This window comes from Heloderma suspectum, chromosome 3, assembly GCF_057233095.1.
Source record: "Heloderma suspectum isolate Gila_16-S chromosome 3, 16-S_ref, whole genome shotgun sequence".
NCBI classification, from domain to species: Eukaryota; Metazoa; Chordata; class Lepidosauria; order Squamata; family Helodermatidae; genus Heloderma; species Heloderma suspectum.
The window spans coordinates 118,657,631-118,769,512 of record NC_139460.1 but is presented as its reverse complement, the minus strand read 5'-3'; the positions used below and the strand labels follow the sequence as shown (position 1 = coordinate 118,769,512).

The 111,882-nt window shown below is 43.9% G+C and overlaps 2 protein-coding genes across 2 annotated transcripts; both read left to right on the top strand.

Annotated features, from left to right (window-relative positions):
- The first annotated feature begins 34,456 nt into the window (after window positions 1-34,456).
- On the top strand, window positions 34,457-88,416 carry LOC146350115 (CD99 antigen-like). Its single transcript, XM_084844274.1, has 11 exons — window positions 34,457-34,679; window positions 55,759-55,800; window positions 57,835-57,879; window positions 58,721-58,750; window positions 60,829-60,900; window positions 62,810-62,866; window positions 67,268-67,291; window positions 71,097-71,132; window positions 73,745-73,855; window positions 74,136-74,189; window positions 76,113-88,416. The coding sequence occupies exons 1-11, from the start codon at window positions 34,619-34,621 to the stop codon at window positions 76,139-76,141; spliced, it is 561 nt and encodes a 186-aa protein (XP_084700400.1). The 5' UTR covers window positions 34,457-34,618; the 3' UTR covers window positions 76,142-88,416.
- An 18,260-nt stretch (window positions 88,417-106,676) lies between these two features.
- Window positions 106,677-111,058, top strand: LOC146350114 (uncharacterized). Its single transcript, XM_084844273.1, has one exon. The coding sequence runs from the start codon at window positions 106,840-106,842 to the stop codon at window positions 108,001-108,003; it is 1,164 nt and encodes a 387-aa protein (XP_084700399.1). The 5' UTR covers window positions 106,677-106,839; the 3' UTR covers window positions 108,004-111,058.
- Window positions 111,059-111,882: the final 824 nt, after the last annotated feature.

Here is a 111,882-nt window from a genome sequence, read left to right as displayed (position 1 = left end):
AAGGTGACAAATTCGGTATTTACTACAATGAACACAAGGTCAAGCGCACAACTAGAAATAACTAATTATTCCTGAAATGAGCTAGCTATGATGTACATATTCCATTATACTGTGTGTTAATTAAGTGAAATGTAGTCATTATTTTGATAAATTTTCTGAGGTCTGTTAGCAGACCAGAACCAAAATATTTCTAAGGATAGATTTCAGTATCAGAATCATTTAGTTTAACATCAGATTACACATTCCTACATCAAATCTAAATGTAGTGTGGTTTTAATTAGGCTGAAATACTGGAAAATACTAAGACTGAGATTTTAAAATCAGACGTAGCCTAAGGACTTAGCCATACATCTTTACAAAACATGAATACTGGGGGGGGGGGGAATCTTCACAACAATGGAATGAGAAGCGTGTTGGATTTTCATGGAATTGGCTTTTATCTGTCAGGGATACACGAAACAAGAAAAACCAAGTGTATCATACCTTAAAAATCTGCTTTTCGCTGGTCACACAGCATTTGAAAGCAACACACTTCTGGATTGGGTGGGGGAAGTAGAACTAAATGTCATCAACCTGGCAGGTGCTGCTCAACCAAGAAGAGAGGCTTGTTTTCCACCCCTGTCCAGGTTCTCCCCAGCTACCACATTATTATCCCTGACAGCATCTGAAGACTCCCCATGAGAACAGCCCATCAGTGCAATTTCGCCCCATTTCAACCAATGGTCAGGGAGTTAAGGAGCTCCTACCCCCTTTCTCCTTTTCTGGCCACTTCTTCCTGCTCACAATGACAGACTTCTCTGTTGACAATGACAGCCCCCCATGATCTTGATAAAGCAGTAGAAAGGCAGGCTAGTTACTCTAGTTACCTAGGTTACCGAGGTCACAGCCAGGTGACACACCCCTAGGAACACTTGAGCATATCAAATTTAAAGCGGAGGGATGGGCACACAGCAGCTGAACCGCAGGGGAGCCGAATTAAAGAAAAACAACAGAATAAAAGCACTCTGCAAAAATGTGGCTTCCACACAGGTAAACGCCAGGGTGGCTGTAGACTGGCCATAACGTCATGTGCCGCAAAGGACCTCGAAACTGTCCCAATCAGCAGCAAATCACCTGTGAAGACAGGCCCCTGGTTGTCAGGATGTGGCATCTGAGTCAGCTTGACTGGTTAAAAGGTCTTTTTACACGCACAAATTAAGATATTTTGATGATCATGTAAGACCCTTAAATGGAGTTAGAACTGCAAATACAATTTCAGCATGACAGCTAAAGGAAGGATGTGATGTTTGAATGAAGTTCATTAGCACAGACACAAAGATCTTGTAATGATTTCTTTTAAAAGTTGATTTTGATCTTTAGACACAGGTATCCCAGTCCAAACACCCAAATACAGCAACACTCAGAGAGCCAAGGCCTGCAGGAGAAGCTGCCACCACCACCACCACCACCGGGGAAGAAGTGGGCCTGCTGCAGCTGCTACCAGCACTATCACTACTCTGGACTCCTGCCTGACAGTATTTTTAAAGGGGATTCTTTATTTTATTTTATTTTTTAATTTCTGGGGGATTCTGTTGTGTTTGTAGGGGTGGGTAGCCTGCCAGATAGGTGGGAGCGAGGGGGCATGTCTCCACCTGATAGAGGCAGTGGGGAAAGTGTTGAGGGCCAGAACATACCGAGGCTGGGCAGCAGGCACTGGCAGAGCGCTAGGGGCAGGACATACCAGGTAAGGGGAACAAGGGGGAGATGTGTAATATATGTCCCCTGTTCTGGGCCTGTCCAGAGCCAAAGGATGGCTGTGGGAGGCGTGACTCTGTCTTCGGGCCTTCGTCTGCTGCTCTGCAATGCCAGGTCTGTTACCCAGAAAACATCCCTCATCCATGACATGATCTGGCGGCCGTGTGTCCAGCTGGATTTTCGTATGCACAGTAGCTGAGGACTGGGGATCGGGGAGGGGGAGTGGCTGCTATCTACCGAGAGTCCTTGGTCTTCACCGGACCCCCTCTCCGGGAGACCAAGGTTGCTGAGTGCATGTACTGGAGGTTGGGCACAAAGGGAAGTCTGGGGATTCTGCTCATGTACCGTCCACCTTGCTACACGACTGACTCCCTGGCCGAGGTGCTTGAGGTGGTCTCTGATGTGCGTGTACAGTCCCCTAACTTATTGGTGTTGGGGGACTTCAACGTACATTCAGAGGCCATCCTCACAGGAGCACCTCAGGACTTCATGGAGACCATGGCTTCCTGGGAGCTGCACCATATTCTAACTGGGCCCACCATGGTTCAATCCGCGGTTACGAGCTCTGAAACAGGAGGTGAGATGGCTAGAGCGCTGGTGGCACAAGTCTCACTCCATAAGACGATCAGACACGGGCTACAGCTGTATCTTCAGCCTATCACGTGGCGGTGAAGGCAGCAAAAAAGGAATATTATGTTGCCTCTATCACATCTGCAGAGTGCTATCCCAGGAGGCTGTTCCAAGTGGTCCGGAGCCTGGTCGGTCCAGTTGCTCCAGAACCACTGGAGCATTCTAAGGCTTCCTGTGAGGCCTTGGCAAGGCACTTTGCAGATAAAATTGATAGGAGTGTTCTTCCATGTGCTGTGGATACATTTAGTGAGCAAGAGGTGGCCTGTGGCAAACCAGTTTTGTGGGATCGGTTCCAGCTTCTTCCTTCTGATGAAGTGGACAAGGTGCTTTCATCTGTAAGGCTGACCACCTGCTTACTTGATCCTTGCCCATCTTGGCTCATTATGAGCTGCAGAGAGAGACTGGGTGAGGGGATCAGGGTGGTGGTGAATGCCTCCCTTGAGGAGGGAGCGATGCCATCAGCCCTCAAGGAGGCAGTGATAAGACCACTCTTAAAGAAGCCCTCCTTGGATCCCCAAGTCCTGAAAACTTTCACCCAGTTTCGAATCTGCCATTTTGGGACAAGGTGATTGAGCGGGTGGTGGCGATGCAATTGAGGGCACACTTGGAAGAAGCTGATTATCTAGACCCATTTCAGTCAGACTTCAGGCTTGGTCATGGGACAGAAACGGCCTTGGTCACCTTGGTAGATGATATGAGGAGGGCTCTGGATAGGGGTGAATGCTCCTTCCTTGTTCTCCTCGACCTCTCAGCGGCTTTTGATACCGTTGACCACAGTATCCTCCTGGACTGCCTGGAGGGGTTGGGCACTGGAGACACTGTATTGCGGTGGTTCTGCTCCTTCCTCTCTGGCAGGTACCAGAGGGTAGCACTGGGAGAGGAGGTTTCGGTACCATGGCCGCTCATTTGTGGGTTGCCACAGGGTTCCATCCTCTCCCCGATGCTATTTAACATCTATGTGAAGCCACTGGGGGCTATCATCAGGAAGTTTGGGGTGTGGTGTCATCAATATGCGGATGACACACAGCTCTACCTCTCATTCAAATCTTCACCAAGGTTGGCCGTAGAATCCCTGTCCAAATGTCTGGAGATGGTAAGTGGCTGGATGAGGAGGAATAAGCTGAAGCTGAACCCTGACAAGACCGAGGTACTTTTGGTGGGGGACAAGAGGTGGCTGGGGGATGTTGACCTGGTGTTGAATGCGGTACGGCTACCCTTGAAAGACCAGATCCGCAGCCTGGGGGTCATTTTGGACTCCCAGCTGTCCGTGGAGGCTCAGGTGTCAGCTGTGAGCCGGACAGCGCTGTATCAACTCCATCTGATACAGTGGCTGCATCCCTTCCTTCCTGACCATCTGCTCCCATCAGTAGTACATGCCCTGGTCTCCTCTCGTTTAGACTACTGTAATGTGCTCTACGTGGGGTTACCCTTGAAGACAGTTCAGAAGCTGCAGCTGGTACAGAACGCAGCGGCTCATCTGATTAAAGGCAGCCGCTGGTGAGATCATATCAGTCCAGTGCTGAAGGAGTTGCACCGGTTACCAGTTGTTTTCTGGGCCAAATTCAAGGTGTTGGTTTTGACCTTTAAAACCCTACATGGTTCTGGCCCAGCCTGTCTTAAGGAGCGCCTCCAGCAACACCAGACAGGCTGCTTAACAAGATCAGCCTCGGATGGCCTTCTCTCTGTCCCATCAGCCAGGACAGTTAGACTGGTGGGGATGAGGGAGAGGGCCTTTTCTGTGGTGGCCCCCACTCTGTGCAACTCCCTCCCTAGGGAACTCCGCCATGCCCCCTCTTTAATGAGCTTCCGCCATGCATTAAAAACGTGGTTGTTCAGGCAGGCATTTGGGGTGGGCTATGGTATTTTAAAAAATGTTTTTATTGTAGAATTTTATTGTTTTAAATATATACTTGTGCATCGCCCAGAGTGGCTGGGTGACCAGCCAGATGCGCGATTAATAAATGTAATTAATAATTAATAATTAATAAATAATAAAAAACACTTGCAGTTCCGTGGTTGTGGCTGGTGGGGTGGGTGATGATCGAGTATCTAGGAGAGCTGCATCCCATGGATAGGATGCTACAAAGGGCCAGAGGCTGTATCCTGCCCTGCCCACATAATACTTATTGATAGACTTCCTTTAGATGCAGTAAACTAGTTTCACGTCTTACATTATCATCCTTCTCCATAGTTAGTACGGCAAATGTGTCCTCCTGTCCCTCTTCCTAAGTCATTCCTTCCTGTTGATCTAAGTTTTGTTTCCTTTAGGTCAGCTTCCCTTTCCTTGCTAACAGAACAATTTTAAGTGGAGCTGGAGAGTGGTGGATCTACCACCTCATCCCCAGCCCTATCAGCTTTCGCTGGCCAGGACAGAAAGTGTGAGTAGGGATGTACAAAAGTCACTTACCTTTTCGACGTGGTGATTTGCGGTGGGGGGGAGGTGCTCCGCACCTCCCCCTGAAATCCTAATCCAGCCGGCTCCGCTCTGCAGAGATTCCGTGGAGCCGCTGGCCGGGGCCACCCGCAGCTGGACATCCGGCCGCTGGGCAGCCTTCTGGGAAAAAACAACAACCGCGTACACAAATGGCGGCTATGGCGGCCGCCATTTGAGTTCCCTTTTTTTTGCCTTTTTAGCCTACATAAATATTTACGTAAGCTATTACGGCGAAAAAAAAAGGAACGCAAATAGCGTAGTAGGCGCTATTTGCGTTCCCCTTTTTTTCGCCATAATAGCTTACATAAATATTTACGTAGGCTAAAACAGTGGAAAAAAGGGAATGCAAATGGCAGCTGCCATAGCCGCCGCCATTTGCGTATGCAGTTTTGTTTTGTTTTTTGCTTGCCGTGATAGGCTACATAAGTATTTACGTAGTCTATCACGGCAAAGGCAGCTACGCAAATGGCGTGGTGGCCACCATTTGAGTCCGCAGCAGCCGGCTGAGAGACCAGCTGCCGCTGCCGCAGCGGCTGGAACATCCACCCCAGGTAAGCTTCGTTCTGGGGGGTGGGAGGCCGTTCCGCCACGGGTTTCGGGGGGCTGAATGCCAGTGCATTCGGCCTCAATGAAATCCGTGGCGGAATTCTCCGCCATCCCTAAGTGTTAGTGTGTCTTGGGGTGGGGAGTTTTGCCAGGCTTTTCCATCTGTTAGATCTGTATATGCCCAATTTCCTTTCCATTAACAGCAAGCTGGTGGGGGGTTAGCTACCGCAGTTCCAAAGCTGTCACAGTTGGGAGGCTTAGACCCAGCCTGTCTGGGGGAATGGAGTGGTTTTGGACTCAGCAGATCTCTGTCCACGGAACACCCTGGGGCGTCTCCTGCACTAAATGCCCTTTGTTCCATTTTTAAATAGATCTCACCCCATTTGCAGCAGGGCCCCTTGTCACTGCAAACCCCCCCCCCCTTCTCTCTGCTATTGGAGGCCAGTGGAAGGGAACCAATGTGTAGGGGTGTCAGAGAAGTCCACAATAGAATGAAATTACTTATTTCTATGACTCCAACCCATGGATTCCATAGTGGACTGGCTTTTCCCTAGTCACACAGATTCCATGGACTTGCAGACCGATATTTTTTACTTTCTGGAATTTTACAGAAATTTAGTCATAGAAAAAAAATTAAAAAAACACTAGTTGAAAATGCCCATTTCCCCCATAGGTTAAAGCATGAAAACGTGCACTGGGGTGGGATTTATAAATGGGTGGGGAGTGGGGATTGTACATTTTTACAAGTGCAAATTTGCACAAATGCACATTTGCACAAATTTGGGAAATTGGGAAAAATCTGATTCTGTCAATGAGCAGATGATAGAACAAAAGGCACCTGACAATCTGTGAAATGCAGACGGAACAGATTATACAAAAGCTGTACATCCCTACCAATATGCTATCCTCCCCCACCGCCCTATCAACATTCATGGGTTAGGCTTGCACCATATAGCTCAAAATTGAAATAAAAATTCAGAAAATAGTTCACTCTTTCTGCTTCTAGTACACTTTTGCATGGTGACATTTTGATTTGGATTCTGTAACAGCCCATTCTCTAGTATGACTATAGGTAATGCAGTTTTTCTTCATGTTGGTGCAATTACTTAAGATGGTAGGAGGACAGAGCTAAAAAAAGCATTATCTTGTTAATACTAAGAGATGCCGTCTTCCTTTCCCTATGGTGGAAATATGACATGATGGCTGCCCTAATCACATCCAAGTGTGGTGTGTGTCCCGATTTTAAGAACAAAAGGGCTTGTGGGGTGCTTGTTAACCACCTCAACAAACAACCCTCACCGGGTTTGGATGACATGAGAAATTACAGCGAGGACTTGGATCGGCAACCTGGTGCCCATAGGCACGGCACCACAACCCACCATGGCTAATAAGCGATGGTGGGCTGCGGTGACCATGCAAACCAGGTCACCCAGGCAATTAACAAGCTACAGTGGCTGCTTAACTATGCTGTGTATACCAGTCATACCTTGGAAGGATGTACATAATTACAGTGCAGTTTGTTGTATTATGCGAACCTGGCCAGGGTGGCTTGTTGCTGTGGGTAACAAAGCCACCCAGAACCCATGGTCTGTTGTAGGGTTCTGGATGGCTTGTTACCCATGGCAACAAGCCACCGTGGCCCGGTTCGCATGACACAAGAAGTTGCACTGTTGAGGGTAATTATGCACATCCCCCCGCCAAGTGACTGGTACATGCAGCAGTTATTAAGCCACTGTGGCTTGTTCACTGCCTACCAATCATGCAAACTGGGCCACTGACTCAATAATTCATATGTAATGTTTATAGCTTTTCAGAATCAGCCTAAATAGCGCAAGTAAGACACAGCAGCAGCTACATACTGCATTGGCTATACTGACAATAGATATTCTCATAAGATGATGGGTGCATTCCAGAAAGAATTGTATTTTTGAGACCGAATCAACTACCACTGTCAAAACTTGCAGGAAGAAAAGCATGTGATATTAGGGCAATAGACTAATAAACACAGTGCAGATGACAGTCAGACACTACTAGTTTCCAGAAGGGGGAAGCAGAGAATAATAAACAAATAGTTTGCACTTCATTCAACTTGTGGCTTCTTTTACCTATTGGAGTGGCTACCATCTAGCCACATCACCTATCATTTTTGTTCAGGTCATGTGAACAAACAAATAAAATGAAAAGTTCCTTAAGATCAGAAACAATGAGACAAGAAGCTTGATTTGTCAGAATTTTTGCATTGTATATATACATATTATATATATATTTACAAACAGTATAAAATAATGAATGGAAGACTTCCAATTAAAACACAATCTATTCAGCTGCTGCTACTTTATTTATGGTAAATCCCTGCCATTCACTAGTCTCAATCCCTCCCACGCCCCATACACATACACTGGTGACTAAATATAGATTATATGAAGATAGAAACTGGAAAAAATAGATTAAAATTTACTATGAGAAAACCTGTAATAAATACTTGTCTTGAAAAAATAATTTGAGCCAATGTTTACGTGGCATTTAATCTGACAAATGTGTAAAAGAGTAAGGTTTCATTTTTAGACCTTCTTGAAGGTAACTGACATCTTCATAAAATGCCACTGATTTCTTAAATGCCAGTTGATAAAATACATGTACCAGGTGTGAAATCTGTGAACATATTTATGCAAGTTAGGCTTTCTTTCTTTGTATTTACTGATGAGAGTTAATGGAGTTTGAAAGGTTGATGGGTTAAAGATATACACCTGCAGGGGAGTTCAATAGCAAGAGAATGTGATGGCCGTGTTTTAAAGAACATTTTGTTTTTATTCAGTTTTGATTTTATTGGATTTATCTCAATTGCTCCCTCACAGAAGTTTGTGGGCTCTTTACATGATGCTGTGACCCTCTAGGGGGTCTCCTGCACTAAATGCTCTTTGTTCCATTTTTAAATAGATCTCAGATAATGAGCTATCAAATTACCCTGTTGTGTTCCACTTCAGTTCCCTCTGTCAAAAGTGGCAAGAAGAGGAGTGAGATCAATGAAAGGTAATGGCAGACTCAGATACGGGGAGAAGGAGGGGGAAGGGGGAAGGGAAGCGGGTGAAAAAGTGAGTCGTTGTGATCCTGCATTTAAAACGGAAGCAGGAAGCCCCGTTTAAAATGTAGTATTTTAGACTGGTGTAGAGGTACCTCAATTGGTGGATTACTTTGAGGGCCTTGGTGGGCAAGGAAGTGAATTATTATTATGAAGCTTCGAAGATGGCAAGAAGAGAGAGGGCCTTCTCAGTGGTGGCCCCCCATCTGGAGAACAAGCTCCCCGATGATGTCCGCCTGGCGCCAACATTGTTATCTCTTAGGGATGTCAGAGAATTCCGCCACGGATCTCAGTGAGGCCAAATGCCAGTGCATTAGGCCCCCCCAAATCCGTGGTGGAACGAAGCTCCCCGCCCCCCCCACTAAAGGCGCACGAAACGGAGCACTTACCTGCTGCCATCCACGCTGACTTGCAAATGGCGGCCGCGTCTGCAGCCGCCATTTGCTTCTTCATTATAGCCATGATAGGCTACGTAAATAATTACGTAGCCTATCACAGCTAATGCAGGGATGCCATTTGCATCCCTGCGGAGGCCGTGATAGGCTACATAAGTATTTACGTAGCCTATCACAACAAAAAAACAAAAACAAACAGCGGACGCAAATGGCGGCTACGGTGGCCACCATTTGCGTTTCCTTTTTTTTTTGCCATTTTAGCCTGCGTAAATATTTACGTAGGCTAAAACGGTGGGAAAAAAGGGAACGCAAATGGCAGCTGCGGTAGCCGCCATTTGCGTCTGCTGTTTTTTGTGGGTTTTTTGCCGTGATAGGCAACGTAAATATTTATGTAGCCTATCACGGCAAAATACAGGGACGCAAATGGCGGCGGCTACGGCAGCTGCCATGTGTGTCCCTGCAAGCTGCCCAGTGGCCGGATGTCCGGCTGTGGGCAGTCCTGGCCGGCGGCTCCGCTTTGCGGAGCCGGCCGGAATTTCGGGGGGAGGGACAGAGTGCCTCCCCCCCACCGCGAATGTCACCCTTCGAAAAGTTAAGTGACCTTCGTACATCCCTATTATCTTTCCAGCACCAGGTTATGACCTATCTCTCTTTCCTGGGCATTTGGTACCACATGATTAGTTTTAATTGGTCCTGGATGTGTCTTTAGTTATGGCTATTAAAAGTTGTTTTTAGTTATATGTTAGTTGTGTATATTGCCTGTGTGCTTTTACGTAAATGGCTTTGAAACTTTTTATATTGTATTTTGATATTTCAACTTCTGTAAACCACCCAGACAGCTTCAGCTTTGGGGCGGTATAGAAATGTAAAAAATATTATTAATATGTAACATTGCCATGCGTTCTGTGAAAATAACTAAAAATAACATTTGATGAGACACTAAGAACCCTATCCCATTATCTACTGTACAAGGCTTTATAAACGTAGAAAGACAGGTTCTAAACCTTCTCACTGCCAGGCTTCTTTTCCACATACGGTGATTTGATTTAAATAGGGGAGCATCAGCTATAAAATCCTCCTAGCTGTGGCCTGGAGTGGTACAGTCCTGGAAGGCTGCACTATGAGTCTGTATATCATAATTGGATCTAAATCTACATAATCCGCCAGCACAATGAGCTGCTTTTAAAACTTGGGGAATTTAGAAGCATTTTGTGATTCAACATACTGGTGGCTGCTGTTCCGTTGGGTTTTAAAAATTCAAATATTCCCCAGGGCATGGCTAATGGAGCACAATAGATTAGGCCCCATAACAAGATTCTTCAGGGACTTGCATTTTTCACATATTGTGGGTAGCCTTAAATAAGTTTAGAATAAGAATATCGTGCAATAAGTGCATCATGTCCGTTTTTTCACATTTGTGGATTTTATGCATTTTAATTGCCTGTGACTCTTGTAAGTTAGCTCTCGCCCTTTGGCTCACAGTATATTTCTGATGTGGACCCCAGAGCTGAACAAGCTGCGTGATATGTGTTTGTAATTCCATGTATGCTCATCAATGTTAGCGTAACTGAGGGCCAATTTTCCTGATCATTATTATGCCTTAATTTCCACCAGTGTCACCACTAGTTGTCACAACAGAGCAGTATCTGCCTCATTTAAGCCCCAGTTTCCAGTTTGTTTAGCTTCCCCTTGCTGCTTCTAGATGCTTCTCACTTCCAGGTATTTCCACCATCTTCACATTTTCCAGGCCTAGAGTTATGAAAGAAAGAAAGGGGTGGTCATGTGTCATCTTTTAAAAAGGGAAGTTCTCTATTTGAAAGGCTGCCAGACGATTGCTCTCTATTTGAAGATATCCTCTGTTTGAAGGGCTGTCTAGTCCAATTCCACTTCAAAGATAGAAAACCGTAAGAACTGTTGCCCATCAATATTAGCACCAGGACAGCAGACTGAACAGGCAGGCACACAGGACACCTGGTCACAGTGTTCTCACAGTCACTCTGGCAAGATTTACTGTATTTCTATTTAAATAATAATCCTTTCTAATGTTGCAGCTATATATATAAATTAGGATATGCAAATGTTCTCATCTTTTGTCATTGTTTTTGGTGATATTGGCCCAGTTCGCACATAAAGACAACCCATGGGTTGTTTAAACCATGGGATGTTGGGGCCAAGTACAAGCTAGTATGTTGCCTTCCGCACGCTCACTGCTTCTGATTTGCATCCACTTTCCGAAACAACCTAGGAATGCCCCATTTCTGGGTTATTAGTCATGATGGCCAAACCAGGTATGCTCAGTTGTTGAGGATTAAACAACCCAGAGTTTGAACCCATGGTTTGTTTTTGGATTAAAACTTTGGGTTGTTTAATTCTCAACAACCCAGAGTGCTGGGTTCAGACATCACAACTAACAACCCTGGGTTATTTTGGATAGCGGATGCAAAGCAGAAGTAACAAGCAGCTGGGAGGCAGCAAACTCACTCACTCTCATGCGTGAGAAAGGCATGGTTGTTTACCCCATGAATTAGCATTACATGTGAACCAAGTCACTGCTTGGCCCAAGTCCCACCATATTCCTGCTCTTGACAGAAATAGCTCATGTATATGGGTCACTAGATGACCTAAAGTGTCATCATATCATACATTGCTATGGGCCTTATGCATCAGGATCTTCCTCATCGTACCCTCTGCAAGGGAAGAACAGGATCATACTCCCTTAGCAGTGCATCCATGGTTATTTCAAATAAAATCATTTTCATTATTTCCATCACTATTAACCATTTTAAACAATAATGACATCTGCCTGCCTTCAGCACTTCTGCTTAGTGGCACAGATGCTTTAGCTGTCTATTTTAGCATTGATTCAACCACTTGTTTAATGAAAAGTATATAACGTATGAAAAATTCAGCTTCATTAGGCTTTTCTGATAATATTCACTCATGATTCCACCAGTATGAATGCAATGTTTTTTGAGAACTATGTACATCTGTCAAGAGAAATAACATGGTTAGTTGACAAGCCTGTTCTTGGTATGTAAACAGGTTTCAAGAATTTAACAGCTGTAAAATAATTATATCTTGTTTGTTCTGTGATCTAACATAGTTGGAGCTTTCACATATTATTAATATTTACAGAAAGTTAAAATTCAGCCACCAGCACCAAAAGCTCAGCAAAAGATTCCTGTATCAACACAATACAAAATGTATTCACTGCATCTTTCTTTCTCTTCTCACTCCACCCTGACAGAAGAGAGGAAGAGAGGGGGGAGGCGGGGAGAGATGTGCAGGACAAAAATAAAGGAAATGCAAACCCAGTGAGTCATAAATGTGCAGACAATGGACTGAATGACATGAAATTACAAGTCTCGTGGTTCACATATGCTTGAAACAAGGAGTCCACACCTCAATCTTAGCTGAATCATTAAAACATCAGCTCAGGGAGGTATTATTAGCTATTAAGTTATTTATTAATACATACACAAAATGTACAAAACTTACATCATATTGTGTATATATACATTTCTAAAAACTAGGCATTAAGAAAATACAAATGCTAATAACTGTACTAGGGTAACGTAACTTTGTTCCAAAATCCCATATGACATACTAATAATTACATCAACAGTGCAAAAGCTTTACAATTGTTTTATTTATAATACTTATACGCCACTTTATGTAACAAAATCTCCAAATGGTTTACATACAAAGTACTATAAAAGCCACAGTTAAAATACATATAGAATACAACATAACAAATAAACAGTTACAACTTAAAGCAACAGCAAGGGGTAAAATAAAAAGTAAAACAGAGCAATATCCTAATTAATTACCAGCCAGGGAAAGCTTGTGTAAATTGGTGTTTTCAGGAAGCATTTAAAACTCACCACATTTATACCATGTTATTTATATCAATCCCCTTCATGGATCACTGCCTTGTTGTGGCGAAGGGGCTTGCGTAACTCAGTGAAGCCATAAGTTATGCCGTGCAGGGCCACCCAAGATGGACAAGTCATGGCGGAGAGTTCTGACAAGATGTGGCCCACTGGAGAAAGAAATGGCAACCCACTCCAGTATTCTTGCCAAGAAAACCCCATGGAACGTATGACAAGGCTAAAAGAGATGACGCCGGAAGATGAGCCCCTCAGGTCGGAAGGTGTCCAATATACTATTGGGGAAGAGCAGAGGGAATTTCCAAGTAGCGCCAGAAAGAGTGAAGTGGCTGGGCCAAAGCCGAAAGGACACTCAGCTGTGGATGTGTCTGGTGGTGAAAAGAAAGTCTGATGCTGTAAAGAACAATATTGTTTAGGAACCTGGAATGTAAGATCAATGAATCAAGGTAAGCTGGAGGTTGTCAAACATGAGATGGCAAGATTGAACATTGACATCTTGGGAATCAGCGAACTAAAATGGACAAGCATGGGCGAATTTAATTCAGGTGACCATTATATCTACTACTGTGGGCAAGAATCCCTTAGAAGAAATGGAGTAGCACTCATAGTCAATAAAAGGGTGGGAAAAGCAGTACTGGGGTACAATCTCAAAAACGATAGAATGATCTCAGTACGAATCCAAGGCAAGCCATTCAACATCAGAGTAATTCAAGTCTATGCCCCAACCACTGAGGCCGTAGAAGCTGAGGATGATCGGTTCTATGAAGACCTACACCACCTTCTAGAACTAACACCAAAAAAAGATGTCCTCTTCATCATAGGGGATTGGAATGCTAAAGTAGGAAGTCAAGAAATCACCGGGATAACAGGCAAGCATGGCCTTGGTGTACAAAATGAAGCAGGACAAAGGCTAATAGAGTTTTGCGAAGAGAACACGCTGATCATAACAAATACTGTTTTCCAACAGCACAAGAGGCGACTCTACACATGGACATCACCAGATGGTCACTATCGAAATCAGATTGATTATGTCCTTTGCAGCCAAAGATGGAGAAGCTCTATACAGTCAGTAAAAACATGACCTGGAGCTGACTGTGGCTCAGATCATGAGCTTCTTATTGCAAAATTTCGGCTTAAATTGAACGTAGGGAAAATGACCTAAATCATATCCCTGATGAATATACAGTGGAGGTGATGAATAGATTGAAGGGATTAGACCTGATAGACAGAGTGCCTGAGGAACTACGGACAGAGGTCCGAAACACTGTTAAGGAGGCAGCAACTAAATCCATCCCAAAGAAAAAGAAATGCAAGAAAGCAAAGTGGCTGTCTAATGAGGCTTTACAAGTAGCTGAGGAAAGAAGGGAAGCAAAAAGCAAGGGAGAAAGGGGAAGATATATCCAACTGAATGCAGATTACCAGAGAATAGTAAGAAAAGACAAGAAGGCATTCTTAAATGAACAATGCAAAGAAATCGAAGAAAACAAGAGAATGGGAAAGACTAGAGATCTTTTCAAGAAAATCGGAGATCTCAAGGGAATGTTTTGTGCAAAGACGGGCATGATATAGAACAAAGAAGGCAGGAACCTAACAGAAGCAGATGAGATTAAGAAGAGGCAGAAAGACTACACAGAAGAACTATACAGGAAAGATCTTCATGTCCCTGATAGCCATGATAGTGCAGTCACTGAACTTGAGCCGGACATCCTAGAGAGTGAAGTCAAGTGGGTCTTAGGAAGCATTACTAACAACAAAGCTAGCGGAGATGACAGTAAGCCAGCTGAGCTATTTAAAATTCTAAAAGATGATGCTGTTAAAGTGCTGCACTCAATATGCCAACAAATTTGGAACACTCAGCAGTGGCCACAAGACTGGAAAAGGTCATTTTACATTCCAGTGCCAAAAAGTGTTCAAACTACCGTACAATTGTGCTCATTTCACATGCCAGCAAGGTTATGCTCAAAATCCTACAAGCTAGGCTTCAGCAGCATGTGAACCGAGAACTACCGGAAGTGCAACCTGGGTTTCAAAAGGCAGAGGAACTAGAGATCAAATCGCCAACATTCTCTGGATCATGGAGAAAGCAAGAGAATTCCAGAAAAATGTCTATTTCTGCTTCATTGACTATGCTAAAACCTTTGATTGTGTGGATCACAACAAACTGTGGCAAATTCTGAAAGAGATGGGAGTACCAGACCACCTTACCTGTCTCCTGAGAAACCTGTATGAGGGTCAAGAAGCAACAGTAAGAACCGGACATGGAACAACCGATTGGTTCAAAATTGGGAAAGGAGTACGTCAAGGTTGCATATTGTCACCCTGCTTATTTAACTTATATGCAGAGTACATCATGAGAAACACCGGGTTGGATGAATCACAGGTCGGAATTAAGATTGCCAGGAGAATTATCAACAACCTCAGATACGCAGACGATACCACCCTAATGGCAGAAAGCGAAGAGGATCTAAAGGGCCTCTTGCTGAGGGTGAAAGAGGAGAGTGCAAAAGCTGGTTTGAAACTCAACATTAAAAAAACTAAGATCATGGCATCTGGCCCCATCACTTCCTGGCATATAGAAGGGGAAGAAATGGAAGCAGTGACAGATTTTATTTTCTTGGGCTCCAAGATCACCGCAGACGGTGACTGTAGCCATGAAATTAAAAGACACTTGCTCCTTGGGAGGAAAGCTATGGCAAACCTAGACAGCATAGCAAGAAGCAGAGACCACCTTGCTGACAAAGCTATGGTTTTCCCAGTAGTAACGTATGGCTATGAGAGCTGGACTATAAGGAAGGCTGAGCACCGAAGAATAGATGCTTTTGAACTGTCGTGCTGGAGAAGACTCTTACGAGTCCCTTGGACTGTAAGGAGGTCAAATCAGTCAATCCTAAAGGAAATCAACCCTGACTGTTTATTGGAAGGACAGACACTGAAGCTGAAGCTCTAATATTTTGGCCACCTAACACGAAGTGAAAACTCATAGGAAAAGACCCTGATGCTAGGAAAGATTGAAGGCAAAAGGAGAAGGGGGCGGCAGAGATGAGATGGCTAGATAGCATCACCGATGCAATGAATATGAACTTGAGCACACTCCAGGAGAGAGCGGAGGACAGGAAGGCCTGGCGTGCTATGGTCCATGGGTCATGAAGAGTCGGACACGACTTACCGACTGAACAACAAGAACAACATTTATATAAATATTAAATGCTTTACTCTTATATTCAATAAATGGTGCCCAGGAACACTCAAAATGTTCTTTTTTTGTCTACCTTCTGTTATGCATACCAGTTTTGTAATCTTGGACATCGTGGCGATATGCCATGCCTAATTCAGCCATTTCTTTTCTGATGGCACAATGGCTACAACACCATTTTGTTCCTATGAGAACTTTTACAGCTTTTACTTTTACTTTTAAGTTTTCTGCTAAATTCATGTTCTAGCTGTACTTTTTTTGTTTGTTTTAAACCCAGTAATATACAAACTTTCTTAGAGGAAGGAAATGATATACACTTTCCATGATTTTTCATGGGTTTCCATTTGTCAGGGCTTCTTGGACAGCCATAGCATATAAACTCATTGAACGTTAGTATATGTAAAAAGCTTGTTTTGATTGTTGCTTTAAAATTGTTTTCCTACTTCATGTTGAAATGAACTCCAGATCCTGACAGCTGCATAGCAGCAGTCAAATTGCATTGCTAATGTCTTTTAGATGGAGGAAGGAAGCATGAATGTTTGCAGAGGACTGCCTGAGTCACTCAAACTAATTAAAGCCAAATGGGTGTATTTCTAACTCTTTTTTCCCTTTATGTAAGCACAACCCCTCTAATTCTATTAGAGAGATGCTCTCTCTCTCTCTCTCTGGCAATCATAAACAAAAAGACACATAAGGTGTTAGTCTTACGATCAGTACACTGTACGACATTCCCAAACACAAGCACAGTAATTTCCAAGTGATGTGTTTCGGATCAGAGGATATCACATCAACAAGATGGACCAGGCAGCTCCTAAATATCTGGTGTGTTACATTTTTTTCCGGCAATCACAACACAAATGCTCTCTGTGCCAGTCTTGCAAGATGTCCCAAAATGTGAGGCATCTGCCTGATATTATAAAACCCATGTACAACCCACCAAATAAGAAGCACCTCTCTCCTCCCATTCTATACCTTTGCAGTGGAAGTAGAGCAGCCTGATGGGACATCAGAAGTGCAACACATCACTACACCGTGTACTACTTCTGCCAGGAACACCTATTGTCTGACTAGCATTGATGTGTCATTTCCTTGCCACATCCTGATGGAGTCTCCTTCACACCCACTTGCTTACATACCTGCTGTATGTAGCTGTGCTCTCCTGTTCACTTCCCACACCATCATGAACTCTTTTTCCTGGGTTCTAATGGGGCTTTTGCTATTCTTCTCCAGTCCATGAAGCTTATACCGTAGTAAATTTGTTTATCATTGAGATACCACAAGATTCTTTTTTTGTTGTGGGGTGTTGTTGTTTTTGCTGCAACAGACTAACAGACTACCCTTCCAGAAATGGATTCCTCATGTGCCAGCCACTCCATACTGCCAACACCTAAGCTTTCCTTGCATCCAGCCCTCTTTCTTTCCTTAATAGAGCTTAGCAACAGAGGTGTGTGCACCAAAGCAGTGCTGGGAACAGAATGTTCAACAGAAGTATTGACCCCCTTGAAAGTATTCCCTTAGTCTAGCATAAGGGTAGAGACACCTACTGGTAGTTAGCTCTTGCGCACAGCACACCAGTGCAATACTAATAAGGCTGTAATCCCATACACACTTACCTGGGAGTAAGAGTGTTTTTACACTCTTTTATGGTGCACTCATGATTGCTCACTCATGGTAGTTTGCGAGTCCTTTACACGGTGTCGTAATCCTTCAGGGCCTCTCCTGTGCTTGCAACCACTATTGAGGGGTTTTTTTTTCCTAACGAAGAAAGTGTGACATTTTTTTTCTGAATGGTGTTACAAAGCCCTGTGTAATTGTGCACTTCCACTATACCACAGCACCACCTAGTGGTTGTGTAATGGAACATATAGAAAGGCAGAGAAAAAACTCCAGAAAAAAACACATGAAAAGGAGCCAGTCTTAATCCCGCAAAGAATTTGGAAGCAGAAGCCCCAGTAAATGTGTGGGTTAAAAGCCTCATGTAGAAATGCCCATAGTCCCACTGAAGTTAATGGGGCTTACTTCTAAATAGATAAGCATAGGATTGCACTGTGAATGTATATATTGTGGCTGCTGGCTGACTATGCCTTTGTTTGGCAGGTGGCTGGCTAATGATCCAGGATGATCAGTAGATGTTTCATTAGTGGGAGCTAATGATAGGAGATGGCCTTGTGATAGCTGTGAATCTCTCTTAAGTTTCTTGAATGAGATATCCAGCAGAGCTTGGAGGAGACGACACACCTCCAGCTAAGGGAATGGGTTTGAAAAACAGCAAAAGGAAATTAGCATGACAGAGGGGCAGAGGAGTGTGTGTGCACTGAGTGTTTCTAGGTGGACCTAGCTGAAACTAGGGGTGCAGCTTTCAGCTGGGAAGGGGCAATGCAAGTTGCTATCTGGGAATCTGCTGCCTACTGTAGGAATGTCTATTTGATTCCATTATGTTCTGCTTGTGTATTTGAAAGTAAAGTAAATATTACAAAGACCCTCATAAGTCTCCAGTATTCTCTTATCCAAAGGAACCTAAAGCCTTGCAGTGCTGACCCCAGATGTTCCCACTACTTGGAGAAGTGACAAGGTTGTATCAATATTCTAACATTGTATGATTCTCTTCTAACATTCAGCCACACTTCAGTGTGATGAAGAAAAAGTACCCAGGTTGGACTATGCAAATATGGGCTGGCTATAAGTGGGCTGTTATTTAGGACATAGTGTGAGTGGACAAAATTTGCCCCCTAAATGGGGCTCACCAGGAACAAGGGACAGTTTCTCTGGCTTCACCCTTTCTGTTTAGTTAGCTGCCATATACGCAAAATACTCCTATGGAAAATGTGCTACACTTGGGAACAACAGGTAGAATCCAACATAAGTCATACTGCGAGTAGACCCAGCATGACTAACTTAAGTCCCATTAATTTCAATGGGTCTACTCTAAGTTGAACTTATGTTGGATTCTACCCAATATGTAGTCTATCAAAATCTGCCTGCCATGCTTTACCTCAAGTGGCCTGGCCCCCACCAATAGGGTCTCCTTAAGGAATGTGCAATGCCTCTTTATACATAGAGTGTGCATTGCACTCCAGTGCATTCCTCCTTATAATATATGCCCCTTCCTTCTGCACATACCTTGCCCATCATAAAGACAGGCATTTCGCTAGTGACAATATAATAGCCACTTTAGGCATTTCAGCAGCAGAATGCCCATACGGTTATGATATCTGCAGTCCCTGGTGAATTAAACGAGGGATTAGTTTTGAAACCAGCCTCCATTCACTGAGTATGCCCTGCTAGATGCATCCTTTCAATAAGCTGAGCAGGGGTTGGAATAGGGCAAGGGACAGATGGTCAAAAGAACATCTTTGAATTCAGCTGTGGCATCTGCAGAAAGGCAAATTGGTCTGCTTTCAAAAGCAAAAGCAATTCTTTATAAAGAAGTATAGCTTTTTGTCACTGCATGCTGATGTTATCTCCCCCCTAAATGTAGTCATAGATAATATTGAAAAAAATAACAAAATATATGTTTGAATCATGAACTGATGGCCAGACTAATGCGACTCTGATTACCATGGATAGCTAGTTACTGCACTGAAGTCAGTGGATTAAAAAATATCACAGATCAGTCCTCTGGAGCATTTTGTACAATTGTGGTTATGCTTGCTATTCAAACCTGATAACAGCTTGATGTTCCAGGAATGTACACCATCTGTATTTTTCTTTCTAAACTTTTATCTGGCTTTAGGTAATAATTGTGTGCAAAAGAAAAGAAAGCTCCAGGGTTGTTTTAGTAATGATCTTTACTGCTTATCATTACTGCCTACTGTAATGTGTATGGAAAAGGTCACCAGGCATTGCACTGTATTTCTCCTTCAAGCCAAATAACTTGGCAATTTACATTCAGCAGGCCTTTCATGCTTTGCTACATCCATGGTTTTGAGAGGCGGGGGGGCTGGGGCGGGGGATCATAGCAACAAAAACGAAAAGGTTTTACAACCTTCAGAACATTCTGTATCATTGTTGTACTTTGTTTACTGAAAATCCATACATAAAATTGGTGGTGGCACCATTAGTGTGATATTACTAGAACTTCTGTCTGGGATATGAGAAAACAGTAATTTAGTCATATTATGGGTTTTTTTATTGCTTTACAAATACTACAGCTAGGATATCATCTCCAACTTTTTACCTGCAACCTTTAATACCATATTTCTGCCCATTTCAGCTTCTTTTATGATAGGGCCAGTACTGCCATCTTCATTGTACATTTATGCTGTAGTATTGCTTACACTTTTCTTAAATTCTATTTGGGAATATATGAGAGGAAATTACTTTATCTTGGTCACTGTTGCACCCAGAATATATCCAGAAACATTTGCACCAGATAATTAAGATGTGATCCGTGACCTTTCTACCAGGTAACTTCCAGTTTTGCACCAGGCATTATGGATAGGGAGCTTTTCTAGATTAGGCTGTTTAACCTGCTGTTTCTACTTCCAGTTTCATTACAGAATTAAGACTGGAGTGCTACATGGATTATTTTTCTTTCTTGCATTTTCATACTTTCTGCTATAACCTCTAAGTGGCGCTGTGGTACAGTGGATTAACACAACTATACTAGTGGGGACTAGCGCTTTGTTTCACTTTAACAAACCCAAATCTCTCCAAAGGTGGGAAAAAGATAACACTAAATAGCGCAAATCTCCCCAAGGGTAAAAAAAAAAGAAAAAAGTTACATATGCCTAAATCTCCCGGAAGGTTAAAAAAACCTACAAAAAACTGTCTACTCTGCTTATTATTAGTACTATTATTACTAGTATTATTAATTACATTTCGATACTACCCAATAGCCAAAGCTTTCTGGGTGGTTTACAAAGATTACAAATCTGGGCGGTTTACAAAGTTTACAAATGTGCTTATTAGCAGAGTAGGCTGCTGAGGTTAGGCCCCAAAGGCCCAATGGGATATATGCTGGGAGCAGGTGGGAGGACTGAGGGAGAAACAAGCCAAGGCAAGCCTCAAAGTGTCTGATCGGCTGTCGGGAGTAATGTGGGTTAGCAAGCAAACAACCAACCCATTGCAGCTTATTTTCAGGGTGGCTTATTGTGACATGCAAACTTGCCCACAGTGTAACAGAAACTCTAACTGTTGAAGTCAAAAAGCTTTCCCTTCCCTTTTTCAAGAACACACGAAATGAAAAACAAAAATATAAAAATGCAAAGAGTTACCAACAGTACAGTAGTTTTATGGGTTGTTTTCTTTCCTTCTCATGAAGAGAAATCATTTCCTGCTGATCTTGTATTCTCTTAGCTGAACAATATTTCGAGGCCTTGATTATGACCACACCACCCTAAAGAGTGGTTGCTAAGTGAAAAAACAACAATGCTGGCAACACTTTCAGAAGTCAGAGAGCTATAGCAAATAGGCAAATGGGCCTATTAACTTGGCAGAAAGTGTATAAAAACTAATGTATACCAGTGCTGGTTGCTTTTTTGACCACACAAGAGCGTACAAAGTTTGCCAATGAACCCACATCTATCCAATTAGCCTAAAGAACTCCAGAACCTGTTTTTGTTTTTACCAGCCAGCCATTGTGTGCTCTTGGAAGGATGGGATGGTGATGGGACCAGCGTCAGCGGTTGGCAAGGGCAGGCAGCTGCCACGCCCGTGCCTCCGCTACCCTCCTCCACCTCCTCCCGGCCACTTGGAAAGTGCCATGGCCAAGCCTGCAGATCCCGCAGCATCCCATTTTAAAAGACCTTTTTTTTAAAAAACTTACATTTCATGTAGCAGCAATCAGAATCGGACACTTCTTTTGGAAGGGACATGGCCAATGAGGGCACAAGGAGATCCTTATGTCACTCCTGTGCCCTCAGCGGTGGAGTCCCTTGAAGGCAGCATCTGATTGGCTCAGATCGCTGCTACTCAAAACCTAAGTTAAAAAAATCTTTTTAAATTGTGTGCGGGGCCCAGGTGCTGCGGTTCTTTGCCAGGGGCCAGCCAAGTGACCAGGGGCCACCACTGCTGCCACCACCCCAGGTTTAAAAAAAAATAGATGGGGGGTTGGCGGCTTTGCTGTCAGGTGGGCGGGCAGCATGGGCAAGGGGTGGGGGGAGACTTCAAGGGGAAGGGGCCTTCAGTGGTGGGGAAGGGGGCTTTAGCAGGACGTGAAGGCAGCTAGCTGCAACGGGGCTCTGGCAGTGGGTGGGGGGCTTCGGTGGCAGCCCATCAGCAGCACCATGTGAAGGGCACGCTGGAGACTGGCGCTGGCCTTGGAGAGTCAGCCCACACTTACCCCTGAAGCCACTTTTTCAGCCTGTTTCAGCCTGAAGTGGCTTTCAGCAGATCCCACTGGCCCATCCCTGGCCCACAAATCTTCCGTGTCACTGCTACTCTCACATCCAGAGTTTGTGTGTATCCCTAAACCAGAAAATACACTGGGAATAAGAACAGTATTTTTCTTTACAGCTGTTTTCTGATCTCATCTTCGGGTTTCAAAAATCCAGTTCTTCCCAGTTTAGAGGTAATCTCCCCTCACCTCATGTGGTAAAGGTTCTTAACTCTTCTTCTTGGGGTGACACCCCTTTTCCCATTCCTCCAGGATGTTTCTCAGCACTATCACCGTTACTGTTGCTATAGCAGCTGATATTGCTGCCATGATGCAACCATTGAGCAACATTACTTGACTCTTTCTTCCTAGATCTGTTTTTTCCTAGGGTAGGAAATAATTCCTTCCACTCAGTCTCAGTGGAGTAGGCCTTGTAGGAATGAGCCTGACAGCAGGTGCAGATGAGTTAATTTGAAGTCAGTCTTACTATGGCAGCAACATTTTCTCTGAAGGAGTGTGAAAGAGAAAGACGGAGTATATGTGTGATCAGAGAAACGGCATGCCAGGATATTCCAAGAGTTGTACGTTATGGCCTAGTTCACACATAATGCTAACCCATGGTTTATTTAAGCCATGGTTTCTTGCCCCACCCAGGGTTTGTCCAGCAAATGATCGAACAAACTGTGGTTTGTGACTGGGTTGCAGTTTTTTTTTACTGCCCTTGCCTGCCACCGCTGTAGACTTGTTACATAAAATCATATAATGCCCCCCTTTGGGGGTGAAAAGGTTCCTGACGTTTGGATGAAGGAAAGTTACCAGAAGAAACGTGCAGAGTTACAAAAAGGAACAGGCTGAAGAATTGGGAAAAACAGATGTGTATACATGCAAACCTGACCAGGGAACATGAACAAGATGGAGTTAATCAGTGGAGTTTGAAAGAGGAAAACAATGGACAAAGAAACTTCCAAGATAAGCCTGGAGCCTGAGGCAAAGGTTGTATGATTACCACTTTATCTGCTGACAGTCAAGACTTCTGAAGGAAATGTGATGTCCTGTAGCATGAAGAAGATGAATTTGAGTCCCAGCTATTCATAACAGCCTGGCAAAACACCCTGGGTTTACACATAACAACAGTCCATGGTTTAAACAACCCAAAGTTCACAATCCAATAACAAACCATGGGTTCTCCTTCTGGGTTGTTAGTGGTTAACAAGCTATGATTTGCTAATGTGGGTGCATTCACACATCACAACAACCTATTATTCAACAATACATAGGGGCTGTTCGCATGATACGACAGCCCACCATGGGTTATTTAACCCATGGTGAAGCTGTGGTGCATGTGGGGGGGGGCCACCATTTTGAATATGCAATCCCTGCTTGGGGGTTGAAGTGTCATGCGAACCCAGCAAGTGTGGGTTACGCAAGGGTTAAGCAACCCTCGCATAAGCCACGGTCTGTTTTAGGGTTATGCGAGGGTTTGTTTAACCCTCATATAACCCACATTTGCCAGGTTTGCAGAACACAACACCCCCTGAGTGGTGGTTGGAGATGCAACATGGCACCTGCGGGTACAACAGCTTGTCATGAGTTAAATAACCCATGACAAGCTGCAGCATGTCATCTGAACCTGGTCACACAATGGATTAGTGTTATGTGTAAACCAGGCCTGTGTATGTAAAGATCAGCTTACCCCAGATTTAGAAGATGAACTGTGGGCACAGAAAATCTGATATATCAAATAGTGGGCCCTTTTATTTATTTACTTGTTTATGCCATTTTTATGCCTCCCCATAAGTTCTCTTTGAGTAAACAATTATAAAAATAACTTAAATGCAAAACAGAACATACAACCACACAATCAAAAGCAACATAAAATATATAAACAAAAGACAGAGCATCTCAAAGTGAAATAGATTGTAAAACTGAGAGGCCCAGACTACATGCATTATTTAAAAGGCCTGGGTAAAGATGAAGGTCTTCACCTGGTGATGAAAAGATCACAGGGGCAGTGCCAGGCGAATCTCTTTGAGAAGGCTGTTCAACTGCGCTGCCATTACTGAAAAGATCCTCTCCCTGGTAGCTACCCACCTCACTTCATTTGGTGGGGCCACTCAGAGTTGCACCTCTGACGATTTTAAGGCTCAGATACACACAAATGAAAGACATTAGTCTTTCAGATAACCTGATCCCAAACCGTTTAGGGCATTAAAAGTTTAAAATTCTGCAGGTTAAGTTATATAACACTGACAGACAAAGATCCTTATTTGGTATCATATCGTATTTTAAATTGCAGACTCCATAAATTAGGTAAATGTATGAAATGCATAAAAACTACAAAGGGTACAAGACAGCCATAAGAGTTGAACCCTCTGTAAACGTTACCACTCCACAAACCTTTTCACTAGCCAGCCTGCCCATGCCTTGAATGATAAAAGATTCACCTCCCTTTGAGACTCCTTGGCCACAAGGGATTCAAGTTCACCAGAGGCAACAAAGTAATGTGACACGTTTGCGAGGGGTGATGAAGAATCTGTTAGCAGAGACTCTTTTGTACTAGGTTGCCAATGTATGTGGGAACAAGCATATCCTTGAACTATCCTTGAACTAACAGAAACAAAGGAGGAGGTGAGAAGAGAAGGGATGACTAGTATTAAAATGATTCCATAAAATCCTCCAGACTTCATGGGACAAAACACAAAATGGCTGAAGTAGCTACCAACAATGTGGTACATTTTTTCATGTAATATTGACCGTAAAAATGCTGAAGGTTGTGAACAACAATGTGCTATTTAGTCAGATGAAGTGATTTATTGTAGCTCAACAGTAATGCTGAGCTGGTACTTCTTGCTTTGAATCCCGTTGTGCTGAGCTTCTGAAATGCACTATTTAAATTTCCCATTCAATTCTCTTCCCCAGCGGAGCAATTCTAAACCCTTGGCTTGATCCCTGAGGGGGGAGTAGGATGCCCCTAGGCCAACAGAGACCCAGAGTTCCCCAGGATGCCTGCTGAAAGCTCAGTGGCACAGGAGTACTGCTGGCAGTGTTTCTGCTGGTGATAGGCCCCAAAATGGGGCATTCTGGGGTAGTCTCAGAGGGCAGCCTCGGATCTACTGGATCCAAAGGCTGCTTGCTCCCTCAATAGGCCCCTGGAATGGGGCCCCCATCTATGCAAGCTGTTGAGGTTGTGTAGATTTCCCTCTCATTAGATTCAAATGGGAGGGGAACACACACACCCCAACAATAACAGGAGAAAACGATAACCCCCCCCCCACCACCATCTTGGCCACTGAGAGTCAGTAAGGCTCTGAATGCAGCAGTGACTGATGCTGATCTCTCTCCCCCAAGTACACAGGATTTGTCCATAGGTCTCCCAAATAAGGGCACAATCCTATGCATGTTTAGACAGAAAAAAGTCCTACAACTCCCAGCTTGCCCCAGCCATGAAGGAAGTGGTAGGATTTTTTTCTGCCTAAACACGCATAGGATTGTACCCTTACGAGCCTATTTTCCTCTTCAGGAGGCATGCTTTAGCATAAATGGAAAACTGATGGGTAAGAGCACATGGGCCTGCCTTTTTGCCAAATGAAGCAATATTTTCAATCCACCGCAGTGCAAGGAAGAGCCTGGCTCACACAGTGCCGGCACATACTCTATAAAATGCTTTTTTGACAGCAGAGGAAAGCTTGGTAGGAGTGGTACATTCCAGTTAACTTAGCTGGCAACAAATAATCTCAGTAGATGCTCTCCTACTGGATTCATATGTGTGAAGCTCTAGAATCATGTTAACATTTGTTGTGAGCAAAAACAAACACCCAGTGTTTTCTGAGAGGTGAAGAACATCAGATCCAGAATGGCCATTAAGTAAAATAAATGCTTCTGAAATTCAAAATATGGTGGAGCTTAAGATTTTAACAAAATTTTTACAGTATAAAGTAGCCTTCCCCAACCTGGTGCCCTCCAGATGTGTTGGACTATAGCTCCTAGTATGCCCCAGCCTGCAGTGGATTGAGAGGCGTGGAGAATTGTGCCCCCTGTCCACCACCCAGAAGGCTGCCTTTGTGACTGGCTGTTTTCCCAGTATTTGCCATGGAAGGAAAGTGGCTGGCAAGACCCTCACAGCCTCGCTCTGAGGAAGGATCCCTTAGAGTGAAGCATTGGGTGCGGTCTCAAGTGCTGCACTGGCTGCTTTCTGTTACAGCAAAAACCACAGCAGGAAAACAATGCCTTGCTCTGAAGATTCTTCAGAGAGAGGTATGGGTGAGATCATCTATGGGGGGCTGGGTGATAAGGAGGAGGAGGCGGCGTGTCCTCTTGTCTCAGTGGTGTGACATTTTCTGCTGGCCTTGCTGCGGTCTCCAGGTAAAAGGATCAGGAAGCAAGCAGGTGATGTGAAAGACCTCTGTCTGAGTTCCTGGGGAGCTTTGCCCAATATTGTGCGAAATGGACAAATAGTCTCATCTCATATTAGGCAGCTCCCTGGGCCCATAGCCAAGGGGACCCCGGGGGGCCTAATCCTCAATGAATTTTCTCTCCCCTCCCTACATTTTTTTTACAAACAAATAATTAAGTTTATTACAAACATTTCAGAAAAACAACAGAAAAGCCTTTGCTTTCCTTCTTAAAGGTACCGATGCTATTATTTGGGGGCAGTGCCATGGTGGAATCTGCCCAGAGATTCTTAATAGTATATGCAATTGCATAAATGAAGGAATATTTTGACTTGTGCAAACAGTTGTATGTATTTTTTTAACAAGGGGCATGTTGCTCAGATTTATAAAGTCAGTTCTTTAAAACACCTGTTAGTTCATCAATAGACTGGACGCATGGATTCCATTACACTTATACATTCAGACCAAAAATGCACTCTTTCCACACTCAAATTAATCAGTGCATTTTCCCCTTGTGAAAAATGTTGTCATCTAAAAACTGAACCTCTTGGATCGCTCAATCAGATCAGCAGTCTTTCTTTTCCCTTTCTTACTGGAATTATGTTAAAAGTAATGGGATATCTTAAACCAAGAATCTGGATATTGAGGCAACATTTAAACTTGATTGTGTTGGGAGCCAGTTGCAAGAAAGGCAAAATGATACTGTTCTCAACAACACTTTTGAAGCAGCCAAGAAAGCATGTAAATCTGCCGACCATGAAGCACCATCAAAACATTGTTTGTAAACTCCCTTGGCCTTCAAGAAACAGCACTGAAAACTAAGATTCCATAGCAGGAAAACCCAACAGGAAGAACAGTTCAAGAGGTGGTAGGAATGCTTTTCAGATATGCAGATGACACAAAATTGGGTGAGATCGCTAATACCTTAGAGAACAGAAACACAATTCAAAATGATCTTGTTAGAAGACTGGGAAGAAAATAACAATGAAATTTGAGACAAGTGTAAAGTTCATCCTTTAGGAAAAAGAAATAAAATGCATACGTATAAGTGGGGGGATACATGGTCTGGCAATAGTACGTGTGAAGAGGATCGTGGAGTTGTAGTAAATCACAAGCTGAATATGAGTCAGCAGCGTGATGTGGATGCAGAAGAGGCAAATTCAATTTTAGGCAGCATTAATAGAAGTATAGTTTCAAAATCACGGGAAGTGATAGTTCCACTCTACTCTGCACTGGTCAGATCTCACCTCAAATACTACATCCACTTCTGGACACCACACTTCAGGAAGGGTTCAGATAATTTGGAACGAGTTCAGAGAAGGGCAACAAACATGATTGGGGACTAGAAACTAAGTCCTCGATGAAAGATTGAAGGAACTGGGTAAGTTTAGCCTTGAGAAGACTGAGAGGGTATATGGTAGCACTTTTCAAGTACCTAAAGGGTTGTCACACAGAAGAGGGCCACAACCTGTTCTCTGTCATTCAAGACTGTGGGGCATGAAATAATGGGCTTAAGTTACAGGAAAGCAGATTTCTGTGGAACATCAATAAAAACTTCCAAACAGTCAGAGCAGACAGACAACGGAACCAACTGGAGAGCCAGGATCTGCAGGAGAAGCCACCACCACCCGGGGAAGAGGGCGCGCCTGCTGCTGCTGTGTCTGCTGCCGCCACCAGCACCAGTGCTTCCCTGTGGACTTCTGCCTAGCAGACCACCAGTCCCTGCAGGACCAGGCTCCCAGGTACTGAGCCAGCTGTGCTGACTGCTTCCACCTGCCCCTTCCTGGAGGGGCAATATAAGCTGGCTGGCTGAGGTGAGCCAGGATCTGCAGGAGAAGCTACCACCATGCAGGGAAGAGGTGGCTTCCTGCCTGCCACTGCCGCCGCCGCCGCCACCACCGCCGCCGCCACCACCACCACCACCACGGACTCAGGCCTGGCAGTATTTTTTAAAGGGGATGTATTTTTTTTTAAAGTGTTTTTTTTTTTTAATTGTTGGTGGGGGGTGGGTTTTTGGGGGATTTTGTTGTGTTTTTAGGGGTGGGTAACCTGCCTATAGGTGGGAGCGAGGGGGCATGTGTCCACCTGACAGAGGCAGTGCGGGGAATGTTGGGGGCCAGAACATACCGAGGCTGGGCGGCAGGCGCTCGTGGAACACTAGGGGCAGGCCATGCCAGGTAAGGGGGACAAGGGAGAGATGTGTAATATCTGTCCCCTGCTCCGGGCTTGAGCAGAGCCAAAGGATGGCTGGGGGAGGTGTGATTCCATCTTCTGGCCTTTGTTTGCTACTCTGCAATGACAGGTCTGTTACGCAGAAAACATCGCTCATCCATGACATGATCCTGGATGAGGGTGCAGACCTGGCATGTATTATGGAGACCTGGCTGGCTGAGGCCACTGCTCCAACTCTGGTGGCCATGTGTCCAGCCAGATTTTCATATGTACAGCAGCCGAGGGCTGGGGATCAGGGAGGGGGAGTGGCTGTTATCTACCAGGAGTCCTTGGTCTTCACCAGACCCCCTCTCCAGGAGACCAAGGTTGCTGAGTGCATGTACTGGAGGTTGGGCCCAAAGGGCAGTCTGGGGATGCTGCTCATGTACCATCCACCCTGCTGCATGACTGACTCCCTGCCCAAGGTGCTGGAGGTGGTCTCTGATGTGCGTGTATAGTCCCCTAACTTATCAGTGTTGGGGCACTTCAATGTACATTCAGAGGCTGTCCTCATGGGGGCACCTTGGGACTTCATGGAGACCATAGCTTCCTGGGAGCTGCACCCTATTCCAACTGGGCCCACCCATGTAGCCGGTCATGTGCTAGACCTTGTGTTTGTTTCTGGAGAAGTGGGGAGTGATCTGGAAGTCGGGGGTATATCCACCACCCCTTGTCATGGTCAGATCACAATCTGGTGACGTTGGACTTCTCAGTTCCTCAACCCCTCTGCAGGGGTGGAGGACCCATTACAATGGTCCGCCCCAGGCGTCTTATGGATCCGAATGGATTCCTGAACGTGCTTGGGGATTCTCTGGAGCATGCCAACAGCCACTTGGTCGAGACCCTGGTGGGTGGCTGGAATGCCACGATCACTGGGGCATTAGATTGCGTGGCTCCGAAACGCTCTCTCCCCCTGAACAGGGCTCGGACTGCACCATGGTTCAATCCACAGTTACGAGCTCTGAAACAGGCGGTGAGACGGCTAGAGCGCCAGTGGCGGAAGTCTCGCTCCAAAGATGATCAGACACGGGCTAGAGCTGTATCTTCAGCCTATCACGTGGCGGTGAAGGCAGCAAAAAGGAATATTATGCTGCCTCTATCACGTCTGCAGAATGCTGTCCCAGGAGGCTGTTCCAAGTGGTCCTGGAGCCTGGTCGGTCCAGTTGCTCCGGAACCGCTGAAGCATTCTAAGGCTTCCTGTGAGGCCTTGGCAAGGTACTTTGTGGATAAAATTGATCCAATTAGGAGTGTTATTCCGTGCACTGAGGATACAGTTAGTGAGCAAGAGGCGGCCTGTGGCAAACTGGTTTTGTGGGATCGGTTCCAGCTTCTTCCTTCTGATGAAGTGGACAAGGTGCTTTCATCTGTAAGGAAGACCACCTGCTTACTTGATCCTTGCCCATCATGTCTCATTATGAGCTGCAGGGAGAGGCTGGGTGAGGGGATCAGGGTGGTGGTGAACGCCTCCCTTGAGGAGGGAGTGATGTCATCAGCTCTCAAGGAGGCAGTGATAAGACCGCTCTTTAAAAAGCCCTCCTTGGATACCCAAGTCCTGAAAACTTTCACCCAGTTTCGAATCTGCCATTTTGGGGCAAGGTGATTGAGCGGGCGGCGGCGGCGATGCAGTTGAAGCCACACTTTGAAGAAGATGATTATCTAGATCCATTTCAGTCGGGCTTCAGGCCTGGGCATGGGACAGAAATAGCCTTGGTGGATGGTATGCGAAGGGCTCTGGATAGGGGCGAATGCTCCTTCTTCTCCTTGACCTCTCAGCAGCTTTTGATACTGTTGACCATGGTATCCTCCTGGACCGCCTGGAGGGGTTGGGCACTGGAGACACCGTATTGCGGTGGTTCCGGTCCTTCCTCTCTGGCAGGTACCAGACGGTAGCACTGGGAGAGGAGGTTTCGGACCCGTGGCCACTTACTTGTGGGGTGCCACAGGGTTCCATCCTCTCCCTGATGCTATTTAACATCTATGTGAAGCCGCTGGGGGCTATCATCAGGAGGTTTGGGGGGCGGTGTCATCAATATGCGGATGACACACAGCTCTACCTCTCATTCAAATCTTCACCAAAGTTGGCCGTAGAATCCCTGTCCGAACGTCTGGAGACAGTGAGTGGCTGGATGGGGAGGAATAAGCTGAAGCTGAACCCTGACAAGACCGAGGTACTTTTGGTGGGAGACAAGAGGAGGCTGGGGGATGTTGACCTGGTGTTGAATGGGGTACGGCTACCCTTGAAAGACCAGGTCCGCAGCCTGGGGGTCATTTTAGACTCCCAGCTGTCCATGGAGGCTCAGGTGTCAGCTGTGAGCCAGACAGCGCTGTATCAACTCCATCTGATACAGCGGCTGTGCCCCTACCTTCCCAAACACCTCCTCCCATTGGTAGTACATGCCCTGGTCTCCTCTCGTTTAGACTACTGTAATGCATTCTACATGGGGTTACCCTTGAAGACTGTTCGGAAGCTGCAGCTGGTGCAGAATGCCGCAGCTCACCTGATTAAAGGCAGCTGCCGGTGAGATCATATCAGTCCAGTGCTGAAGGAGTTGCACTGGTTACCAGTTGTTTTCCGGGCCAAATTCAAGGTGTTGGTTTTGACCTTTAAAACCCTATATAGTTCTGGCCCAGCCTATCTTAAGGAGCACCTCCAGCAACACCAGACAGGCTGCTTAACAAGATCAGCCTCAGATGGCCTGAGGCTGATCTGAGGCTGTCCCATCAGCCAGGACAGCTAGACTGGTGAGGACGAGGATGAGGGAGAGGGCCTTCTCTGTGGTGGCCCCCACTCTGTAGAACTCCCTCCCTAGGAGTTTTGAATGTAGAATTTTGTTCTAAACTGTTTCTATTATTGTACATCGCCCAGAGTAGCTGGGTGAGCAGCCAGATTTTAATAAATTTAATAAATAAATAAATAAATAAATAAATCTGCTTAGGACAGGATTCCCAACCTTTTTGGACCTGTGGGCACATTTGGGAATTTGAGAAACTGGTGTGGACACCACCACTAAATGGCTCCCATGGAGGATGTGGCTAGTCATATAATGGCTGCTGCGAGGACCTGGCTAGTCAAAGGGCAACTAAGGGTGCAATCCTATGCATGTTTAGACAGAGAAAAGGCCTACAACTCCCAGCATGCCCTCTTGCTGGCTGGGGCATGCTGGGAGCTGTAGGCCTTTTCTCTGTCTAAACATGCATAGGATTGTGCCCTAATCCACCCAACAAACAGAATACAATCAGAGGAAGGTCTGAACTCCAAAGCCAATCCAGAAGCACACCAAAAATACCCATTTAAGGTTGCAATCCTATGCATGCTTACATGGAACTCAGTGGGAATGACTTCTGAGATTTACATAGGATTGCTGTGCTCATCCTATCCACACACAAACACCTTTCCCTAGCCCCAAAGAAAAGGAAAGTGCTCCTAGACCCCAGAGAAAAGAAAAGGTTTTCCCTACCTTGACCCAGGGTCAGCCATTCTGTTCCCCACCTAGTGCTCCTATCTCCTCCTCAGCCATCAGAGCCCTGATGCAGCAAGGTGCTGCGTGTGGGTGTAGAATGAGAGAAGCAGCTGGGAAGGGAGAGAAAAGGAGTAAGGCTAGGGGCTGGGAGGAGGAAGAAATAGTGAGGTAAATGGGTGAGAAGGAGAGAAAGGGCAAGGCTAGGGACTGGGAAGAGGAAATACAGAAAGAGCAAGGCTAGAGGCTAGGAGAGGGGAGAAACAGCAAAGAAAAGAGGTGGGGAGAGAAAAGAGCTATAGGCGGGGGCAGAGCGCACAAAGGAGAAAGCTCTGTGTAGGTGGAAGAAGATTGGGCAGATACAGGAAGTAACTTTTGTTCCCTTCCTGCCCGACGAGTACACTGATTGGCAGCAGGTTCAGGAACAGGAAGGAGAACCTGGTGCCCTAAAATTTTCAAGTTTTTTATTAACATTTTTTTTTGAAGGAGACAGGGAATGGAGAGTTTTGGGGTGCCATTGGAGGCCCACACCTAAGCCTAGGAAGGTGGTGGGCTCTCCATCACTGGAGGTATTCAAGCAAAGACCGGACAGCCATCTATCAGGAATGCTTTAAACTGGATTTCTGGACTGAGCAGGGGACTGGACTCGAGAGCCTAAATGGCCCCTTCCACTTTATGATAAGAACACTCCTGTGGAAGACTATTCTTAATTTGCTACTTGTGGGTTAGTCTTGATTTTTTACCTTTTTTTTTAATAGCTAGCAAGAACCGTAAGAACTGCTGAAACTACTTAGTGAAAATTTTTGAATGCGCATAAATTGCAGCATGGCTGCAAAAATTACGGTTAAAGAAAAAGTTTACAATTTTGTCTTTAAAACGTCTGCAAACCAGATGACCCCCACACATGTTTTTGGCAAACCACTCCCACAAACCTTTAGGCTGGCTACAGGCCTGCAGCTCCCTATGTTCCCAACAGATGACATAGCTTCCCCTTGTTTCCCACTGGATAGTTACTAGAAACCTCTCAAGTTTTGTAAAGGCACAATCTAGTAATATCTACTGGCATTGGGTTTCAGTTGAATAGATAGGTTATTTTGATGTTAAATGACATGATACCTAGTTTGTTGTACTCACCAGTAATCAGCATATACAATGCAAACTTCTCCCATTTCCCCCTGTTCAGTGCTACACAGCACAGTTGATCCAAGCATGTGCAGTCAGTGGTATTACATATTAACCAGAAGAAGCGTGCCACGTGTATGTTCCTCAGTTGATGACATACTTGTGCGGAGGATCCATCGCAGATCAAAAACCATGACAAAGCTGTCGCATCACCTCAAAATGCTTTCCTGCCCTTGAGCATTCAGAAAGCATGCAATACACATGTCCGGGTTATTTTATGTATGTGTTGCATTTATATCCTACCTATCCTCCAGGCAGCTCAAGGTGTCATACACGGCTTTTCCTCTCCAAGTTTCTTCTCACCACAACCCTGTGAGGTAGGTCAGGCAGGCTGAGCGAGACTGGCTTGCTCAGAGTGAGCTTAGGGAGGATAAAGGAAGATTTGAACCAGAGTCTCTCTAGTACTAACCACTAGACTACTCTGGCACTGAAAGCCAGCTAGTTCTCAAAGATAGTGAACTTCCACTAGCTCCCAAAGAGGCAGCCGGTAGTAAACAAGTTACTCCCACCCACAGACACCTTCTTTCCAAAGATATGCCAGTTGGCTTTCATACTCCTGACAGCTGAACTCTCAGTTGTCCCTGCTATAGCAATATGTATCTCAGCTCTGCAGCAAACTCCGGTAGGCTCCTCGACAGCCCTCTCAGCAAATTCCCTCCCTCGAGCGGAGAAAAGCCAAACTGCGCCGCACCCCAAGCGGGGCTTCCAATTACTTGGGGCATGACTCAACGCACGGGTCTTCTCCCCCGCGCCGTCAGGGCGTGCGCGCCGAGATCCCCGCGCTCTTCCTCATTGGCCGCTGGCGCCCAGCTCGCTCCCGAGATTGGCCGGCCGCCTCGGAGAGGCGGATTTCCAGGCTTGGAGGGAGTTCAGCTCGAAGCGTCTTCCTTTGGCTGCGGGGCTGCAACTTTGGAGCTGTTTGTCTGGACGGCGTCGCGTCAAAGCGCGAGCGAGGGCGGGGCTCGTTTGGTGCTTCCACCTCTGCGGGAAACAAAACAGAGAGAGAGAGAGAGAGAGAGAGAGAGGAGGGGAGCGCAGCGCAGCGCAGCGAGGGGCCCAGGCGCAGCTTACAGGCGCTTACGCGAGAAGGGCGTTTGGAGAGCCTGGCAAAGTTTGCCTCCAGACTCGGGCCGAAGCAGCTGTTAGCGGCGGCGGGACCATGCAGAGACTCGCCTTCTTTGTCTCTCTAGCACTGGCGCTGCTGGCGAGCCGGTGCAGAGGTAAGAGGGGGCGGCCTCCGGGGTCTACTTTCCTTCCTCGCCTTGTGCGAGTTCAGGCGTGGTCGATCAGAGAGCGCCCCTTTGGACACTGGCTGCTGCCTGCTTTCCCAGCCCCAGAAGGTTTCCTCCCTGCGCCTCTCTTTCTGGCCCTCCCTCTCTCCTGTCCCGAACAAAGGCGGGCGGGTGGAGGGAGAGATGTGGCAAACGTTAGCTGGCAGCCACCCAGGGCTGGGTTTCTGGACGATGAGGGATGCCCGGGCTTGACTCCTGCCTGCAAGTCCACGCCCTTGGAGCTGGCAGCCTGTGTGCCGCAGTGCTCAGTGGCCTGGGGAAAGGCAAGGCAATCTGTACATGCTCAAAGGCCTTCTTTTCCGAGGTTCCATGGCTCGGCCCCGGTGTTAAAAATAGGCGCCCACTTCGATTCTGGGAGAGGGGTTGTTTCGGGAACCTCGCCACGATTTTGAGGAGCCGTGGAAGATCAGCCCCCTTCATGGATCACTGCCTTGTTGTGGCGAAGGATTGCAATCCTATGCATTTTTACTTGGGCGCAGCCCTCGCTGAACTCAGTGGAATTTGCATAGCCTTTTAAGCAAGTTAAGACCAGGCAGTAAGTTAGGATCTGACAGCGCTTTCAAGAAAAATACGTAAGTGGCTTATCTTCAGGCCATACTGTACGGACCAGATTACACCCAGATACTGTATTAAGTAATCCAGAATGATTCTCTTGAACTCACAATCGCCAGTGCGGTGTAGAATCCTGCTGTACCCATTTAATCGGGGTGTGTGTGTGCGGGGGGGGTATCCTGTCCACCTACATGGGTTGGATCCAGATTTAGTCATGCTTAGACTAACTTATCCCATTAATTTCAGTGGGTGTTGTCTAAGTCTGACTAAATCTGGATCCAACCCTTTGTGTCTACAAAAGGGTGATTGACATTGAGAACGAGCTGGAGTTAAATGTTCATAGGGAAGCATCTATTTTCTAACTTGTCTTCCTAGGTTTCATACCCACAGGTCTTTGCATGGGACCACTTCCTCCCTATTGTTTAAGTAGCTGGCATTATAAGCATGACTCTCCATGATCTCATGCAGCGTAAACAGCACTGTTCAGGATGGCTTGGTGAGAGCTTAGGGAAAAGTGAGTAAGAGCGCAATCCTGTGTGTGTTTAGACAGGAAAAAGCCCTACAACTCCCAGCATTCTCCAGTCATCCATGCTGGCTGGGGAATACTGGGATTTGTAGGACATTTTTCTGTCTCAACTTGCATAGGATTGCACCCTAAGGAGAACTGGAAGTTGGTAGTCAGTGATCCGGTTAGCATGTAACAGAAATTCTTGCTTTCTGCTTCCACTTCGCATCCCCTTTGGTAAACAACGCAGGAAGTCCAAACCCAGCATTGGTTCATGAAGTCCAAACCCAGAGATTGAACCCATGGTTTGTTGTTTAGTTAAAACTTTGGGATGTTTGCCCCTCCACAACCCAGAGTTCCAGATCTGCATGTCGCATACAACAATGCAGGATTGGGGGCATGGCGTTCATGGGTTGTTTTCCAAAGCAGATGTGAAGTGGTGAACAGGCAGGAGCTAGTGGGTGTGCTTGCATGTGGTCCCAACAATTCATGGGTTAAACGAAACATAAACTGTTGTTACATGCAAACCAGGTCATTGTTTGATTGTCCAGCTCTGTGGCCTTGTGGAAGTATAACTGGAATGGGTGTGTCTTTTGCTAATTCACATAGCATCTCAGAACTTGCTACAATAGCTTAACTTGCTGATTCTGACTAGTGCTTTTTTTTTTTTTTAAGGTGAGTTATTATCCAAATAGTCCCCTATGTATTAAAGTATTTTAAAATCCAAATCAACTTAAAGGACGCAATCTAGAGAAAGAAGCATTCTTAGGGTGCAATCCTATGCATGTTTAGACAGAAAAGAGTCCTACAACTCCCAGCATTCCCCAACCAGCCGTGTTTTGGTCTTCTTGCATGAGGTTTAACTTGACAAGGCAAAACTTTCCTTGAATGCTATTTTGGAATTTGATAGAGTTAGAGTCCCATTTTAGGCAGTAGTAACTAGCTAGGCAGCTTTGAATTCAACACTGTCCTCTGTGACAAAAGCAAGTTTTAAAAATAATATGTATTTTTCGTTGGGAGAAGATTATCTGGGATTCTTATTACATCAGAGACCTAACTTTAAAAAAAAGGTTAAATACTATAGCTGTGGTTTGTTTGCCACCTAAATTTCTGTGGAATCCGTAACCAGATAATATGCCTTGAACTTGTCAAAATTGCCACAAAAACCACTCCTCTTCCCCTTTTTAAAACTAGCACACATTTTCCAGTATCATTTTAAACTGGCCTACATACACATAAGTTGTTTGGGCCAATTTCTATGGGACAGTAAGTCATGTCACACAGAAATTGTGTGACGTTTACTCAAATTATGTGTCTTAATCACTTTCTTTGCAAGGATTGAACACTAGAGTCCTACAGCGTATATGTTGAGGGAGAGGAGAAGTATAAAAATGAGTAGAACATTTCTATAGCATTTTGGGATTCATGTTTTTCTTTCATTTATCCTTGCAAGAGTGGGCAAATAGAAATTATATTTATGGAGTTGAAATTTGCCGTACATGCATGTAGCTACTTGGCACATGCAGATTTTGCATAAGCACAGGAAAGGGATACTATTTTTTCTAGACATTGAAGAAGACTCTTATGTTATCATGATGCTATAATAAGACAAGTTCAACATGGGGAATACTTAGCATCAGTTAAGTTGTCATACATCAGGGTGTGCAGACTTCATGCTTGCAGGATTTACTTTCTTTTTTCCTAGAACCCCAGTATCCACCAATGGGATCCTGGTGCAAAAGACAGATACTTAGAATTAAAGTGCTGACTTTTGTATACTGTTTTAAGCAGTGTTGTTTTAAGCTGTGTTTTATTATTGGATTCTTTAAAAACTGTTTTTAGTTCAAAGTTGTTTTTAGTCCTATATTTGTATATATTGTCCATATGTTTTTATGTAAATGGTTTTTAAACTATGTTTTAACTTTTGTAAACCGCCCAGAGAGCTTTGGCTATGGGGCAGTATAGAAATATAATAAATAATTAAAATTAAAATAAAGAATTCTGAGCCCAGGAATCCTTGCCGGTCACTCAGAGTTCTACCAGTAGATCCAGATCTGTCTTCTGCCCACCCCATCATAGATAGTTGCCTCTTGCTTCTGCAGGCAAAACCTTCAACTGGCCACGAGGCTACGAAATAAGATATAGTGATTAATGATAGCAGTTTGAACTTGTCTTCCCAGCAGAAGTTGTCTTACCACATTTTCAGTATGGTTATCAGGTGTTGCGTCTTCTCCTGATTCCGTTAGCTGGGTTTGTAGATAGATACAAGGGTGTTCTAAATTATTAACTGCAAGCAGGAATTTTTCTTTAAACATCCAAATACTACTTGCAAGTGCATGGGATCTTTGTATTTTGTACTTCCTAATTACATTACATTATGTTCTAGCTGTGAGCCATTCTCGGCATGATTGTTGAAGATCTGGGTATAAATATATTATAATGGAAATTGGGGGCCCAATTCAATATATACTGTAGGGGGGAAATCATCAAAATATAGTGACTAAATTAATCTAATTACCTCTCTGTAGTACAGGTGAACAGGAACATAAATATAACTTCAAACAGACTTTGCTTTAAGCACAGGGCTTAATGCCTACAAAACTGCTATCAAAATATCAATAGGGAAGAATAGCGTTCTTGTCGGAAGCTAAGCTGTTGGGCAATTCACTCCAGATGTTTTTTTGACCTTATTTGATAATCCTTGAACACTTCCTATCCGTTTTAAACATGTTTGGCCACAAATAACAAGCTTGTGTTTGCTTTGTATATTTATCCTGAGGGTTGCAGACAATCCACTTGCTTCAAAGAATGCCCCCATCTCCACCCCCACTTGTGCAAGGATTATAGTCCACTTTTAGGGGGGAAGGGGGTGGCTAGTGAGAACTGCAGTACAACGAAGATAACGAGCAGTGCAGTAACACTGTACCACTGCTCTGAGTTGTAGAGTCCAACAAACTTTCACCATAGCGCTGCTCACAATAGCGCATCAGATATGTACACTGGTTCTACACAGGGGCATAGCTCTTCCCACTTTCAGAATGAAACTGTCACACTCCAGTCTATGTAGGACTATGGCAAAGACTGCCATGTTAACATCCTTGGCAGTAGCTTATGCAGTATCTCTTTCCATGGCTCCCTACATCTGCCTCTCTTTGATTGTCTCTTGCTAATCATGCTGGACTACAGTTTTCCCACTCAGAAACAGGTAAAAACTATTCTGGTATTCATGAGTGAAAAAAATCACGCTCCCCATAGTTTTATTTGGAACATTTGCCGTGGGCAGATCTTTTAAACGTCATATTTACTTCAAGCTGAAAAATGGAACATGAGCTGCAGTGGGGAAAGGGGCCTTTGCTCTTCTTTACAAAAAATATTCCCCTGTGTACTTGTTAGCATAAGCCTACAAAAGCATCCCAATCTTGATGCTACATGCATTTGAATGAGACTGTTCATATCAATGCATGGTCTTGAAGGCACATAAGGCAGCTACCTTACGGAAGCTAAGAAAGTCTGAGTCTGGTCAGTGTTTTCATAGGAAACCAGTGAGAACCCCCTGTGGAGGAAAGGCAGGATATAAATGCGCACAAATAAACATGGTCAAGATAAAAACTAACAAGATAAGCAATCCTATGGTTCCTGGGAGAGCATCCCAGGGACCATAGGATAGGTCGCATTCCCCCTTCTGAGGCTATAGATACTGCTATGATTTCGGAAGGGGGAGTCAGACATCTGACCTTTGCCCTCTGTGTCTGTGTTTTCACGGAAAGGTCTGTGTTTTCTTTCAGAAGGTCTGTGTTTTCACTGAAAATTAATGACTGGGGGTGGGGGCAAGGATAGACAAGTTGCTGACTTGTAAGCTTATTGTAGTCAAGAAAGCAAGATGGGTAATATGTTGTTACATTTCTATGAATTATGGTGGCATGAGTTTCAGTAGTAGAACTTGGTTGTTTGTAATCCATCAGTTGCATCCGTCACTTCATTCTGTGAAGAGAAAGAGCTTCCATTCACAGAAGGAGAGTTGTACTCATGGAAGGGATCCTTCCATAAGCAGCTCCTTTTTAGACTGAAAATGTTGGATACTGTCCTTTTACCTATGATATTAGTTGGGTGAGTAGTGATGCTAGTATGAATATGTATTAAAATATGGAAATTTTGTGGAAGTGGGGAGGAAAATGTGAAGTTTTCAATGTTGTTGTTGTTGTTGTTGTTGTTCAGTCGTTAAGTCGTGTCCGACTCTTCGTGACCCCATGGACCATAGCACGCCAGGCCTTCCTGTCCTCCGCTCTCTCCCGGAGTGTGCTCAAGTTCATATTCATTGCATCGGTGATGCTATCTAGCCATCTCATCCTCTGCCGTCCCCTTCTCCTTTTGCCTTCCATCTTTCCCAGCATCAGGGTCTTTTCCAGAGAGTTTTCTCTTCGCATTAGGTAGCCAAAATATTTGCGCTTCAGCTTCAGTATCTGTCCTTCCAATGAGCAGTCAAGGTTGATTTCCTTTAGGATGGACTGATTTGACCTCCTTGCAGTCCAGGGGACTCGTAAGAGTCTTCTCCAGCACCACAGTTCGAAAGCATCAATTCTTCGGCGCTCAGCCTTCCTTATAGTCCAGCTCTCACAGCCATATATTACTACTGGGAAAGCCATAGCTTTGATTATACAGACCATTGTCGGCAAGGTACGAGGGTGTTAATTGGCTGTATCTGGTTTCACTTTTGTTGCAGGATCTGAGCACTACACGGAGAGCGTTTATTTATTTATTTATTTATTTATATCATTGCTATACTGCTCAATAGTCGAAGCTGTCTGGGCAGTTCACAGTTTTCCACTACATAACATCTAGGTGGCGCTATGCTGTAGCAGAATAGTGCAAACACACAAAAAGAAATGCATGCTTTCGCTTTCACAATTAAATGCCGCATTTTCCCTCCTCTAAATAAACCCCCTCACTGAAGGTACTGGTTAGATACAGAAACAAAACTGGAGGGTCACGTTGTCATCTAAAGAACCCGAAAACAACCGTGAGTAGGAAATGACAAGTGCACGATAAGTGCCTCATGTAGAAAAGCCCTGTATGTTTAGGGCAGTCATTTGAGACAGTATTATTCAAGGTTTTTCCTTCATCTCCCAAGTACTTATCATAGGTGCTTTTCTCTACACTACAAACACAGGTATTTCATCATAAGCTTTAGCCAGACAGGTTAAAGTCTGAGTCTACTTTTCAACAACAAGCATGAAACTCTTGCAATCCGTCTAAGGTGGTATTCTGAAGGCTGAATTAGCCAAATCTGCCTGCCATGCATCATACGTAGCCAACTGTATTACTTTCTGTGAGAGGTGCAAGTTTTAATAAGTTAATTAGAGATGTTGGTTGATTTAAAGCTTTATTGGCAGTACAGTATCAGGAAAGTTGTTAGATAAGTAACAGATTCTTGAATAGCTAAATTCCAAAAGGAATATGGGGCTGCTATCCCAGTCATATCAATGCATTTGGAAATTGTTCAGTGCTGATGGTGTTGTTTTGAACAAGCTATACACATCTGCTCATCCTAAAATTGTGTCTGAGTAACTGGCTGATCGGGAAAAATAGTATTGTAGCATTGACACCTCTGACATGATAAACTGCCACTTAAAACTTGCAAACCTAAGAGTCAGAGAACGCTGCCTGCTTCATGAAAGCAATAAATATTTTCCCCCAGATGGTACAAAGGACTACGTCATGCAGTCCATTTAGTTATCTTCTGGTAATACTACTTAAGCCCCTCTTGCAAATTGAAGCCTCTTTCATAAAACTGGCAACACTCAACAGTGAATTTTTTTTTCAAATTCCACGTGTAGGGTGGGGTATTTCCTGATCTACATTATGTGTTTCCCTCTATGCTCCCAACCTAATTGTTCATTTTACCTTATGGTAGAAATGCAGAACCTCCTGGGGTCCCAAGCCAGCTCTTTGAGGTTCCTCAGAGGGCCATGTCCCCTTTCCCCCAGCTGTGATTGTTTGGTAATTTCTGTGCTTTGGGGCAGTTTTTTCCCCAGTGTAAAAGGTTGGAATGCCTTTCCTGAGGCTTCATTGCTGGCACTAAGTGCTTAAAGCTAAAATATGCTGGACCTTTGCCTTTGGATCTGTCCCTTTTGCCTTAGGCCCCACCCACCACTTGAAGACTTCTCCAGAATGTAATTCATCCTGAGGACTGAAAGAGGTTCAGTGCCCCTGCTGTATGGCATTGCAAATGAATGTCTGCGCAGAGGCACCCTTATACACTGCCATCATTTTTGGGTAGTGGCTGTGTATGGACTTCTCAAGGAATAATCAGTGTTGGGCCGTGGGGGTGTTATTTGTTATGATGCTGTGAACACAAATTCTAGTAGAAAGGGAGAAGTGGCAAGTCACCAGTCTTGGCACTGTCTTCCTGTGTGTGGAATATATCTGACAAGATTAGATTTTGTGCCCATTTTGGTCAGGAATGATGAAGCTCTAAAATAAAACCACCTCCAAAATACTGCAGTAAAATCTTTTTCTTCTTCTCTGTCTTTTTACTGTAGATTTATTATTGCTCCTACAGAAACAAATTTGTCATCACTCTGAGTGTATATCTTGAAAATTGCAGTTAATGTGAAATCTGGTCATCTCATTTTCTTTTCCGTTAAAGCTTCAAAATAATCTCTCCTGAGGCGGAACTATGCGTTATCTCAACAGATGTGTGTTCTCAAACCTTTGCTTGCCTGGATTGTCCTTTCCCAACTTCTATATGTTTTGGACTTCAACTCCCGTCAGCGCCATCCAGGATGGCCAGTGGTCAGGAATGCTGGGACTAATAGTCCAAAACATCTGGAGGACACCAGGAAGGGGAAGGCTGGCCTAGATAACGCAATTGCAGGTATAACGGTCCCAGGGCCTGGTCTGAAGGCACATTGTGCAGCCACCTTCTGGAAGCTAAGCTGGTCTGAGTCTGGTCAGTGCCTCGATGGAAGACAACCTGGGACCCTATTGTGAAGGAGGGGGGCCGGACTGCCATCCGAGCACCAACCCTGTAAGGCAGACTGCTGGCAATATGCCGTCCACCTTCTTACTATTGCCACCACTCAATCTTGTCAGCCTTAGTCGACGTCAATGAGGCTGTCATGAGATATGGTTAAAACTTGCAAACCTAAACCTTTATTTACCTGGGAGTAGGGGGCTATCAACTAAGCTTTCAGTCTGCACTGGTCAAGCATCACCCCCAACTTCCTCTCTTATCTTCTAGTGGTCTGGGCAGCGTGAAAGGAACTCTATCCATTGATCCAGGTATCAAATTAATTACATTTTATCAAAGAAGAATATAAAGAGAAAACAGGAAAAAGGCAATGTTTATGCATGCTAAATTAAAATAAAGCCACTTACTGGTCTACTTAACCTTAGGGCCATATTAAATGTTCTCCTAATCATGCATGGTGGAGCTATGGGATTTTATGTACATGAACGTTTTATTTACCTTCATGTAAGCACACATGGGTTAAACATTCCCCCCATATTTGTTCTGGATTTCCATACACATACCCCACAGAAATTTTGGGACAATCCCCCCTTCTCAGATCGCTGTGGACCCAATCCAAAAGGGGGCCACATGTGCTTACATAAAGGTAAATAAAACTATCACTCATCGTTCCACTATGTGTGAGTAGGAGCATGTTTAATTTGGCTCATATACCGAGCAGTCTGATGCAGGAAGAACACTTATGCCGAGAGTCAGGGTCACTCCAGCATTATGTCACATGGAGCTTCTCAAGATGACCGAGAAGTGACAAAAAGTGGAATATTTTCTCCTATCTAAATGGGAGAATCATGAGTGATAACTGAGGAGCTATTCATCAGTGGGAAGAGCTGACAGGGTAATATGTGAGCCTCCCATAGACATATAATGTCTGAGGAAAGCGTTAATCAACACTGGGATTTACCTTGAAAAGGAAAAAAGTTGGACAGATGTGGTCAATCCTTGTCTGTGGAATTTGTGGATTCAGAAGAGGCTTGTTGGAGGGTTTCATGAAATGGTGTCCAGTTATTCCAGCCAAGCGCATGGGAGTCTTAAAAGTGACAGGCCTTCTGAGTTTAGGTCTTCGTCGCACCTATGCAGGGCCATTTTGTGAGGGCGGGGGAGGCGAACAGGGTGGCTGCTTTGGGCTCCAAATTCTGGGGATGCCAAAATGAACCTCCAAAAATGGTGGTGATGCTGCAGCTCCTTCCCCCATGCTAGCAACCCACCCATCCGTGCTGCCCAGACCACCCAATGTCTCGCTCTGAGGACTCCGAGAGTGAGAGAGTGATCAGGTAAGCAGACTCTCCAGAGAGTCTTATTCACTGATAATAAGTTTTTATAAACATGAATCATGGGTCGAAGTACCAGGTCAGCCTCAGTAAGTGTGTTCAATAGCACGGGGGACTCCGATGCACTGAAAGCAGCTGGACCAAATCTAGATTCTAACCAATGTTGCAGTTGCAAATACTGCCATTCAGCTGTAGCGGGCAAATCAAATTTATCTCATTCATCATCAACACCCACTAATTGATCCAAAGTAAAAATCACTGTCCATGTCCACCACAAAAACATTTTCATTCCAATTTTTAAATCTGGATTTTCCCATAAAATCAGTTTAGCATGGGGAAATGGGTCAAACTGTAATTGGCGTGACATTATATGCCACACTTCTCTGACTGCCATGATTGTAGGAAATCTTGTATCCACCTTAAGATGCTGAGAACCTAATACCATCACTTTGGAGAGACGCTCCAGACAGGAAGACTCCAAAACTGACCAAGGTGGAAAATCAAGTCTGAGTGGAAAAGACCAAAATTTAGTACAAGTCAGCAGATAAGCCTGATGCAGCAAGATCTGGAAAGCTAAACCCAGCTTCTTTAACTGGAAGTTGTATCCTTTTCAAAGATATTCTTGGTGAAAAGGAACCCCCCTCCCAAATCTCCGAAACAAAGCATTAAGCTTTTGGAAATACTTGCCAGATATAAGTAAGGGGATCCCACCTATAACATAAACAGTTCTAGATATAGTATTCAACTGAAGTGTATTAACCTTACTTCATAGACTCAGGTTTAAAGATGCCCATCTATCGATATCTCATGAAATATTAATCAACTTATTTATATTTAACTTTATCATTTGATATATCTAGGGATAATTATCCCCAAATTAAGTAATGAAATCTGGGCATCGTGGAAATTACCAGTTAGGATATACTCTAGTGTATTAACTATCTCCAATCAATATTTCTGATTTCGACCAAATGAAGAGCCTGACAATTCACCAAAAGTATTAATCAGTTTCATCAAAGCTGGAAGAAACGACTGAAGTTTCGAAATAAACAGCAAAAGATCGTCAACATAAAGAACAATTTTAAATTCTAAGCCAGCATGCACAAAAAAGTGAATGCGACTGCTTTGTCTAATAGCGCACGCCAGGGGTTCCAAACGTAAATCTAATATCAATGGAGAAAGTGGACGTCCTTGTCTAGTGCCCCACCCAAGTTGAAAAAAAGCTGAAAATAGATTGTTGATCTTTACTTTGGCTCTCGGGGCCGAGTATAATTTTTACCCATCTCAAAAATTCTTTGGGAAAACCAAAATGTATGTGGTAAAAATAAATATCCAGTGGATTTTGTCAAAGGCCTTTTCTGCATCCAAAGAAATGATGGCCATCTGATCAGTTCTTTCAGAATTTAAAGTGACCAGATTGACAACTAATCTGAGATTATCAACCCATTATTTTTTTAATAAATCCCACCTGGTCTGGTCGAATCAGTGTTGTGATAACTTTTTGCAATCTCTTGGCCAAAATTGCTGTTGATATTTTGATATCTACATTAATTAATGATATAGGTTGATAGCACATTAAGTATGATCCTTGCCAGGCTTACGAATCACAGTAATATAAGCATCATTTAACGATGAAGAAAGGGAGCCCTGATTCAACAATATGATTATAGAGACAATACAACTTCGGCGTGAATAGGCTAGAAAATGTTTTATACCATTCAGTTGGAAATCCATCTGGACTTGGTGATTTCCCAGTATTCCTATTCATAATTGCATTCATAATTTCCTCCAAACATTAAGCAGACTCTCCAGAGAGCTTGCCAGGCCCAAATGCTACGCTTTGAGGGGCCCTTCCTTAAAGGAAAGCATTCTGGGTGTGGTGACTATGAAGATCACCCATACTGCTGCAGTGCAGGCAATATCCAGGGCAACTTCACTTAGAATGCCTCACTTAAAGCAAGGACTCCTTGAAGTGCAGCATAGAGGGGGGTGCAGGTGGCGGGGAGAGGAGGAAGATGGTGGCGGCAGCGGCAGCTGCAGAAGAGGAAGCAGTTGGAGCAGGGGGGTGGTGGCGGCGGCTGGGAGGGGGAAGAAGAGAGGAGGATGGCTGAGGGATGGAGAGAGAGAAGAGTGGGGCTGCAAGGGCAGCATGACCTCTGGGTTGCCAGAATAGCACCTTGCCTAGGGCACCAAAATACTACAGACTAGCCTGCACCTATGTATGCCACTTGTACATACATTATAGACAAATGTACATAATAGACAAATGGAACTGTTTTTTAAAGTGTTGTTTAAAGTTATGCCTCCTTTCAAACAAATGTTAATCAGAAAGAGCAGTGAAAATTTGAATCCAAAGAAATTCATCACTGATCTGGTTTGGACAACAGGACAGCCCACCGTGGCTTCATTAACTCTCAAGGCGCTGCGGTGCATGCCGTCCACCATTATGAATATGCAAGCCCTGGCTGGAAGTTGCTGTGGCATGGCATGTCATCTGAACCTGGGTGGCAGGGGTTATATGAAGGTTAAACAACCCTTGCAGAACCCATGGTCTGTTCTAGGGTTATGCAACAGTTGCTTAACCCTCAGAGGACCCCCACCGCCTGGGCTTGGATGACATGACAAGCCATGGGAACCCGTGGCTGGGGGCTATATGTTCATAATGGCAGCTGGCATGTACCACAGCACCCCAAGGGTTAATTATCCCACAGTGGGTTGTCACGTTGTGCGAACTGGCCCACTGTGTTGCAGAAGAGGGACAGCACAATGCATGATGGAATTAGGTGCAATTGTTCACGGCATTGTCTCATGTCTTTTTTAACAAGCTGGTGTAAGCCAGCTCTCTTCCATTCCCTACCCCCAAAATCTGGATTTCAGGTTGGAGCCATGGATTAAAAAGCAGATTATCCCATGTCTGACATTTTCCTTTTGGGTCTTGCTTAAGCATACATTACAGTAATAAAATGCCCCTCTGGGTTAACGAAGCTTCAACCCAATCCAAATCATCCTTTCATGCAAGTTGCTTTCATGTAACACAACAGTAGACTGAAAAGTTTTGTTTTGAAACATTTTCTTGTGATGTGCAGTGTGGACTTTGGAATTGAAATTGTGTTGACAAAGATATAGCTGGCCTAAGGCTGCAATCTCATGCACACAACTTGAAAGTTAACTCTGATTGAATTCTGAATGCATTAGTTCTGAGTGAACCTGCATAGGATCATGCTGTAATGTCATCTTGATGCCTACTTCAGGGGGCTGGGGAGGGTCCTTTGTACATTCAGAGTGTATTAGAGAGTAGATGCAGCTTTCTGATCTGTTTGTTTTTTATGCCATGGCATTTGGAAGATTTTGCTTATGAATCAGAGTTCCAAGTCATATGATTTGGCTCCTGTGGTGAGAGGGTGGTGGTTTTTTTTATAGACTTAACTGCTGTTGCTCTAATCTATTTTCTTTAGAATATGAATAGAATGGCAGTGACCTAAGCTTTCCTAAAAAATCTTTACCAAAATTATGTTGAGGCTATTTAACATTTAGCTTTTTAAAAACTCACAACAACTACTACTATTACTACTATACAGTGAAGAACAAGAACTGGTTCACAAACTCAGAAAACAGCTGTTGAGCAAGTATTGTAAAAGAGAGAACAGTCATTGGTTGACTAAACCCCCACTACTATAACTTAACGTTATCGTCAGGAATGAATCTGAGTGTGTGGAGATACTTAGTAGCTCAGTCTCAGAACGGGAGCAGCCAGAACCAGGGGAGGCTTCCTCCCTAGCAAGCTCAGATATGGCGAGGTGTTCTTCTCAAGACTTTGGCACACAGATGGCTTGACCTGAAGGGCCCCCCCCTTTCCTCCTCCATGAGAACCCAGGTCTTGGGGGAGGATTGAGAGTAAGGGGCGTGACTTGAGGGATGCTAAGGTCTGTGGCAGAGTGAGGCGGGAAAAGCTAGAGGCGGAGCTCAGATGCACAATAGCCCATGTAGGAGGGAGCAATTGTAAGGGAGGCGCATCCCCCCTAAGCTAGTCTGGCTGAGAAGTTCTCATTCAAACTGCTGGCAACTTCTCTAACTTCCACTTCAGCTCCTCTGTTGGTATTTGTAATTGTGTGGAGTAGCTGTTTCCTTTGTAGCCTGAGAGTTTCCTAGAATTTGCATTTGTGAAGGACCTGGTCATTAACTAATAAAGTTAACTAATAAAGTAGTGCACCTGAAGGCTAGTATCTTAAAATGTGTTGATTGCGAAGGGGGAAGACGAAAGACGGTGACAATTATAGACTCTAGAACAGCTTTTCCCAAGCTGGTGGTCTTCAGAGGTGTTGGACTACAATTCCCATCATCCCCACCAGCATGGCTAATTCCTGTGCTGGTTGGGTTGGATCTTTTTTTAGTCCAACGCATCTGAAGGGCACCAGGTTTTGGAAAGCTACCATGGCCTTCCCTAATCTGGTGCCCTCCAGGTATTTTGAACTTTAAGTCCTGTCATCCAGGTCCAATGGTCAGGAATTCTGGGAGTTGTAGTTCAAAACATCTGGAGGACACCAGGTTGGGGAAAGCTGGTATATCATAATGAATTTTATCGGAGAGGATTGGGAGTGGCCCAGAGCTGTGATACTGGCTCACTCACAGATCCCTTATTCGAATGCAGGGGATTGAACTTGGTTAACTGACAAGCCCCTTCTTCTGTTTTCTGCCTTTCAAGGGACCCATTTTATTTATTATCCTAATATCCTGCCTTTCCTCCCCTATTTTATTCTTGCAACAATCCTAGGAGGCTGAGAGATAGTGACTAGCTCACGGTCACGCAGTGAGCTTCATGGCAGAGTGGGAATTTGAACCTGGTTCTCGCCAGTCGTACTCCAACAGTCTAGAGCAGTAATGGGAAAACTCTTGCCTGTGGGCCAGATATGGTCCTTAGTGGTTTTCTGTTTGGCCCGCAAGCTTCTTCTGCTATTATCTTTGATCAGTGAACAGAGATAAGAGAATATTTAAAGGAAATTAAACTTTAAATACCCTGCAGAGTATATAGCTGTTGCTTTTTCAGGCTTAAGATCTGTCATACAGGGGCTTACGCTTGAGTTGCTTAGAACTGGTTTGTATACTTGGTGAGAAAACATCAACATAGGTAAAAATTACATCTGTTCTTGGCTCCACCCCATGCCCTTAGTCCTGTCTACTGCTGCAATACAGCCCCTGAGACCCTTCTCAAATTGGAATTTGGCCCCATCCCAAAAAAGTTTCCCTCTCCCTGCTATAGTGCTAAAGACAGATCAAAATAGCTGTTGGCCTCTGTATTTTTAAAAAATAAGTGAGTGATCTCATAGAATCTCATAGAACCATAGGGTTGGAAGGGGCCTACAAGACCATCGAGTCCAACCCCTGCTCAGTGCAGGAAGCCTGATTCCCAGGCGGTCTCCCATCCAAGTACTAACCAGGGCTGACCCTGCTTAGCTTACAAGATCAAGCGCATCCAGCACCTAGCCACAACGATAAAGTTATCAGAATTACAAAATGCATCAATTACAAAAAAATTACATAGTACAAAAACCATTTTCTTTAAGTCACATACACACATATACATGTGTGTATGTGATACATGAAAAAGAACAGATCCTTCTACTGAAGTCAATGACCTATACATAACCCCGAGTATCAGGAGTTACATTTTCACTGTTGACTATTACTGCCTTGGCAGGAAGAACTGATTGGGGCCAAATTGTTGTTATTGGTAGCCATAGTAGCATTACTGGTAGTAGCAGGAGCAATTAAAAGTACTTATAAATCACTTTTTGACCCATCAGGGCCATCAAAGTGATGTACTATCTCAATAACACTGCAAAAACAAAATAAAAGCAGAAAAATGAACCTTGTTTAAAAATAAGCAGCATTAAAATCCATAAAAGATCCAGTGAAACAATGCATTTTTACTGCCTGTCTAAAATTCTGTAAGGATGGGGGCTATATGACCCATAGTCGGGGTGCTGCTACAGGAAAGGCCCTTCCTCATATATCCACCGGTCTAGCCTCTGTTGGTGCTGGAACATAACAGGGCCTCTCCTGAAAATCCCAGAGTACTGGCAGGCATGTATGGGAGGAGGTGGTCTTTCAGATATCCTAGCCCTAAGTAATTTAGGGATTTAAGGTCAAAACCGGCATTTGAATTGGGCTTGGAAAGCAATTTATTTGGTTCAAGAGCAGTAGTATACAGCCTCCAAAGCTCAAGTCAGACAATGGTCTGGCCACTGCATTTTGTACTTTTTAGTTTCTGAACACTTCAAGGACAGCCCCACGAAGACTGCATTATGTTAGCCTAAATGAGATATAATTAAGGCTTATAATTCTGGCCAAATTTGCCTTTCCTGTACTATGTATTATGTTTTCTTTCTCCCCCTGCTGCCCTCTATATATTAGTGCTGTACTGAAAATTTCGCTTCTTCCATTTTTGGCATTTCATTGGGAAAGAGGGACAAAAACTCCAGCAAAAGAGGTTGGGGAGGTGAGAATTTCAAGCAACTTTCTTCTTGGAGAAGAGGACAGGATTTCTGCCTAACTTTTTAAGTGTTGGTGGTGACTGAGGATCTTGTTTCTATTTTTTTTTTTACTTTAATAACCCCACACACACACACACACTTGTGGCTGCCCATGACTCTTTAGAGAGAAGCTTCTCCAACGTGGCAGCTATTTCTGAACTCCCAGGAGACCACACTACCTCTCCCACACCTACAGGCATTCAGGAAGGGCTGCAGGAGCTCTGCAAAGCAAGAACAAACGAAGCTTTTAGAGCTTTAGAAAAATTCTCTTCTTCCTTGCCGCAACACTGAGCAAGCAAGATAATAAGATTTTTTTTCTAAAGCTCCAAAAGTCCCATTTGTTCTTGTTTGCAACAGCCTGGGACCCTTTGCAAAACTTCTGCAACCTGGGAATTCTTCCTGAATGCCTATAGGAGAGGGTGAGGTCATGTGGTCTCATGGGAGTTCAAAAAGTGCTGCTGAGCTGGATAAGCCTCTCTGTAAAGTGTCTCGTGGTGGGGGCGTTTTTCAAGTAAAAAATAAAAAGATCCTTCAGCCACCTCCTAAACTTAAAAAGGTATGTGGAAACTCTTGTCTCCCTCCCCAAGGAGAAAATTCTCCGAAATTCTTCCCCTCTCTGCAATGCCTCTTTCTCAGGGAGAGAAAAAGCTCCCCCAAATAGGGGCAGGATTCGGAACAGCGTGTGTGTGTGTGTGTGTGTGTGTGTATAGTGCATGCTTTTAACAAAAAGCAATGGTTTGGTTGTTGAGTTTTGTAAGAAGACATGCTGATGTAAGGGAGCTGCAGTATTTGACTCTGTGAAAATGTTTCATCTCCTAAGTTTAGGAATCTTGGGCATCTTTGGTTTAAGACTCTTCATACTGAATGCATTTTTGTTTCCATACATTTCAGAAATTTTTAGCTTGAAAAAGCATGCTGATAGAGGCAATCTTTGTAGAAACTGCAGTGCAGTATTGAGTCTTCCTAACTTCATGGTATGTTGCTACAGAGCTAATTATAAAGCGTTGCTTGGCAGCGCATGTAAACATCCTGTCAGAGTTTTTGCCTCTTCTGGAAGAATGATGCCCACAAATTCCTGCATAGTATGAGATGACTGATGCTGTTGCAAGCTTTCTGTTCTTCTTATGAGTCATACTTGTATTTCAGTCCCTCCTCTATAAAAACTGTCAAATGTCCAAATCTCTATTGAGGTGTTTCTAGAGGTGATATGCCAAAGGCATTCCACATTGGTATGTGTTAGAGGAGAGAATGGCTACTACTGCATCTTTCTGACTTCTCATACCCAGTAGATTTGGTGTTCCTCTACAGCTGAATGGATTGCAGGTAATAAATGTTGGAGGAAGTTTGACCATTTAAACAAAAATGTTCAAATAAGGAAAAAATAAAAGTGAATCCTCAGCCTTTTGTCTCCATCATGCAGTGGTGAAAAATCACCCAAAGTTGTCATTAGTTTTAATGTTGCTGGCTTGGATCCTCACTTCTATTGTCCATAAGTTGGAAGAACCATATTGGAAGAACCCCTTCTGTGAGCACGACTCTCATTCTGTGACTGAAATTTCTTTCCATTTGTGGAGAAATCAGGATCAATGGTGGCATTATTTTTTTTAAAAAAACTTAGTTTAGGCACATTTCATAGTCATTTAGCAAGTTACAGCTGGCAGTATGTGAATAAGACACTGTTTTTCTCTAAATTACTGTGCTGATGACTGTTCTGGAAGTAGGTGGCTATGAGTTTAAAACATCAGTTTTGAACCTGCAAAAAACAAAAAGGTCTGCCTGCCTTCGCAACAGGTTAATTGTTTGTCATACATACCTGCACTCTAATTGAGTGTGTATGGCTTAAAAATAAAATAAATAAGATATTCAGCTGGTGTACCACTTGCTGTTGCTGCCACTATTTACAACACTTCCATCACAGCCTCCATTTTCCCTCTCTTTTTTTCCTTATCTCTGGGGAAACTGAAAAGTGGAAGTAGTGGTTATTGTGGGGTAGGCTGAATCCAGCTTGAATGTTCAACCTGGTAATGTGCTTACACCCATTCTTGCTGACACTCAAACAGGGGCAAGCTCTAGGGCAGGGGTAGGCAGAAGATAGATCTCAGATGTTTGGAACTTCAGGTTCTAGAAGCATTTGCCAGCATGGCCAATGGTCAGAAATGCTGGGAGTTGAAGTCCAAAACATACTTTCTGTCCACCCCTGCTCTAGGGTAGTCACAGACATCCGAGAAGTATGTAGTTCTAGGCTTCTGGGCAAATGCCAACCCCACACGTGCTATAAAGCTGTTAGTATTCTGGCTTGGACACAACTGATTAAACAGTGCCAGGAGACCAGGGAAGAACAACTGCTATTCCAGCTTGGGGGAAGTGGACTGCTCCTGAGAGTCTTCCCCTTCTGAAAACCTGCACTGCTATCCAAGGGAAATATCAAGCTTTTTTGTGTGGGGGGTAAGTGGGTATGCCAGCTGTCAAGAGAGGTTCAAAGAGACCAATCTGGTAAGCTTGCACTGCCTATGGCAGAGTTAAGAAACTGGAGAATGGAAACATTGATTGAAACAAGCTCTTGCATTATGACGTATCACCCTGTAGTGATCAATTTTTCCTTGGACAGTTCTTTTATTTGTGACATGGTCCTAATTTACACAACCAGATACGAACCCTCTTAAGGACTTTAGGGCCCTGCTCTTAAGGGTCGCTTAAGGAGCGATCTAGTCTAGTGTTCTGTTTCCAGCAGTAGGCAACAGGTGCTTCCAAGAAGCTTACAAACAAGACAGTGGCAACAGTGTCTGGCATTTAGAGATATACTTTGTCTGAATACAGAGGTTCCATTTAGCTTGTCTTGACTATTAGCCCTTGATAGGTCTATAAACAAATTTATGGAAGAATCTTGAGGGAATACTGGTGACCTACATATCTCATAAATCCTATTGGAAAGAAATACATGAATATGCACCTTTTGGCTAGATTTGGGGATTTACCATGTGGCTTCCTGGCTCTCCTGCTGCTCAATATATAGCAAGGTTAAACAGCCAAGTATATAGTTTCAGGTTGGTTTTGCATGTGGTAAACCTACTGACAGACCTACTGTAGTTTCTGCACAGATGTTTACTGTGAGGTAATAGATCAAAATTCAATTCACATTGAGAAAAGGTGTAAATTAGTTCCTGTTGCAAATGGCAAATATTACTCTTTATTCAGTCTGAAAGTTCGTTCTGTTTCCATGGATCACCCTTTCCCCTGTAGTCAAACTTCTCTAGAATCCAGGAGCACATACGAGTTTAGCTTTTCATTTAGTATATTACACTAAGGGCCAAACCACATATTAACATTAGAATTCCATAACTGGAACTATTTTTTTTTTAATTGGGATTGTTTGGATTGGTGCTACAGCTCAGGAGAAAGGTGATCTAATCCTCTGCAGTCCCCACCGCCCCATTCCTATTCCTTTCAGGGGACATTGTGACTGTATGTCTTTTTCCAATAGCAACATGGCTGGAGGGCAGCTTAAGTTGGGGAAGTGGTGTGACAGCAAAGGGTTAAACGGGCCCCATATAGTACTCTGCAAAATATTTTAATTTCTCTCTGTCCGTATTGAATTCATGGTCATCTAGGTGACCAGGTACATAGTATTTTTCTGCTCTGCTTGTGTAGGTTTAAAAAAAAAAATTATTGGGAATTTTGGGTTCCAAATTCAGGGGTGTGCAACGTTTTCTCTCTCTTCTCACCCTCACTTAACTCCATGTGGCAGTATGTGTGCTTCTTTTGAAGGAAGTACTTCAGGAACAAAGTAGCTAGTGCATAGCTGAGTGCTTCACCTGTTGAAAAGTGTACTGATTTGGTTCTGCCACTAATCCAGAGGTTAAAAGAGCCTGGTGAAGGCCCTTTAAGACCTAGGAGTTGAACATGCCTTTCCCCTTTCTCTGCCAGAACATACGCTGGTCTGTAAATATTTGTATATTAAGTTTGACTAGATCTTTAATAAATTCCTGAAAAGGGATGAAGCGGCAGGTGTTCTGTTGGCTAGTGGAATTACTACTTGTATCTACAGATCCAGATATAGGTTATTAGATCATCTTTGGATAAGTTCCTTTGGTGGTAGTGCATGTGTATGTACACGCGCATGCACACGCACACTCTAATTAATATATATGGGTGATCGTATGCATATATTCACATTTTTATTTATTTATTTTATTTATTTATTTCATTTCTATACCGCCCAATAGCCGAAGCTCTCTGGGCGGTTCACAAAAATTAAAACCAAACAACACACAATAAAACAATTTAAAATATATAGAACATTAAAACCACAATAAAACCTAGCAGCAGTGCAGGAGTTTAAAATACAGATTTAAAACAGCAAAGTTAAAAATTTAGAAAGCTAAAATGCTAAAATGCCTGGGAAAATAAAAGGGTCTTCACCTGACGCCGAAAGGAATACAATGTAGGCACCAGGCGAACCTCACTAGGAAGCTCATTCCAGAGCCGGGGTGCCACAGCAGAAAAAGCCCTCCTCCTAGTAGCCACCCACCTCACTTCCTTTGGCAGGGGCTCACGGAGAAGGGCCGCTGATGATGACCTTAAGGTCCGGGCAGGCACATATGGGAGGAGGCGATCCTTCAGGTAACCTGGCCCCAAGCCGTTAAGGGCTTTGAATGTTAACACCAGCACTTTGAATCAGGCCCGGAAATGGACTGGCAGCCAGTGCAGCTGGAAAAGTACTGGCGTAATATGAGCTCTCAGGCCAGTCCCTGTTAACAATCTTGCTGCCTTATTTTGGACCAGCTGAAGTTTCCGGACCGTTTTCAAAGGCAGCCCCACGTATAACGCATTGCAGTAATCCAGACGAGAAGTTATCAGAGCATGGATAACTGTAGCTAGGCTATCTCTGTCCAGATAAGGGCGTAGTTGGTATACCAGCCTAAGCTGATAAAAAGTGCTCCGTGCCACTGAGTTCACCTGTGCCTCAAGGTGCACATGAAAATGTTTGATTTCAAAAGCCATCCTGTAGGTGCAGGCTACTTCATTTGGAACTAGGTAACTAATTTCCCTGTTATTCTGGATAGAGCCATAATCATGTGTGTTAGAATGAAATGGTGATGCTGTGTTTTTTTTAATTGAACAGGACAAGATGATTTCGATTTGAGTTTGGCACTTCCAGATCCTGGTAAGTAAATAGTTTTATGAAATAAACCTAAGGACCTTTTTATGGCTCTTGTAGTAATGGTAATGTTACAGTATGATGAGGGTTTTAATTTAAATTAAATCTTAACTCTGCTTGCGTAGCATAATACTGCATTATTTCAGTGTGGTCAATCAAGATATTTTGCATCAGTCAAATCTGATTTTGGGATGATAAGAATTTAGAACAAAATGGGTAACACAGATAATTCATGAAGTATTGGGGGAGCAGGGAAGAGATGTTGAAATGCCTGAATATATAAATGTGTGTGTGTGTGTGTGTGTGTGTTTGCTATATCAGCAAATGAATGCAAGTATGAGGGTGGGCTATGATTGACATGCCCAGTCAGCATTACGTAACCCCTGGCCAGTATCCAGAGAACTCAAAACTAATTTTTTGAGCCCAAAGAGGCTTTAGACTCACTTGAGAAAACAGCAGCCCTCCATGCCTTCTGGAAAGAGTGATGAGAGATTCAAAAGCAGTTTGATATTCAAAGCAACAGCAACAAAAAGTCAATCCTGTTGGGCTACCACAAACCCATCATTCGTAGAACCTACTTGCCAACTTCAGAAAACTTCAAAGAGGGAGACTGTGGACCACATGATGATGGCAGTAATTTGCTGTTAAACCTAGGTCTGCTCCAATAACATATAAAATAGGAGTAGGGGTTCAGTTTTTATATCCCAAAAGAGGCATTGCTGGCAGGGGCCTGCAGAATGCTTTGCCCAAAGGCCCCCTGCCCCGCACAGCCCCTCCCCAGCCAGTTTTCTCCCATCTGGTCTCAAGTGTAGTAGTGACTCTTGACTGAGGGTGAATTTACCTTGATTTATAGGCTGTGGTAACGTGGGAACAGAAGGAGGAAATGGATCTCACATTCAAACACATAGGTCTGCTGCTGTCATCTATAGTTTGGTTCTTGGGTTCCTGTCCTGATTGTGTGATACCCTGACCTGTTGAAGATTGGAAAAGAAGAGTAGATACGCTTTTTTAAATACTTACATTCATTCGGATAATATTTTGTATTTGGTATTTCTGTATTATGCTCTTCCTGTAGAAAGCACTGAGCAGCTTATATGGTGATCTCCTGTCCATGTACTGATGAGGTCCACATTTCCTTAGATTAAGCAAATTAGTGCATCAGGTCCTCCGAGCCCATTCACAAATTCCATATTCCTAAAGGCTTGCCAGCAGCAAAAATGTCCAGATACTTGATATTGAACTGGTTTTAGGAATGAATGGTCAATCTTTTGTTTGTAAACAATCTTTTGTTTGTTTATTTTGTTTGTAAATTTTAAACTAAGCATCTTCTGCTTAGCCTGTTGGCAGGAAAGCAACTTATGAACAAAGAAGCTCTGCTGAACTAGATAGGCTGCAATCCTGTACTTGCTTACCTGAGAGTAATAACCACTTAACTTATGAGATTTGCTTCTGAGTAGACCTGTATACGACTGCACAGTAAGGGTGCAGTATGTATCTTTAGGCAGAAAACAGTCGTACAATTCTCACCATTCCATAGCCAACCAGTAGGCACCTGGGAAGGGAAGGGAAGGGAAGGGAAGGGAAGGGAAGGGAAGGGAAGGGAAGGGAAGGAGGACCCCAGCCACTGGGACCGGTCCCAACCTCCCTGCAAGGGAAGACCACTCAGGACCTGATCCCAGGACCACTTCCCCCAAACTTCTTGACAACACCCTTAGCCTATTTTGGCACAGCCTGGTTTCTTATGTTTAAGATAAACATGTAGCCTTTTAAGGTATTCATCAAATAGTGTCATTCACTGTTGGCTCAAATCTGAAGTCTTGCATCCGCTGCTTGCTATTACTTTATCATGCAAATGAACTGTAGGGCTCACACCTTGTATAAGAGCTGACTTTTATATTTTGGTTTAACTAGCAAGAATCAAAGCTCAGCTGTGCCCAATTGTTTGTTTAATTTTCCCCAAACCATCATTTGAGTAGATCCCCTGCTATGGTAACTAATTGTTCAAATGTTTATTAAGCAATGTGTGTTTTTATACTGTAGAAACAACAAAGACACCCGCTTCATCTCCTAAAAAGCCACCAAGTGGTGAGTATATGTGTACTCTTAGCAGTAATCAGAGCTGCTTTAATACTCCTGTACAGTTATTCTTCAGTGTATCTGCCTGGATTTGGGCAATACATTTTCCTTATGTGTAGTTTAAAAATCTATTCCTAATTTGGATACATTTTTAGATCTATTAGAATACTACTAGATGCCAAATTTGCCTTAATTCTATGCTTTTTGTTTTGTACGTTTCCTAGTGGATGTGTGAATACTCATATACTTTCTGTAATTGCTATAATTCATGCATGGAGAGTTTTTTTTTAAATATTACAACCCACTTAGACATGATATGGGACAAATCCCAATAGATATGGGGCAAATCCCAATAAAGATGTACATTTTTCTTGTGTACTTAAATTCTTCTGAAATCCATTGGCTGTAAGTATGTGCAACTGGCAACAACATTTAACAGTGTGGTGTCCCTGTTGTCACTAACAGTCTTGACTCTTACATCTAGTTGGGAAGTGGTAGTGTTTTTTTTAGTAGTTGAAAGAACATTCTTTAAAGTTTTTTTTTTTTTAATAGTATTAGCAGAGTAATTCTTCAAGGCTTTCTTCTAAGGCCACTTTGCAAACAACTGAGCATACTTCCCCGTTGCTTTCTCCCACATATGACTAGGTGTGAAGGTATTTTTGTTCCTGTCCCTCTGCCCCAATTTCCATGATGTGTGTGAACTTTTCTTTCCTGCATGAGGTACTAATTATTTTTCCTTTAAAAAAGTATCTAGTAATTCTACCTAAACCATTTTGTATATCTGGGGAGGGGGGATGGTAACTCTGTTGTTTATCCTGTTAGATGATGGCTTACTGTTTTTCCTGTCTAGATGGTGACTTGGATTTAGGAGATGCCCTTGGTAAGTATTAAAAGTCTCCAAAACCATTATAAACTGGGCTCTAGTCTTTATATTGATTTTAGATGTTGGCTTTGTACAGTAGAAATAAATATAACTGACAAGACAACATCTCAACCGCACAAATAGATCTACTTAAAAGCAGCCTGAGAATTTCTTTTTCCATCTTCCATCACTTTTAAGGAAGGGTATTCCAGGATAGGCAGCATATGTCTTGCATACTGGAACTACTGCTGCGGTTTGCCTTTCCCATGCTCATGGTATGCATGTATCAACCATTGCTGTTTATTGTATCCAGTGGGGGGAAGGTGTGGCTCTCCAGATGTGGTTGGACAACATCTCCCATCATCTCTGACCCTTGGCCATGTGGCTGGGGCCAATGGGAGTTGAAGGGGGCCCAGCTTCTCCACCCTTATATTAGAGGGACGTGGAAGGTGACCTTAGTACTGGCTATGGAAGTAATATGAATGTTGCAGAAGCTTATTGAACTGCCTCAATCACTGTAATACCTTTTTAAAAACCAAAATGGGGGTGGGGGGTAGATGGAAAGTGGTGGGAACCTGTTCATCATGCCATTTGTCTGGAACCACCCTCCTTGTTGAACTATTGTCCTGTGGATGCGTTATTCCCCTGACCCTTATTAAATTAGATCTTAATGGCAATTAAGATAAATCAGAAATAAGTAAACAGATATTCTAGAGTGCCACCATCCCCAGAGTGTAGGCCCTAAGTTGGAGTCTGAGCTCTGTTCAGTCATATTCACTCTTGGTTTTCCAATAATTGGCCTTGCTATTTCATAGTCCTCAGAATACTAAGGAGGTGAATTAACTTGGCCAAGGATGTTCAGGAGTAAGCATATTGATAGCCCCTGTTACCTCCCAATTCCAGGAGTCAACTTGGACCTTGGCAGAACTGCTGGCCAAATCTGTGGGAAAATCCCCCAGGACATCAGGAAACCCTCTGGATCCATCAGTCTTTGGGGCAGCCCATCATACTTGGTCCTCCACCCTTGCAGAGGTTAGAGGCAGCATCCAGTCCCAAACTGATTTGTCCCTGACAATGGAGCCATTTTTGGCTCTGCCACTCACAAATCTCCACTGCTTTCCCAGCACAGAAAACTAAGTCTAACTGTGTCCTGCCACATGTTGTGGGACAGATATAATTTGAGGCATGTCCATGGTTGATGGCAACGAAATCCTGAGTTGCACCAGACAAGATGGCATTGGTGTGAACGTTAAAGGCCCCAAAGACTAAACGCTACGGCGTCCTGCACCCTCTTTCTATCCCCCACCCCCACAACACCTAGAACTGTTCCTGTTAACTGAGAGTTCTGTGCCTTAGTGTCTGTGCAGCTGGACCCTTCTCATGAAGTTCATTCACCACATTTTTTGTGGAAGAGGGCAAAGTGTTACCTAATTTCATAGCAATTTATACATGGAGACTGTAGTTTCACATGAAAGGTTGTTTGCATGATGGAGAAAGTGTCCACATTTGTGGTTCATTCCCATCCCCTGCTGCATGTACGTTCTATACAATGAGGCTCTTTGGGAATCAGCCATACAGGGCTGGGATCTTTTTCTAGCACATGGGATATTGTCATTCTCTATTTTTGTGTGTCCCTCTTCCCACCCACTCCATTCCCCATCATCTTCCTCTGTGGGGATGTTAATCCAGCTCTGGGCACTTCTGTAGGGCAATCTATTTGAGTGCTGGGGCTAGTATTCCGAAACAGGTTTACTGGGCTATGGGTGTAGCAAAACATAGCTTTGAGGAATTTTAGAGAAATTAGTCACGTCTGAATATTGCAAGTTGCAGTTCGCACCTTTCCTGATAGTTATCTGCTCAGAAAAGCCCTGTGTCAAATATCTCAACTGTTTCTTACATTGGAATGTGTGGAAACTGCTGAACAGGAAACTGGCAGAGTAACATGGGAGAGTGCATGGATGTTTACACACAGGTCTGTATCCCAACTTTGATCTGGATTGTGGATAATATGATTGCGTTCCTATAACAGCAGAGCCCCTGGGTTATTTCTGCTTTTTCACATTTTGAAGCTTGTTCTTACCTCTCTTCATCACTAGGTGACAGCGATCCAGCAGCACGGCCACCACCGCCACCTCAGCCCAAACCTGGAATTCATGACAACACTGAGGGTAAGATTCGCTGGAAGCACTTCTTCAGGGCCTAGCCAAACAGTATCATGGTTTTCTCTCATCTGAATATGCTTTTGTGAAATTCTGCTCTGTATTGCTAGGGCAGACAGTGCCTAAAGCAGTGCGGTGTCTGTGGGAACCAGTGCACCCCAGGGCACCTTTCTTTGCATCTGTTGAGGTTCCTTACCCCTCACACTATGCCCTTTGTGTGTGAGGGTGGGGGTGCTTGAGAGTATGTGTCTGCATTCAGGGGAGTTGTTTACTGTGTTGGGGATCAGACCCATCTCGGTCTTGTCCTCAGTGTTTTGGGCAGGTTACTACACAGAGTCACTACTTTGTGACTAGCCACATCTTCTATGGCAGCCATTTTGTGGTAGCACCCATGACAGTTTCTCAAACTGTCACATGCCCACAGACTCAAAAAGGAATCTACCCCTGTATTATGTGAACTAGCAGTGGAATCCGTTGTGAAAAGCTTTTGTGTGAAAAAAGAAATGATACTACTACTTTGGATTAACGTTTTGAGCATGTTTCAGGAGCTTTTCATTTCAGTCAGATTGGGAAACCTGGGCAAGATGTAGAGAGGATTGGGATTCTAAAATTATTGCTATGTCTACAGTTTGTCTTAAAGTCTGTTTACAATTTGTATCCACTTAATGGGGAAGTTATAGGCAGTATTTTATATGAAAGGGGGTTCAAGTAAACTATTTAAAAAATTAAACCATGTAATTTCTTGTAGTAAACAGGACCTGTCCTAAACCAAAAGCAGTATTGTCTCTGGCTTTAGGGGTAGATAAAACTGTGGAGTTCCCTGCAAACACCTCTGAATATCCTAAGAGAGAGAGTAATGGGTGTTGCAGAAATTCCTTGGACTTCATTGTGGACAAAGACATCTGTTTTCAGGATCACAACCCTGAGTCTTCTGAAATATCTTTTCTTATGCAAACAAGCATTGTATGGGACCCAGAGCACATATTACCTTAAAGCAGGGGTGGACCATGTGTGGCCTACAATGCCCATCAGCCCTAGCCCACATAGCCTGTGATAATGTCCCCAGGTTGCCCAACCCTGTTTTAAAGACATAACCAGCAGCTATGTCTTTTTCTTCTTACTCTAGAGTAAACATGGGGACCCCAGTCCCTACAATTTATATGGCCAAATAGCGATATATTAAAGCAAATGGATCATCATTTGGCAGTATTGAAGGCACAGGGACCCTGATCTAGATTGGGGCCACAGAAGGAAGGGTTAAAGCCCCCACACACTGGGGTCTCAATCCAGATCAGGACTGCTGTGCTTACTCTACAGTAAAAAAAAGAAAATGATGTAGCTGCTAGCTTTGCTTTGAAAGTAATGTGTGCTTTGGCTCTCAGTAATCTAAACTCTTAATAGGAGAAATAATACTTACATCTGTGTTTCACTTCTTTAAATCTTTGCATACTTCACTGTCTCCTAGATTTATGGCCCAGTACAGATGTAATCCTGTTGATGTCTTAACCACAGTTAAGAGATTTGGAGTTGGGCCACATGGATGTGCTCTCCCGCCTCCTCTTTGTCCCACTTCCTTCCCCTCCTGATGTTAGAGATGGTGATGGAGGGTTACATAATGCATGATACCAACATGTGCTTTGTGAAATTGGATGGGCACAGCTGTCCACTTGTCCATTTTGAGCACTTTGAACATTATTGCAGCAAGCCTTGCTTCTATCCCAAACATTTACTTAGAAGCATGTCTTTATGAGCTCAGTGGGACTTACATTCAGGTAAATATGCTTAGGATTGAAGCCATAGCTACAGAAGCAGGAAAGTTGCCAAAAGCACCATAGGGCACAAGTTATCATAGAAAATAATATGTTTAAATTATAAGCTTTCTTTAAAGCTTGTTTTAATAAATATCTATTTTTTAAAGGAATTAGTGATTCGGATTTATTTGATGGTGATTTGCCTCCAGAAAAGCCACCAGCAGGTAAGTCTCTGACACACTGTATTTAAAAATATGTGTGGTGTGTGCGTTTGCTACGTTGTTGTTAGGATAACTAGTGAGGGGCCATGATGGGTGTTCTCAGAAAACACACCCACACACCCTGGTATAGCATGTTTGTTTGACTTGTATTTTGTAAACAAAGTTAAAAATAGTCCCATGTTAAATTTACCTACTGTATAAAAATCTTGGAAGTTTTTTCCAGTCGCAAGTCTGAAATATTTGATTAGGAAATAAAATAAAGTTCAGTAGCTTAAAAATGGTGTTCAAACAAATCAAAAACTTTACACAGAAATACACTTTTTTTATTTAAATACTCCAGAGGGTGCAATCCTATCGGGATAGGCAACCGCCTCCAAACTCAGAGGTGACCACCTATTCAGTGCAGGGCAGGAGCAGCGCAGAGGGGATCTTCCCCCTATTTCGGCTGTCTAGCCGCAGGAAGTCGTAGTGGGGGCGGGGGGAAGCCAAACGACACACTAATGCCTTCCCCGCCCACCCCCAGGAACACCACGTTTTCGTTGCACTGCGCTGTTCTTACAAACATGGAGTTTGAGGCCAATCCGCACTGCCTACAAGGCAGTGCAGGAGGGGGTGGAGGTCGGTTGTCAGGGAACCGACCTTGGAACACAGAACCGACCTACCCTATGGCCGTCTAGCCGTTGACTAGCGGCCATAGGATTGCGCCCCAAGTATATTAAGACAGGACAACTCAATAGCATACAATTCTCTTACACTGTTTAGATATTAAGGGATGGAGGTGGGTGCAGGAATGAAGGCACTGGAAATAGTGTGCATAAATATGTGCTTCTCAGAGATAGTCACCTGAAAGACTACAACTTTGATTTTAGGTTTGACTGGTATGTTTTCCATTCATTACGTTGAGAATTAATTTCATGAAACAACACATTTTCTAAAAATGGAGCCTTTCATGCTAGAAAATATAGCAAAATTTCCATCTAAAACCTTGGTGTGGGGTTTTTGATTTAAGATATGGCCTCAAAGAATGATATGCAGATCTTTCAGACTTTCTAGTTCTTTTTGCGTTTTGAATAAAGCTTGTTTTATCAGACTTCATAACAAGGGTCTCTACATTTGGCCAAGAATCCCCTTTTATCTCCAGTTTTTCGATAGACACAGATGCTCCCAGTTCTACATTCCCAGAATCCTCTCTGTTTTGTACACATTCATGTTTCCTCTGCCTTTCTTCAAGAATGTTCTGGCCTCACAACTGCATTAACATTTCATTCGCTGTCCACCCAGGATTTTTACAAGTTGGTTCTCCCCGCCTCCCCATCCATTCTAACAATTTGGTCTTGTAATGTGCATCTCTAACAATCTGTTCTCTGAAATGTCCAATAACAGCACTGTAATAAGTGAGTGTTGTCTAGCTTGCCAGTCATACCATCTGACCTATTTATCTCTGGCTTCCTGTACATTTTCTTTTTTAATAAGCTGAGACATTTGTTTCCCTTTTATTCATGCACTTCCACAATGCACGGTACAGTCTTCATGGGTCAATCTACAGACTTTCCCAGTTTTCCTGTATTATATACCTCTACACCAGCCTTCCCTTGCCAGGTGCCCTCTAGATATGTTGAAATGCAACTCCCATAATTCCCAGCTGGCCATGCTGTTTGGAAGTACAGATGATGCAGTCCAACACATCTGGAGGACACCAGCTTGGGGAAGGCTTGAGTTACTGTGTCTCCCACACAGTAAGTCAAACTGAGAAAAGCCTGTTGGAGACTGAAGACCAGACTAGATGTTCTTTAAATTTCACATGGCAGAGCTATGCGCGATTGACTTCCTTAACTCCGTGTCAATGTGCACAACCCTGATTCAGATCAGGACCATGGTGATTCAGGAGGGGGGATTTCAGTTCCCTCTGCCATTTTTGTGCCAAAATTCCACACACACCCTTGTAGGGGGTTAAAAAAAAAAAAAAGTCCCCATAGATTCCAATGGAGATGGCTTTCCCTTTTTTAACACGCCCCTTCCCCCGCAGGGCGGGTGGAATTTCAGCATGAAAACAAGAGGGAGGAAAGCTTAAATACTCTCCCTTCACCCATATTGCCATGGTCCTGATCCATACTGGGATTATGCACAATTACACAGAGGTAAGTAAGCTGATCAAGCATAGCTCTACAATGCGTGATTAGCAGAACATTTAAGTTGGTTCTTAGACACTTAGCTTTTTTCCCTGCTTGATGTTTCTATCTCGTTAACTAGGCACCAAGTGAACATATTTTAAAGTATCCTCTTAAAGGTTTGGCTCATTCTTACCACCAAGCCATCTGTCTGAGAATTGTTGTATAAGTGGCTTTTATCACCAACAAACAATACACTTTCAGTAATAACGCAGAAAGACCATTAGAATTCTGATCTGATAGAATGTCTTTGGCTACCAAATTGGCAAAGCAGCTTTACTCTGCTACACACTCAGCAATAGCTGTACATAACAGAAAGGTTTCTGGATAGTAAGTTGCATAATTGCAAGTAACTATTCCCTTTAAGAACTCATTTCCAAAGGTAAAGATAAGATCCTTTCCTATATCCTACCTAGTCCATTATAGTTCTTTCAAAAGTTGTATCAGTCATAGGGACAGGGATTAATGAATACTGATTGATCTGCTTCACTGGTGTTGCTCTAATTGATGATTAGAGCAACACCAACTTGCTACATCTGATTGACAGAACTGCCAATAGAATGCTTGTAAAATTTACACTAAGGTATTATTTACACCTGTATTACTGATACATGGCACTTAATGAGCCAAGGTCAAAATGGTTTCGTTGCTGATTCTTGGGCACCATTAATTGACTTCCTAGTTTTTGCTTGCTTATAAATTTGGAACAGTGACTCCTTTTGCACCCTGAAACATGGAAAGGCTTAGTTAATCTGTCACCCTCATTAGTTTTTTCAAAGAAAATGTAATTTATCCTTCTATAACAAAGTAACCTTTGACTTGACTCTTCAATCTGCTTTACTCAAACTGTGTATTTCTTTTGCCCTTTTAAAGGATGTGTCTCCTCTCCCTCAAATAAAACAGTCTGTCCTAGTTGGTTTCTAACAGTTTATCTTGCTTGTTTGCAGGTAGTGACAGTTGAGACATGTACAATTGATTGTAATTACTTCCAAAATTTGGAAAATCCCTACCTAGCCCCAAAGGACATGGGAATGTAGTAACCTTGCTTTCCATGAGGGAGTATCCCCGTCAGTATGCCTACCTGGACAGGTGGGCAAACCTTAGATTCTTCATGCGTGTCCACACACAATCATGGTTGAACTACAGTTTCCAGTCCTGAAACTGAACAGCTCCCCGAAACCACTTTTCCTTCTCTTTCCACCACTATGCATAACAGCAGTTTTAGCATTCCTGAACAGGCAGTTCCCTTCTTTCCCATTCTCTAAGGTGTTATTTGTAGGGCAAAAAATCTTCATGTACCACAACTGAATTTTAATTTACCTTTAGTAGCCATCTCTCTCTTTTTTGTCCTTAATGGTGTGCTTGAGCTATTTATAGCTCAAACTTGTACATGTCTCCTTTGAGATAAATGGGTATAGGGTTGCAGCTTGAAGGAACTGAGCCAGAGGTGGACAGCCTCAGGCCCAGGGACAAGATCTGGCCCTTCTGAGGTCCTAATCTGGCCCTCCAGTTTTCCCCAGATGGCCACGCCCCCTTCCTTGGACCCCAACACCTTCCCTCCAACTACCTATCTTTTCATTGCTTCTTGGGTTTTGTACATTTTTTCCCTATTCTAAAAGATAGAGATGCCTCTCCTAAGGTTCAGTTATTGGTAGGAAGAGCTTTAAGCTAAAATAAGCTGGTATTTTTTGTCTTTTTCGCCCCACTCCCCTTACCTTCAGCCCCACCTTGAGCACTAGAAGGATTGTCCAAAATTGAATTAGGTCCCCAGGCTACAAGAGATTCCCCGCCCCTGAACTAAGTGTACAAACTGGATTCTGTAGAGGTGCTCATATTGATATATGTAACCTTGTAATCTCTCTATACGCTGAATGAAACTCCTTGCGACATTCCTTCACAAATAAATCTTTAAATTATTGTGCATGATAAATGGCGTAATGATGCTTGCATTTTGATTTGGGGCTGGTTTTCAGGATATATACATCAGATTCTCTCTCTGACAGATTCTGTCTCAGATTCTATCTCTTTTTAATGCTCTTTTATATAAAACATCTTTTAATTAAAGAGTACCAAAATAGAGTCAGAACTGGTTCTCAGTGTGATTCATGTGCTTGCATGGACAACTAAGACAACTAACTGATGCTGATAATTTGTTTCTCAGTAATTTTTCTAAGTAACCATTTGAGTTGATTTTGCTTCTCATCCTGTTACGCACCATTTTTGTTTCTTAATGTAGGCCGTGGTTCTAACCCTTCTGCAGGTATGTGGCCTGGGTCGATGTTTAGTTTGATATTGCAAAACTTTCTTTTGGAACAGCTACAATTTTGCACAACTACCCCTTGATGCATGTCTTTGTTTGACTTCTGACTAGTAGTCCCGTGATATCTTGATATTAAGCTTCACTTGTTTCCCATACTATAAAAAATAAAATAAACATCCACCTCTTGGGATTGTGAGCTGCTTGAATGAGCAGAAGGTTCTTAAAAGAAAAGAGAAAATTAAAACCAGGCAACCAAGACAGTTTTGTTTAATTGTAAGTATAGTCCTTAATATCTAATGGCCAACATTAGGCACCTTTAACAGAACACATTTGATAGTCATAATGCAAAATCAAACGAGAGCAATTACTTGTAGGTCTGGGCTATGTTTTAATATGACCTCAGCTTGGTAAAGCAGGTACACTTCATAAGAGTTAAACTTCGATGAACCAATGTCCATAGACATGCCCTGTCGTAGACAGAAGAAGAAAAGGGGCGGGGGTCAGCAAGACTGTAGCTAGAGTGAGGGACAGTTCACAGTGCCTGGTCAGATATCAGGAGGAGCATAAGGTGAGCATCTCTTTAATGAGATAGTAATTTATAGATGCGGAGCAATAGTTGACAGGATAGAGATGAATTGCCAGCTAATCCATGGCCCTGTTTGGGCAATCAGATCCATAAACCAGGAAGTACACAAACTCCATTCGCAACATGGAACTCCCTTTGCTGATTCTTGAGTCTTCCCTTTATGCAAAGTGAGAAACCAGGAAAGAAAGAAACCAAGAAACACACTGTTAATCATAGTTTCCCATTACATCCAAACTGGGAATGTATGGTTGATGGCTTCCAAACAAGCCAGGAGTCAGAAGATTTAAACCACAGCTTGCTTGGAAGCCATTAACCATAATTCCTAGTTATAAATGGAAGCTATGGTTAACCACAATTTTCTGGTTTGTTTTATTGCTTATATGAAAGGAGGAACAAAGCAGCAGCAGAGTGCTCGGAGCTTGTACATCCGAACACCAGCAAAGGCTTGGTTTGCTCGTCATGGCTAACTATGGGTTAAACAACCCATAGTTAGCGCTGTGCCGGAGCAAGTGAACACACTGCCCCCCCCCCCCGCACTCACTGCTTCTACTTGCGTAAACAACCCAGGGTTGTTTGATATTACATCCGAACCTGGAACTCTGGGTTGTTGAGGAACAAACTACCTAGAGTTTGAACTTGTGTTTGATTGTTAGTTCCCAACTTTGGGTTGTTTGTCCCTCAGTAACGTAGAGTTCTTGGTTTGGATGTCACATCAAACATCCTAGGAACAGGGCATTCCTGGGTTGTTTGTGAACCCGGATGCAAAGTCAAGCATGTGGGAAGTAACTCACTCACTTGTTCTTGCACAACTCTTGAATTGCCATTACATGAGAAACAGGTGATTATCTTTGGCACATCATGAGTAAAAACATTTGGTGCAGAAATATCTGTGAAATAGTTCTGCATTTTAGTTGTAATACCTAACTACAATTAGAATGCTTCTTTGTCCTGCTGCAGTTGTTACATTTTCCCCTAAGAATGCTATAACTAGTACACCCCTCCCTAATAACACTTTTACAGTCTATTGGGCTCCCCACTCAGATATTGGAAAAACAGTTGATACACACATGGCAATTGTTATACTCAAAGATTGAGCATAAGAATTTCCAAAAAGATGCTAACAATACACTTGAAAAACATACTGCCTGGTAATGTTCTTCTCCCTAATTTAAATTGCAAAATATTTTCTTTATTGTTCCAACAAGGTTTATTAACCCAACTGCTTCTCAGTAACACTGATTTGATTTATAATACAGCAACTTCCTGATTTCTCTTAGGCAGAAAGGTGGTGTGTGTGTGTTTAAGAATTAATGTTGGTGATTTCTGAACAACATCAGTTTAGCATCCCATTTTGCCATAGTATGCTAGTATACAGTTGGCTACAGAATCGGACTCAAAAAGTGCTTATCAATGGGATCTTCTCAAACTGGGCAGAGGTAACGAGTGGGGTACCGCAGGGCTCAGTCCTGGGCCCAGTGCTCTAACATTTTTATTAATGACTTGGAGGAGGAGGTGCAGGGAATGCTGATCAGATTTGCAGATGACACAAAATTGGGCAGGATAGCTAATACTTTGGAAGACAGAAACAAAATTCAAAGTGATCTGGATAGACTGGAGCGCTGGGCAGAAAACAACAGAATGACATTTAATAGGGAGAAATGCCAAGTTCTGCACCTAGGAAAAAGAAACCAAATGCACAGTTACAAGATGGGGGATACGTGGCTCAACCACACTACAAGCGAGAAGGATCTTGGAATTGTTGTCGATCACAAGCTGAATATGAGCCAACAATGTGATGTGGCTGCAAAAAAGGCAAATGCTATTTTGGGCTGCATTCATAGAAGCATCGCTTCCAGATCCCGGGAAGTACTAGTTCCCCTCTACTCAGCACTGGTTAGGCCTCATCTGGAGTACTGTGTCCAGTTCTGGGCACCGCACTTTAAGAAGGATGCAGACAAGCTGGAGAGGGTTCAGAGGAGGGCAGCAAAGATGATCAGGGGACTGGAAACAAAGCCCTATGACGAGAAACTGAAAGAACTGGGCATGTTTAGCCTTGAGAAGAGAAGACTGAGGGGAGGTATGATAGTGCTCTTCAAGTTTTTGAAAGGTTGTCACAGAGAGGAAGGCCAGGATCTCTTCTCAATCATCCCAGAATGCAGGACACGGAATAATGGGCTCAAATTACAGGAAGCCAGATTCCGGCTGAACATCAGGAAAAACGTCCTGACTGTTAGAGCAATATGACAATGGAACCAATTACCTAGGGAGGTAGTGGGCTCTCCCACACTGGAGACATTCAAGATGAGGCTGGACAGCCACCTGTCAGGGATGCTCTGACTTGGATTCCTGCATTGAGCAGGGAGTTGGACTCCATGGTCTTGTAGGCCCCTTCCAACCTCACTATTCTATGATTCTATAGGTGTTGGTAAGCAGTTATGTACAGGTGTTTCAGTGTGGGATGAGGTATAAAATTATTAATTTGACTGCACTGCATTGAAAATATTTGTACCTTTTAATTGTTGGAGGAGAATATTCCAAAGATCTTATCCAAAGAATTATTTTCAAATAACCTACTAGACTTTGGGAAATGTGAAAATCTTATGAACACCAGGGCAGCTTTGGGGAAACACTTTTGACAAAGTGAGAGCCAGTGTGGTGTAGTGGCGAGAGTGTTGGACTGGGAGTTGGGAGATCTGGATTCTAGTCCCCTCTCGGCCATGGAACCTCACTAGGTGACTTTGGGCCAGTCACAGATGCGCAGCCCAACCCACCTCACAGGGTTGTTGTTGTGAGGATAAAATGGAAGAGGTGGAGGAGGAGGATTATGTACACTGCCTGGGGTTCCTTAAGGAGGAAAAAAGGCGGGATATAAATTAATTAATTAAATAATAATAAATAAAGTGCACCAGCTACCTTCCAAAAAGTATTACACCTTTATATCTTTCAGCAACAAATAATATGCATCTTGCCTTCAGTCACCATTCGGAAGTTAAGCAAAAAAAGGGGCAGTATACAAAGTGGTTTGGTTTTAAATGAGCATCTTGGTAAAAGCACTAGTTCTTTACCTGTTATTTATTTGTTAATGGCAGCACCTTGCTGCCCGTCCTTTACCATAACATTGCATCAGAAGGTAGCACTCTCTTTTCCCATAAGCCATCACAGTACAGAAAGGGATTTATACTGTGTAATAAGCATACTCTAATAGAACTGTTCCCATAGGTGGACAAGATGCAGGCTCCACTGAAAATACAGAAGGTAAGCTGATAAAATTGTTCTTGTTCTGCTCAATTCTAAAAGAGTCCCTAAGAGTTAACATTTGTAGTTACATAGTTTAACTCACTGTAGCACCTGTCTTAACAGTGGAGATTGTCATACTGCATGAGCGGCAGTCCATATGCCTCACCTTTGCCTTTTGTTTCCTTGTTCAGGAAGTCTGTTGTTGATAGAACTATTCGCTGTTGTTCTCCTCCACATTCAATTGATAGTCTAATTAAGGGATGTGAAGGCTTTTTAAACAAAAAAAACGCCACTTTTCCCCAGGGTCTTTTATTTGTTAGGAAAAATGGGGGTAGGGGATTTCTTTTCCTCGAGGCCTTCATATCTCTCACCGTAAGATTTAAAAAAGCGATATCCAAAATAGATTTTTAAGGCCAAAATACCTTCACCTCACCCTAGAGTGTTTCAGGACTTGGTGTCCTATAGGAAAGGCCATCCTATTGATCCTATAGTACTAGACTCTTAATGTCAGGTTAGGTAGCTCCTCCTCCTCTTTGATGGTTCTGTCACACCTCTGCTTCCAACCCATCCCTACCCATCCTGTACACTCCGCATCGAGATCAGCCCTGTAAGTCTTAATTTGTATTGCACCGGTAGAGATTCGAGGTCATCCTGTGACTCCCCACAGTTGTTAGGAACTTGTTTTCGCCACATGGTTCCACACATATCCCTCCTTTTGAGCAGTGTTCGTGAGCATTTTTAAGGGAAGAAAGAGAATTGATGAGCTTGCTTCTGAAGTCCTCACAGTTGTCATGGTTACTTCAAACACTGAGCCATCACTTCCTGTTGAGTGTGTTGAGAAGCTGGGCAGGCAGTGGTGAGTGTTGGACTGTGTAATCCCATGTCTGGCTTGAACTTTGGTGTTCCTGGGGTGGTCCACAGTGTGTCACAGCATTTTGTGCCACTCATCCTGCCAGTGCCTCAGCCTCAGTACCTGCCAGTGCCTCAACCTCAGTGCCTCAGTTTCAAGATCATGTTTAAAAGCATGAATTTTTGGACTAATAATATTGAAACTAGCACTTCACAATATTTAGTTTTTAGGCTGGTATACCAACTACGCCCTTATCTGGACAGAGATAGCCTAGCTACAGTTATCCATGCTCTGATAACTTCTCGTCTGGATTACTGCAATGCGTTATATGTGGGGCTGCCTTTGAAAACCATCTGGAAACTTCAGCTGGTCCAAAATAGGGCAGCAAGATTGTTAACAGGGACTGGCCAGCGAGCTCATATTACACCAGTCATTTTCAGCTGCACTGGCTGCCAGTCCATTTCCGGGCCCGATTCAAAGTGCTGGTATTAACATTCAAAGCCCTTAATGGTTTGGGGCTAGGTTATCTGAAGGATCGCCTCCTCCCATATGTGCCTGCCTGGACCTTAAGATCATCCCCAGAGGCCCTTCTCCATGAGCCCCTGCCAAAGGAAGTGAGGCAGTTGGCTACTAGGAGGAGGGCTTTTTCTGCTGTGGCACCCCGGCTCTGGAATGAGCTCCCTAATGAGGTTCGCCTGGCACCTACACTGTATTCCTTCTGGCGCCAGGTGAAGACCTTTTTATTCTCCCAGGCATTTTAGCATTTTAGCTTTCTAGACTTTTAGCTTTGCTGTTTTAATTCTGCATGTTAAATCCCTGCACTGCTGCTAGGTTTTATTCTGGTTGTATAGTTATACTGTGCTTTCAATGCTCTCTATATTTTATATTGTTTTATTGTGTGCTGTTTGGTTTTAATTTTTGTGAACCGCCCAGAGAGCTTCAGCTTTTGGGCGGTATAGAAATGAAATGAAATGAATAAATAGTTTTTACTTTTAATGGAAAGATTCATGTTGGTTCTAATATAGCCTTTGGGGTATAACTGAACAACAGGAACTGGGGATCTTTCTCATGTAGGAAGTCAAACAATTTGTGACTCCTAGGGTGTGTAACATTTATTTCAAGTTTTGTATTGCTTGGAAGCTGCCAGGAGCTGCCTTTTTTTTAAAGAACATAAAGTAACATGCAAAACCTCTGACACTGGCTTGGTCCTGGGCTGTTTCACCAAGCAAAAACAAAGCAGGAACAGTGAACGATCAGAAGGCAGCAGACTTGCTCGCTGCTGTGCAGTCATGAATAAAAACAGCCCACTATCATTGTGGCATGCAAACCAGGTCTTAAAGTTGAACCTATTTTCTAAGGGTAGTATCCAGCTGTGCCCCACTTCTAGTGCTAATGATGTTGCACTAGCCTAAATCGGCACTTGAGAACATCAGAAAAGCCCTGCTGGATCAGACCAAGAGTCCATCAAGTCCAGCATTCTGTTCACACAGTGGCCAGCCAGCTGCTGCGTGCAATGCTTGCGCAATGCAACTAACTCTTGCTAGGGCAACAGAGGAAAACGGCGATTTGTAGTGCTGTGTCATTACTGGTAGCACTGGGGCACGGTTGGATACTACCTTAAGGCTCAAGTCTCATTCTCTCGTATGAGAAAAAGCCCCATTGAAACTGCTTTGGATTTGCCTGTGCAATGAATTGCTAATAGCTCACCACTCACCCCAGTTTATATATTACTCTTCAGAGATTAAACCTGCTTTATAACTGGAGGAAAATGTTTTCACAGGTTCTCAAGGAATGCTAGCTGGCATTATTAGCTCAGTAGTTGTGGCAATAGTTGGGGCTGCATCGAGCTTTATAGCTTATCAGAAGAAAAAGCTCTGCTTCAAAGCTAGTGGTAAGATTTAATGTTGTGTCTCGTTTTTTGTTTTCAAATGTTGCCTATAACGTTTCCCTAAACTTAATCGTGACAGGAGATCATTCTTTGATGGGCGGGGTGGGGAGCATCTATAGAATAACTGCCTTATTGCCTCAGTACTACACTAGGATTCTGTTTTTCACTGTAATCAGAGGCCTACAGTATGAAATTGATCCTGCAGCATTAGGTAAAACGTGTGAGCTGAATACTCTTTATGACGCATAAATGTGAGGTCTCTTAACTATGTTCGTCTCTGCAGATCAAGAGAATGTTAATATGGAAAGCCAACAAGGAGCACACACAGAGCCACCTGGTAAGGAATCCTGTTAATAAAAACAGAACTTGTGTATTATTATTCTTATGCTTACAATTGCCATCCCTAAGAAACTCAGAGTGTCTTGCATATGAGATTCTGTGCAGTCTCCCATCTAGGCAGCTTACAGGGCCAGTCCTGCTTAGCTTTAGCAGTTTGCCTTCAGACAAATACCAAGTATCTTCTGTTTCCTCTGAAAAGAGTGGCTTAAAACATCTATAAAAACATTTTATAGATGTTTTACAGTTTTTATATCTTTTGTTATTATAATATTGTTACTTGCCTGTAAAGTGTGTGGTTCTTTCCTGATCTCTTATTTCTTTTTGGTTTCTATTGGTCAGGGAATTATCTCTCTGGTTAAACCTTAAGTCTGGATCCAACACAATATGTGTTATGGGTTGCATTCGTTGTTCTATCCTGTTGTATAATTTAGATAATTCAAAAAGTTTGCCGATTTAATTTTTTATTTACTTTTTGGTGCTTAATCAAAATTGTGAAGCTTACGTAATTTTCTAAAGTAAAAGTGTAAGGAACATTTGCTGCAGGAAAAAAAAATAGAATATGAATGGTTATGATGTTCAGTGGTGTGTATTTAAGCTAAAGATTACAAGGCTTAAGCAACAAATTGTGTGCAGCACAATCCCACGGAGGTCTACTCAGAAGTAAGTCCCAGTGTGTTCAGTGGAGCTTACTCTACAGTAAGTTTGTTTAGGATTTCACCTTTAATTGGGGGGAAATGATACTGACTGTAACGTTGGTCATTCTGGTGGAATGCGTTGGAAGTCTGACAGCAGCCCCCTTATTATTAGACCATGGATTAGGCCAAAAAAGCAAAGCTTAGTAGGAATTGGCATTAGGAAAATGTTAACAGAATTTGAACAGAGTTGAAGTTGTATGAAAGCAAAGTGGAACCAGGAAAGAGGAACTTTGCTGGTGAACTGTTGTGTGGAACAAAGAAGCTCGCTATAAAAGAGAGCACAAGACAGCAACTTTTTCTTTTGTTTGTGTTCATTACTATGATAGTGCAAATTCAGAACATTCTATCTCCATAGTGCAGGGCCGCTGCAACTACTGAGAGGCCTTGTGGGGCTTGGAATGACTGAGAACTGATGTATTCTCCATGTCCGTGACTACTGGGAACTTTTAACCTTAGGTTGGCGTGATGGCAGAATGCTTTAGCTAATGGTTTGAAAGCAACCCTTTTGTCCTCTGGTGATTTGGTCGATGAACCACTCTGCTTGAAAGCACAAAGTTTGGAGCAGCAGTGCGCTCCTAGAAGGAGCTGCAATGCACAGGACTTCTTTGTGAGATGGTCCATTCATTTCAATATGGGGAATGGGAGTGGGGCAGCCTTTTCGTTAGGCTCTCCATGTGTGGATTAGTGCTCATGGAAGAGGTGGTGATATAGTGACAAGACTGTTGGAGTTAAACCTAGGAGACATGGGTTCAAATCCTGGTTGAGAAACAAGCTGCTTATGAGAATGGGCCAGTCAACATTATCTTTCAGCTAGCCTACCACATAGGTTTCCTGTGAAAATAACAGGTTAGGAATGCCGTGTATGTCACCATGAGCTCTTCAGAGGAATGGTGGAATAAAAAGTCATAACTCAACAGATTGAGCTCTGAGTGCTGAAGCAAAGTTCTGCCTGTCAGCATTCTCAAAACATAGTTTTCTCCAAAGCCCTTCAACTTCAGACAGCCTGCACCTAACTAGCTGAAACTCTTTGGAAAGGAAAGGGGATCTGTACTTACTAGGGAGGAAGGGATTTCTGCCTACAAGGAAGTTAGTTCCATTGAACACATTGGGACTTATGAGACTGAACTATAAGCAGTTTGAGCAGCAGCCTGTATTTTTTACTCTCTTGAGGTATTTATAATAGGAGAGTATATAGCTATTAATCAGTTTCTTTTCCTCCCTTTTAGTTCAACGTACACTTCTGCAGAAACAGTAGTGAACATTAAGATGAAGAGAAGACCAGAAACTGGATAGAGAACCTGCATATTTCCCTGAATATACATTTCAAGAAGAAGAAATGAGTTGCAAAGTAGAGTTAAAACAGTCCTGTTGAAACATCTTTTGAAAGGAAGAAGGATGTTTTAATGAATCCCAGTAGTTGTACCTGTGGTTTGCCGTTGGAAACTCAAAAGTTGTGCTCTGGCAGATTATTCACTTTAAAGCATATTTTTGTTGAAAATGGTTGCCTTTCTCTGAAGTCTTGTTTTTTGCCTTGTGGCAAGAACCTTAAGGTTGGGGGAGATGTTAGTGTATATACTAGCAAAATGCCTTTTGGCAGGCTGGGTACTGGGGGAGTATGGACCACAGAGACGTGCAGTGCATCTTTGCATACGAGTTACACATCACACTCTTTTGCAGGGTCCTTATAGTAAGGGTCAGGCTACTCAGTTGTTGGGGATGGAGTGCATGTTTGCCCTCACATATCAGTGCCCTGAAGTGGAGCATTTTACTTTTTCCCCATAGGAGTATAGTGCAGCCATCCATATATATGGGAAAGAAGTCAGGTTTTGCATTCACTGGCATGGGAGCTTAACTTTGTCCTTGGTGAACCCAGCTACTAAGAATCAACTCTGTTTCCATCTGCATAGCTGTATCCTGGCTTCTGTTTTTTTGGTTACATTTAGAATATTGGGTATCGGCTCTTATATACACATGTTTGCCTTCCAGGAAATAATTCAAGTCTAATGGCCTTTTTGATTTTGAAGGAACATTGTACCTTTGCCTTTCTATACCATACTTTCGAAGTGAAGGTATAATACATGTTGCCTTAATAATTCTCACTTGAAACTGATTTTCTAAGAAAAATCCTTTCTAGTACATGTTGCACTTAGGGTCTGTTGAATGCAAAATATGTAATTACTCCATTGGATTAAAATCTAGATATGGCAATTGAAATACAGTCTGTCTTCGTCCTCCCCCCTCCCCCAGATTCCTTCTGGCAGTAAAGCCATGCCTATGCAATTGTATAAACTGGCTCACAGATACCCAACCACAATTTCTGAACCTGAATTGCGTTATACTAGAATACCAAAATTAATTTAGGGTTAAGGTTAATTATCAGTTAAAACTGCGTGATGGCATGTGCCTCTGACTATGGGATTGCCTCTTCATTATTCACAAGTGCCTTATCAGCTCTTTGTTTTGTTTTCCCAAAAAGTTAACATTCTTGTGACTACTTAGCTATATTTTTCAACAAATAGATGATACATTTCTGATAATAAGGCTTATTTGTCCAGCTGCAGATGCCTTAAGCATTACACCTTAAAGTGCCATTAAGAAAACCTGCAGCAAGCAAATAATTGATCCGAACAATGTGCACTTCATATTGATTCATATTTAATGGAGAGAAAGGCCTTGATAATGGCCATTGGGAGCATGTAAATGGACTATTTTCATTAGATGGAACAATGCTTAACAATTCTTTAGATAGAACAGTTTATTGGATGGAACAATCCCTGTTTCTATGCTTTCAGTTTTAAAATTGTGGCCTAAAATTTGTAGTAACTGACAACAAATAAGAAACTGCCTACATCATGAAATGTTAAATCCAAAGTGTTACTTTTTGGTAACTCATAGTTTTTAGCTAACCATTGTGCCAATTTAAATTTAACCAGTTATCACAAGAGGGATTTCCGTATGCTTGGCCTTCTAGAGCAAAACAATATTCAGTGGCAATTTCCTATTTAAACTTGATGAAAGCTAGCTACGTAGATCTTTAAATCACATTTAAAGATCTACTGATGCATAGATCTTTAAATGTGCCCCCCTCATAGTGCATACAGTAAACAAAAGGTCAGTTTTCCAACACATTATCAACTGAGATAGACGTATGTTCTGCACCAAATGCGTGTCTTAATAAATTTGGGTCCTAAGCATGTTTAGAGAGAAAAAAGTGCTACAGTTCTAGCATTTCTCACCCACGCTGGGAGTTGTAGGACTTTTTCCTGTCTGTAAACATGCATAGGACTGAGCCCTTAATAAGAATATTGCATTTTGAAGCAAGGTGTATGTGTGAGACAGATGATTGCAAATTGCTTTTACTGAGTGGTAATGCTTTTTATATGATACTCATTGTGTAAACTAGAAGCAATGCTAAACTTAAATATTTGACTGCTGCTGATTCCTGAAAACGTTTCCGTGTTATTCCTTAAAAATAGGGGCTTATCCCAAAACACACTCATTCATATTTTGTCACAAAGGTAATAAATCGTTCTGAATTTGGGCCCAATCGCTCAGTGTATGCATATTTTACTTGGAAGAAGGTTCCGAAATTTCAGTACAGCTTACTTCCAAGTAAGTGTGTAGGATTGGCTGAACTCTTTTATGTGTACTTGGAAGTAAACTCCATTAGACTCAGTGAGACATAGATCATAGAACCATAGGGTTGGAAGGGGCCTACAAGACCATCGAGTCCAACCCCCTGCTCAATGCAGGAACCGTGATTCCCAGGCTGTCTTCCATCCAAGTACTAACCAGGGCTGACCCTGCTTAGCTTCCAAGATCAGACGAGATCAGGCACATCCAGTCCTTTGCTTCTGAAGAAATGTGTGCGATCAGGCCATTCATCTCTATAATGTGAAACATTGTCATAGTTCATCCCAATAGTGCTTTGTGTACATTACATGGTAAATCAACATAAAATATATCAAAAGCTATTTGGGTGTGTTCAGTTTTCAGCTACAATTATGACTCCTTAGATTGCGAGAACCTCTAAGAATTTGGTAATTAAGACCTAATTGTGATTTTTTTTAATAAACAAAACTAAAATAATTTGTTGGTGTGTAAGTTTTTAAGGGAATAGTTCAACTCTAGCCAAAACAAAGAAGAGTGTTTTTTAGAAGTGAATTTTTAATTGATAATCCACAAGTATAATTGGAAGCTTGTGGACTATGACTATCCATTTGCTTTGTTCCTTAAATCAGATGGTGTTTCGACTTCTTTTGAAAGGATGTACCTAAGCTAGGGATGCTGGAGAAGTTTGAGACGGGCTAAAATAAGCTCAGATTTCTAAGAAACCGACCTGTGGAATCCGCTGCAGAGCAACCCCTTCAGGTCACGTGGAGTCCATGGACTTTCAGATGTTTTGTTACTTTCCTGAAATGTACACATTTATTCGTAGGAAAATACGCAGATTTCTGCTGAGGAAAAGTTGAACGGAATGAAGGACAATACCCTAAATGTTACATACTAAGATAAATTGTGTGAATGTTTACAAAACTTCTTACGTAATTATTTTTATATTTTTCCACATGACGAAAAAGAATCGCATCCATCTGTGAGTGGATGATGGAACCAAAGGCACCAGACAATCCGCGAAACACAGATGGGGCAGATTTTACATAGTCCGTACATCCCTAACCTAAGCTAGGAGTAGGCAATGGGGCTTGATATAGCCTCCAGCAAAGCCTTCAATTGCAAGGAATGCAAATACACACACTTCTACCTGCTTTTCTCCATTCAAGCCAAGGTGCATGAGCAGTACTTATAAGCAATAGAATTCTTGTTTTATGCACCTCAGTTGTTCACCTCAGTCAATTTTGTTTATATCCCACAACTCTTCTATGGGAGGTCAAGGTGGCGTATGTAGGGTTCCCAGATCATCATCATTCAGACAGACTTGCAAAACTTCAGCCAGTTTGCCGCATCATGTGCCTTCTGACCATGCTCTGGGACTTCTATTTGAGTCACAGATGGGATGAGCAGCTGAGGAAGTCGGTGCCATTTTGCTAATCTGTTAATGAGTACCTGAGAGATGGGCAGTGAAAGCCTTGGTTGTCACTCTCGTTGTGGTGACTGGAAGGGTTTAAAGAACCATGGCCTGTCCTTGGTCACTGAGCAGGACTGAGGTAGAGGGCAGAGCCAATGTTGCTGGCCCCCTTGGTCTTGGTTCAATTCAAAGCTTTGCCTCGATAGGGGAAAAAAATAGCTGCCAACCAAGGAAACACACTTTCACTACAACCTTAAGCAGGGCCTTGTGTACGCTATGATAAAAAGTAATGTGCTGACTTATACCAAATTCTGCAATCTCTCTTCAATCATGCAATGTAGGCACAGGTGCTATAAATATTTACAATGAGCACAGCTCTGGATGCAACTCACACTGGCCTCCACCCAGATTGAGGAGCCTTATTTGCTCTGGAGAGTGCTTTGCTCTGTTCTACCAGAGCAAAGCACTCTCCATACCAGCTTGTGCCTGGCCTCTTTCTCCCTCTTCTCTCCCTGTCCCCACACCCTCTGCAAGTCAACCAACACCAGGCTGGCCAGCCCGGTGAAAGAGCCTTGCGCAGATGGTACTTTCAACAAACAGGGCCCAGAATGACTCAGTGCCAGCACCCATGCCACTTGTTGATTCTTCTCTCCCTGCCTCCCCCCATGGACAAATGTGTGTCCCTCCCGGGGCAGGGGAGCACCATGAATCCTGCTTGATGTGTTGCTACTCACCAAAAATGGATTGGAACCGAAGCCCTGTATCCTGACCTCTTGAAATCCTGCCCACCTCCTCAGACAGCTGCCCAGTTCTGTGACTTCACTAGGCACTCCCAACAGACTTCCTAGCACATGACAGCAGCTATGCCCCACTGATAGTTTCCAAATCAGATAACAAATCTCAGTAATATGGGCCATATTTTTCATACATGGGCTTAGTCCCCAATATCTGCAGAATACCATCCCCCACCTCCATACGTAGCTCACCATATCATGCTCTTCAGTGTGAGCCCAGCTCAAATGCCATCTCCTATCAAGGTGAATAACTACAGCTTTAGTCTGTTATATAATAGTGGACCTGAGCCTTCAGAATGGCTTTCTGGGAGAGGCCTGTTAAGGTGTGTCCTGTTTTTCTAGAGTAGGGTGGGCAACCTGTGGCCATATTTTCCCTTCTCCGGACTAGGGGCTGCATCACTAAAATTAGGCAGTACGATAGCAAAAAAGGCAATTTTACTTAAAACTACCCTTTTTTGCTGTTCCCAACACCACCATAGCACATGGGGGGGGCGCAAAAGTCATGGGGTCCATGTGTTGCTTATTCCTCTTCTATAAAAAGTGCAAGGCCCATCCATTTGCATGGACATTTAGTGGCCAACAATGAAAAAACAAGTTGACTTAGTCTTCTCTTTAAAAAAAATATGTTTTAATAGGTTTTGATTTATAATGTATTACTAATACTTTATTTCTTTTTCTTTTTTTTGTAAACCTCAGCTGGCCAGAGAGATGAGATGTGAATATTAAAAAAAAAAACCAAACCTTTGCTCCTTCAGGATCTTGAAGAGCAGCAGGGTCAACCGATGTGGGATATAATATAAGAAAGTTCTTTATTTCTGTATAAACCATGTATAATTCTAAATAGCCCATATCAAGATGATGTTCTCTAAACAGATGGCAACAATAAGTATAAAAATGTTTGTCAAATTAAGGACTAGGCTTGCTGAAAATGCTCCTTGAAAGATCAACAGCATTTCAACTATTCCTCTCAAAAACACAGCATCTTTATTATTGTTGTTTTTAGGCAAAAATATGCATGCTCAATTTGCTGCATTAATGCCCTTAATCTCCTCTCTAGAGAGAGACAAAATCACAACATTAATGAAAGAAATGTGCCAGATCCTACATGGACTAACTAGAACTAATTATTTTTTCTCCTTCTCCAGGTTGGAAGCCTAAACCAAGAGAACAGATGCTGTAAACATTACTGCTACAGGGTTCCATTCTATCCTTATATCAGTCAGGTGCGTACAGTATCAGGCTCAGGATTATCCTAGGGATGGTGGAGAATTCCGCCACGGATCTCAGTGAGGCCGAATGCCCATGCATTTGACCCCCGGAATCCATGGCGGAACGAAGCCCCCCCGCCCCACCACCCTGCGAAAGGCGCGCGAAATGGAGCACCTACCTGGTGCCGTTCATGCTGCTTTGCGAATGGCAGCTGCGTCTGTGGCCGCCATTAGCTTCACGATTTTTCTCCATGATAGGCTACGTAAAGACTTACGTAGCCTATCACGGCTAATGCAGGGACGCCATTTGCGTCCCTGCAGAGGCCATGATAGGCTACGTAAATATTTATGTAGCCTATCACGAGAAAAAGGGACGCATATGGTGGCTGCCGTAGGTGCTGCCATTTGCGTTCCCTTTTTTTGGCCGTGATAGGCTACGTAAATATTTACGTAGCCTATCATGGCAAAAAAAGGGAACGCAAATAGCAGCAGCTACGGCGGCCACCATTTACGTTCCTCTTTTTCGCCGCCATTTGCGTCCCTGCGCAGCCCAGCAGCGGCCGGATGTCGCTGCGGGCGGCCCCAGCTGGCGGCTCCGCAGAGTCGCTGTGGAGCGGAGCCAGCCGGCAAGGATTTCAGGGGGAGGGACGGAGCACCTGCACCCCACCGCGGATGTCCCGAAATGAAACAGGTAAGCCGTTTCGTACATCCCTAGATTATCCTTTCTCCATTATAGGGAAGGAAACAGTCACACAAAATTCCAGCTGACAAAGCCAAACCAGCACCCTCCAGGTTTATTCTTCCAGCCTTGCAATCTTGAGTTGCTACAGGATCCTCCACAAATTCAAAGAAATCAAAATACTTACAACCCCTTTATGGTGGAAGAACACCAAAAAATTGAAAATGATTCTAAAATAACTATCCTCGTGATTTTTGCAAGCTTGGTGAATCATAATGCAAACATTTTTACTTCAAAAAAAGCGTTTTTTTGTGCCTCGTTTTGACACCTAAAGTTTTTAACAGGCATAGAAGTTTTTTCAGACTACTTTTAAATTTTAATCATGTCCAATTATATAATAGCATTTCAAAATATACTACTATTGGCTCCTCAGCCATTGATGATTGTTGTTATTATTTTTAATAAAAAGATCCAGTCTTATCCTTACAGGTCCACACCTTTACTCCTCTGATTAGTAGCGCGTTGTTGAACAATAAGATAATAGAGGTTTTAAATACCTCTATTCTGCTCTCAGATGTGGGGAAGTAGACTATAGACTACTGGACCTGAATCCCTGAATAAAGCATATTGGGATCACAATTATTTGCCTGAATAAATAAAATGGTCTGAAACGCAGGATATAATAATAAAGAAATGGGCTGGAGGTTACAAGGTAATTTTCCAGAAAAAAGTACTTGTCGGAAAGTTACTGTACATGGCAAAAGAAGAAATACACAGACTGGTCAATGCAGATAAGAACTTCATGAGTTAAAGAAGACCATTTTTTCTGCAAAAGGATGTAGTGGTCTCTTCCTTCAAAATCATACAAACCGGTCTGTCCACTACTTCTGTGACAAATCATAGAAGTACAGTGAATTAAATCCGTTAGATTTAAAACAACCTATTTGGAAACATCGGTTAGGTATTTTAAAATCACCAAAAAGACTGTATTGCAGTGTGCAGCTCTCATGACAGAGACTGATATATCCTTACAAAAAGTTTTTTTTTAAGCAAATACTACATTTTGTGTTATGAATACATGAAACACAATGTTTCATACACTCAGTTGTGTATTAAAGAGCACGGGTCTTAGAAATATATTTCAAGGAAGCAATGCAGTATTTCTCTTCATGTATTTTGTGTATAGTCTGAAGTTATTTTAATTTAAAAGAATAATGTAAGTGACCAGCTTGTTACTGGAAGAACCAACAAAACAGCAATCTGTTGTAATTGTGTTTTGCGTGCCCTCCCTTATGTGCGCCATCACTTCCTTGCAACTGACCCTAGCTTTCTAAAGTGTATTACTGAACTGATGAGACACTAGAGTAAAACCCAAAGCACTGTAAACTATTATCAGAAAAGCCATGAACATTGCCTAGGAAGAGAGTGAAAAGTTTAGAAACGCTGAACTTTTTAGTTTTAATACAAGTTCTATAGATATTTAAGTTGTTGCTAGAAATAATAATGGCAAGACCAAAAGAAGATCCTTAACTACAAAGAATAAAGAAGAACGTCTATAGAATACGGCATAGAAGTCTTAATGTGTTCTCAAAACCATGGCAGTTTTTGTTTTGAAGTTTTCACAAAAAGTGTTTTCCAGTATTTTATTGCAGCATCTGCAAGACTAAGATCAAATTTCCAAAATCAGCCTACAAGCACAGCATCAGAAGGGAACCTGTGACAATGTTTGCTGGAATACATGAGCCCTCAATTATCTATTCTTGGTCCTTCAAGCTTCAACCCCAGAGACTGGAGTGATCTCTTCATAGCTGATTTTGCTGACTTAGTGGAAGTTCAAGAGAAGAGCCAACAGCCTCTTGGAGATCCTGAGCCCATTTCAACAGATAATTCCAGAGAGAAGGTGTCTAATAGTCAGCTAGTCGACCACAAGAAGATCCTTGATGACCTCGTTAACTTGCTGCATTTTTAAAGACTCCAGGGGCCAATCTACACAGCCGATTTAATGCGGTGGTAGAGTGCATTGGGCTCATTTGCAACAGACGACGCTGTTGCCAATCCACTGCTATCCTGCTGTATCCATCCTGAAAATGCGCATTTTCGGAAAATCCTTTTCTTCAATGTGGTGCCAGAGTGGTTCCACAGCAGTGTGCTCCATTCCTCCACATTAAATCCTGGGCGTGCCTCTGTGACCTGCAAGTGACGTGGTCAAGGGGTGGGGCTGCCCTCCCCAATTCCCTCTTTTTCCTCAGTTGCAGTAGGGCTCCATTCACAATCAGTGGCCTCCTTTTCCCATTCATAATAGCAGTAGCACTGTTTCATTCACAATAATGAAGTAGCCTGTTTATATATAGTGAACAATAAAGAATACACAGAGGTGAAGGAGAAAGAGCAGCCGGTAGCAAAAGCCTGCACCTGCGGTATTTTGCAGACACATTATTGAAATACACCTACAACTTCGCAGTGGTGCGATACACCTACAGCTAAGGAATACCCAAAAGGAAGGAGAGAGGATGGCCAGACTCGGTATTTTGCAGTCGTGATACACCTGTAACTTCGCAGGAACGATACACCTACCCAGAAGAGAAGGAGAATACCGAGGAATACCCAGAAGGGAAGGAGAAAGGGAAGCTGGTACAGCAAGGGAGCGTGGACAGGGCTGGGAACAAACCTCCCTGATCAAGGAATCGCGCAGGGTTGGCCTTCAGCAGAACACAGCAGTTTGCTTTCTCAATTCACAGATAGCAGCTGCTGATTCACATCTCTCTCCCCTTCGGAACAGTCCCCTGTGTGTGTGATTTTCCTGTGTGTTTTTGGGGAGGAGGAGGAGGCTTAGTTTGTGTCAGGAAGCAAAGGCAGCAGCAACAGTAGCTGTTGCTGCTGACTTGAGAGTACTAGCAGAGGGAGGTAATTCCAGTGCGGGACCTAGGCACCTGTCTGCCCGCCAGTTGGTCCATCCCTGGGCTTCAATATTGGTGGTTCACAGTCGGTGGATGCGAGGGTGAGAAGTGTAGGGTAAAGTATCCAACATTACTCATCTCTTCCATTAAACTACCCTGAGCAGTGGAGCATGGAAAGAGGCGGGAGCAAGCCTCTCTCACCGGCTGAGCAGCATCTATGGGGTTGATAAGGTTTACTTCTACTAGTGGGACTCCACCCATCCAACTGCAAAGTAAGGCAGATTAAAGTGCAGTTTGACCTGTGAAAAGCAGGTTTTAAGGTAGTGTTTACACTGCACTTTTTGCTTTGTATGCCTGGGACGGACCAAAAGCGATTTCATGACAATCTGAATAATACTGGAAGCTCTTCTCATTCTTTTTCCATGTAGACTCCTCCCAGATCTGTATGGAAAGATAGTGTTTCTACCATTCAAAACGCCAGGTGCCTTATGAATAAGTCTTCTGGAAGAATTTGTGCCACCATTTTATAATTCCCAATTTCTATGGATTTTGAAGCAAAATCTGCCCCAAGAAGATTTTTTCTCCTTCAGTGTTGATCAGCAATAGAATTTGGCTACACTATCATCTAGTAATGTTTTTTAAAAGTACGCTAGACTAATCTTATAAAATCTTGATATTGTAATGCTTTCTAATATGTTATGAATACAATAAATCTTATCAAGGGGGATGTCACAGAATATGACTGTAACATGATTGTTGATAAGAATTCATTGTATTTCATAAGAGTGCTGTTCATAATAACCTATGTATGCTAACTGTAAGTGATTAGTAATAGATGTCATTAGTTCTGCATGTGTTGTGAGTACTGGAAAGTATTCTTGGAAAGGAGGCAAAAATGCTTGCCACAAGTGAGTTGGTTAATTCTTGGATGGAAACAGCTCATTACCTCATGGAGAAATAAACCTTCACAAGGGTGCTTCTAGGGTCACCAGTAAATCTGGCTGCATTTAGGGCCCTCCTGAGGTCATGAGTAGAAGCTATGACTAAGTCCAAAAAGTCAAGGTGCACAGATGTGTGTTTAAGATAAAAGAACTAGAGCCCAATTAAGGTTAGATGAACTTAGGCTGAAGTTATCAACTTAAGGGTTATCGAAAGCAAAGGTTTGATCTGATTGCCATGAGAGATCCTGGGAGAATGAGAAGCCTAGCAAATATGATTACCTAAGCTCTGCAAACCATGCTTGCCAGATAGGTAACTACAAGATCTTGATGACTGTTTTGTTGTCAGAGGAATGGAATACTAAGAATATGCTAGGCGCTATTTCTTTTATGCTTCTAATCCTCCTAATTGCATTGCATGTAGTAACACGTTTTGCTTGTTTTTTTATCATTACAAAGTTTTGTTATTTAATTGTTTAAGCAATACATATATGTCTTAAGCTACCATTTTATGTTATTTGGCTTGAAAGAAGTTTCAGGGACCACAACCCATATAAATTAATTCTTGAAGCCCAAAAAACTCAGCTGGGATTTATACATTTCTTATTGAGTGGGATCTGTCCATACAGCCACTGTTTTCTTCCATGGTCAGGTGAATCACAGGGCTTTTTCACACAGAGCTTTTATTCTGCTATTGAGATTGGTTACTCACGGAAATTTGCAGGCCCCTTAGATGATGGGGTGAACCTCCAGGGCATCTTCCGCACTAAATGACTTCTTTCCATTTTTTTAAAGATCAGATAATGAGCTATCAAATTACAGCACTTGAGTTCTGCTTGAATTCCCTCCTGAAAAGAGGAAAGCCCACAATAAGAGGGGTTAGTCCACAGCGCCATCTAGCGGCTGTATAATTAAACATATGGAAGATTCAGATAAGGGGGGGGAGACATGTGCATAAAGGGAATCCGTAGTGATACTGCATTGAAAACGGAAGCAGAAAACCTCATTTTAAATGCAAGATTTTAGGCTGGTGTAGAGATGGTTATAGACACACTTCTTCAGAGAAGAGAAACAAGCTAGTTGGATGGAGCAGGAATGGGTCTCCCATCTCACTGTGTCTAATCCTGAAGGTTTCATACAGCCTTCATGACTAGTAGCCATGACATGAAGTTCACTGGGTGTCTCCCAGCCTAGCCTATTTCACAGGGTTGTTGTTCAGGATAAAATGGAGGGAGGAGAGCCTTGTATTCCAACTTGAGCTCCTTGAAGGAAAGGTAGGATATACACATAAGAAATGTAATAAAATAGACTGGGGGCCCAGTGGCCATATGTTCAGCACTATGGAGCTTTTAAATAGATCAGCATCATCTCAAGGGGAAGACCAGCTACATTAAGGGCTACCTATATTCAATGAAATGAAGGGATAAACTATAACAGGGACCTTTCCCCCATCCTCCTTTTTTGCTATCATGTTTCTCAGTTTCAAATGTTCAAAATGCAAACATGCTTAAAGCTGTGAAGGCAGAATAATATATTGGTGTGAATTGCCATACTTTGAGGAAATAGCTCTCAATGACAGAGGATTGGCTGTAAATATATATTTTATTTATTTATTTATTATTTATTATTAAATTTATTAATCGCCCATCTGGCTGGTCACCCAGCCACTCTGGGCAATGTACAACATACAATAAAAACAATTTCAAACAATAAAATTCTACAATAAAAACATTTTCTAAAATACCCTAACCCACCCCAAATGCCTGCCTGAACAACGTTTTTAATGCATGACGGAAGCTCATTAAAGAGGGGGCATGATGGAGTTCCCTAGGGAGGGAGTTCCACAGAGTGGGGGCCACCACAGAAAAGGCCCTCTCCCTCGTCCCCACCAGTCTAGCTGTCCTGGCTGATGGGACAGAGAGAAGGCCATCCGAGGCTGATCTTGTTAAGCAGCCTGTATGGTGCTGCTGGAGGCGCTCCTTAAGATAGGCTGGTCTGGAACCATATAGAGTTTTAAAGGTCAAAACCAACACCTTGAATTTGGCCCGGAAAACAACTGGTAACCAGTGCAACTCCTTCAGCACTGGAGTGATGTGATCTCGCCGGCGGCTGCCTTTAATCAGCGAGCCGCCGCGTTCTGTACCAGCTGCAGTTTCCGAACTGTCTTCAAGGGTAATCCTACGTAGAGCGCATTACAGTAGTCTAAACGAGAGGAGACCAGGGCATGTACTACCGATGGGAGCAGATGGTCGGGAAGGAAGGGGCGCAGCCGCCGTATCAGATGGAGTTGATACAGCGCTGTCCGGCTCACAGCTGACACCTGAGCCTCCATGGACAGCTGGGAGTCCAAAATGACCCCCAGGCTGCAGACCTGGTCTTTCAAGGGTAGCCGTACCCCATTCAACACCAGGTCAACATCCCCCAGCCTCCTGTTGTCTCCCACCAAAAGTACCTCGGTCTTGTCAGGGTTCAGCTTCAGCCTATTCCTCCCCATCCAGCCACTTGCCACCTCCAGACATTTGGACAGGGATTCTACTGCCAACTTTGGTGAAGATTTGAATGAGAGGTAGAGCTGCGTGTCATCCGCATATTGATGACACTGCACCCCAAACCTCCTGATGATAGCCCCCAGCGGCTTCACATAGATGTTAAATAGCATCAGGGAGAGGATGAAGCCCTGTGGCACCCCACAAGTAAGTGGCGACGGGCCCGAAACCTCCTCTCCCAGTGCTACCCTCTGGTACCTGCTGGAGAGGAAGGACCGGAACCACCGCAATACAGTGTCCCCAATGCCCAACCCCTCCAGGCAGTCCAGGAGGATACCATGGTCAACGGTATCGAAAGCCACTGAGAGGTCGAGGAGAATAAGGAAGGAGCATTCACCCCTATCCAGAGCCCTCCTCATATCTACCAAGGCGACCAAGGCCGTTTCTGTCCCATGCCCAGGCCTGAAGCCTGACTGAAATGGGTCTAGATAATCAGTTTCTTCCAAGTGTGCCTTCAACTGCACCGCCACCACCCGCTCAATCACCTTGCCCCAAAATGGCAGATTTGAGACGGGGCGAAAGTTGTTCAAAACTTGAGGATCCAAGGAGGGCTTCTTTAAGACCGGTCTTATCACTGCCTCCTTGAGGGCTGATGGCATCACTCCCTCCTCAAGGGAGGCATTCACCACCACCCTGATCCCCTCACCCAGTCTCTCTCTGCAGCTCATAATGAGCCAAGATGGGCAAGGATCAAGTAAGCAGGTGGTCAGCCTTACAGATGAAAGCACCTTGTCCACTTCATCAGAAGGAAGAAGCTGGAACCGATCGCACAAAACCGGTTTGCCACAGGCCGCCTCTTGCTCACTAACTGTATCCACAGCGTGCAAAGTAACACACCTAATCTGATCAATTTTATCTGCAAAGTGCCTTGTCAAGGCCTCACAGGAGGCCTTAGAATGCTCCAGTGGTTCCGGAGCCACAGGACCGACCAGGCTCCGGACCACTTGGAACAGCCTCCTGGGACAGCACTCTGCAGACACGATGGAGGCAGCATAATATTCCTTTTTTGCTGCCTTCACCGCCACGTGATAGGCTGAAGATACAGCTGTAGCCTGTGTCTGATCGTCTTTGGAGCGAGACTTCCGCCACTGGCGCTCTAGCCATCTCACCTCCTGTTTCAGAGCTCGTAACCGTGGATTGAACCATGGTGCAGTCTGAGCCCTGTTCAGGGGGAGAGGGCGTTTCGGAGCCACCTGATCTAATGCCCCAGTGATTGCGGCATTCCACCCACCCACCAGGGTCTCGACCGAGTGGCCGTTGGCATGCCCCAGAGAATCCCCAAGCGCGTTCAGGAATCCATTTGGATCCATAAGACGCCTGGGGCGGACCATTGTAATGGGTCCTCCACCCCTGCGGAGGGGTTGTGGAACCGAGAAGTCCAACATCACCAGATAGTGACCTGACCATGACAAGGGGGTGGTGGATATACCCCCGACTTCCAGATCACTCCCCATTTCTCCAGAAACAAACACAAGGTCTAGTGCATGACCGGCTACATGGGTGGGCCCAGTTAGAATATGGTGCAGCTCCCAGGAGGCCATGGTCTCCCTGAAGTCCCGAGGTGCTCCTGCGAGGATGGCCTCCGAATGTACGTTGAAGACCCCCAACACCAGTAAGTTAGGGGACTGTACACGCACATCAGAGACCACCTCAAGCACCTCGGCCAGGGAGTCAGTCGTGCAGCGGGCTGGACGGTACACGAGCAGAATCCCCAGACTGCCCTTCGGGCCCAACCTCCAGTACATGCACTCAGCAACCTTGGTCTCCCGGAGAGGGGGTCTGGTGAAGACCAAGGACTCTCGGTAGATAACAGCCACTCCCCCTCCCCGATCCCCAGCCCTCAGCTGCTGTGCATATGAAAATCCGGCTGGACACATGGCTGCAAGGGTTGGAGCAGCAGCCTCGGCCAGCCAGGTCTCCGTAATACATGCCAGGTCTGCACCCTCATCCAGGATCATGTCATGGATGAGGGAGGTTTTCTGGGTAACAGACCTGGCATTGCAGAGCAGCAAACGAAGGCCAGAAGATGGGGTCATGCCTCCCCCAGCCATCCTTTGGCTCTGGACAGGCCCGGAGCAGGGGACATATATTACACATCTCCCCCTTGTTCCCCTTACCTGGCATGGCCTGCCCCTAGCGCTCCGCCAGCACCTGCCACCCAGCCTCGATATCTTCTGGCCCCCAACACTCCCCCCACTGCTTCCATCAGGTGGACACATGCCCCCTCGCTCCCGCCTATTAGGCAGGCTACCCACCCCTAAAACCACAACAAAATCCCCCAGGAAAACACACACACACACACACACACACACACACACAAAACGATTAAAAATCCCCTTAAAAATAATGCCAGGCCAGAGTCCACAGGGAAGGCCAGGCGGCGGCGGCGGCAGCGGCAGCGCCTCTTCCCTGGTGATGGTGGTGGCCTCTCCTGCAGGCCCTGGCTCTCCCAGGCCACCTCAGCCAGCCAGCTTATGTAGCCCCTCCAGGGAGGGCAGGTGGAGCAGCACAGCTGGCTCAGTACCTGGGGGCCTGGTCCTGCAGGGACTGGCAGTCTGCCAGGCAGAAGTCTCCAGGAAAGGCCTGGTTACTGGAAACAGGGTAACAATGTTAGTTTATAACAAACTAACATTGTTACCGTGTTTCCAGTAATGCTAGTTCAATGTTTTGTGCTTTAATAGATGATATGCTGGTATCCTCACGATCTTTTTGTTCAGCCAGCGAATCTTACTATTCAATAACTATTTTTTAAGAATTTGCATTAGAAAAACATTTAAATCGGGGTGCATTGCAACACCTACAGATGCCAAGGTCATGTTTCGAGTTTCGACAGCTGTTTACAGGTAGCTTGTGTATAGTTTAGACATTCATTCTGACCACGCGAGTCTCAATAACTTTAATAACAGATGGGAAGTCTGACAAGAAAGTCTCCTGCACTCCCTGCTTAGTCTCTGAAAGGCAAAGATGAGAACAACTTCTCTTGGGTTTTTACGACATGTTGGTAAGAGAAATTTCCCTCTGTTATGGGCTAGTATAGAGCATATTTATGCCACACCTTGCTTGGATGTAAAATCATATGATAATTATTTCTAAGTGCTGGGTGTTTTCTCTGTGAGAAGGGAGGTGAGTTGAGGAAAGTGTTAGTTCAAGCCTTTTGACTGGCTGCAAACAGCTTGGCCTTCCCCCTTTCTCAACCTACATGCCTTTTGTTCATAGGTTAATGAAGTCAGATGTTTGTGTGTGAGAGAGAGATGTGGTGGCTGCATAACACAGCTGCCTACTCTTTATCTAGGACACTTCTGTGACTGGGTTTTGATGCTTTTCTGATGGTTTTTTTTTCCATGTGTGAGGTAGACATTTAGGACATCTTCAAGACTGGAAGTTGCAGTTCCCATGGTTGAATGGGAAAATACATATTTAACTGTTAAGTGTTTTGTTTTGTTTTTTAAACCACCACCACCACCACAACTGTAGAGCTTTAACACCTTTACTGCTTCAGGCCAAAAGAGAGAAGTGGACTACAAAACCATGGTGAAGTTGGCAGCTGCCCTTTTGTGTGCAGGTTATTTTCTCCTCACTGTTTCAGGTAAGAAGCCAACAGGCTCTTTTCTGGTTTGGCAGTGCTGGGGGTTAAATGAAGTACTGAATCCCATTTTGCTGATAATTTGTTAATGGTGTTGTACTTGCAGTTTTAGATTTCTAAAATGAAAAGTTTCAGACTCAAACCTGGTACAGAGCTCTGCTCCCTAATTATAGATCTGGAGGAAGCAGGCTGATGCCACCGGTCCATCTAATTCAGTATTGCCAGCACTGACTGGCAGTGAATTGAACCTGGGACCTTTTGCTTGCTAAGCAGGTGCTCTGCCGCTGAGCCACAGCCCTGGGGAGGTGACAGTCACTCAACTGTGTGAAAGGCACTCTGCACATAGACAGAGTGCCTTTCACACACACCATATTTATGTGTTCTATACCTGAATCCTGGCATTCAAAATCAGGGGAGGGGCAGTGGGATCTTGTTCACATTAAGATGTAGTGCACTGGTTATTTTGATTTAGCACATTTTTAATATTCATAAAATCATACATAACTCTATTCAGAAGTTAAGTAAATGCTTTAAATATGATTTCATCACAGCATAATACAGCAATTAACATTATAATCTGTCCAAAATGCGATGGAAGGAGTAATGGCCTGGATCTTGTTGAAAACTCCATCTTTGGACCCTGCTGTCCTTGGATGATTTATGAGCCAGTTCCTATTCTACCATTTTGGGGTAAAGGTTCAAGAGAGTGGCAGGTGGACAGCTCCCAGGCACTACTGGAGGAAGCTGATTATCTAGATCCCTCTGGGTTTAGACCGACTTTTAGGACTGAGATCATCTTGGTTGGCTTGACCGTTGACCAGCACTGGGAGAAAGACAGGAGGGGTGTGTGTGTGTCTGTCCTGATTCTCCTCAACATTTCAGCAGCTTTTAAATGGTATCCTTCTAGACCACCGATCTTTGCAGGGATCTTGGGGTACAGTTTTGCAGTGGCCCTGCTCCTTCTTTGAGGATGGTTTCCAGAAAATTGTGCTGGGGTACTATGGTCCCTGTCCATGAGACTTCTCCTATCAGGCCCTTCAGGATCCTTTTTTTTTAAAAAAAAATCCCCCATGCATGCTTTTTAAAAACATCTACATGAAATCTCTGGGGAAGGTCGTCCGTTGGTGAGATGCCAGCACTATGCAAATATTTGCATCAGATCCAGGTGATGCAGTCGCTTCCCAAAATGAGTCTATTAAATCAGCGGTAGACTCAATGAAGCTGAATAACTCAATGAGGCTCAGTTCTGATAAGACGGAGCTTATGACTGGGGAGGGGGAAGTCACCAGACTGGTTAGATGGGGAAATGCCTGCCTTTGAGGGGGATCATACTCTCCCTTAGGAAACAACTTGGCTACTTTAATGCCTTGGTGATCTCAGATTAGATTACTCCAATGTACTTGATATGTGGGACACAGCCCTTGAAAATTGTTCAGAAGCAACATCTGGTAGAGAATGATGCTGTCTATCTCTTCACAGGTATAGGTTGGTGAAAACACACTTGCTCTAAAACATCTGTACTGGTTAGAAGTTTGTTTCTAGGCCCAATGCAAGGTAAAGCATGAATATATAAAGCTGTACACCAGATGTAGGCAACCTGATGCCCTCCATGTTTTGAACTACAACTCCCATCAGATCCAACCAGCATGGCCAATGTTCAGGGATTATGGGAGATGTAGTCCAAAACATTTGGAGGGCACCAAATTGCTTATCCCTACTGTATACTCTTTGGAGTTCTGAGTATCTCACAGACTACTTTCTTACCTATGTGGCCTCCTCCAGGGCCTTAAGATCTACTAGTGAGGCCCTGCTGCTCCAGATTTAGGAAAATGAGGTAGCCATCTCTACTAGGAGCAGGGTTTTTCTGTGGTGGCCCTGGAGTTGTGGAATACTCTTCCCAGGGATGTACTGCCTTTTTAAAGTAAAGAGTAGCATCTAGTAGTAGTCCATTGGGAATTTAGAGATTTAACAGAGATTTTTCACTTTTGCTTCTATGTAGTTTTCATGTTTATTGTTTTAACTCTGCGTGCGTGCATGTGTGTGTGTGTGTATAATTTGTATTATTAAATTGTTGTAAACAGCCCTGTGAGCAGACTTCAGTTCAAAGGCACTCTATGAATGTAGATAGATAGATAGATAGATAGATAGATAGATAGATAGATAGATAGATAGATAGGAATAGTACGGATGGGGTGTGCTAGAAGTGAAAAGAACAGAGTAATAAAATTCAAGTGAGCTAGAAGGATCAGATAGGGTTTTAATTATTCTTGTGTTTTATCTGGCATGTTTGTGCATTTTCCTTTAGTCCCCAATAAGGCAAAATAAAAATAAGGCTGCAATCTTATACTCTCACTTACCTAGGAGTAAGCCCCATTGAATGCAGTGGGGCTTACTATTGAGTAGACATGTATAGGATTGTGCTGTAAATAACTTTTCGAACAGATACCTGTAATAGTTCCAAGGAAGAGGTTCCTATGCGCTAATAGTAATACGTTAGAACTTTTACTTAATAGCAGTGTGTTTGGCTGTAATTATTAGATGGTTTGCAATGACACATTTGGGTAAAACTGGCTTACAAAATGACCTGTGCAACTTGGCAATATTCATTTTGGATTTGTTATGGTAAACTTGTTTCCTGAATTACTAAAACATTTTACTTACGTTATAGTCAGTGCTGCTATGGTATTTTCAATATTTTTTGAAAAGTGTTAACCAGCTTTATTGATATGTAAGGTAATGGCTCTGTTCAGATGCACATTGGGGAAGAGTGGTTAGGCTAACCATGGTGCATGGTAGTTACCACCAACCACTGCAAGTGCTACTGCCACACATGCAGGAAACTATGTTCTGTAACATGGTTACACTAACCATTCCCTAACCACCCTCCCTCCCACAGGATCCCACAGTCCTCCAGATTGGCAGCCATGCATCCCAGTGGCCTTTGCACTGTCGGCCATTTTGGTGCTTGGTGCTGCTGGCCATTTTGGTGCTTGGCAGTCAGCAGCCTGCTGCCCCCTGTGCCATAGTACACAGCTCCTGGGCATGTCCTGCAGCATGGACTTACATAGTCTAAGATCTATCTTTCCCATTCTGGAGTCCTATAATTGCTGCTCACTGCTGTAATCTGCTGTCCCATTGAACAGTGCATTCACGCATCCCGTGCAGCACAGACGGACATGGGCAGCCATCAGGAATCAGCTTCTGTCACTTCTGCCGACCATTTCTGCCACTGCAGGCACAGTGCTGGAGGCCATGCTGCCTCTGCAGTCGCATTGTAACAGGTGCCATCAAACATGGTAGTGCCTGGCTGTGCCCATAGTGGTGGCAGGCCAAGGCACAAGTGGCCACAAGTCACAGCTGTATGCTCACTTCTCTGCTGGCGTGCAGTGGGCTATTGCTGGGGATGGCATATCAGTAGGTTCACAGTTGCCATGTCATTTACTGCTAGGCAGATCTCGACCATAGAGATCTGCTGCTCAGGCATGGGTGGCTACTCTTTCTTTGGCCGCTCTTGCTGCAGAGCTCTGTGGCAGCTGTCAATTAACCATGGAGGCCATTCAGACATCATGTTAAGCCATGGTAGAGCCCACTAGCCATCTTGCAGCAAGTGGTTCATGAATGTGGTTAGTCCGTGGTTAATAAAACACCATGGCTGGGAAAAACACTATTCAGATATCATGCTAAGCCATCATGGTTAGCTCAAAAACACTAACCATCATGGTTTAGTATGTTATCTGAACAAGCCCATTAAGTTCTAATTTCAAATAGTGCCATTTATCCTTAGTTTGTAAAGTTCTCTTGTTCATTCAGCATTTAATTTATATGTTGGGGGCACATAGCAAGCTTATAGGCATAGTTATGGCTTTCCCATTGCCAATTGTGGAAGCAGAAAGAACCCAAGGCAATTTTCTCTAGCCTGCAATGGATCTTCTATACAAGCTCTGAATTGCAAGTTAGTTTTTTTTTTTGGGGGGGGGTCTTTTAAAAAATCTGAACGACAAGTAAGAGGAATACAAGTTAGCTAGGTTACCCATTCTAGATTTAAAAAGAATTCACCTTTGTACAAATCCAGGTGCTTTGTCTGTATAGCTCTGTTGTGTAGTTTGGACACCCTTGATCCATTTTTGTGAGCATTTCTGTACAAATTATTCTTCTTAATCATATATTTTAAAACTTATTTAGAGCACAATCCTATGCATGTTCAGACAGAAAAAGTCCTACAACTCCCAGCATCCCTCCAGCCAGCCACAGATAGAGCATGCTGGGAACTGAGGGACTGTTTCCTGTCTAAACATGCATAGGATTACACCATTAATTAATATAAATAATATTAACTCACAAAAGTGAATCCAGTTTTTCCAGGATGAGCCATAATATCACATAACCCAACCAATGACTGACTGAAAGGAGGACAGTGTTGCACTGAAGAAGGTTTATTTCAGTTTGGCAAAGAATGATACTCCGCACAATCTGATTAATCCAAATTCTTAGTTCTAAGAGTGACAGGCCTCTGAACACAACACTAATTAAGTCTGGTATGCGGACTTTCTAGTTCTGGAAAGTATTGAACTGGGAGTTGCCACATGAGACTGATTTTCACATACACAGGCAGTAGATGGGACACCTATATGCAGAATGGTGTGTTTTATAGTATATATTTCTTGTGATAGTTGCCAATGTATTACTTTATAAGTGCTATAGATGAGGTGTGGAGTTCTCCTTCTGATTTTTTTGTTCTTGTTTGTTCCCGTTTTCTCCGCCAAGTTGCATTGAAAGGCAAAGAGGAAAGGGCTGACCAGTTCCTAATTCACTTATACATATTTTGCTCTTATTGGCACCGGCATCGCCCTTGATAATGTCTTCTGCCTTAATGAAGCATTAGGCCAGACACAATGTTATTCCATCTCATAGAGGACGCTCCCCTGGAAGTTCCAATGTATGATTTGGGCTGGCCAAATCTGAGTTTGGGTTGCAGTCCCCGAGTTCCCTATTTGCAATGTCCATCTGGGGTCATCTGGCATTAAACCTTGTTGCACAACATCAGTAGTCTTGATTGGAGAGACATGTGAGTCACACAGATGGCAGCCCCCCAGTTTGGGAGATATATGAAATGGGGTAGGCCACTGCTTATTTTGGCATGCAGGGGCATATACACTTCTGTTCCTTATTAAGTTTACAGACTGAGCTCAAACTTCAGGTGAATAAAGAACTGGAAACTAGTAACCAACCTCAGCCTTGTGAAAATTGGACATTTTTACACCTAACAATTAAACTTAGGACATGAAATTTACTTTATACAGGACATTCCTCCAACATAGCTTGGCCACAGTGGTACAAGTACTAGTAAGGTAGAAGTCTAGATTACTGCAATTTGCCCTCCGTGGGGCTGCCCTTCAGCTTGGTCCAGAAGCTGCAGCTAGTGCAGAATCCAGCAGCTTGGCGGTTGTCAGGAGCTGCCCTTTTTCACCATGTAACACCTCTGCTGAGGAAACTACACTGACTGCCTATTTGCTACTGGCCCAGGTTTAAGGCTTTGTCAGTGGTGTATAAAGCCCTAGACAACTTGGAACCAGTATATTTGATAAAATGCCTTCTTCCTAACAGCCTGCCTGGTCACTGAGGTCATCAGATAAGGTGGTCCTGATGGTTCCATATTGAACTGCAGTCTGTTTGGAGTCTACTCAGAGTACAGCCTTCAGTGTACTGGCTTTCTCTCTGTGCCTGTTGATGTCAGGCACGCAGTGATGCTGTTTTGTTTTCGGTGCCTGCTGAAGACATTTGTATTTAAACTAGAGCTGTGCACAAATGTCCTCTCACAATTCTCCACCCTATTTGTGGAGAAATTCACCGAATTTCTACAGGGGGAGGAGAAATTATCCAACAGTTTCACAGGTAGGGCTCACCATTGGCAGGGATTGTAGCACAGCTTCTTTCATTTTCCCTAAGGTTTTTTTTTTGCATTACCACTGCAACTTCCAACAGCATCAGCTGTGTTGACAGCCTAGCCCCAATTTTGCATTCTCCACAATGTTGGTTGAGGAGGGCAGTGCTGGGTCTAGATTCAGGGAATAGGCAAATGGCAAGCAAGCAAAACCACATATAGGACAGAAAGACTGTTTAGCTGTAGGAAATCCATTGCCCCTTTGCACACCAGCTTTGGGATGATATGCTAAACTGCAGCAGAGAAGAAGCAGATATCCTATCTTTGATTCCATACACAAACACACTAAATATGTGTCATTTTATGACTATACTTTGCTAATGAGGGCCTGTGGCAATTTAGGGCTGTGATGTTTACTCCTGTGATACTTGGTGGTGCATCAGGCCAAAATGGAGCTTTATTGTCCCTCAAATAAATCTACCATCTCCTTATTGACATTGACTAGTTTTGTGGGTCTACAGAGAACACAAGGGATTGTATTACAACTCCTGCCCCGCCCCAATATCACTCCTAAGACAAGGGTTTGAATTGCATGATGCTGGCATTAGTCAACTGAAACTAACTGGATTGTTGTGCTGTCATCATGACTGATTATTCAGACCTGCTAATATAAGCTGCATGATTGCAAAATTGGGGCATTCTCATCTGGGTGGAGCAAGACACATTCTCTGAAGTTTCCCTTTACCAGCAAGTTGAGTGGGATGCATTCAGCTGTTCCATATGGTGTGTGTGTGTATGCACGTCTGTGTGTGCGTATGTGATAGGGTCTATGGCAGCCTTCCCCAACCTAGTGTCCTCCAGATGTGTTCGACTTGCAGTCCAACACATCTGGAGGGCACTGGGCTGGGGAACACTGGTCTATGGAACACTGACTGTATTTTACATTGTATCACAGGCGATGTTTAAATTTTACTAGCTAAATAGCTATCACTGTGATGGATGGTTGTCTATGGAGGGGGGGGGGGTTGTATATTGCAAGGAACCCCTGAATGGTACAATACATCTCTGTGCATAAAATGCATGGTAACTCCCAGTAAGATCCTCTTCAGCAAGGCCCAGGCCATTAGGCATCAGGGTTACAGCCAATTGCAGTGATTTACTTTCCCGACAGAAATGAATGGCAACCACTTCCCCAAAGAAGTGAATGGCAAACATGTACAGCAAGAAGCAAAGGGGTGCACATGGAGTCATTATTGAGTGGGGACTAAATTGCTTTTTGGCCCTAGTATATTCCAGCTAATCAAGCTTGTGCCTATTTGCATAGTCCCATCTTGAGTTCTGTTTCTTGGTCACCAGGAAACATTAGGAACTAGGTTGTATACATATATGCCAGCCAAACGTCCATCATTATGACAGGCAGATTCTGCATTGAGGTAAGACCTGTATATTGCAAGGATTCCTGGGCGGCTGTGGCTGGGTGCGGGGTGAGATTACATATTGCACTGTAGAAAACCTGACAAATATTACCCTCAATACAATAGTGTCACCTAGTGAAGCATCTTCGTTTCTTCCGTGTAAGTGAATGGCAGCCATTCACTTATATGAGAGAAAATAAGAGGTGTGTGCTTGGGGAAACCATCAGTCCCTCTCATTGCAAACTCAGGTGGTGAGTGCCAACAGAAATGAAGCCAAAATGGGGCCTTGATACACAAGTGGGAGGGAGTCTGAGATTTGAAGAATTACAATTAAAAAACAATAATCCCCCCATCCCGAAAACCAGCTCAACGAGGCCCACACATGCTCAGCAGCCACAGAATGCTGAGTGTCAGTTAGTGCATGTAATTAAACATGACAGTGTCCAAGAGTGTGTGTGGGCACAGTATCCTAAAGAAACATGCATGCTGGCAGTGAGATGCTAGTGCCCATCAAGAACAGTAGGTGCATAGAACGTAACTCCTCCTTTAAGATTACATGCTTTTACCATAGTAGTCAACCACTAGTCTTTGCTGGAGAGTTACTCCGAGGAGGGTGGCAGGTTAAGTGGTGAGACTGGATTGCTTGAGAAGTTAACTAAAACTAGTGTAGAAGTCAGCGATGACTCTATGGGATATCAAGGGGTGGTGAATGCCCCCCAATATTTCCTGCTATACCATCAGCTCCCCCAGCTTCAGTCACAGTATGTTGTCCTAGATTGCATTACTTGATCGCTCCCCTTAAAAAGAGGGGGTTGCCAACCTTTTGCTCCCTCAAATTAATTTTTCTGGAGTCACCCTGGCAGAAGTTTGCCAATCTGCCTTCGGTACATAGCATGCCAATATCTCCTGTGTGTACATAGCAATCTGCCCTGAAAGGGTGCATGTTTCTCAGCTTCTACTGCAGACCCACTTAAAAAAACAGTAATGAGGTAGCTATTAGGATTACAAGGCAAAATGCCTAGATATCTGTGCCTAGAGCAAGGATGCAGAACCTCAGTCCCAGGGCCAAATCCAGCCCACTGGGCCCCCAAAATCTGGCTCACTGGGGTTCCCCCCAACCCCATGATCATTTGGAGGTTTCCCGGCTTTTATGCAGTTTTCCCCATTCTAAAAGGTTGAAATGTCTTTCCTAAAGCTTAGCTCCTGGCAGGAAGAGTGTTAAGCTAAACTATGCTGGCATTTTTGTATTTTGGTCCCACCCCTTTTGCCTTTGGCCCCACCCACAAGTGGAAGGCAGCCACTGAGAGTTTCTCTAAAATGGAATTTGGCCCTCAGTCTGAAAGAAGTTGAACACCCCTAGTCTGGAGGAAGATGAATAGTGAAGAGTGTATCTCATCTCATGAGTTGTTCATCTCATCCCCTTTCTCCTGTTTTTAAAATACAGACATTCTAGTACCTTTTGTATCCTGTTCAACATTCCAAAGAGGCACAGAGGGATGGAATAATGATTTGCTCTCTGTTTCTCTCTCATTTGCTCTCAAGCTCCCAGAGAGTGAGCGATCAGAGCGAGCAAACAGGGGGAGCAAACAGGAGTTGGCCAGGGGAGTTCGGCAGGGGAGGTCAAGGGGGAGGCCCTTAACATTTGTTTCATTTTTAAAAAAAACATTTTTTTTATTTTTTAAAATTTATTTATCTTGTAACAAACACTTCCATACCAGTGGGACCTTGTTTTTAACCTCGAGTAGAGGACCAGGTACCAGGTACTCTAGAACAATCAGAAAGCTAGAAACAAAAAGGGAAAAGAGACTATGGAAGGACAAGACTCTCCAGTGGTGGTGACCTGCAAGGTGTGTGCAATGTTTGTTTTCTTGCCGGAGAACAACGTGGCCTACATGTGCAACAAGTGCAAGTTGATCGCATTGCTGGAAGAAAAAGTAAGAGGACTGCAGTGGCAAGTGTCAACTCTCCAGGGAATAAGAGAACACGAAGAGTTCATGGACAGAACGGTGGAACTACAGCAGCAAAGTGAAGAAGCTTGAAGAGCAACAACAAGCTGAGGCAAAAGTGGGAAATGCTGAGGTGAGGAAAAATGCAGTAGAGGATACTCCTTGGAAAAGGGACAGTTAGGAGCAGAAGAACTAGAAGCCACGCTGCACCAGTGGAAGCAGTGGAGCTATGGAACCATTTCCAGGTACTTGAGGATGAGACTGGAGGATGGCCTGCAGAGAAAGAATTACAGGGGAACCTGCAAGAGAGTGAGCAAAGTGAGCAAGTGGCTGAAGGTCAGTCAAGCAGAGGCAATGAAACCAAGGACTACAACAACAAGAAGAGAAGAGTAGTAGTAATGGGAGGCTCCTTGCTGCATGGGATCAAAACCCAAGTATGTCGCGAAGACCCGTGGACTCGCCAGGTATGCTGTCTCCCAGGAGGACGGATTAGAGACGTAACTGAAGGGTTGCCTGCACTCAGAAAGCCCACTGACAGGTATCCCTTTCTTTTTATCCATGTGGGAACAAATGGTACCGCCAAGCAGAGCTACAAAGAAATCACATCAGACTTTGAAGCTTTGGGAAGGAAACTCAAGAACTTTGGGGCCCAGATAGTTTTCTCATCCATAGTTAGAAGAGGGATAGAAAGGGAACGAAAAATACTCCAAGTGAATGACTGGCTACAAAGGTGGTGCTGGCATGACAGATTTTGGATTCTGGGACCACGGGCTACACTTCCTGGAAGATAGACGGTTGGCAAGGGAGGGGTTGTGCTTCACAAAGGCTGGGAAGAATGTGTTTGGCCACAGCATGAAGAACTTTATCAAGAGGGCTTTAAACTGAATCCTACGGGGAAGGGAGATGTAAAGTTGGGGGCAACAATGGACGAAGGCTCATGCACCGCAATGGAGAGAACAGCTGTAATAGCACCCAGTAATAGTCTTCACAAACATGTAGGAAGAAAGCCAGACCATGAAGCACATGGTCTTCGATGTCTATATACTAATGCCCAGAGCATGGGAAACAAACAGAATGAACTTGAACTCTTAATCCAGGAGGGAAATTATGACTTGATAGGTGTAACTGAGACTTGGTGGGATGACTCTCATGACTGGAATACAGCAATTGAAGGATATAACTTGTTCAAAAAGAACAGGAGGAACAGAAAGGGAGGTGGGGTTGCACTATATGTTAAAAATACATATCTCTGCACAGAAATACAGGAGGATGAGCTTGGTAGCCCCATCGAGAGCATCTGGGTTAAAATAAATGGAGGAAAGAATAAAAGGAACATGGTGGTTGAAGTCTACTACCGGCCACTCAATCAAGGAGAAGTCAAGGATGAAACTTTTGAAAAGCAAATAGCCAATGTTTCAAGCATGATGTAGTAATGGGGGACTTCAATTTCCCCGATATTTGTTGGGAGACAAATTCTGCAAAACATGGCCCCTCCAGGAAATTCCTGACTTGTGTGGTGGATAACTTCCTCATACAGAAAGTAGAGGAAGGAACTAGAGGATTAGCTATCCTTGACTTCATCCTAACCAACAGAGATGACTTAGTGGATAAAGTAGCAGTTACAAGAACTCTGGGGGAAAGCGACCATGTTATACTTGAGTTCTTGGTTCTAAAGGAAGCAAAAGCTGAGTGTAGCCAAATGTGTACCCTGGATTTTAGGAAAGCTTATTTTAATAAATTCAGAATAATGATAAGTAAGGTCCCATGGCAAGCAACTCTAACAAGAAAAGGAGTCCAAGATGGGTGGGAGCTTTTAAAAAAGGAAATTCTCCAGACACAATTACAAACAATTCCAACAAGAAGGTGGAAGACAACAGAAGAAGCCAATGTGGCTTCACAAGAAGCTTACAGATGACCTGAAAACAAAAAAGGAAACATATAGGAAATGGAAGGAAGGCCAAGAAACAAAAGAAGAGTACAGGCAGGTAGCACAGAATTGCAGGTATGGCGTCAGGAAGGCTAAAGCTGAGAACAAGCTGATGTCAGCGAGGGATGCTAAAAGCTACAAAGAAGCTATCTTCAGCTACGTGCGTAGTAAAAGACAGAGGAAAGAAATGGTGGTTCAACTATTAAATAAGGATGGCAAATTGATAACAGATGACAAAGAAAAGGCAGAAGTGTTCAATTCCTACTTTGGCTCAGTCTCCTCCCAAAAGAGGGTCTATGACTCCCCTGGCAAAGGCGAAGTACAGGCTGAAGGGGCAGGATTGCAACTTGAGATGGATAGGCATATGGTCAAGGAACACCGAATTACTTTGAATGAGTTCAGATCTCCAGGGCCAGATGATCTGCATCCTAGAGTAATAAAGGAACTGGCAGAAGAACTCTCAGAACCACTGTCTATTATCTTTGAGAAATCATGGAGGACGGGTGAAGTGCCAGGTGACTGGAAGAGGGCTAATGTTGTCCCTATCTTCAAAAAGGGTAAAAAGGAGAAACCTGGGAACTACAGACCAGTCAGTCTGATGTCAATCCCTGGGAAAATTCTGGAGCAGATGATAAAGCAATCCATCTGTAAGCACCTTGAAAACAATGCAGTGATTACTTGAAGCCAACATGGATTTGTCAAAAACAAGTCCTGCCAGACAAATCTGATCTCATTTTTTGATCAAGTAATCTCCCTTCTGGACTGTGGGAATGCTGTGGACATAATATACCTCGACTTCAGGAAAGCTTTCAACAAAGTGCCCCATGATATCCTGATGAGCAAACTAGGTCAAAGTGGGCTAGATGAAACAACGATCCGGTGGATCCACAGTTGGCTACAGAATGGGACTCAAAGAGTGCTTAACAATGGGATCTTCTCAAACTAGGGAGAGGTAACGAGTGGGGTACCGCAGGGCTCAGTGCTGGGCCCAGTGCTCTTTAACATTTTTATTAAGGACTTGGAGGAGGAGGTGCAGAGAATGCTGATCAGATTTGCAGATGACACAAAATTGGGCGGGATAGCTAATACTTTGGAAGACAGAAACAAAATTCAAAGTGATCTGGATAGACTAGAGCGCTGGGCAGAAAACAACAGAATGACATTTAATGGGGATAAATGCCAAGTTCTCCACCTAGGAAAAAGAAACCAAATGCACAGTTACAGGATGGGGGATACTTGGCTCAACTGTAGCAGCCATGTAAAAAAAATCAGAAATGTCCTTGCTGAGCTGGCATAAGATAGCAGAAGCAGCAATGTGGAAATTCCCCGAATTATTGACAGGACTGGGTCTCTCTGACACTGGCATATCATGTTCCAGTCCTCTGCTTGGCTTGCATATTGCTTGGATACATATCAAGGTCTCATTCTTTGCAAATCATGCCCTATTACCCATTTTCATAGACCTCGCAGTTAGAAACCGTGACAGAAGGGGAGGGGGAAACTGTTTGCTGTCATATCTATAAAAGTCATGTATTACTGTGATTCGGGGCTTCTGGCTCTTTGGAAACGATTCCAGCCTTAAGCCCGCGCGTTAAATAAAGAAGAATCTCTTTTTCCTTCACTCCGTGGTCTCTCTGACTCTGATTTCTGCTACATAAATGGTGCCGTGACTCGGATGTGGCAGGCTCTGAGCCAGACAGGTGGCAGTTGCCTGCTCTTGATCGCCGCACCGGGGAGACGGGCTCGGCGCATGCCTCCCTTTCTTGGCGCCACCGACCTTTTTGTTGGATGAACGGGAGACAGCCTGAGCTGGGACCGCCCGAACGGTAGCGAGCGGCAAGAGAACCTTGGGAAGCGGTGGAAGGAATTTGAGCCCTGCCTGTGAATTCCACATTGGAAGCCTTCAGGAAAAAGGCAAGTATATGGGAAAAAGAGGGCCCCGCCTTTAGGGAGAAAGGCCACTGGGCAGAAAAAAAGAGGGCCCCGCCTTATGAAAAAGGTCAGTGTTGGTGGTATACGTATACAAAAGAACCTACTCCTTGCGGGTAGAAGGGGGGCCTGATCACACCCCCGAGTGGGCGCCAGTACCTAGCACGCCAGTACTCAGTAGGAAGCTGAGGAAGCTGGGGAAGCCGTTTTCCGCTCTGGTAAAAAAGTGGGAAAAGTGGGTGGCAGGGACATATGGAAGCAGTGGAGAGAATGATGATTGTGTGAGTGGCTACTGCGGTTTCTGAAGCATACCGTTGACCGTCCGGGTGCCCAGGCCAGTAGCAAAGTGCGTGGTGTGTAAAATCCTCTTGTGTCGGCCAGTGAGACCCCTTACTCACTGACCAATCCCATTCCCTCATTGTGTCTGTCTTCAATTTAGGAGGGAGGCTATGGGTGGCGGGGGAAGCAAACCTTGCACCCCCTTGGGATGTATGTTAGCAAATTTTAAGAAAGGTTTTAGTGGAGATTATGGGGACCCCCCCATGAATCCTCAACGGTTGCGAACTTTATGTGAAATAGAGTGGCCATCTTTTGGTGTAGGATGGCCTACTGGAGGCTCTTTGGAGCCCAGCAAAATCAGTCGCGTATATGCCATCATAGTTGGGAACCCTGGGCACCCTGATCAATTTCCCTACATAGACTCATGGGATTCCATAGTCCGTGTTTCTCCTCCGTGGCTAAAGAAATGCCTTGAATCCCAAGCAAAAGTTTTGGTGCTCAGAAAAGAAAAATTAGCAAAAAAATTACAGCCAGTGTTAGAAGCCCCGGGTGAAGATCTGGCAGAGCTAACGGCATTTCCACCCGCTTATGCCCCGCTTCCACCCCGGGCCCATGTTACTGTAAGACCGCCTCGTCGAAATCCTGAGTCCCTGCCATCCTCCCCTTTCGGAGGCCCTGCCCCGCGCCTCGACTTGGAGTTGACGCCATCAGTTACAAGCCCCACGGGCAGTAATTCGCCGATTTCAGCTACAGTCCTCAACTCTCAGATATTGCCTGCTGAGGCTTCCATCTCTGCAGGATCGGGAGAGTCCCCTCTTACACCTCAGTCAGCATTAATAAAAGAGGTTGCAGAATTGAGAAGTTGGGTAGAAGAAGTAGTAAAATCAGCAACGGCCCTTACAGAGATGTGCTCACAAGAAGAAGAGGGGTTGAGCCCATCTACGGCTCAGCAGTCAGGGAGTGAAGCCCAGCCTCTGCTTCCTCTGAGGCAGATAACTCAGATGGTGCACAACCCAGATCCCGAGGCGGCAGAGCATTATATCCCCATCCAAGCCTACACTTATGCACCCTTTACAACTTCAGACTTGTTAAACTGGAAGACCCATTATGCTTCATATACCACAAAGCCTAATGAGCTAGTGGAACTATGCTCCAGCATTATGGCCTCGCATATGCCTAACTGGCAAGATTGCCAACAGTTGCTTTTGACGTTATTTACCACTGAGGAAAGGCGACGAATCCATCAGCAAATGGAGCAAATCGCCTTAGAAAGAGCCCCAGAAAATTATGTAAATCCCCAAGGATGGATGAGAGAGAGAGTGCCCTTAGAAAATCCCCATTGGGATCCCAACCTACCGGCAGGGTTAGAACGCATCACACAGTACCAAACCTTGCTATTGCAAGCAATGAGAGCAGGAATGAAAAAGTCTATTAATATGACAAAAGTCTCTGAAGTGTTGCAAGGAGCAACCGAAGCCCCTGGAGAATATTTAGAACGTCTCCTGGATGCGTATCGCCAGTACACCCCTCTCGACCCAGAAGCCCAAGAAAATATGAAAGTGATTAATATGGCTTTTGTAACTCAGAGTTATAAAGATATTCGAAGAAAGCTACAAAAGTTAAATGGTTTTGCTGGGAAAAATTTAACGGAATTATTAGAAGTTGCTCAGAAGGTGTATGTAAACAGGGACCAAGAAGAAAAGAAAGAAAAGGAGAAGAGAATGGTGAAAAAGGCGGAACTGCTTGCTGCAGCACTAGTAGGTCCACAAGATGGAGGACTGGGCGGAGAGCAAAGAGGACGTGGACGAGGGAAGGGGAGAGCAGGAAGAAGAGAATTTTTGAGAAGGAATCAGTGTGCCCAATGTGGACAAGATGGGCATTGGTGGCGTGAGTGTCCAAATGGAACCAATCCGATGTATCAGGCGGAAAATCGAGGGGGCCACCACGGACGAGGGAGGGGACAGCCGCCATGCTGGCAACCAAATAACTGGCAAATGCAAAGAGAATCAACTGGGAATTACGAAGTGAATCCCTTTACGGGAATGGCTGCAACTGAAAGTCTTGAATAGGACAGACCGGGCCCCTTTAATCTTGGCCCCGGGGAGCCCATGGTCACTGCCACTGTGGGGGGCCAAAATATTGATTTTATGATTGACACTGGAGCAGCGTCATCAGTGGTGACCTACCCCGTTGCTCCCCTCACCCATCAAAAAGTGCGGGTGATTGGGGCAACTGGTGCAGTAGAAGAAAAGCATTTGTTGCAGCAACGGACTTGTCGGCTTGGAAGCCACATAGTAGAACATCAGTTTTTATATTTACCTGAATGCCCTATGCCATTGTTGGGACGTGATTTATTGTCAAAGCTGAGGGCCCAAATATCCTTTGAAGAAGATGGAACAACGGCTGTCGCCTTCCGCAGGCCCCAAGAAGGTCAGCTCCTGTCACTCACATATCCACAGGAAGAAGAGTGGAGGCTACATTGGACCATGCCAGTACTTGATGAAGAGCCATGGCAGGCTTTCCATGTGCCTGGAGTGTGGGCTGAAGATAATCCACCAGGAATGGCAAGATGTGTGCCCCCTGTTGTAGTTGAATTAAAACCAGGAGCAATACCAGTGCACGTACGTCAGTATCCACTGCCGCGCCGAGCGGTGCTAGGAATTCAGAAGCACCTAGACCGTCTGTTACAATATGGTATCCTTCGAGAATGTCAGTCTCCATGGAATACCCCCCTTCTGCCAGTCAAGAAACCTGGCAGCATAGAAGATTACCGTCCAGTACAAGATCTCAGACTGGTCAACCAAGCAACTGTGACGATACATCCGGTGGTCCCGAACCCTTATGTCTTGTTGGGATTGATTCCATCTGAAGCAACTCATTTTACTACCTTAGACTTAAAAGATGCTTTTTTTTGTATCCGACTGGCACCTAAGAGCCAAGCTATTTTCGCCTTTCAATGGGAAGATCACATGACTGGGAGGAAGACCCAACTGACCTGGGGCCGTCTTCCCCAAGGTTTCAAAAACTCCCCCACATTATTTGGGACGGCCCTAAGTCAAGACCTCCAAAATTTTCATTCCGAACCCGGGAAAAGAGTTCTATTGCAGTACGTTGATGATTTGCTCTTAGCAGCATCATCAAGACTCGAATGCTGGCAAAGCACCCAAGAACTGTTGCAACTTCTGTGGGAACGAGGATATAAAGTATCCCGGAAAAAGGCACAACTTTGTAAAACCCAGGTACGATATCTAGGGTTCATAGTATCTCAACATCAGCGAGAATTGGGTCCTGAACGGAAAGAGACTGTGTGTGCCCTGCCAGAGCCCACTACTAGGAAGCAGGTGCGGGAGTTCCTTGGGGCTGCAGGGTTTTGTAGAATCTGGATTCCCAACTTTGCTGTAATGAGTAAGCCTCTTTATGAAGCTACCAAAGGTTCAGAGGCAGATCCGTTTCAGTGGGGAGAGCCACAAAAACAAGCTTTCATAGATATTAAGAAAGCATTACTCCAAGCGCCTGCTCTAGGACTTCCTGATGTGGCTAAGCCTTTCCTGTTGTATGTCCATGAACGAGATAATGTAGCTGTAGGGGTGCTGACACAGCAACTTGGATCATGGCAGAGACCTGTTGCATATTTATCCAAGCAGTTGGATGTAGTTGCCAAAGGCTGGCCAGCTTGCCTGAGAGCCATTGCCGCAACCGCCCTCCTGGTTAAAGAGGCAGATAAGTTGTCAATGGGACAAGAACTAACCGTCCGGGTTCCACATGCAGTACTCACGCTAATGGAGTATAAAGGAAATTACTGGTTCACCAACGAGCGCATGACCAAGTACCAAGCTCTGCTCTGTGAAAATCCACGTATCAAGTTAGAGGTGTCATCCAACTTAAATCCAGCCACGTTGCTGCCAATAGAACCAGGAGGTCAGCCTGAACATGATTGCATCAAAACTATGGATGAAGTTTATTCCAGTCGTCCAGACTTGCGTGATAGCCCCTGGCCTCACCCAGACGTCACCTACTTTACTGATGGAAGCAGTTTTGTCCGAGATGGGAAAAGATACGCCGGCTATGCAGTAGTAACTAAAGACAAGGTTATCGAGGCCAATCCTCTGTCTGTGGGAACTTCAGCCCAAAAGGCAGAATTAATTGCCCTAATTCGAGCCCTGACGTTAGCTGCTGGACTCACGGTCAATATTTATACGGACTCTAAGTATGCTTTCACCACCCTCCATGCCCATGGAGCATTGTACCGTGAGAAAGGATTAATAAACTCCACCGGACAAGGTATCAAAAATATAACAGAAATATCGGCTCTATTAGACGTCGTATGGCACCCCAAACATGTGGCAGTAATACATTGCCGAGGGCATCAAAAGGGAACAAGTGAGGTGGCAGAAGGCAATCGATGGGCAGATCACGTAGCCAAGCAAGTTGCCCTCAGAAAAGAGCACAATAGAGAAAAAATTGAGATGACCATCTCGGAAGCCCCGTTGTTCCAAGTTAACTTGACAGATGTGTATCCAACCTACACTCCAGAAGAAGATCAAATGGCTGTTGAGACCCTGCAAGCTAAGAAAATAGCCCAGAAGTGGTGGGAACTGCCAGATGGACGAATCTATGTGCCACAACGGCTAGCTTGGAGCATTGTCCAGACTGCACACAAAGCTACCCATCTGGGAAAAAGTGCTCTGGCAGCACTACTACAAAAGCAAGTCTACATCAATGGACTACACAGTTATGCCAATTTAGCATCTATGCGATGTGTAGAATGCTCCAGAAATAACCCCAGACAAGGGAAGAAACCCCCTCCTGGCATTCAGCAACTTGGCACTCTTCCTTTTGAGGCCCTAGTTGTTGACTTTACTGAAATGCCTAGGGTAGGCCATTATCGTTATCTACTAGTTTTTGTGTGCACTTACACAGGATGGGTAGAAGCCTATCCTACCCGAACTGAGAAAGCACGTGAAGTTATAAAAGTCTTAATGAAAGACCTAATTCCGAGACACGGATTACCCCTATTTATTGGATCCGATAATGGCCCTGCATTTGTTGACCAGGTGTTGCAAGGAGTTAACCATTTATTAGGCATTCAGTGGAAGCTTCATTGTGCGTACCGTCCGCAAAGTTCTGGACAAGTGGAAAGGATGAATCGGACCCTCAAGACCCACTTAGCCAAGCTGTGTCAGGAAACTCAGCGAAAATGGATAGAGATGCTGCCCTTAGCTCTGTTCAGAATTCGATGCACTCCACACAAAACTACTGGTCTGTCTCCCTTTGAATTAATGTATGGCAGGCCTCCCCAAATTTTGGTAGGATTAAAGGGAGACCTGCAAGAATTGGCTAATGTTAGTTTAACCCAAGAGGTTCAGGCACTGGGCAAAGTTCTTCAAGCCCAGCGTCGGTATATTTTGGAAAATAGACCCCCAATTCCTATTACTGAAATCCATCCTTTCCAGCCGGGAGACGAAGTGTGGGTCAAAGATTGGAAAAATGACCCTTTAACTCCCAGATGGAAAGGACCAAATACTGTTATACTTTCCACCCCTACAGCTGTAAAAGTAGCTGGAGTTAAACCTTGGATACATTGGACGCGAGTCAAGAAAGCAAAAGGGGGGGAGTGGATTGCAAACAGAAATCCTGACAATCCTTTAAAAGTTGTACTGAAAAAGAAAAAGCAGTAAAAGAAGACTCAGGCTAGACCTTACTGGGGACAAACCAGGAACTTGTTCCCCCTGCGTACGGTCAGACCTGCAGCTGGAGAATTGAAGAAGGGGACTAGACCCTACTGCAGCTTGCCAGGTGAATAGCTGCCCTGCGTACGGTCAGATCCCGAAGAAGATTAAACATGTATATTGCAATGTTAGTAGTGATAAGCTGCACCTCCTCAGTATTGTGCGCAAAAGGAGGGCCTGCTTTAGGAGAGGGGAGTATGCCCTTAAGGTTTGCTGATA

Bases quoted from the DNA above. Each gene is read 5' to 3' on its own strand.
- LOC146350115 (XM_084844274.1), top strand. From the start codon at position 34,619: ATGCAGAGACTCGCCTTCTTTGTCTCTCTAGCACTGGCGCTGCTGGCG. The intron at 62,867-67,267 runs GTAAGTCTCTGA...TTCTTAATGTAG, and splicing joins TCCAGAAAAGCCACCAGCAG to GCCGTGGTTCTAACCCTTCT. The intron at 73,856-74,135 runs GTAAGATTTAAT...TCGTCTCTGCAG, and splicing joins GCTCTGCTTCAAAGCTAGTG to ATCAAGAGAATGTTAATATG.
- LOC146350114 (XM_084844273.1), top strand. From the start codon at position 106,840: ATGTGCTCACAAGAAGAAGAGGGGTTGAGCCCATCTACGGCTCAGCAG.